General features: G+C 42.3%; 1 protein-coding gene, 1 long non-coding RNA gene and 1 pseudogene across 2 annotated transcripts; 2 read left to right on the top strand and 1 right to left on the bottom strand.

Moving 5' to 3' along the window:
* The first annotated feature begins 37,000 nt into the window (after window positions 1-37,000).
* Window positions 37,001-99,760, top strand: TNFRSF21 (TNF receptor superfamily member 21). The gene is made up of 6 exons (XM_065912638.1): window positions 37,001-37,508; window positions 54,554-55,205; window positions 56,741-57,235; window positions 72,579-72,844; window positions 96,473-96,701; window positions 98,346-99,760. The coding sequence occupies exons 1-6, from the start codon at window positions 37,422-37,424 to the stop codon at window positions 98,573-98,575; spliced, it is 1,959 nt and encodes a 652-aa protein (XP_065768710.1). The 5' UTR covers window positions 37,001-37,421; the 3' UTR covers window positions 98,576-99,760.
* Window positions 99,761-108,748: 8,988 nt separating this feature from the next.
* LOC136151801 (uncharacterized) lies at window positions 108,749-122,273 on the top strand. Its single transcript, XR_010660090.1, has 3 exons — window positions 108,749-108,837; window positions 112,395-112,520; window positions 120,716-122,273. It is a non-coding gene; the product is annotated as an uncharacterized lncRNA (long non-coding RNA).
* Window positions 122,274-123,839: 1,566 nt separating this feature from the next.
* Window positions 123,840-124,315, bottom strand: LOC136151617 (peptidyl-prolyl cis-trans isomerase A pseudogene; annotated as a pseudogene).
* Window positions 124,316-144,179: the final 19,864 nt, after the last annotated feature.

Here is a 144,179-nt window from a genome sequence, read left to right as displayed (position 1 = left end):
TGTTCTCCTCGAGGAGTTCTATAGTTTCTGGTCTTACATTTAGATCTTTAACCCATTTTGAGTTTATTTTTGTGTATGGTGTTAGAAAGTGTTCTAGTTTCATTCTTTTACAAGTGGTTGACCAGTTTTCCCAGCACCGCTTGTTAAAGAGGTTTTCTTTTTTCCATTGTATATTCTTGCCTCCTTTGTCTAAGATAAGATGTCCATAGGTATGTGGATTTATCTCTGGGCTTTCTATTTTGTTTCATTGATCTATATTTCTGTCTTTGTGCCAGTACCATACTGTCTTGATGACTGTGGCTTTGTAGTAGAGCCCAAAGTCAGGCAGGTTGGTTCCTCCAGTTCCATTCTTCTTTATTTAGACTGCTTTGGCTATTTGAGTTTTTTTGTATTTCCATACAAATTGTGAAATTATTTGTTCTAGTTCTGTGAAGAATACCATTGGTAGTTTGATAGGGATTGCATAGAATCTATAGATTGCTTTGTTTAGTATACTCATTTTCACAATATTGATTCTTTCAATCCATGAACACAGTATATGGTATATTTCTCCATCTATTTGTGTCCTCTTTGATTTCTTTCATCAGTGTTATATAGTTTTCTATATATAGGTCTTTTGTTTCTTTAGGTAGATATACTTCTAAGTATTTTATTCTTTTTGTTGCAATGGTGAATGGTACTGTCTCTTTAATTTCTCTTTCTGTTTTCTCATTGCTAGTGTATAGGAATGCAAGGGATTTCTGTGTGTTAATTTTATATCCTGCAACTTTACTATATTCATTGATTAGCTCTAGTTATTTTCTGGTAGGGTCTTTAGGGTTTTCTATGTACAGGATCATGTCATCTGCAAACAGAGTTTTACTTCTTCTTTTCCCATCTGGATTCCTTTTATTTCTTTTTCTGCTCTGATTGCTGTGGCCAAAGCTTCCAAAACTATGTTGAATAGTAGTGGTGAGAGTGGGCACCCTTGTCTTGTTCCTGACTTTAGGGGAAATGCTTTCAGTTTTTCACCACTGAGGATAATGTTTATACAGCACTCCTTTTCTTTGGATAATTGTTCCATTTTTTTTTCTTATTATTCTGGTGGGGCTTCTCCCCCACCCCACCCCAGGATGCAGTAATGGTCATGTGACCCACTCAAGGCCAACCAGAGCCCTATTTGCAATTCATTTGGGAATGGAGAGAAGTCCTCTCTGTGTCTGGGCCTAAGGCTAGGGGTCCTCTAAGCCAGCTTCTCTACTGTGTGGGGGATAAAACCAAGGGGGGGAAAAAGCAGGAACGGGTGATGGAAAAGGAGGTGGTGAGTCCTGGTGTCTGGGAGCCCCTCTGCCCTCAGAGTGGATTCCTGCAGCTTACTTCTTAGACATGGGAATTGCCCCAGCATCCTTCCCTAATAAGTGAACCAATACATGTTATTTTTATCCCCTTCTTAAATTAGTTTGATTTGGGTGTCTGTTTCTTATGATCTAAAGAGCCCAAGCTAATAGAGTCATTCCTTACTGAGCTGCCCCATTACTGCCCATTTTACCATGAATAGTTCAATTTTCAGGTAACTATATTACTCTCTTCCAATCCTTCCATAATGTAATCAACTCTGTCTTTTCTGGTGTCCTTTCTCAGTCTCTTCTCCCATCTTTCCAAAGGGGCAGCTAAGATAATTTACACCAATGTCTTGACAGCCTGATCTTTTCCAGTAACATGTTTAAACACTCTGAGAGGGGTATATATATACCCCCAATGTATTTGGAGAAGGAAATGGCAACCCACTCCAATATTCTCGCCTGGAGAATCTCATGGAGAGAGGAGCCTGGCAGGTTATAGTCCATGGGATTATAAGAGTTGGACATGACTTAGCAACTAAACCAATTTATTTATTTATTTAATACAGCGATGGGAGCTACAGATGCTGTGGCAAACCAGTGAAAGAGATGCTTGTTACCCTCAAAGACTGGATTGTAAGTCTCTGTAAGACCCCTATAACTGTGTAATTCAGTCTTACATAAAAGAGCCATGGGACTTTTCCAGTGGTCCAGTGGCTCAGACTCTGTGCTCCTAATGCAGGGGGCCCAAGTTTGATCCCTAGTGAGGGAACTATATCCTATATGCCTCAACTAAGAGTTTGTATGCCAAAACTAAAGAACCTGCATGCCACAATGAAGACTGGAGATCCAGAGTACCACAGCTAAGAGCTTGCACAGCCAAAGGAAAAATTTAATATTAGGAAAAAAAAAAAAAAAAGAGCCATATGGTACCACTTCACAGAGATGCCCAGACACTCTCAGCATGGAATCTCTTTACTTTTTACCATGAACTGGAGGGTCTTTATTTTCATAGTAGCCAGTACAGGTATTGTTATAAGGTGAGACCCACCATTATCGAGAAGATGCTTGGTTAAAATTATTTTTCAAAATGAAATAAGTTTCCAAGATCCGAATAAAGAACAACTATTCTGCAGATGGGGCTTCCCTTGTGACTCAGTGGTAAAGAATCCACTTGTAATACAGGAGACACAGGTTTCATCCCTGGGTCAGGAAGATCCCCCGGGAAAGGGAATGGCTACCCACTCCAGTATTCTTGCCTGGGAAATCCCATGGACAGAGAAGCCTGGTGGGCTACAGTCCATGGGGATGCAAAAGAGTTGGGCATGACTTAGTGACTAAACAGTAGCAACAATTCTGCAGATAACAGAGGGAAAGTGTGCATAGCATTCCAGGGCCGAAGAGGTAGGGAGAATGGGTGGTGGGTATTAAGGAATCACTTAGGAATTAATTGAAGAAGGAAATGGCAACCCACTTCAGTGTTCTTGCCTGGAAAATCCCATGGACAGAGGAGCCTGGCAGGCTACAGTCCATGGGGTCGCTAAGAGTTGGACACAACTGAGTGACCTCACTCATTCACTAGGAACTTATAGAAGATAACCCATGATAGGGCCTAATTGGTATTTTGGAGTTACAAAATGCCTGGTGTGAGTGACATTCATCTGGAAACTGCTAAAGGACTGGACATCCTATAGCACAGCATGCTAAGTTGCTTCAGTCATGTCTGACTCTTTGAGGCCATGGACTGTAACCCTCTAGGTTCCTTTGTCCATGGGATTGTCCAGGCAAGAATACTGGAGTGGGTAGCCTTTCCCTTGGCCAGGGGATCTTCCTGCCCCAGAGATTGAACTCATGTCCCTTACATCTCCTGCATTGCAGGTAAGTTCTTTACTACTTTGGTAAAGAATCTGCCTGCAATGCAGGAGACCTGGGTTTGATCCCTGGGTTGGGAAGATCCCCTGGCAAAGGGAAAGGCTACCCACTCCAGTATTCTGACCTGGAGAATTCCACAGACTGTATAATCCATGGGGTCGCAAAGAGTCAGACAGACACAATTGAGAGACTTTCACTTTCACTTTCTTTACCACTAGCGCCACCTGGGAAGCCCTATAACACAACAGCACCTGTTAGTTGGTGATGCTGGAGAGAATAATCTCAGGGAATTGGCAGCAATATTAGGTAATACCCGCATATGCAGGCAGACTTCGAATTCAAAACAATTTACTCGATAACTTCTTGGCAGCATGGTGTCAGAAACCTCTGCCTTAGCTTGAATTTGTTCCCAGGGGCAAGTTGCTGAAACAGTAACTGTATCTGTTGATAAGGGAAAGCAGGTTGCTAGTTTTAATCTTGTCAGCAAAGAAAATGATAGGATTTCCATGATCAAAAAGCTCTTGATGGCATCTAAAAACCTCAGGCAAAAAGGGCCATTTGATTACTTCCTAACTGGCATACTGTCAGGAAATCTGTGCAGATTAAAGATAACCTATTTCATCCCTCTGGATTAGAAGCACTATGTGTCAGTTTATTAACTCTTTAACTTTTGTCATAAAAGAAAAGAAAAAGGAAAAAGCAAAAACAAAACAAGAAAGGGCTGAAACAGAGGTCCATGAAGAGGCAATGCCTTTATCCCAGTAAACCTGTCAGCTTAGAGAGGGAGAAACCAAGGTCTAGTTCATTGCCATGACTTTGCAGAATCTCAGTTTTTACTTCCCAAAATTTCACAGAGTAAAGTAGCAACGAACAGACAAAATTCTGTGAGCTAAGTTAAATTCTGAGAGCTGGTCTCACTTAAGCTGAATGAGACCAATGGGATAAGGGTTTTTCTTTGACAATAAGAAGAAAAGAGGACCAGAGCAAAATGATATAAGATGGTAAGGATTTACTGAGAATACATGAAGACAAGAACAGATATTTGTTTCTATTTTTAAGGCTTAGTGGACAGGCTTAGTACAGTTTCATAATTCTTGATCAAGTTAGCTATTTTTACATGCAGTTCTACTTTTATTTTATTTGTGCCAAAATTTCCAAATCAGGCAAACCATATCCATGGCAAAAGATTCTTCTTTCTCCAGGAGTTTAACCAAACTGACTATTTTCCTAATGTCAGAGGACCTTCAGTACAAGCAATAGAGCTCAGGAGGAAGCTGCCTTTCTGGCACTGAGTTAACAACCTAAAAACACATCAGTAGTGGCTGAATTCCCACTCGCAGACATCTTTGTTCTTTTCCTGTTATTCTAGCAACTTCTTTTTCTTAAATTCAGGTGACCAGCAATGTGGGAAGCTGGAATCCAGAGGAACCATTATGATTTTGATTTCCAACTGTGAGGACGAACATGAGTTAAGTTGTCACTCAGCATTATATTTATGAGGACAAGGGCTACAAAGATCATGAACATGACCTGGTGTGTCAAGGTTCTTGGTTGGATACTTCTTGACATGTGTTCCTAGGGAGAGCTAGCCACCGGCATCTTCTGCAGAGCCAACAGAAATGAATAGGGTCTGCCTGAAGAAATTTCAAGAGCTGTTGTTGTTCAGTCTCAGTTGCGTCCAGTTCTTTATGACCCCATGGACTGCAGCATGCCAGGCTTCTCTGTCCTTCACTATCTTCCCAAGCTTGCTCAAATTCATGTTCACTGAGTCAGTGATGCCATCCAGCCAACTCATCCTCTGTCACCCCCTCTCTTCCCACCCTCAATCTTTCCCAGCATCAGGGTCTTTTCCAACGAGTCGGTTCTTCAAGAGTAAAATATTGTCAACAAAGATGGCACAGTGGGACTTACATGGTGATCCAGTGATTAAGATTCCACGCTCCCAAAGCAGGGGGCCCAGAGTTCAAACCCTGATCGGGGAACTAGATCCTGCACACATGTTGCAATGAAGATCCCACGAGACACAACTAAGACCCAGGGAAGTCAAAATAATAAATAAATAAAATATTTAAAAACATAAAAATTAATCTAAATCCACAAAAAAACCACTATAAAAGCATACCTAAATACAAATTGGATATCGAGAAGGAGGAGCTCTCTGAACAGCAGTAAATCTCACCAAGGGAGATGCTTCCTCTGCTCCACAGGCCCTGCAGTGTAGGCCTTTGGAGGTAAGAAAGCGGGGGAGGATAACAATGTACACTTTAAATCTAAACTCCCCCACCGTGCTCCTATAATTAACTCCATTAATGGTAGATGGCCACCCATGTTTCAACATGTTTTTAGCATGTTCTCCTGCTTTCAGATGGAATATCAAAGCAATATCTTTTGAAAGAATTACTAGAGGAATGCAAGGACACCGAGGCCTGAAAAATGCAGTTTCATTTACTCCCTTCCATCTTCATGGTTTTTATCCTGATTCTTGAAATGCCAATCAACCACACTTCATGCCTTTGTCCCCTCTAGGAACTTTCTTCCCCGAGACATTCTTATGTCTCATACTTCATGTCCCCTGCTTTTCTGACTTCCTGATACAAAATAATATCCTTAATCAATCATATTCTTTTACCTTACGTTATTTTTATCTAGATACCTGACATTGTATTAAGGTTTATTCAGTAATTTATTGCCTCGGGCTCCCACTGGAACCTAAGAGCCACAGGGGCACGTATACTGCCTACTTGCATTGCTTTATTCTCTGTGCCTAGAACAGAAATTGATGTCTAATGAGCTCCTAGTAAATAGTTGTTGACTGAATGCATTTCACTCTTTCTTAACTTTGTATTTGTCATCAAATCTAGAGTTCCAGGTTGATACCCATCCATGGGTTACTTCTGCCTGCTTTATTTGTGATTTAAATGATGTACTTCTACAGGGACAAGAGCTTTGCCTTCCATTTTGTTTTCCTCTGAATTTTCTTTAGATAATTAATAAATATGCTTGTCTGATCAACTTTTATTATTTCCATCCAAGCAATTTGTTAGTTTTGACTTGAAGGACTAACCAGAAGTTTGGCTACAGAACTGGGCTTGGAGATCTTCCAAACATGGCTCAGTTCATTCATTATGTAAATATTTCAACCACAGACCCCTGACCATGGGCAAGATTAATAGAACATGGGAAGAGAATTTATAGCAGATGATGGAAACATGAACTCTCTGAAATTTTTAAAGATTTTTTTTATGTGGATCATTTTAAAAGTCTTTATTAAAGTTTGTTATAAGATTGCTTCTGTTTTGTTGTTGTTGTTGGCTTCAAAGATGTGGGATCTTAGCTTCCTGACCAGGGGTTGAACCTGCATCCCCTACATTAGAAGATGAAATTCTAACCTCTGGACCACCAGGGAAGTCACCCCTGAATTGCTTTTTTATGCTATCCTGGGGAAGAAAGTGGCTACTGGCTATCCTAATGTAATTATTGATTACTAGACTGTAGACTATAAATCCAGGAGCATAGAGATATTGTCTGTTTCACTCACCTGTGTATATTCAGGACCTAGAACAATGTCTGATATATAACTGAAGTGAAGTTCATGAGCTGAAGTTTGTTAACTGAATAAATTGAAGTGCATTAACGTTAGGTTTATAATGTTTTGAATGAATCACTGAAAGAAAGAAGGAATATTGCTGTTGGAGAGAGGAAAGGTTAGGGCCACTTGGTTACCTAACTAGATAGGAAGTGAGAAGGACAAGCACAATTTTGACCTGTAGTCAGGCTATGTAGCATATTCTGTTCTCTCTACATACCAATCTCAGCTGTGCTCTGAGAGGCCCTGGAATCCTGACCCAATGTTACAAATGAATAGCACAGCTCTTCTATTTATTTATTTATTGGCTGTGCCTCGGGGCTTTTGGGATCTTAGTTCCCTGACCAGGGATTGAACCTGGGATTCCCACTTCAAAGTTTCTGAGTCTTAACTGCTAGACCTCAAGTGAATTCCCCATTTATTTTATAGTTATATTCCTGGTACAGCCTGTCAATTAAAATGACATAAATTGAACCTGATTTTCCTATATTTGTATACAGGAGTCTGAAATATATGGATCAAGTCCAGGTCAATCAGATTTTCTAGGTCTGTGATGACATCCTCGAGTCTTAGTTTTATATGTCTAGAATGATTATAGCTGTCTCTAGCCCAGTTAGATCTGGTGTGGCTATCTTTAATAACGTTAGCATTCCTGTAATTACCTGAACAATATCCACTTGTCACCTGGACTGTAAGCACTATGAAGGCATTGACCATCTGTCCTGTTCCCTGTTGAATCTGTAGATTGTAATAGAGTACACTGCACATGGTACATACTTAACAAACGTGTTGAATCAGTGACTCATGCATCACTTGGTGTTCCCAAGGACACTGAAATCAAAATGGCTCAGAGTCACCACAGATGGGTAAAAACATACGTCTTTGGGCTCCTTGACACTGGAGAATAGCCCATACTCTGATTTCACAAATTCTTTATGTCACAGGCTATGTCACCACTATATTTTGAAACTAAAATGTACATCCACATGGATCCCAGGGTGCTTTGTGAATGTTTCTTTTACCAGGAAGGGTTCCCTCATCTACCTTTAGAAGTTTTCCAGTGCTGCAGTCTACTGTCATACTGCAGGTCTCTTTGCAAAAAAAAAAAAAAAGTATATATATGTGTGTGTATATATATATATAAAGTTCCCTTCATGGGTACATGGTGCATTCTCTACCATAAAATGGAGCACAGAATTGTATTAACTAGATCTTGAACAGTCTGGGCAAAAAGTATTCATCTGACTCAGATAATTTGTCCATCTGGAAAAGTTCTGAACTAGATCACTAGATACCAAGTTTTAGAATAATAACATGACCTCAAAGGTAATCGATGTGACCAGGTTCTAAGGACGAGGCAACAGGACAAAGCGTGAGGCTTTTCTTCCTGCTCGTTTGTTTTGATTAGGCCTGCTTCTTTCCCTAGTTCTCTGTTTGGCTGATCTATAACATGGGTGTGTGAGCACCACGCCTTTCCCTGGGACTGTGACTTGGACGTCAGCAAGCATCATTAGCTGCTGTTTACCTCACCTAAGAGAACACAGGACAGGTGGAAAGTGTCTTTTAATTATCTGTGTACCCACATGCCAGGGGCCACTCACCCAGCTTTCAGAACTGAGATTGGTATCAAATAGACCAGCCACACAAGGAAACAGGGCAGAAGAGAAACAGAAGGCAGAAAGGGGGCCCCAGAGAGGCAGCTGAGGAAGCAAAGCTTTGGTCTGGGTCCTGCATTTCAGGATGGGGTGATGGAGATATCGTATGCTTGGAGATTAAGAAGACGCAGATTCGAATCACAACTGAGGTCTTTGCAGGTCACTTAAATATCTAAGTCTTACTTCCAAGATCAAAACAGGGCTATGCTATTAAATGTCTTGAGTTGTTTTAAAAATTAGAAGACACACAGGTAAACCATACGAGGCATCGCAGCACTCAGTCATGAGGACTTATCATTGTTTTTGACACTGCAGGGAGAGAGAAGGTCAGGTTTGATAACATCGTTGTATGTTCCGATGGGAGAAAGTAGGAACTGTTCTCTTACATGCTAGAAGAAACTACTGTCTACTAATTAGACTCATAATTAGATTTTGAAGATGAAATTTTGCTTCAAAAATAGTCTCCCTTGCCTCCCTCACCCACTTATTTGGTTTCATTTTCCCCTGAAACATCTTGCTTATAAACTCATTTTTGTTGTAGCTGAGGTTACTGGAAATGAGTTTAAATGACATATAAATTTCTGTCATCCTGATGGGCTTCTCTTCCTATCCCAGACACACCACTGACGCTGTCTTATTCCATGTATCCTGCTTGCATTGATGCTGGCCATAGACCCAAGCCTGCAGCTATAGGCATCTTTGGTAAGTCCAACTGGTGTCACTTTGGTCTTGGGCAGAGCCTTGAGGGAACTGGCATATCAACCCAGGTAAAAATATGACTTTTACAAAGGTCAATGATAGAGAACCTAAATATATAGGAGGAGAGTTGAAAAGTAAAGGAGAGACTTCCCTGGGTCCACTACTCCACATTCCCAATGCAGAGCGCATGGGTTCAATCTCTCATCAGGAAACTAAGATCTTGTATGCCACATGATGTGGCAAAAAAGAAGAAGGAGAGAGGATGTCCCAATGGTTTAGCCAAAATATCATCCCATATATTAGTAAACAACCTTGGGCATGTTACCTAACCCTAAGTCTTATTTTCCACAGCTTTAAAATTGGGATAATGAATACCTACCACAACATTTATTATCATGATGAGGGAAGATGATGTTGGGGAAGCACCTTGCAGATTACCCAGTGCATAACAGATACTCAGAAATATCAGTTTCCACCTCCTTTCCAAGAGTCCTCTTCATGGTCAATTTCTGCTCTGTTTCAAGTTCAGGGACATCCTGCTGGTAGCTTGAAACCTGCTGTAGTGAGAATATTTACACCACGGAAACTGGAGCTCAAGCTCAATACTTTGGCTACATTATGCGAAGAACTGACTCATTAGAAAAGACCCTGATGCTGGGAAAGATTGAAGGCAGTAGGAGAAGGGGACGACAGAGGATGAGATGGTTGGATGACATCACCAACTCAATGGACATGAGTCTGAGCAAGCTCTGAGAGTTGGTGATGGACAGGGAGGCCTGGCATTTTGCAGTCCATGGGGTTGTAAAGAGAAAGACACGATTGAGCAACTCAATAATAACAAATCATTCAGAACTTCTTCATCCATGTCCCTCCCTAGAAAACTTGTTAAACATTTAGCAGCATTTACATCACTGAGTATTGATGATTTATTATTATAAATGTTAATATGTATTAACATCTTTAAGCCTTGATTTCCTTACCTTTAAAGGAGGGAGAATGAACACAGTCTGCCCATCTCAAGGGGATTTGGTGTCAGATAACAAAATAAAAAACTGAAAATGACTGAGAGTAGTAATGATTAAGATTCATGTGAGCAAGAGGAGGTGCTGATGGCATTTCTTCCAGGGAAGAGAGAGAAATGCTGGAGGTCTGTCACTCCTGGTGAGGTACTCTGGTCCACGATTGGAAGCTGAGATGAGAGGGAGCTTCCTTTGCCACATCCCCTTGGATTGGAACCTTGGTCAATGAAGAGACATGGGTGAGGGAAGGAGGGAGCAGTGGTGTACATTCATGTAGTTATTATTGAGATTTAGTGTATTTTCCTGAATGAATATTTCTTCAATGACTCTCTGCTCCTAGGATAATCTCTATTATGTTATGTTAGTTTCAGGTATGCATCATAGTAATTCAAAATTACGGATTATTTTCTGTTTATAGTTATTATGAAATACTGCTCTATTTCCTGGGTTGTACAGTATATTCTTGTAGTTTATCTATTTTATACATAGTAGTTTGTACCTCTTAATCCTCTACCTCTATCTTTCCCTTCCCCCTTCCATCTCTCCACTTACTTATTCTCTGTATCTGTGAGCCTGTTTATTTTGTTATATTTTGTTTTACTTAGATTCCACATATAAGTGATAACATATGGTATTTGTCTTTCTCTGTCTGACTTATTTCACTTAGCATAATACCCTCTAAGTACTTCTGTGCTGTTACAAAGGCAGATATCATTTTTTATGACTGAGTGATATTCCATTATATATATATGTATATATTACATCTTCTTTATTCTTTCATCTCTTGACGGGCACTTAGGTTGCTTCCCTGTCTTGGCTATTGTAAAGAGTGCTGCTATGACATTAGGATGCATGGATCTTTTTGAATTAGTTCCTTTGTTTTCTTTGATTATATAAATGGCTATTTTATGTAACATTCACCATTTATAGTCACATCCTGTGGAGTGATCCACAGAACTCCTCGTGCTGCCATTCTGGAAGTACAAGTAGTAGTGAAATTTTTTTAAACAAAACTCCAAAATTGTAAAGGGATAAATTTGTTGCTTTTTACTACATTAAAAAGTTTTTGTTCGAGGAAGGGTGATAGGCAGGAAGTCAACTGAAGACTTCCAGTTGAAATAAAATATTTACAGAGTTGTTCAGCTGCTAAGTCAGGTCTGACTCTTTGTGACCCATGGCCTGCAGCATGCCAGGCCTCCCTGTCCTTCACTTCTCCCAGAATTTATGAAGACTCTTGTCTACTGAGTCGATGATGCTATCCAACCATCTCATCCTCTGTCGCCCCCTTTTCCTCTTGCTCTCAATCTTTCCCAGAATCAGGGTCTTTTCCAAAGACTCGGCTCTTCACATCAGGTGGCTAAATTTACAAAATAGATTATTAATACAATATTGTACATTGTTAATGGATATACATCTAGAATACACAAGAATTTCTGTACGTCTGCAGGAAAATGATGGGCAATCTCATAGAAAAATGGGCAATGAGTGACCTAAGCAGTTCACAGAAAGAGGAAGCTCTTATAGTTAGTGAGTTCATGAGGAGAAAATTAACCTCATTAGCAGTCATAAAAAATGCAATTAAAATAAGTTTCCATTTTACTTTCAACAAGGGGCAAAAGTTGAGTTATAGGCAGTCAAATGCTGATGAAAATGGGGAAACAGAAAGCCTCACATACTGCTGATGAGACTATAAGCTTTTGGAGAACAATTTGGTACACATTTAGCCTATAATCCAGGAAATTCCATGCTTGGGTACCTTAGAAAATCTTTCACAACGTGAAACAGGGGGAGATAATTCATGGCAGCATTGTTGTTAATGTTTGTCAGTGTAATAATTTGGAACCAACCTAAAAGTTGAACAGAGAAAGGATGAGCATGTATGGTATAAGCATATTATCAAATACAGGTTAAAAATCAGAAAGAAGGAGCTCTCTCTATATATATATCAAGAAGGACAGTTCACAAATATACTATTGAACCTAAAAAGTTAAAAGCACAGTGAAATGTTTATCACAATGCAATTGATGTAAAACATAAAATAATGCTTCCTATTGTTCATTGTTACAGAATTTGTGACTAAAGGCATGGATGATAGGATGATAGACATTAAAAACAGGAGTATGGATGTGAATGGTGGGCGAGGAGGTGACAAATGGCATTAGTATGGAAGATGAAGAGGACAAAAATAAATGCACAAAATAAAACTAAAAAGGTACTATGTGGGTGGTGGCATCAATAGTGCACCACAAAAGGAGTATGGTTGGTCCTATTAGCCCTAGTCTGTGTGTCTGAGAGCCCATAACATTAATGATGATGATACAATGAGTTAACAGATGTGTGAATGACTAGCAGTGAAACCATCCTTGCTGATTCTCCTTTCCATTCTGTCTACCTTACAGAGAGAGCGCCAGAATGAAGGAGATAAAGTCTTGAGATGAACTTTGAAAATTTCTGCAGAAATCAAAGTTTTTGTAAAAACTAGGCATGAATTACTATTATTAAAATGACTATTTATTTGTCTGAACTGGTCAGTGCCTCAGTCAGGCAGAGACAAAACTGGGAAGGTAGAGTTTAAAAAGAAAATATTTCAGCAAGGCAAGCTATCATAGATCATATGAATTAATGCCAGAAAATGAAAATAAAAATTCCTGGACAAAGTCTTTAAGTCCTGAAATATGGTCCAAACATTGCCATCTGCTCATAAAATTATGGAGAGGCTGTTGGAACTTTCCGGCACTGGAATGGACTGTCTCTGCAAAGCTGTCAAGGCAAAAATCTGTGGCATCAGGAGAGTTCCCAAAGGAAGAAGGTCACTGGGATGCTTCCTCTCTCCTTGGCGTATTTGCATGCAGCAATTTCCAAAGTTTAAAAAAAAAAAAAGGGACTCGCCCTCATAAAACACCAGTCCAAACTATATTTCCTTCCACTGAACTAGCCCTGGACACCCCCCTTAGGGGAAGCTCACTGATTGAAACCTCCCACTCTGGCCAAGCTCCATAGTAACTATTTGCATAAGTTATTTTAGGACAGGAAGCCTTCCTAAGGAACACAGAACTAACAAGCTACCATCAACCAGAAGAATTCGGAAAAGGTCAAAAGGAGATGCCATGTGCCCTACCTCCTTCTTGCTGGCATCCATCTTGGCTGAGCTATGCATGTGCCACCAGGAAGGACCCTGAGTCAGAATGATTGGCCAAAGACAACCCAGAAATGAATCCCATCACCATAAAATCCGAAGCTGGGAGTCATGTGGCAGAGCAGTTCTCCTGGGTTCCCTTACCGTCCTGCCCTCTGCCTGAGTGGCCCTTCCCAATAAAGCCTCTTCCTTCATCAGCTCGTGTGTCTCCTAGGACAATTCATTTCTAAGTGTTAGAGAAGAACCCCTTTTGGGTCCAGAGAAGAACCCCTTTTGGGCCCTGGAAGGAGTGCCCCTTCCTGCAACACCCTGGCCTTAATACCATGACCCATCCAATTCATATTCATTGAAGCCTCAGATTCAAGAAAGGGTGGGATGAGCAAGGACCTGGGATACAGACAAACCTCGGCTCCAATCTAAATTCAATTGCTCATGAGCTGCACTGAACTTGGGCATAGGTTGAAATCTCACTGTGCTGCAATTTCCTGAACAGAATGGGGAAAGTAATACATAATTTTAAAATTGTTGTGAGAAATGAAAAAACTAGAGCAGACACTCAAATCAGTATTTACATATTCTCTCTTCTCGTTCTTGACTCCTCTTGTCCCAGATAATCTCTCCCTCCTTGGAACTTCCTCAACACCTGCAGGTACAACTCGGTAAATTTCTGTCTTGATTAATCAGTAATCTCACTTCTTGGTGTAAGTTTTATCTCGCCCGGAAGAGTTGGGCGTGAAGGTTTTTTTCCTTCTTCTGACCTTTCCCTCAAAAAACACTCATTAGAACAGGAGCTTGGCTGCATATTACTAAAGTACCATGAAGAGGTGAAGGAGAGAAAGACCCTCACCTTTCTCTTAAAATATCCCCACTGACCATCAGTTATAGAAAAAAAGTCAGAATTCTCAACAGAAAATGGTGTTTTAGGTAAAACAAAATTGAATGCAGTATTTTCAGCCACAGAGAGGCTACACTCATTTATCTGTATCCTTTAAAGGGGGCGTCACCAAGTCGAAGCCAGATCCTTTGTTTTGCTGTCCACAAACACAGCGATGACTCAATTGCTCCTTATTTTGTTGCCACAAATGGAGCTGGACATTTTATTTTTCCTCCGATAAATCTAAAGGAGATAATCACTCTTTTCTCCAGATAACCTGGCAACACCCACAGTCAAAAAGGATTCTTTTCTTCTAGTTCATTTAAACTCATAGTTTCATATAGGCCCAGAATGATATACCAAACCACAGAAATAGTTCGATTTCATCCTACTGCTCCCAGTCAGAAAAAAATATAAGGCTTTCCTGGTGGTCTAGTGATTAAGAATCCGCCTGACAATTCAGGGGACATGGGTTTGATCCCTGGTCCATGAAGATCCCACATGCCATGAAGCAACTAAGTTGGCACTCTAGAACATGTGAACCACAACCAGAGAAAGCCCGTGCACAGCAACAAAGGCCAAGTGCAGTCAAAAAAATGAACAAATAAATTAATTAGATTAAAAAAATTTTTTTAAAGATTGTATGTTTTTCTTTTAAAAAGAAAAAACCATAGGTTAGCTGGTAAGGGATGATATTGAAAGCTGAAATTGGTCTCAAATCCTTAAGCCAAATGGATGATTTCATGGCTATATAACTATATAACCAGCCCTTTTCTCCAAGATTCACCCCCTTTATTGGGGGGTGCCAAGTGCCCTGCGTGGTGGGAGAGCACAGGAGGTGTCCTTCTAGTTTCCATGCTGTGGTGGTCCCCAGGAAGCCAATCACTCAGCCAACTCCAGCGTGACTGCCAAGGCACATGGGCCAAAGGACTCCACCCCCTTTAATGAAATACAAACTTCTATGACGGGCTTCTAGCTTTCAAAGGTACTTAAAGTAATTATAATCTGGCTTTAATACAGAGGCCATTTGTTTCATATGTATAAATCAATCCAGTTCCATTTTGATGTACTCAGTTCATATAACAGCTTTGTTGAGGTTTACTTTGCATACCCATAAAACTGAAGTACAAAGAAGTGAAGCAACTTGCCTAAGATCTCAGCGCTGGCAGGAGGGTAAGCCAGGATGTGAAACCCAGCAGCCTACATCCCTTTCTCATAACAACTAGATGGAAGTACCTGAGGCTCAGGGAGCTATGGAACTTGCCCAACACAGCTATTCAGTCACAGGGATTAAATTGAAACATGAGTTGTCTATTACCAAATCTTCACTTTTTTACTAATTACAATGCTCTCACTCCAAATTGTGGGGAGCTTTGAATACCAGAGCTTCCCAATTACTTTAAAAACGTTTCTTTCATGCCCATCATTCACTCAACAAACAGTCATGGAGTGCATACACTGGGCCAGAGCTAGCGAGCCACAGAGAACTAAGGCATGTTTTTTATCCTGGGGGAAACACAATCTTGTGTGGAAACAGACACAAAAGCAAGGAATTCTGATGGTAGGAACCTGTAAAAAGCATTTTGTTTGGAGAACAGGAAGGACTAGATTCTACCCAAGAAAGCAGAGACTTGAAGATGCAGCCCAGGAGACGTGCCAATGGGAAAAAACTCTTTAATTCTTTTCTGGGTGCACTGTGTGGCATTTTAGGTCTTAGTTCCCTGACAAGGGATGGAACCCATGCCCCTTGAAGCAGAAGCTAGGAGTCCTAACCACTGGACCGCCAGAGAAGTCCTGAAGACTTAATTTTTCATGATAAGGTGCAGATGAGCGTAGAATCAGAGACGCATTTTGAGACAAGTTGATGGACGATGGAAATTGATGGAGAGGAGATAAATTGTTAGGTCATCAGGGATAAGATGGAGATACTAGGATCCTAAATGAGCACCCTGAGCACAGAGAAGGGAAGATGGGGGAGATAGTGGAGACTCTGTACACAGTGAACACAGTTAGTTATGAAGTCCATCTGCGTGCTCGACACAGGGCAGGAGGATACAGAGGGAAAGGGCCTGAAGACGCAAGGTGGATTCTCTAATTACTCCTTGATCTACCGGGGAATTCTGTTGACCCAGTGAAAAGGAAGAGAATCCTAAAGTTCTTGGGCATAAAACCTCCCTTTTCTCACACATGCAGTTCCTTCCTTTGGAGGTCTTTTGGGGTACGAAAGCTGTCCTTTGGCAATGCTAATGATTTTGGGAGAGTGCCTGACATCTGGAAAGAAATGGATGAAGGGTTAAGATGAATTTTCCTCCATTTTTAATTTAGCTAAAGACTCTGCTGACAGTTTGTGAGTGAAAATCTGAATTTTGAGTAGCACTTATTATTATAAGGGTATCATCCTCATTTCCTTATTTGCACTAAGTTACCAAGACCCCATTCTTCTATTTGCCATTTTCCCATTTCCTGGTAGCCTCCTGGTAACACAGGAGGGTTGAGTTCTGCAGTTTCCGAGGGTATACAGTCTACTCTGAACATGGGAGGCTCTACACCAGGACCTACTGGAAGGGTCTCCAGTTTCATAATGCAAGCTGCAAGTTGGCATTCCTTTCCAAGAAGAATCCTTGGCAGCTAAACTGAAGAGCGCTCCCCAGAAGAAGGCATAAAAAGGACAAGCCTGATGGGGGGAAAAAAAAAAAAGAAAAGAACTTACAATGCAAATTCCAGAGGCCATCATGGATGTAGCTCTTGCTAATATAAAGGCTAAGAGCAATTAGGGCTTCCCTGGTAACCTACAGTTCAGGCATTTGCCTACAATGCAGGAGACCCTGGTTCGATTCCTGGGTCAGGATGATCCCCTGGAGAAGGGATAGACTACCCACTCCAGTATTCTTGGGCTTTCCTGGTGGCTCAGACAGTAAAGAATCTGCCTGCGATGCAGAAGACCTGTGTTTGATCCCTGGGTTGGGAAGACCCCTTGAGGAGGTCATGGCAACCCACTCCAGTATTCTTGCCTGAAGAATCCCCAAGGACAGAGGAGCCTGGTGGGCTACAATCCGTGGGGTCAAAAGGAGTCGGACATGTCTGAGCGACAAGTACTGCACAAAAGCAATCAGAAAGGCTCAACTATAACAACCTAACAAGGCTGCCGAGGAAGCAAAAGAGGGCTAAGAAAGCATCTAAAAATATAGCCTTGGCTTCTGCTAAGCCTCCCTCAAAGGCAGCATCTAAATAAAATATTGTGAAGCCCATGAAGGTTTCTGCTCCCTGAGCTGACAGAAAATGCCAAATTGTCAGATCAGATTATTAAAATTAAGTTTAATCAATTATTTATTTTTAGATCAATTCTAAAATAAACATCTGACTCTAAAAAAGGGATTCTGTGCTTAAAATAAGTTATACATATTCACATCTTTCCCTTTCCTCTACAAATTTGTTCAGTCTTCCAGGAGTTAGCCATCAGCTGAATCTTCCCTGTTCCCAAATATTCAGACATGATTGCCTTGAAACTCACTCCGTGCCCTGTGGGAATTCAAAGTCCACCCTGAGATGACTTTATTCTTGGGAGGCTTCCTGTGTATTCTGATCTGAACTCTTGTTTTTCCTTAGTTCACAGGTTGATGACTCACCTGGGAAAATTCTAGGTGCCACCCCTTCTTCCTTGTTGAAACTTTCACTCCAAGCATGTGATATGGGACTCCCTGAAGACTGAAGGGGACTTAGGGAGGGTTTACAAAGCTGAAGGCAGGCTCTTCTAATCTCCAGTCATCCAGCCTTATCATTAACTGCGACTTTGCTCAGTCTCTGCACAGATGCCCAATCACACCACCTTCCTCCTTTCTTCCCCGCACCTCTTGAAATTCTTCTTTCTGCTTTCTGAGAAGGTATGCAGGTCCCAGGTTCCAGGCTCACTGGCTATTTGAGAGCTCAGTGGCACAGTAGGGGGTCTCTGTTTGCAGAATCCAGCCTTGGTAAGGGGAATTTTGTGATTATAAATAGCAGATCTCTTCTTCCTTTCACTCCCATTACTCTCTGCCTCTATTGTTGCATGATACCTTCACTTTAGGAAACTTTAGTCTCTGGGGAATAACACCTAATAAAGTTATATACTAAGTGCTAAAAGGACATCAGGAAAGGAAAGATTTGCAAAGGGATTTGTAGGGATGAAGGCAAAGCCTTATGAGTAGTCCATCCATCCACCCACCCACACATACATCCATCTATCCACCTATCCATCCATCCTCCCATCTGTCCATCAGTTTACCCATCTAACAATGACTAAGTGCCAGCTAAGTGCCAGACACTGCTTAGCCATTGGATATATAGTCATGGATGAGATAGTAAGGGCTGTGCCCTATCAGAGTTTGGTATGATATGAATCATTTTGATTCATGTTTTGCAGGAAGAATAGGTGTTCACTGCATAGGGAGTCAAGACTTTTCCAGCAGAGAAGACAGGATGCACAAAGGCAAGAAATAAAATGAAATAGAGCGAAATCACTAGGAAATTTAATATGGCTGGCTCAGGATGTGCAGTGGGAAGGCAAAGACGAAAGCAGGGCCAGGAAGGCACATAGTTGGGAGTTTGGATGTTATTCTGTGGCAAAGGGAAGGTCTAATCAATTGTATAATGTCTCTGCCTTTCTCTCTCCCACTGCTGGGCTCTCTCCTCGTCTCTATTCCAGTCAGCATGTGTTCTTGTCATTCCCAACCAAATGAGTCCATAGTGATGGGAGCATTAATTTATTTGAGCAGACATGTGTCAACATCATTTGGAGAAAAGGCACCAGACCCATTACATACACTCAAATAATGTAATTAGGACTAGTTTGAAAGCAGCAAACCTCAAGCTTTCCTAATTCAGTCCTGACTGCTTCAGCCCACTCTGCCTCTCAGCCTGTCTTTTGAGCTAATTTCTACTTCTCCATCTCTCCACTCCTAAGCCCTTCCTGCCGCCTCCCCCGCCACACCACTTATCTCAGACTCTCTCCTGTTGTCTTGCCATGACAAATCACAATATTTACTGGATTTCCATGGTAAAATATTAGTTCAGTTGTGTCCGACTCTTTGGACCCCATGGTCTGTAGCCCGCTAGGCTCCTCTGTCCATGGAATTCTCCAGGCAAGAATACTGGAGTGGGTAGTCACTCCCTTCTTCAGGGGATCTTTCTGACCTAGGGATAGAACCTGGGTCTCCCACATTGCAGGCAGATTCTTTACCATCTGAGCCACCAGGAAAGCCCATGGTGAACAAGAGATAAATTTTTAGATGTTAGCTCCCTTAGTGTGGGAGAACACATTGTAATAAAAACATGGTCACCTGATGAGAAGAACTGACTCATTGGAAAAGATCCTGATGCTGGGAAAGACTGAAGGCAAAAGGAGAATGATGAGATGATTAGATAGTATCACCGACTCAATGGACATGAATCTGAGCAAAGTCCGGGAGACAATGAAGGAGGGGGGAGCCTGGCCGGCTGTAGTCCACGGGGTCTCAAAGAGTCACACGTGACTTAGTGACTGGACAACAACAAACCTTAATCTCTTCACATCTTAGTTGGATTCATAAAATTCTAAAGGCAGCATTTGGATGGGATCTTAGAAACCGTCTAGTGAAATCCAGCTCTTCATTTTGGAAAAAAACAGGCTCAAGGAAACATCTCAAGTTAACCGGGCTCTGGAGCTGAAACCAACAGAGGCTTATTCTGGTACCTCCCATTGATAGGGGATATGCATGAGTGTGTGTGTGTGTGTGTGTGTGTGTGTGTGTGTGGTGGAGAGGAGTGTGTGGGTATGTGGTAGGACTGGTCCACCCAGTCCAAGCAGAAAAGGTAAGATGCAATCCCATCGGTCATACAGCCATGCTTTATGGATGTTAGAACATTCTTTGGGTTCTGCAGGGGTTAATACAGCACAGAACCCAGGCATCCAGCCCCACTCCCAGCATCAGGCAATTCTTAGTCCTTCCCAAGAGTTATGCTGGTGACAGACAGTCTCACTCCTCTTATTTATGCCTCTGCTATTCCTGCTACTTCTGCTGCTTTAGGTTAATACCTTGGGGGAAAAGACCCAAAAAACTCATTGGTCTTTTAGTAGCTCATGCTGACTCTTGGCTTCTCCTGATTGTACTTTCTGCTTGCTAGGTCTCTGCAGATCATCAGCTTATACCCATCGCTAAGTCTCTCTCTCAGTCCAGCCTTTAAAGTGGAGATGGAGTATAACTGAGCAGGAACCCCCTGGGCCTTTGCAGGACAGGCTTTCCCCACATCCTCTGCTTCAGCTCCTCTCTGAAGTACCTGATGCAAATTTCCTGAGTTGTTTGGCAGATGTGATCCCCTAACCTCCCTAAGTGGAAGATGTTAACTACTTGAGGGCCATGAGCACATGGCTCCAGGCCTCCTGGAGCCAAAAGACTGATAAAGTTAACTCTCGTAACATCACTCTACCCACCATCAGCCAATCAGAGAACAGTGCACGAGCTGATCGCAGACCCTGTGACAACCCCCTCCTGGCTTTTACAAGTGTCTTCCGGTAGCCCGTGGGGAACTCAGTGTGTTTTAGGGCATGAGCTACCTGTCTCCCACACAGGGCCCTGCAATAAACCTTTCTCTGCTCCAGACTCTGACATCTCAAGTTTGTTTGGCCTCACTGTGCGTTGGACGCGTGATCTTGCCTTAACAGGAGTTCCCTGATGGCCTAGTGGTTGGGATTCCTGGTTTTCACTCCCACCGGCCAGGTGTTCAGTCTCTGGTCAGAAACTGAGATCTTGTAAGTCATATGGTAAGGTCAAAAAAAAAAAAAAAAGCCTCCAAGACTTTTGGTTCTGGAATTGATCGTCTCCTTTAGTTCCATAGTTATTCTTCATGGACGATATTCTTGGGTCAGACCTTCTCAAAGATAGTCACCTGACTATCAGCTGTCACCTGGGGATCAGCTGTCCTGGGATCCATCCTCTGTCCCCAGGGTGGCAGTAATTTGCTTCCATTAGACAGGCCTGTTGGTGGCAGTATTGAACTTCCTCCATGTACCCTCTCCCATTAACTATTAGTGCCCCACGTAGGGCTTAAATCCACGTGTTTAGGCATCTAACTCCACGCCCTCCTCTTCATGTCAGACTCCCCTGGCTTCTCCCTGGTCCTGTGTGTTTCTTCCTCACCAGCCACGTTAGCATCTCCTGCCCCACGGGGCATTCACTCTCCCATAGAGCAGGGCCTGGGCTCAGATCCTGGAGTTATTGAAAAAGACTCGATAAACTAATTATAACTGAGAACAGCTTTGTCTACATCCTGGGTGTTTATATTTTAATGATGCCTTAAGCCGGGCAAATTACTCTCTAATGTGGCATTTCAGACTGTGCTAGAAGGAAAGATTTGAAAGGGAGCAAATTTCTCAGGGCTACTCCAATTACCATATACACAGTAATTTATTCTTCATGCCAATAAATATAGCTTCCAGTCCCTTCTACATATATTATATCCCTGGTCACCACCTTAATTTCACTGATGAAGATTTAGAAGTTAATTCTGGACATGGCCCAGATTAAGGATGTCAAGACAGGCAAAAATCAACACATTTTATGCTCTAAAAGCATGCTTTTTTTTTTTTTTTTTTTAATGCTCTATAAGAGGCTTAGAAGATACAAGGTGAAGGATAGGAAAGTCCCTATGTAAGGGAAAATTTTCTAATTTAAGAAATCTCTAATTTTTCATTACTCATTGCACTCTCCTGCAAGGCAGAGGTAAGTTGTCATTTATAGACCTGAAGTTAATTCTCAGGTATCCCTGGAGAGTTAATTCTCAGGTACCCCTGGAGAGTTATTGAAACCAAGAGCAGGAACCTGTGGGGCTCCCAGGTACAAATTCTTTCCGTGTCTCCTGTTTCTTGTTTGTAGGAAATAGACTTCATTCAGACTCCTGACCTTCCCTGAGTTCCAAAGAATAGATTCGAACAGTTGCTGATCAAGGAAGAGGGGGGATGCAGAAACAAGGGAGGAATGGTCAAGAAATAATAGTGCAGCCTTGGGGCAGGGTCCTGGTTCTGGCTCAAGGAATATACGAAACAATATTTTTGTGTTTCTCTGCAGAGCCAACCCCCCGAGCCCCCGACCCCAGGTGGAGGATGGGATGACAAATTCAGGCTTGAGTAGATTCCTGGAGCACCGCCCTGTTACCTCATCAACAACTAACCAGGAGGAAGTCACACACCCTGCAGCCCTCACCCCAAATATTGCCTATTAAAAAGTTTCCCCCTGAACCACTGGGGAGTCTGGGGTTTTTGAGCATGAGCCACTCGGTCTCCTTGTTTCGCTCTGCACTAAACCTTCCTCTGCTCCAAACTCTGACTTTTTGCTTTACTTGGCTTCTCTGCATGTCAGGCACATGAACTTTGTTCAGTAACATTTTTTTTTTTAACTAACAAATATTATTAGAATGCCTATTAGGGACTGGGTGATATTTCCAAAAATATTGACTTTTGTAAATATTAAAAAATTTTTTTTTAATATTTTAATTTTTATATTCATTTTACACTTGTTGTTCTTGAACCCAAGTCCATGTGCCTGATGCACAGTGAGACCAAACACCAACAGCAGAGTTCGGGCAGAGACAGGTTTATTGCAGCGCCAAGCAGGAGAACAAGTGGATTGTATTCAAAAGACCTGAACTTCTCAGTGGTTTATAGGGCTTTTGTGGAGGAAAGCTACCAGGGGGATGACTTCCTTCTGTCTGGTGGTTACCCAGAACTCAATCTTCTACCTTCTGGTTCCAACTAGGGTTTTAGCAGGTCATTACCTTCCCCCACCTGGGTGGGGGCCTTAGTTCCTGCAAATCGACTCAAAGATTCCTATCAGATTGTTAAGGATTTCCCTTGAGGAGGGAGGAGGACTCTCTTTTATTGCTACACTACTGTTTCTTAGGGACTTTTCCTTTGTTTCTGCATTCCCTCACTTTTGTAGTTAGCAATTGCTTAAATCTGCTGTTTGGAACTCAGGGAAGGCCTAGGAGAGTAAAGCCTTTTTCTACAAACATGTTTCGATGCTATTCTCTCAAATCATCCCACCCTCGCCTTCTCCCACAGAATCCAAATGTCTGTTCTTTATATCTGTGTCTCTTTTGCTGTCTTGCATATAGGGTCATTGTTACTATCTTTCTAAATTCCATATATATGTGTTAATATACCGTATTGGTGTTTTTCTTTCTGATTTACTTCACTGTGTATAATAGGCTCCAGTTTCATCCACCTCATTAGAACTGATTCAAATGCATTCTTTTTAATGGCTAATATTCCATTGTGTGTATGTACCACAGCTTTCTTATCCATTCATCTGCCGATGGACAGCTAGGGTGGGATGATTTGAGAGAACAGCATTGAAACAGGTATATTATCATATGTGAAATAGATCACCAGTCCAAGTTCGATGCATGAAACAGGGCACTCAAAGCCGGTGCACTGGGACCACCCTGAGGGATGGGATGGGGAGGGAGGTGGGAGGGGGGTTCAGGATGGGGGACACATGCATACCCATGGCTGATTCATGTCAATGTTTGGCAAAAACCACTACAATATTGTAATCAGCCTCCAATTAAAATAAATAATTTAAAAAAAAAGAAATGGGGGATATGGAAATGCTTTCATACCCCAGAGGGCCCCACAGGATCCTGCTCGATTTCAATGCTTCAAATAAAAATGAGAATGTGTGTATCAATATATTGATGTGTGTATCAATATACTGTGTCAATACAATATATATATTGATATTCTTAATATTTATATTAATTTTAATTAATTTATAGTATTTCCCTCTTGGTAGATATTTAGGCTGTTTTCAAATTTTCACTATTGCAATGATGTTATAAGTCTCTTAGGGTTTTCCAGGTGGCTCAGTGGCAAAGAATCTGCCTTCAGTGCAGGAGACACAAGTTTGATCTTGGTTGGGAAGATCCCTTGGAGAAGAAAATGGAAACCCACTCAAATATTCTTGCCTGGAAAATCCTATGGACAGAGGAGCCTGGCAGGCTACAGCCCATGTGGTCACAAAAGAGTCAGACATGACTTAGCCACTAAACAACAACAAATAAGTCTCCTAAATAAATCCTTTTTTGCACTGATGACTATTTCATAGGATAGATTTCCAGACTGGGAAATAATGAAATAGCGTGATGATGTTTAAGGCAAAAAAAAAAAAATTATCTTTGAGGTTGAGTTGTAAAGAAGCTGCAGTGTCAGATTTGGGAACAAGGCCTTCCAAGTCCTCCCCTTCCCAAGTCCAGAGAAACATCTTTGAGTGAACACTCAGTTCCCTCCAGCAAGGGGAAGGAGCCTGCTTTGAGGTGTGGCTTGCTTTTTGTCCTCCATTTCTCTGTTGGAGAAATGCACAGCCAGAGTTGGTGTAACTTCCTGGGACAGGCCTTCCCCACGTCCTCTGCTTTAGCTCCTCTCTGAAGTACCTGATATGAAGATCACATTGATAGTACCTGATGCACATTTCCTGAGTTATCTTGCAGATGTGAACCCCCTCTCCCCCAACCAAATGACAGATGTAACTACTTGACGAGGAGCACACAGCCCCAGGCCTCTTGGAGCCTAAGGACTGATAATGTTAAGCTCAGTGATACCACCCCGCCACTTCACCACCATCCAATCAGAGAACTGTACACGAGCTGATCACACACCCTGCGATCCCCACTCCCTCACCTGCCTTTTAAAAATGTTTGGCTGAAACCCCTTGAGGAGCTGGAGGCTTTTTAGCACGTGAGCCACTCGTCCTCCTCCTGTAGCCCTTGAATAAACCTTTCTCTGCTTCAAATTCTAAAGTTTTTTTGGCCTCACTGTGCATTGGGCGCTCGAACTTGCGTTAATGTTTGGAGGGCAAGTCAGTCCTTTAATATCATTGACGACGTCTCACTCTCAGCTTAAACCGTCCTCTCCTTTCAATGGTCTTCACTGAGAATAACATCCAGAGGATTATGGAAGCCCCCAGCATCCACATGGTGTGGCCCTGACCATCCAACGGCCGTCTTTGGCATTCTCCCCTTCCTTCAGTGCTTGGAAGGGGTTAAGTTCTTTAAAGGCTTTACTCTCTGTCTGAAATACTCTTCTTCACAATCTTCATGAAATCTTGCTGCTTTTTCTTCCTTTGGACTCAGGTTCTCTGAAGAACCTCTTCAGAGAGTTCTTGCCCATATCACTTAGGATGTTGCTACTTTGTAGAACTTACCAAAACTTGCAATTATTTTATTTTTTTCTCTGTTGTTTTTTTCCCATTTATGATGGGAGAGTCAGTTCTCTGGAATATCCAGAGCCTCACACAGTGGCTGGCACATAACAGACACTGGATAACTATTTATTGTTGAATTTCTGTAGAGTTTGGCCAGTTATGACAAGAGGACAAAGCGTAAGATGAGATGAGGAATCGAAAGCCAGCTTTGGACGGCAGGGACAAGGGTGCCAGGTCCAAGGTTGAGTTCACCTGCATTACCCGCTGAGTTAGCTGAATAAATAAAAGATGGCCACGTCCTCATCCCTGGAACCCGCGACCATCTCACAGTGAAATCCTGAGGCTTGCTTGAGCAAGCAGCTAACCAAGCTACCACCCCCAAGGTTGGGATAGCTGTGATCTGGTTTCACAGGCTAGAACACCATTTATGAAACGCCCAGCTCTGCAGAAATCTCAGCCACTGTAATCATAGTACCCACTGAGACCCCAGTTAAACCAAGACCAGATACTGAAGCCAAAGCTAGGTGTAAACCCAACAGAACCTCAAGATATGCTTTGTTTGTGGGAGTTGAGTATTAGAAAATGGCCTTGGGAATTTCCTGGTGGTCCAGGGGTTAAGAATCCCCCTGCCAATGCAGGGGACATGGGTTTGATCCCTCGTCTGGGAACTAAGATCCCACATGCCTTCGGGCAACTAAGCCTGTGTGCCGCAACTACTGACCCCGTGTAATAGAGCCTGTGCTCTGCAACAAGAGAAGCCACCACAATGAAAAGGCCTAGCACCGCACCTGGAGAGGAGCTCTTGCTTGCTGCAACTAGAAAAAGCCCACGGGCAGCAAGGGAGACACAGTGGAGTAAAAAAAAAAGACTGCCCTAGTATCACTGAAGCAATGTGGACTGTGATATCAACTTTACTTTGAATCTGGATTGGCCACTTCCTAACTAGTTAGGTAAGCCTGAGCAGTCCTTTAACCTAGCTAAGATTTTATTTTGTTGTCTATGTCAGTCATAACAGACCATGCAGGATAGTTGTGAAGTTTAGAAATTCCATTTATGGCGTGCCCGGGACATAGTAGGTTTGAAAATGGTGATTATTATTATTATTATTACCGGAGTGTCTTCCAGGGACCCATAGCCAGAGTCATGGATCAGGGACTAAGACGCTATCTTAACTTGGTATGGGATGTCTGTTCCCCCACCAAATATCCCTCAAAGGGGAGCAGATTTAAGAAAGGGATATACTAAGGGATCAGATCCATTTCCCCACCAGCTCCTCTACTTCCAATCTCAAACCATGTTTAGTACCATTTGGCAAAACCATGAAATAAGAAAACAGTGCATTGCTACCTGGTAGAAAGTTTGTGAAACTTCTGTGCAAAAAGTTAACTTTCAATCCTATGTTCTTCATCTCTCAAATAAGGGTAATAATAGTATCTGCCATGGAGAGTTATTATAGATAGGAAATTAAATAATACGTGTAAAACACTTATCAAGGAACCTGGTAGATGACAAGAGTCAGTACTGTTGCTGAGGTCCTGTCAGCAGAGATGGTGATCCTAAGGGTGCTAAGGGCGAGGATGGTGAGGACCATGATAATGATGATGATGATGCCATGAATGTGGCTTCCTGATTAAATTCAGGGGACACCCTGGGAGCTGACAGTCCTTACAGCCTTTTCTTTGGAGGGAAGAGGCGGTTTAAAGGAACACGAATTTATTCTCATCATTGTGCAATCAGAACTTTGAAATCAGTCTCACTGAGCTAAAGTCAAGCTTCAGCAGGGTTGGTTCCTCCTGGAGGCTCTAGGGAAGAATCCATTTCCCTGTGTCTTTCAACATCTAGAAGTCACCTCCCGTTGTGGCTCAGCTGGTAAAGAATCCTCCTGCAAGGCATGAGACCTGTGTTCAATCCCCAGGTTGGGAAGATCCCCTGGAGAAGGGAAAGGCTACCCACTCCAGTATTCTGGCCTGGAGAATTCCAAGGACTGTATAGTCCAAAAGTCGGACATAACTGAGTCACTTTCACTTTCAGAAGTCACCTACTACCCTGAGCGAATAGCCTTCATCCATCTTCAAAGTATATCACTCTTACCTCTGCTTCTGTCATCACAACTCCTCAATCCTTTGACCTTCTTACCTCCCTCTTATAAACAGCCTTGTGATCACATTTATGACCCACCAGACAACCCCAAGTAATCTCCCCATCTCAAGATCTTTAACTTCACCACATCTGTAGAGCCTCTTTTGCCTTACGAGGTAAACTTCCCAGGTTCTGGGAATTATGATGTGGATATTTGGGGAGGAATTCCTATCACAGCCACGGATGACAATCTGTCCCCTCATCCCCACTTTCTGAGCGTACATTTTGGGACCCATCTCTGAGGCCCTCCTTGTAGGTAACCTCCATCCCCTCCCATCTCCCTTTCTCTGTAAGCTTCAACTCAAATACCCAACAGTTCTAAGTTTCAATTTGAGTACCCAACCCTCCACCAACTATGAGTCTGCCTCCAAACAGCTTGGTCAGTCTGGAGAAAAGCATCACTGTGGCACTGGGTCCCACTTTACATTTTAAGTCCCAGATCTGAGACAGGTCCTAAGTATTACAGCAGAGAACCCAATACAGGCCAGGCCATAGACAGGCAAGGAAGAGGAAGAATGTTTCATTTTAAGACAGCTGTCCAAGAAAAAGGATAGCAAAGGTTAAATGAGGATAAGACAATCTCCTTTGCATTAAAAAATGAATTGTGAGGAACATTTACTCTGGCTGGGAAGAGTTTTTATGCGAAGCCCTCTGGGTAGGTGATGGAATTCTTAGGCAGAGGGAAAAGGTCAATTCAGAAAAGGGGACTCTTTCCAAGTCTGCTAAGAAGCTAGAGGAAAATGCTTGGTAAGCACAGGGCTTAATTCTTATGAGGGAGACAGAGTACGATAAGATAAACACATGAAGATGAAACACAATGCCAGGTAGAGAAAAATGCTGATCAAAATAAAACAGGGGAGAGTGCAGAAAACAACATGGATTGCTATTTTAGAAAGAAGAGTTGGAGTAATGACCTGTATGGGGAAAGAAGCTAAAATAAAAAAGACTGAATATACGTCTATGTATAACTAACTCACCTTACTATACGGCAGAAACTAATACAACATAGTGAATCAACCACATTCCAATAAAAGTTATTAAAAAAAAGAAAGGAGTTGGAGCAACGTCTCGGAGGAGGTGGCAAGTGAGCAGTGAGGAAGGAGGGAAGAGATTGATAGGGGAGAAGGGAAGGAAGTGCAGAAGCCCTGGGACAGGACTTGCAAGGTGAGTTTGAGAACCAGCAGGGGAGTAGGTGTGGCTGGAGGGGAGTAAGGTTGGATGGGACCAGTAGGTGAAGGTGGATGGGTCTCCAGGGGCCACACCACGGAGAGCCTTGGAGGACCCTCATGCCTTTGCTCGGCTGCTCCTCTGGGGGGACGTCCGTCTCTTGTTTTAAAGGGAGAGCCATGCTGCCCTTCAGAAAAACCCTCGTCATGTGTCATCTCTACTGAGAAGCCCGCCTGTATCCCCTGAAGGTGTAACTGATCGCGACCTCTTACACTCTTCCAAGGCCCTGAGAGTCTTCACTTTGGGCAAGGCTTCACTTCTCAGGATCCCAGCCTCTGCGTGGGACCAGCTCAGCCTTTCTGTGAGAGACAAAGGGCTCCATCCTTTCCAAAGCCCTGAGATCCGAGTCATCACCCTTTGACAGGTTCTTTCAGAGGATTTGCTTCTCCCTCTTATGTTTGGAAAGAAATGGGGCCTTTTTCTCCAGTGAAAAATGAAAACACTAATTCGAAAAACATATCTATACCCCCGTGTTCATTGCAGCACTATTTACAATAGCCGAGGCATGGAAGCAACCTAAGTGTCCATCAATGGATGGATATGGATGAAGAAACTGTAGTATGAGTGTAAAAAAGAAGGAAAACTTGTCACTTACAGCAGCATGGAAGGAACTTGAGGGCATTATGCTAAGTGAAAAAAGTCAGACAGAAAAAGACAAATATCATACGACTCTCTCACAAGTGAAAGTGTTAGTCGGTCAGTCATGTCCAACTCTTTGCAACCCCATGGACTGCAAAGCATCAGGCTTCTCTGTTCATGGAATTCTCCAGGCAAGAATACTAGAGTGGGTAGCCATTCCCTTCTCCAGGGGATCTTCCTGACCCAGGGATCGAACCCAGGTCTCCCATATTGCAGGCAGATTCTTCACTAATCTAAGCCACCAAGGAAGCCCCCAAAACAAAAAACAAAATTCCCAAAGGTCAAGGTAATAGATACAGAGAACAGATTGGTGGTGGCCAGAGGTGGAGGGTGGGGATGGGAGAAATGGGTGAAGGGGATCAAAAGGTTAAAAAAATTTTTTTTTAAACTTTCAATAGTTTGGCTATCTAATGCCTGCGGGCAGTGTATGTAGTGAACTGAGAGAGCTGTCTTCAGTGAGGGTTATAGGTAAGAGGAGGATAGATCTCAAGTTCTTTTCTGGTCTCAGGTTCTTTAACTGAACAAAGCTGCATTTTTCAAATTAGATCTGAGTTTCTGCCACCAACAGGTGTCATTGCTAAGCAACTGGGTAGGATTCTAGCTTTATCACTTGTCCATATGAGCTTGGACCAGTCACTTGCCTCTTTGAAAATCTGTCTCTTCATCTGTAATATATGATTAAGGATTCTTGCCTCATAGGATTATTATAGTATGATTTTGTAAAAATGTCTGGCATCGAGTAATCATGCAAAGTAAGAGTTTATGTATGACCTGAAATTTCACGTTATACCTTTTTCTGAGTTTGACAGAAATAACACTCCACCTTCCATCCCTGGCTTTCCCATCCCTAAATCCTGTGCTCTATCTACCTTGCAAATTCCTCTGTGTTCAGTGCATCTGACAGGAGAATTTCAAAAAGAAGCAATAAGGAATTCTCGTGCAGTCCAGTGGTTAGGACTCTGTGCTTTCATTGCCAGGGACTTGGGTTCAGTCCTTGGTTGGGGAACTAAGATCCCACAAGCCATGCTGCATGGCCGAAAAAAAAAAGGGGGGGCGACAGAAATTAAAGTGAAGTTATTTAAAAATATTTTTTAAATTGCTTGTAAACAGATATACTTATTAGGAAAACAAGAATTTAATGCCTTAAAATGAAACTCATTTTTACAATTACTTCTAAGAGAAAAATTGCATAAATTACCAGTGAAGTAATTTACAATCCTTACTTTTAAAAGTAGTAACTGTTTCTATAATAAAGACAGAGTCTAACTGATTTGGGAATAGACATGAAAGAAGGATAGATTTTTAAACAACACTGTTCATAAGTCAATTCTAGAACAGACTACATTAAGATGCAATTATCCATTGTATTCACCATTATGAATTTTTAATTTAATATTAGTTTCAGTGCTGTGAAGAGAGATGGCTGAAAATCTCACAAAGTGACAACCACTTTGTTGATTACTCTTAAGGCTTTTGAATATTTAAGATATTTCCATAAAATGATTATTTTCCAAGCAAAATTAATGCTGCTTTAAAACTGACTTTGGATACAAGCAAGTTAGTCCAACTGAGCCTAAGACAAGGTGTGTGCAGAATGTCCCTTAAATGTTAAAAGTGGTTTTAAGCCTTTCATTATTTCAACAATGTATATGTTATAAACAACAAAAAAATCATTTGAAAGTGTTACTATTTCAAGTTTTTTACCTTTATGCACTTTGGTGAATTTTGAATGACTAATGTTTTAATTTTTGTTTGTTTGTTTTTGCCAAATAGTTGCTAACTTCAATGAGAGGGACAAAAATTAAAACTAAATGTGAATTTTTCAAAACTTTAAAAAATGTAGCAACTGTATGAAAAAGTTAAAAAAAATGAAGCTTTCAATTAGTTTTTAAAGTTTTTAACATTTATACTTCTGAAAGTATTAACATTTAAAATTCCAAGAAGAACTTTAAGACACACTCTGTCAAATACTATATATAGTAAGTGCTGTAAAGAATAAAAGTGAAAAAAGATCAAATCAGAAGGGAAAATTCTCTCTCGGGGGGAAAAAAAAAAATCCCTTTTTCCTTAGATCAATTGATGCAGGTAGGGCACGAAGGACGAATCATGCAAAAAACCCCCATGGGCTCTTGAAGGGGTGAGGCAGGCTGTGTAGGGACGGTGAATTGGGTGGTACCATGGCTATATTGACTAAATTTCCATCAGTTAAATGATTCTGGGTCCAGTTTTCTCTTTCTAAAAAAGTTTGCTTCTCTGTCCATTTTTCAGATGCTTCTTTTTTTTTCAAGGTCTCCACTTTCATTTTTTATATTTTTAAAAATGCTTTTGTTTCATTGTGGTAAAAGTCACATAATATAAAGTACACTATTTTAACCATATTCAACTGTACAGTTCAGTGACACTGAGTATGTTCACCTTATTGTGCAACACTCACCATCATCCTTTTCCCGATTTTTTTACCTTCCTAAACTGAAACTCTGTCCCCATTAAACATTAACCCCTTCCCATCCTCTCCCCCACAACCCCAACCCCTGGCATCTACCAGTGTACTTTCTGACTCTGTGAATTTGACTATTCTAGGTTCCCTGTATAATATGGCTGGTGAGGGCCTATTATATAGATGTGTGGGGGGTACAATCTGTTCATAGGACATACATTAAGTTAACCTTAAAATTCATTCCAACATACATTAGGTGCAGACAAACACTGTCAGAGGCTTTTAATACTGCTCTTATCACTTATAAAAGCTGAGAGAATGGCTCAGGAGAGGTGTTGGAGTAATTATTTATCCAAAGGATCTTCTTCAACCAACAGTCAGTTACTGTGAGGCCATCTCCCGTGCATTGGCTCAGGTGAGCTATGCAGCTGGACGGAGACCAGAAATCAAACCTCCTGACTGTTCCACTTCTCTTGACACTACATTGCATCATGTCAGAGTAAGCAATTTTTCTTCTCTTTTCTTTTTTTTTAATCATATAATAAACAGAGTAAGCAGATCTTCTATCCATCTTAACTCCCAATTCTAATGGCTCTTGGAATAAATTTCAAATTTTCCAACCTACTGTTTCTTCTCTAATTACCATAGGTTATAATAGACAAGCCTCTCAAAAAAAAAGGAACTTGGAGAAGGAATATTGAGTACATAGTAAGGGATAAGCCTTGTGCTGGTAATTTTACATATTTTATCTTACTTATTCCTCCTAACAGTACTAGGAGATATTTCTTACTATGTTAAAAATGAATAAACTCAAAAAGTTGAAGGTACTTGCCCAAACTTAATGAATAAGCAGTAATGGAGATTTGATCCCATATTTGTTAACTTCCCAAATCTATTGTCTTTTGGTTAAACTATTAAGTGAGGCCTACTTTCTCATCAACCAGTCCATCCTAAAGGAGATCAGTCCTGGGTGTTCATTGGAAGGACTGATGATGAAGCTGAAACTCCAGTACTTTGGCCACCTCATGTGAAGAGCTGACTCATTGGAAAAGACCCTGATGCTGGAAGGGATTGGGGGCAAGAGTTGGCATCACCGACTTGATGGGCATGGGTTTGGGTAGACTCTGGAGTTGGTGATGGACAGGGAGGCCTGGCGTGCTTCGATTCATGTGGTCACAAAGAATCGGACATGACTGAGCGACTGAACTGAACTTTCTCATCAACTCACCTGTGAAGTGAGAAATTATTTGGGGCCCTGTGTGGAAAATCATATAGCAAAATGGGGACATTACAGGTGAGAACTCCTATCGCACATGAATGATGGACGATTCCAGGTCAATGCCACCTTTCACAGTGCTCCAGGTGAAAGAGAAGCTAATTTAATTACCTCACTGTCCCCAAGATTGAAACAAAGGTATTATACCTTCAAAGGATTGGCTACTTTATCTTATCAAATCATCCCTCTCTTACTGTCCAAGAGAGAAGGAAGCTTTCAGAACCATGCCTACTTTGCAATTCTATTCCCGTTTGATGTTACACAAGAATACCTTCTTTGTAGAACGTCTCTGTGGAGGCTTGATCAAATCATGCCCATGTGCTTAATATTGCAATATGCTGCCGAATGGCTGATATTCCTTCTTAAGCCAAAGAAGAGCAAGTTCTTTTTTAAATTTATTTAAAAAAAATTCATTGGCTGTGTCATATGGCATGTGGGATCTTAGTTCCCTGACCAGGGATTGAATCAACCCCTCTCCTTGCATTGGAAGTGCAGAATTTTAACCACTGGACCGTCAGGGGAGTCCCCAAGAACAAGTTCTTAAGTGAGCTAGTTTAAGGAAACAAAGCTGAGGACAAAACACTTAAACCCAAGTCTAGGACATGGCATTTTAACAAAACACAAATTAAACCTTCTATTATTTGTATAACAGAGCTCAGGATGTTTGATTTAAGGCTTGGAAAAGGAAAAGGTACATCAGGCGTGTTAATTGTTCCATGGTTTGTCAAACTTTTCAATTATGTTTCACTCGACAAACATTTATTGAGCCAGGTCAATATCTTGAATCTTGACTACGGAGATAGAAGATGATTAAGACATAGACTTTGGCCCACAGAGCTCAAAATTTGGCCAGCAATACAGACAGGAAAACTAACTAGTGTCATGTCATATATGCTATAACAGAGACATGTAGAATTAAAATCTTGAGGAAGGAACAAGTGTCTTTCCATATAAGGGTACAGTAGGTGAAAGATGTTCGGAAAGAATTTTAGATGAGGTACCACTTGAGGTTGGTCTCAAAGGGTAGATTCATGGGAAATCAATAAGCAGAGGTGAATTGAAAAGAAAACAAAACCTAGCAAAGACTCGGAAGTATAACAAAGACAAGGTAGGTAAGAAACACAATGATCTAGTGGAATTAGCATGAAGAATCTAGGGTTTGTAGGGACTGGCAGGCAGTGGGATTGAAACTGGACGTAGGAAGTAAAGACTCCAAGTGCCTTATCTGTATATGTTTACTCAACTTGCAGCCATGGGGAGGATTGAACTATAAACCAAGATCAGAATGAATGGTTTTATTAGGCCTTTGCACATCAAATTGAGAGTAATGAGGAATATTTGTTGGGTTTTTGGTGAGAGAAGAACATAATCAGATTTAGGTGCTAAAATGTTCATTATCCTTAGGATGTTAAGAAGAGTTTCTTTTGCAGGACTGAGAGGTCCAGGCAAAACATGAGACAAAAATCATGAAGTCTGTGTAATCGTCTGGGCAGGAGTAGAAGGGGTATAGAGGAGGAGCTGCTGCCGCTGCCTCTGCTAAGTTGCTTCAGTCGTGTCCGACTCTGTGCGACCCCATAGACGGCAGCCCACCAGGCTCCCCCGTCCCTGGGATTCTCCAGGCAAAAACACTGGAGTGGGAGCAAGGAGGAAAAAAATGTCAGAGACATAATTAAACTACAATTAATTTGGAGAGAAATAGCAGGTCTTCATGACCTTGAATGAGACGGATGATGGACAATTAAGGTCTAGCCAGGGAGAATACTTCCCAGAAGACATGAATGGCCATTCTGCTTGGCCAAACATTCGGTCATACGTAGGTTCACTGGAGACTGGGAAAAGTAGTCTTATATTCTGGGTAGTTGCTCTGAGGCACGTGGAAGTTTCCCGGACCAGGGATCAAATCTTCATCTTCTGCACTGGCAGGTGGATTCTTAACCACTAGACCACCAGGGAAGTCCCCCAACTTCTTTTAAACAAGACTTTTTTTTTTTCCTTGTCAGGCAGCTTACGGGACCTCAGTTCCCTTATCAGGTATCGAACCCAAGCCCATGCATAAACAGTGCTGAGTCCTAACCATTGGACCACCAGGGAATTCCATAACAAGACTTATGATGGCACTGCCCAGTCATTTTGAAGTTTTGGAGAAATAATTGAAGCTGTTATCTATGGAGATACAATGCATCTCCCTCCTTCTGGAACTAGATTGAGAAATTCAAGCGCAAACATCATCCTCTCTCCCAAATTCCATATTTAGTAGTAATGTTTCCTAGAACTTTGATTTTCACCAGATGGTACACATTACGCTCTAATATTTATGGACAATCATTTTCTTTACTGGCAGATGTTTGAAAGAACGGATTGAAATTAATCCTCAGATTAATTTTTAGCATCTTTCAAGTGTGCATAGTCCAAAGGCCAAAGCACAAGATTTTAATAAGAAAACAAATAGTTGGCGCCTTTCCCTTGTAAGAGTCTCATGCTCTACCGACTGAGCTAGCCGGGCGGCTGCGCCTTTCCCTTGTAGGTTACCTTCAGAGGTAGCGTATTGAGTCTTGAAGCAGATAATTGAGAAAGTGTATTATCTTTAAGTAGAAGGGGTCAAGGAAAGTAGGAGAAGTCCAGCATCATAGAGTTCACAAATGAGTGGTGTGAACCAGATGGCCAAAGAGATAATTTCAGTATAGTGTGCCCTGTGCTGGCAGAGACTCAGTGATAAAGAATCTGCTTGTAAATGCAGAAGATGCAGGAGACATGGGTTCGATCCCTAGGTGGGGAAGATCCCGTGGAGCAGGACATGGCAACCCACTCCAGTATTCGTGCCTGGAAAATTCCAAGGACAGGGGAGCCTGGCCGGCTACAATCCACAGGGTTGAGAAGAGTCAGACATGACTGAGCAACTGAGCACACACATGCTGTCAGAACCTAGAAGATGGACGCTGCACCAGAAATGATGGTGCTGCCAGAAGACTCTTCCTCCCCCAGGGGTGAGACAGCGAAAGGGATGCAGGTTCTCACTCACATTCAGAAATTCAGGAGATGCCAACTATGCACAGGAATGCTCTGGCTGCTCTTACATCGGAGGCAGTGTGTTACCTCCCTTTCTACCCACCAACGTCCCACAAAGGCATTTGGAACGCAACTCAAAAATGTTTAATATGTTTTCGGAGGGAGAGTGTTTCTTATCTCTGTGATAAACTGATTCAGAGCTCTGGATCTTTTATTTAGGAAAATGCACCTGCCCACATATTTCAGGGTTTCCAAGGCCTCTGGAAGACCATCTATGGATCCAACTTCTGTGGACTCCAGGTTTGGAATTCTTTAGTCTGTATTTCCTTAATTGCATTCACTAACACAGAGGATTTCAAATTTTGTTCCAAAATCTCCCCAAATCACCTGGAGAAGTGAAAAACAAAACAAAACAAAAAACAACCCAACGCCCAGACCACATTCTATTCCGATTCAAGCAGAATCTCTAGGGTGGGAGCAGGCATCGAAGTTTGTTTTAAGCATTCCAGGTGATTCTAAAGCGCAGCTCAGTTTGGGAACCAACTCGCTGGTCTCTTTATGGCACACCGTTGATCTAAATGCTTTTTGCTTTTTTTCTGGTCTTACTCGTCGAGCCAGAAACGATAGAAAGGCGTCTGTCACAGAAAATAACTTACTGAGAATCATCTTAGTAAAAAGAGGGAAATTTGGGTTAAGGGTGTGCATACCTTCGCAACGTTTTTCCCTGGGTCAGAAAGCAGCTGCAAGTTCTGCAGCGAACGGCAGGGGGCATCCTGCACCTCCTTGCTTGTTCTGGACCGCCTTCTCGGTTCTGCTCGCACAAAGAGCCCGGCCTCCTTCGCGATGACATCACAAAGGGCCGATTCCCCGCCCCTTCGGCGCCACCACGTGTTTCCCCGCGCTCGGCGGCCACCCGACTCAGTCCCTCGCCGGCCGGTCAGGGCAGCGGAGGAGGGTGGTTGGCAGCGGCCGGAGGCTTCGCTATGGGAAGTTGTTCCTTCGTTCTCTCGCGCCCAGCCCTCCTCCCTGGTTCTCCGCAGCCGCTGTCGGAGGAGAGCGCGGGGAGGTGCGGGTTGCAGCAGCGGCTGCTTCTCCCCGCCCGGACAGCCGCGCAGCTGGGCAGGTGCTAAGCGCCCCCGGAGCCTCGCTTGCCGCCTCCCTCCTGTGTCCGGCCGGCCGGCTGCCGCAGTGCACATGGGGTGTTGGAGGTAGATGGGCTCCCGGCTCGGGAGGCGGCGGTGGATGCGGCGCTGGGCAGAAGCAGCCGCCGATTCAAGCTGCCGGGGGGCCTCGCGCCCCGGGCGCCCTGCGAGCCCCGGGCTCAGCCATGGGGACCTTCACGAGCAGCAGCACCGCCCCGGCCTCCTGCAGCCGCATCGCCGGAGCCACGATGATCGCGGGCTCCCTTCTCCTGGTGAGCGCTCCGGGTGGGGTAGACGGGAGCCGGGGGCGGCGGCCGCGCGGGAGCCGAGGACACCGGGCTCTGAGAGCGGGGCGGGTCCCGGGGCCGGGGCTTCGGGGGTGCTGGGTGCGGGGCGGGGGAGGTTGCGAGCGAGGGCAGGCAACAGACCCGAGGGCTTGGATCGGGTGGTTCTAGGGGAGCCGCAGAGCTCAGCCCGACTCCGGAATGAAGGCGAATTGTTTTCCTTGCAGTCTGGCTGCGCCGGGAGAGGCGCTGGAGATGGCCACTCAGCTTCCTGCGCATTTCAGGGTTTCTTCACCTCCTCCGCCCTTCCGAGGCCCGCATCCCCTCGGCGCACCCCCATGGCCACCAGCCGCTACCCCCTCCGCGGGGTGCGGGGCCGGGGGGCCGAGGCTGGCGGCGGCGCCGCTTTGTTGCAGCTGCAGTGTCATGTCGGGATGCTGCTGCAGTGGGAGAGCGCGGGACCCGGGCGCGCCGGCCCCGAGAACGCCGGGTACCTCGGCGCCTCGCCTTCGGAGCGGGCGCCTGGCCCCCTTCCCCCTTCTCTCCGCCTTGGCTGGGTGGGTCCCGGTTTCGGCACGCCCAAAAAGGAACCCTGAGGCCCACTCTCAGGCGCCCCCAAAGCCCCGGCTCCCAGCCAGGCGGCCAGCGCGCTGAATCTTGAGTGGGGGACGGGGAGAGCCCACCATAAAGGAAGCTGATTTTCCCCCCCGTTTTTCCCCTTCCCTCGCTTACCTGTGGCCGGCAGGTAAGCATGGAGGGTGGAGCTGCTTCCTTCTGCACCCGGTCTGCATTCAGCTCCAGGGCGTGCCCTGTATGTAGCTAGTTCTCTCCATCTCTTATCTGGCCAAAGCCTGAAAGCACCTTCGACCCAAAACTTGTCCCCAACTTCCCCACATCCCTTCCCCGCCTTTCCAAATGTTGGCGGGGGGATGGGATGAGTTAGGTGGAAGAAGAAAATTGATTTGAGATCAAACTTATAAGCCACCATAAGCATCCGTGCTTATCTTTCTGTGTCCGCCGGGAGGATGGAGATTCTTAGCTAAAAACCGAACAAAAACAAAAAAACGAGAGCCTGTTTTCATGGCAAGGCCGTGTCAGGGAGAGGCAGGCTTGCTGTCTCCTTCCCGAAAAGGGCTTAATGCCCGGCCAACCAAGATCTCTTAGATCCCAGGGCACTGCAGTTGCTATGGCCTGGGAATTCATCCTACAGACACTCTGGTTCCCTGTGCGAGGGTGTGTTTTAAAGGGGAAGAGAGACTCTAAAGAAAAGTTTGGTGCTGTTCGGATTTATAATGAGGCAGGTCCTAGGCTCCCTTCAAAGACCTTTTTCTGCCCATTCTATAGCAGTGGCAAAGTTAAGATTTGTGTCCTTGACACAAGGGTGGTGGATGGTGGGCAGTAGGCTGGGAGGGCCCTTGAAAGCAGTGAGCATGGATTGGACAGTCGGTGTGAAGAGAAACCCATCCAAGTCCTGGGAAACATCGAGCCTAATATCAGTGGAGGTAGGTCCATCCTCAAGCTGCCTCCTTGTCAGTCTTAGATCTACTGCTGTACACCTATGCTCCTCTTGGAGTCCACTCCTGGATTAAGTCTTAAGTCAGTGCAATGTTTCATTGACTTTACATTTCTGCATGAGATGCGTAAAGTAAGGTCGTGGTGTAATCAACGCATAGGTTGCTTTAACCTCCAGAGAAAGAGCCCAGCTTCTTTTCTGAAATCTTTAAATCTGGTTGACCTAAAAAATTGTGCACTGGATTTGCAACTGAAGACTTGAGAAAGTCAGTTTGCCTTTTTTAAAGTAATTTATAGTGCAGCTTAGATGCAATCTTGAGATATTAACTAAAATGAGAGTCCTTATTCTCTTGCTAATTAAGACAGAAAAGTTCCACTGCAGTTCATGGAGTGGCCTGGGATTAACCCCTTTGTCCTGAAGGGAAACTGAGAGAGTGGACAGGGGTCACCAGGGTGGGGAAGCAATATCTTTTATTTTCCCCGCGCTACAAGCTACAGTCCTTAGCTCAGGCATGGATAGCATATGAAATGATGATCTCATGGTTAAGACTCCATGCTTGGGCACAGGTTCCATCCCTGGTCACAGAACTAAAATCCCAAATGCTGTATAATGTGGCCAGAAAAAAAAAATGATGATGATTTCATGACATTGTTTTAAGGACTCTTTATCCCATTGGGATTCTTGGCCTTGTGAAAAATGACAGACCTAAGGTACTGCGGCTCAGGTCCACATGGCAGCAGGCTCGGCACCCCGGGGCCAGTGGGGGGGGGGGTAGTGCCTTCATCCTGGTTTTCTGTTACTCCTCCTCTTTCAAATATTTCCTCTTTTAGGGTGAAAATACTTGTTACTGTCATCATTTTTGAGTCTTTCTCGTGATGACAGGCTAACTGAAAGAGAACTTATTGTAAGCTTTAAAAAGTCTTTTATGTAATATATTTACAGCATATAGCATGATTATCGTATGTGTCAGGTGCTTTATAGATAGTACCTATCTTAGTCCCAACGTCTCTGCGAAGCTGGTGGGATGAGCTGTGTTTTCCAGTTGAGAAAATGGAGAATGGAAAAACTCACTGGCCGTCCTGGGCCACCCAGCTCCCAAGTGTTGAGGGTACTGGCGCTGGGACCCAGGATCGCTTGGCTCCCTCTCACGACTCCCTGCCTCCCTGCTGTGCCACTCTGCAGGTTTCTCAACTCCAAATTGCCAGATGAGGCAATGTAACAAGAAAGAAGACTCACTGGGGGAGAGTTGAGGCTGGTGGTTTGGTTTGTTGCAGGACACTGATGAGAATTGCATGAATGCCTTTGGAGGAAAGCGTTCTTGCTGCTTGCGCTTCTGTTTCTGATGCGTTGAGATGTCTGCTTGATATTGGAAAGTAAACCACACACTGAAAGGCAAAATGTTGCGTGTTTCAGGCCAGAAATCTGGAGAGCAGATGAATGAGACCTTGAGGTTTGTGCCAGTGTTAAGAAATGCCCTAGAATGGGCTCACAACAAGAGATGTCTCTTGCCCTCAAGGAGCTTGCTTTGACTGGACAGATAGAATGTTGGCAGTGGGGCAGACAGAAGAAAAAGGAGATGTAATTGAGAAGGGAATGAGGTCTGAAATTTTAGAAACCACTAATCTGCATATATTATGAATTCCAGATAGAAGGACAGTTACTGTAAGAGCTTTCAGCTGAGTGCTTGCCTAGAAAGTCCCATATGGGGGTGTTTGTCACTGTTGTTGAGACTGAATGTCTTGGTGCTGTCTCCTGACCTTTCCTTATTAAAGTTAATCATCTAGCATCCTGGCATTTGACTTTGGCTATTTGACTAGATTGGTGTAGAGTAGCTGGTTGGAGCTGAAGTCCTGAATAGCTTCTAGACTAAGTGACAAGTTCAAGGAGAACTTTGAATTAGAGCTACTGTTATATCCAAAAGGTTTTCCCCTTTATATGCACCTGAACTTCACAGTCCTAGAGGGTGAAAGCTGCAAGGGAAAACTTGGAGGGGAAAAACAGCCTAGATGGGTGAAGCGAATTATTTTTTCATGTTAACAAACCTACATTGAGCGCTTACTCTGAGAGGCACTGTTCTTCTTAGTGGGAACCCAGGGATGAATTAGAACTTGAATCTTACCCTACAGGTACAAAGTATATGGTGTATAAACGGACATGGCTATCAATAGTACTGGTTGAGTTTCACACTTTCAGAAAGAACCCACATATGAATGTACTATACTTAAAGTAATACACAAAATGTGATGGATGTTAGCATCTTTACTTGAGGGACTTCTGTGGAGGTCCAGAGGTTGAGGTTTCACCTTCCAATGCAGGGAGTGAGGGTTTGATCCCTGGTTGGAGAGCTAAGATCCCATATGCCTCACCACCAAAAAACCAAAACACAAAAACAGAAGCAATATTGTAACAAATTCACTAAATACTTAAAAAATGGTCCATATAGAAAAACAAAACCTTTAAAAAAAAAACACTTGAAGAAATTGTGGCTTTTGGTCTGAAAGTCAAAAGAAAAAAATTTTGTAGTCTCAGAATAACTTCTGTTAGTCTTGGTAGAGAAAATGACTCATGATCTCACGAGTCAGGTATGCTCACCTCTCCTGGAAGGCAGGGTTTCCCACACACCATGTGAATCTCCGATCCCTGTTGTCAAACTGTATAGGATGGGATTGAGCTTTTTCATCAGAATTCTCAGCTGTTTCTAAAGGCACATGGCTGAATCTGCCACAAGCCCAGTACAAAACAAATAAACAAACCTACAGTGTAAAGAAGACACACAGGCACATCAAATCAGCAAGAAAACATTTCCTTGTCGTGGACTGCATACTACCCAAAGTTGAGAAAATACCAGGAGGAAGCCGGCCTAGATCTACCAACTTGCTAAACTGCATATTTTAGGGTGGCTAAATTTGGACACGGTCTGTCCAGCTGGAGGTGGTCAGCACAGTTAATACTGTATTTTCCAGCACCATTTGCAGCAGGCCCCTTTCTCCAAGTGGATGGAGTGAATGGGCGTGGGTTCAAGCTGACTTCAGCAGGTGCTCTGCATCCCGTCTACTTGTAGATCAGAATGGGGAGACATCACTTTTCAGCCTAACTCTTGACTGTGAGGGTGAGAGGTGAAGTCTGTTTAGAGACTCTGGGGACACATTGCAAATCGGTTTTGTGCTCATCTGGCCCTTTGCAAAGCATGTAAACTATAATCGGCTTAAGGGAACTTTATTAATTGTGTGTGTGTGCGTGCAGTGGGAAATAGTCAGAGGCATCATCAGATTATTCCAGGGCCAGAGTGAATTGAGTGACTTTTTGTCAATTGAAGTGCCTCTTTTTCCAGGAAGCGCTGACTCTGCTGGCCCTCTTCCCCCAAGCAGGCCTGGCAAAGCCTTGGTGATGCCAGGTCACTTGGCAACTTCCTGGAAAATTCAGGTGCTTCTCTTCAGTGACAGAAGTCTCTCATTGCCTTTGGGCTTGTGCCTGCTGACCATTTGGAATGGATTCGGTCTGGAGCATTAGGCGCAGATAATGTCTGTTGGACAGAATGAAAACTGAAGCTGCAAGAGGCGTTATCTTGGTCCTCAAGTTGGATCCCCCTTTAGCATTAGTAGGACACTGGGCATTGTAGTTGGAGTAGCAGCTGCTGAGCTGCGATTCTTTGGGAAAGGGGCGAGATGGTGAATAAATACTGGCCATGCCCCAGTGTTTATATTTGTCAAATACCAGAAAGTAAACAGGCATCCTAAATTGGCTTGTGTGCTGCCACCTGGCTTCCATACCACCTTCCATGTCCAGCCTGCGTCCAGGAGAGGAGAGGAGCTGGGCAGAGCTTGTAAGTAGAAAGGGAACTGGCTGATGTCAGCAAGTATCTGCTCGCTCACGGGGGCTGTAGAAACACGGGGCTCACGGATGTTTAGGCTGTTGCTTCAGAGCAGTGGTGATCTCACTCTTCTTTCTCTTCTTTATGGCCACACCAATGAGTAGATATGTTGGATCTTAGTTCCCCGACCAGGGATTGAACTTGTGGCCCCTGCATTAGAAGCATGGAGGCATGACCACTGGACCACCAGGGAAGCCCCGTGATCTCACTCTCCTTGAGAGATGCTGAAGACTGCCAGGAACAGTCCTTTCTCCTGGATTCTGGAAAAAATCCCACATGTCAGCACCCTGGCCGTGAAGATGACAGGTGCTTGCGTGGTGGGAAAGTTGTGCTCAAAGTGTCTTTAGGGTATGGCGCTTGGAGCCATTTGCAAATCTGTTTTGGGAAAAGGAGCCTGAGTTGAATGGATTTAACAGGGAGGAGAGGAGTGAGATGGGTTCTGGAATCAAATGAGCATCAGTGGCTCTAAGAGGGCTTTGGTCCTGATAGAGGGGAGGAATATTAAGATGAATCATTGATTTGATTATTATCAAGCTTCTATCTATTGAGCACATACTATTGACATTGTGTTGAATAGCTTCTACAGATGATCTCAATAGAACCTTCAAGTCCATGAGGCAGTAGCATTTGCCCCATTTTACAGAAAATGAGGCTTAGGAGAAGCTATGGTCAAGAAATCGGCAACTGCCAGAGCAAGGATTCAGATCTAAGTCAGCCTGACTGCATACACACTGCTCTTTATGTCAGGGTGTGGGTCGGGCACAAGCAACCTTAATTTACTGGAATTTTGTTTCCCGTTAAAGGAATACTTTTACCTAAGAGTCGAACATTCTCTTTCCACTGGGTGAGCTGTTCTGCCCCATGGTGGCATGTGGAAGTTTAGCCAAAAGGGCTGATTATAACGTAAGAGCAACCTGTGTGTGCGGATTGAAAGGGAAGGGCGTGGAGCCACTGGCAAGCATTTTCCTCTGGTGTGACTCTGAATGGCAGTGGTTCCACAGTTAAGGTGGAAAGATGCTCTTGCAAATTGAAATGTTATAAATAGGGAATAGATGCTGCGCTTTCCTGCTCCTGGGGTCATTTTGAAAAATATTTGCCTAGTGAGTAACAGTATGACATGAATTCTGCGTAGCAAGCTAGTTTCAACTCATCCTGAGAACTCGAGGACCTCCCAGGGTTTCCTTTGCTGCCGGCCTGATTATTTGTATAGGATCAGTCCACAGGCTTGCATCATCTGTTACTGGTATTTTCTTTGTTAACTTTTCACTTCAGGTCTCTTAGAAAGTGGTTGAGCTCTGTGATTTGCACAGTCTCATCTCATGTGAGATGTTTGTATGCGTTTTATCACGCATAGAGCTCTCTCCTAAGGGAGCTTTTCAACATGTCTTTTCATAGATTGTAGATGCTGAGTAGACTAAAGAAAAGCAGAAGGTGAGAAGAAATTTTATCATTGCTCCTGGGAAAGAGGTTGGCATTCTGATTTCCCAAAGAACCCTTTTGAGAAGGATTGTTATTTTCTGATTATTATCAGATATCATCTTAGGTATGGCCGGGTCAGCATATCCAGGATTAAAAGAGGCAAGAGGATGAGGAGAAAAAAACTCAAGGCAGATGGTGATAGGTTCCCAGAATAATCTAACTGGTTGTTAGTCATTCCTTGCTCTTTACTTCTGGAAGTCCATGGCTCCTCTCTCTTCTTTGGTTGAAATCTTCTGTACCTGGCCCAGGAGAAAGACCCGATTAGATGAGGTTTAGGTATGCTTCTGCATACAGCATGCTCAGGGTCAATGTTATTGGCCTTTTCAGCTTCTTACAGATGACAGACAATATACTGTTCATCTTTGTGTTTTCTTTTCAGTTTCTTACAGATGACGGACAACACACTGTTCATCTTTGTGTTTCTAGCCCAATGCCCTGACACAGTGTTTAAGCAATAAATGATTGTTGAATGAATTCCCAAAGGATTTTGCTCTAAACATTCATTCATTCTGGACAAGATAGAGTGTAGTGGGAGCTTGATCTGAGTCTCAGTACTTTGAGCTATATCTCAAGGGCGTTTGACTTACTAACAAAGAACATTTTATTTTTTACTTTTTACTTTTTTTTTTTTTTTGGTCTCATCTGGGGTCAAACCCATGCCCCCTGCAGTGGAAACATGGAGTCTTAACTGCTGGACCACCAGGGAAGTCCCATGATTTCCTGGTTCTTGAGTTGAGTCTCTGATGGTCTGATTGCTTTGAAGTGATGGGTGGGGAAGGAGCAGATAAGATTGGGTCACCCAAAGTTTGGATGTGAATTTGAGGGGCTGTGATTCATGGTCCGTGCAACCTTCCTGCCTGCCAGTTTTTATGCCAGCCTCTTCTCTGGTTGGCAGTGTGTTGAGTCATCCTACTGTCGTTGGACACTTGGTTGTTGTTCTCATTGTTTTCCTGCTGCAAACAAGCAGCACTGAGAGAGTTGTCTCTGTACAAACCGGTTGCTCTTTTTTCTCTTGGGTTGTTCCCAAAAGTGAGGTACTTTTGATGTGTATTCCCAAAAGTGGAATTGCTGGGTCACAGGAAATGAATGAACTGTTTTATGGCTCTTGCTGCATGATGCCAGATTGTCTTTAGAAAGACTGATTCATTAAGATTGTCACCAGCAACCTATAAATGTACCTACTACCCCACAAGCTGGCCAACATTGAAGTTTTATCATTTTAATTTACTTATGCTGCTTTAATAGAGATATGTAAAGGTCCTTGGTTGTGCAAATTTACATTTCAATAGTTGCAAGGGATATTATCAATTTATCCATGGGAAACTCAGTAGTAAATAATCTGCTTGCAATGCAAGAGACGTGGGTTTGATTCCTGGGTTGGGAAGATCCTCTGGAGAAGGAAATGGCAACCCACACCAGTATTCTTGCCTGGGAAATCCCATGGACAGAAGAGCCTGGCGGGCTGCAGTCCATGGGGTCACAAAAGAGTCGGACACTACTTAGCGAGTAAACAAGTTATCCTTATAATTATTCTGTCTCCACTGTTGAGAGCAATTTTTGTTAAACTGCTTTGTGTTAATTTTTTACATTTTTGATTATAAGCTTTTATTAGCTGTATATGGCATAGTTTTTTCCCAGGCTACTTTTAATGTTTTTATATTTTATAATGCAAATATTTTGGTTAGTTTCTTCTTTTCTTTTTTTTTTCCTTCCTTTTTTTCTTAGTGACACCACAAGGCTTTTGGGATTTTAGTTCCCTGACCAAGGATCAAACCTGTGCCCATGGGCGGTGGGAGCCCAGAATCTTAACCACTCGACCACCAAGAAAGTTCCACTTTGAATTTTATATTTGATCATATTAATGTTGGATTTGTTGCATTTCTGGACTTTAGCGTCATGATGGTGGTGAGAACTACATCAGTGTGATGTGCAGGATGTTTGTACTCCTGGTGTGAGTAAAGGATTTCATGGTCACATAAGTTTGGGAAGTCTTGGGCTCAACTAAGTCACCATTTTCTGCAGCCCTCCTGGGTTGGGCTGGGCCTCTTGGAACCTTCATGAGGTTGCCATGAATTGTGCTTCTTCAAGAGAAGACTCCAGTGAGGAGCATTTCCTAAACTTCTAGGCCAGGGGTTAGTAAACTTTATCTGTAAAGAGCTAGATAGCATTTCTGACCATGTTGACCCTACCATCTCTGTGGACACCACTCAGATCTGCCTCTGTGCTTTGAAAGCAGACCTAGGCAATGCCCAGAAGAGTGGGTGTGGCTGGGTTCCAAGTCAGTTTGATTTGTGGACACTGAAATTTGAATTTCAAATCATTTTCATGTATCATAAAATTTTATGCTGCTTTTGATTTATTTTTTTTTTAACCCAACTATTGAAAATGGGAAAACTAACCTTAAGCCTGCGGGTTATAAAAAAGCAGGGAGCTGGCTGGGATTTATTCACCCATGTTTTAGACCCTAGAATCATCAACATCTTGTGGGACAAGATCAGGAAAATTCCCTCTGGAAAATGTTTCCTTAACTTTCCCTCCATCCGTCTACAGTGTACCAACAAATAACGAATCCTTTCTCCTCCTGTGTTTGCTCATCTGCTCGGTACTGTATTTTCTAAATCTGTCTGGAAATGCCAGTTGGTTCTTGGTTCTCTTTTACCTCCTTGCCATGCAGTCTGTATTTTTGGTTTTGTGGCGGGCTCCAAGCCTAGTAGGGTATGTTTTACGATTATAGTTTTTTAAAAATCTGGAGTCTTTGACACATTTATCAGGAATTGGTTATTGGTGTATTGTTGTTGTTGTTTTAAATAAAAGGAGGCTACACCTTTACTTAACTACTGTTGTAAAAAAACAAGGATTATTGTTATTTTTATTGAATGAAAGATTCTTTAAATTCTGTAGTGCTTTGCAAATTTCAGAAGTTTCATACATATGATTTCTTTTCTGAAATTATTTTTCATTTTTGACTGTGCTGGCTCTTCCTTGTGGCACTCAGACTTTCTCTAGTTGCACTGCCTGGATTTCTCTTGTGGCATGCAGGCCTAGTTGCTCTACGCATGTAGGATCTTTAGTTCCCTGACCAGTGATCGAACTCGAGTCCCCTGTGTTGAAAGGCAGATTCTTAACCACTGGGCCACCCAGCCCAGGAAGTCCCTCCTATATATGATTTCGTATAATTCCAAAATAACCCTTTTTCCCCTCTTCACCATATCATTTCTCCCCTTTTCCTCTTTACACTGGTAACCACTAGTTTCTTCTCTATTGGATATTTGTGTTTTAATTAGAGTGTTTTGAAAAGTTGTCTAATCTAATCCCAAGGGACTGAAGCTAAGCTAGAGTACAATGATAAATAGAAGGAATGATGATGAAAATAACATTCATGAAGAATTACCTTGTGTCATGACTGCTTCACCTGCTCTTATCTGTAGTAACAATTGTGAAAACAATCCTAGGGTTGTGATCTTATGTATTATTTTTATTGTATTATTATAAAAATTATTTTTAGTTTATTATTTAATTTTATTATTGTTATTATCTCCATTATACTAATGAAGAAATGGAGACACAGGTTAGACTGCTCTCCCCCTCCCCCGCACCCCCATCAGAATCTGGTAGAGCCAGGCTTGCTCAGATGCTTCAGGCTAAATTAGGTTTTGTTTATACAGGCTAGAGTTGCTGCCATGGCTGGTGGTGGCAGTTTTGCCAGGTTTAGTGAGGGCTCTGTAAATTCTTCACCTTCACCACTGTCTTATACATAACTTGGCTTCTCCATGTAAGTGGGGTCTTAGCCTATACAACTAACTGTTGTGATGGGTGATGAGTGGATTTCCCTGGTGATTCAGATGGCAAAGAATCTGCCTGCAATGCAGGAGACCCAAGTTTGATCCCTGGGTCGGGAAGATGCCCTGGAGAAGGAAATGGCAACCCACTCCAGCATTCCTGCTGGGAGAATTTCATGGACAGAGGAGCCTGGCGGGCTACAGTCCATGGGTCACAAAGAGTCAGACACGACTGAGCGACTAACGTGACACAGCAATATTATGATGGGTGGAGGGCGATGTGTTTCTATGTTCCAGGTCCCTGAAGGCTGAGTACACACACTCTCCTGCATTATAGGTTCCAGGGGAGACAGCATCTGGGTTGGTTCTGTCTGGCTTTTTTTTTTCCCTTTCCCCTCCCTCTCCTCTGAGCTTGCCTCCCTCCAGTCCTGTCGTCAACACATTCTAGCCTCAGCTTTCTCTGGATTCGCCAGCTTGAACGGCAGTCCCTGCTTTTGCCTTAGCAACAGAAGGCTTTTTAAATCAAAGAGGATAGTAGACGGTGCCAGAGTCGGCCAAATTTATATAACGTAACTGGTAACAGGTCTCTCTCTGCTTTACAGAAGGTTTTTGCTTGGCACCTTTCTCTTGGTACATTCTTTTTCTCCCTTCAAATGTCTAGAATTCCCAGCAGTCAGTGCCTTATGATTACAAATTTAATGTGCTGCGGAAAATAAAATGGTCAGAACTTCTGGGAGTATCTCTACTCTGCCTGGCTTTTTGCCACATAAGTATCTGTTCGTATGTTTTATTTTTCTAAAGGTGTTTTTGATGTGGATCATTTTTAAAGTCTTTATTGAATTTGTTACAATATTGCTTCTGTTTTACCTTTGGGTTTTTGACCTAGAGGCATGTGGGATCTTGGCTCCCTGACCAGAGATCAAACCTGTGACCCCTGCATTGGAAGGTGATGTCTTAGCCACTGGACCACCAGGGAAGACCCTGTTAGTATGTTTTACCCTCACCATGTTTCTATAGTTACCATCTCAGGAATAACTTGTTTCCCTTAGTTATCATGTCCAAGGAAGCTGAGATTCCTTTTGACATATTAGTTTTAGGCAGTATTAACAATTTTTCTATAGTAAGCTCACAAGCAGTCTTCCTGCTGATCCATTATGAATAGACAAAAGTTTATCACTGCCTTGAGTTTGCTCATTTTCTATGAAAAGTGATTGAGATTTGATAGGGAGCAAGAATGGCAAACACATTTACTTAGAAACTGCACAGGCTCTTTCCCTCCTTTGTTAGAAGGATGAGGTCATGGGATAAGAATTGTAAAAGATAAATAAGCATCAGGACCTTCCTGGCAGTCCAGTGGTTAAGACTTCCAGTGCAGGGGGTGTGGGTTTAATCCCTGGTTGAGTAGGTAAGATCTCACATACCTGGTAGCCAAAAAACCAAAACAGAAAACAGAAGTAGTATTGTCACAAATTCATTGAAGACTTTAAAAATGGCCCACATCAAAAAAAAAAAAAAAAAAAATCTTAAAAAAAAAAGAAGGAAAACAAACAAATAAAAATAAGCGTCAGCATTCTGATATATATTAGCGCATCTGGTGTTTCTTGGGTCCATCTCTGTGTCCTAGAGTAAGAGTGATATAACAGGACAGGTGTGATGCACGTCATCAAGATGAGTGTGGAGACCTTCCCTCCTTGAAAGGTGCTTTGTGTCCTGGGTTTTGCCTTTTAATCAGTTTGTAAGTATTTGTCGTGCTTCTCTATCCTGTGCAGTGTGGACTGGTACACCGATTTTTGTCCATCTGTCATTATTGTTGTTGAAATAAGCGTCCTCTAAGAAGATGAAAATTTTCGAATAGCTAAAGTTGAGATCAGGATGGGACATAGGTGACTTCTGGAGAATAATCTTGTTATAGTGCTTACCATTCTAATCTGCCAAGTTACTCTAATCTTTTTATGAAATGAGAGCTATTTTAAACTCTTCATTACTTTTCTTGTCATCTTAAGCACCACCCAGAGCATAATTCTTATAAGCCAGTTACAGTTCTGTGAAAACGGAATGATATCCTCAGGGACTTTAGAGGTGAAACTGTAATATTTACCCTTACACGAAGGGTGTCAGCCTGTTTGAGATATGGTGGCTATGTGGTGGAGGCATCTTGGCTTTCTGTCACTTGCTTTTATACCTGCTGTTCATCCCCAGCAACCTCCTCCACTCCCACCCTTTACTTTGCTGCTTCTAATTAATTATGGTCTACAAATCCACTCATTCATTTAGCTAACACCCCCTGGTCAGGTATACCTTGTATTGAATACTGTCCTCAAGGGCTTGGAGAGCATCAGCATATAACATAGATTCTATTCTTATCCTCATGGAGCTTGTGGTCCAGAGGGGAAGACACACTAAACAGATGAATGTATAATTACAGAATGATGGTTGTCATATAGGAAAAAAAGGAATAGGGGATAGATAAACAACAAAGTCTTACTATATAGCATAGGGAACTATATTCAATATCCTGCAAGAAACCATACTAGCAAAGAATATGGAAAATAATGTGTATATATGTATAACTTTGCTGGACAGCAGAAATTAACACAACGTTGTATTGATAAATCAACTATACTTCCATAAAATAAAATTTCAAAGCAACACATTTATTAACCTAAGGAAAGGGCGTAAGGGGCGAATGGGAGACCTGTTTTAAGCAGGGGAGGGGAGAGCAGAGTTGGGATTTTGGAGAAAGTCCTAACTCTGGTAAAGATTTTGCATCCACCCTGAGCCACGTGGGGGGCCACTGAGAGTTTTAAACAAGGTTTGGAAGGATTAGATTTGGCATGTGAGTTGGAATGAATTGCTCAAGAAAGGAAGCCACGTGCTCCATCCTCTGCTAGACTCTCCAAGGAGGTATGAGTGTTGCCGTGAGGGAGCTCCTGGTCCCTGCATTTTTGACGTTTCTTTTGATTGCTCAGCATAGGGATTGGCAGGGTTTTGTTTTTTTTTTTTCCCTTAAAGAGGCAGATAAGTTTGCAACCATATGGTCTCTTGCAGTTATCCATCTCTGCCGTTATGGCATGAAAACAGCCATGGACAATACCTAAGTGAACGCCTGTTGTTGTTGTTTAATTACTAAGTTGTGTCCAACTGTTACGACCCCATGGACAGCCCGCCAGGCTCCTCTGTCCATTAGATTTCCCAGGCAAGAATACTGGAATGGGTTGCCATTTCCTTCTCCAGGGGATCTTCCTGACCCAGGGCTTGAACCCCATGCAGGGATCTCCTGCATGGCAGGTGGATTCTTTACCAAGAGAAGCCCAAATAAATGCCTAGGTTCCCATAAAACTTATTTGTAGGAACAGATGGCAAGCGAGATGTAGTTTGCTGACCCTTGGCTCAGAGGATGCTTTGTTTATCATTTCCATGGTCTTCATCATTGAGGTGGTTGAGCAAGGGAGGAAATGCAATCCACGTGGTTGTCCCTGGCCTCGAGCTGCTTATAATCATTATGGGAAGATAAGTATATACACTTTGGAAGTCATCAACTAACATTACAAAGCAATATGTAATTAGGCACCAACATGATGAACAAAAGAAACAGGAAATGTGATGAGTTTGCTCATTGGCTTGGAACGAGTGTCTAGGAATGGTTGTAAAGGCTTTCTGGAGAACGTGGAACTTTGACAGTCACAGACACCTTGAAGTTGAATACACCTTAAATTGAATACAACCTAGTCCAACCTGCTAATTTTACAAGCATGTAAACCCAGGTGGAGTTAATCTTAAGGCAGAGCCTGGACAAGAACACAAGTCTTCCATTCTCTAAATCTTTGCCCAGGTATTCTTTTTCTTTCAGGTCTGGTCTTCCCACAGTCTGAAAATACCTATCTAGTAAATTCATAGTAGTAAAGAAGAGAAGGCCTGAGAGGTTCCAAGTTATGGGTTATATGGTGGCTTCTTTGGTCCTTGAAGAAAGGGGTTCTTAAAAGACTGAGAATAGCATGGTTGTAGCTGTTATTTGGGATGAGAAGGAAAGAAAAGAGAAGCTCGTGTGGAGTGGGAAGGGAAGGAGATAAATATGGATTATAGAAAGCTGCATGGGTACACTGATGTGTTGACAGGGAAGCAATGTATATGTCCTCGTAGGAAGCATCCCTGAACTCTTTGCCGTGTGCATGTTCAAAGGTATATCCCTGCTGTCAGGGTGCTTGGCTGCGGTAAAGAAGGAAGTAGCCGATGTGCTCTGATGTGGCAAGATTTCAGTGATGCAGTATTAGAAGATGAACAAGTCATAGAATGGTGGGTATGGCCTTTCCCCTTTGTATATGTAAACCAAACCCAAACCCAAGGTAGCCGAATTGGCCAAGTGAAAGCATGCATGTGTGTTTTATGTGTAAATGTTCAGAAAATGGTCTGGAAAGATGCATACCATAATAAAGGGAGTGTTTCTCTGGGGGTAAGTGGCTTTGAGCAGAGACTTAAACATTTCACTCTATTTCATAATTAGTAGGATGGTTACAAGGAATAGTTAGGGAAGGTGGGTTTGACATGTACACACTGCATATTTAAAATAGATAACCATTAAGGACCTACTCTACAGAGAACTCTGCTCAATGTTATGTAACAACCTAAATGGGAAAATAATTTGAAAAAGAGTAGATAACATATATATGTGTCACTGAATCACTTTGCTATACACCTGGAACTAACACAACATTGTTACTCAACTATGCGCCAATATAAAAGAAAAAGTTTAAAAAGATGTTTATTTTTGTTATAAATAATTATTTTAAAAGAGCAATATTAAAATAATAAGGAAACTTCCCTGGTGGTCCAGTGGTTAAGCTTCATGCTCCCAGTTCAAGATTAGGGTTCCCCCTGGTTGGGGAACTAAGATCCCATGGGCCACACAGCACAGCCAAAAGAAAGAAACAATAGAAAGTGCCAGGTTGGGTGAGAGTTGGAGGGAAGGATCTGACAACTGAGCTGGGTTGTCTCCAAAGTGGTTCTGGGAATCACAGGTGATTAGAGCCCAAGGGGGCCCATCTTGTTTCAGGAAGTCCAAAACTTAGTTGGGGATCAGAATCATTGGGAAAGCTTAAAATCAGACCAAAACAGATTCCTGGCCCCATTGCAGATCCACCTGATCTCAGGTGATGGGCTGGGGATGTGGATTTTTAAAAAGCTTCTCAAAGTAATGTTGTTGTTGCAGTTGAGGCTTTGTTTGAAGCTCTGATTTAATTCCCCTGTATCAAGGAGAGACGGAAGAATCTCGATCATAGAAAACCAGCCTCAGGTTTTCTGGCTCCTGTTCTCCTCAGCTTTTTTCATTGACTGTGTCTCTTGATTTAGATGTTTTCTGTAACATCAGCTTTTAGGCATCATCTCAGTTTGTTTTTACATTTTATAGGGAACTTTCTTAAATGGTTTTTTGAACTTTAACTGCCCTCCTTCCCATGGTTTCTTCTTAGGCTCTTAGGTGGCTGCAGGCTCCTTTGATCATGGCCTCAACAAACAGGAGTTGCATCTAAAAAGCATTAATTCTGTTGTTTAAAGTGCATTCAGGATACCAAGGGCCTGCCTCTGATTTACAAAATAAAAACAAAAAACCATTTAGCTTTGTAAAGACAAAACCTTTGGGAAAAAAAAAGTCACATTTTGTCTATTGGTTAATGCCAATTGGGTCACCTGTTGCTATGGAAGTAGCAGCTTGAATATTTGTCATCCTGCCGTCTCAGCTGATTTGTCCAGGTATCAAGAAATGGCCACTCAACATTTGGGTTGTAGCAGGAAGACACTATTGGCAAGTTACTTTCCTCTTGCATTAAGATTTTATCTGCTGTGTAGCCTTTTTAATATGAGTCCCAAAGTGCTTTCACATTCATATTCTCCATTGATTTTATAATCAGTTTGCAGCTTCATTTTACAGATGGAAAAAAAAGAAAGCCGAGGCAAAGGTCAGGCAACAAAACCAAAACTTTCCAGCCAGGAGATCAGGCCTCCTATGGAACTGTAGTCTGTTTTTCTCTCTCTCTCTTATGATATAGCTGCTTAAAGGGTACAGTGCTGGGGATTTCCCTGGTGGTTCAGTGGTTAAGAATCCGCCTTCCAATGCAGGAGACTTGGGTTCAATCCCTGGTTGAGAACTAAGATCCCACATGCCACTGAGCAACTAAGCCCCTATGTGCCACAACTAGAAACCTGAGAGCTGCAACTGAGACCCGGTGCACCCCAAATAAATGAATGAATATTAAAAAAAAAAAATGGCACAGAACTGGTCAGACTTTTAATGGGGATGATGATGGTCGGGTAGGGATTGTCCCATCCTTTCTCCTCCTCTTCCTGTAACATCGTCTTAGCTTTTGTTCCTCCTTTCCCCCCCTTTTTTTTCTTTCAGCTTGGATTCCTCAGTACCACCAAGGCTCAACCAGAGCAGAAGGCACCAAGTCTCGTTGGCAAATACCACCACGTCGACCGCATCACCGGCCAGGTGCTCACCTGTGACAAGTGTCCAGCAGGAACCTACGTGTCCGAGCACTGTACCAACGTAAGCCTGCGTGTCTGCAGCAGCTGCCCCACAGGGACCTTTACCCGACACGAGAATGGCATCGAGAAATGCCACGCGTGTAGTCAGCCCTGCCCCTGGCCGATGATCGAGAAATTGCCTTGCACTGCCTTGACTGACCGCGAATGCTCTTGCCCACCTGGCACGTTCCAGTCGAATGGTAGCTGCGCCCCCCACGCGGTGTGCCCCGTGGGCTGGGGGGTGCGGAAGAAGGGGACCGAGATGGAGGACGTGCGGTGCAAGCAGTGTGCTCGGGGGACCTTCTCCGATGTGCCTTCCAGTGTGATGAGATGCAGAGTGTACACAGACTGTCTGAGTCAGAACATGGTGGTGATCAAGCCGGGGACCAAGGAGGCAGACAACGTCTGCGGCCCGCTCCCGTCCTCCTCCAGCCCCGCCCCGCCCGCCCCTGGCACAACCAGCCTTTCCCGCCCTGAGCACACGGAACCCCACGATGTCCCTTCCTCCACTCTCACTCCCAAAGGTAACTTGACCTCGTGAATTGTGTATGTGAGGAAGGCTTCGAGCCCTGTGGAGCGGTACCAAGAATGGGCTGGGACCCAGGATGCTTTCTCCATCTTATCTATTCCCAAGTCACCCCTTGAAGATGGGGGCGTGCCTTTTGTGGCTACTTAAAGTCTAGCTCCCGTGGACCTATTGGAAACATTGAGACTCAGAAGTGTGAGCTATTAGGGAGGAGTAAAATATCTGAGAACTAGGTGACATCAAGCTAGAAAATTAGAACCAGGAGAAACAAGGTCAGCGTGTAGCCTTAGGGAAATCACTGAACTTCTGCAGGCCCCGGTCACAAACTTGTCAATCATATGACACCATAAATGAGTGATTTGGCTGTTTTAAGGTCCCTTTGGATTGAAAGTTTTCTAACACCCAGTCAGTCCTGGGGAACCACAGACTGAAGGTCAGAAGAAGGGGAGAAAAATACCGCGACATCTGGAAGGGAAAAATGAATGTTGGATCCTAGGGAGCCCTAGAAAAGGAAGGTCAGGTAGGAGTGTCAGGGAACAAGCACATTTGTGTCACGTTGAGGTAACTAGCGTTCACATCTGGAAAAGAGTTTTCTTTTTTTCCCCAAGGGACTTTATGTCCTTCATCAAGTATATCCCAGTTTTCCTCAGAATTCATTTTGAATCTCAGGCAAGAATAACATTTAGCTTTTGTTTTCAAATTCCTTTTGATTGAGTTTAATTTTCATGAGATGATGGCCGAAAGCTTCCAGCGAGCTCTCACGTGTGGTTATTACTTGACCTGATGAGACCCCATAAGAAAGGCCTTCTCACAACCGCTGCTGGAAATGAAGCAGCCTCCTCAGAGAGCTCCTGTGATCTCTCCATGTTTCCTCAGGGGTCAGGTCCTGTCTCTCGGGACTTGAAATCCCTAGCTTTCACTCCTTAATGGAAAATTGCTTGTGGAATCTTCTTTGAAAGCAGTCCACTAAGCTGCCTGCCCAAATCTTGCTTCTCTATTACTAGCACATTCTAAGGAAGCCCTGCTTTATTTTGTTCACCAAGTATCCCACCAAACCTTTCTCTGGTCCAACTTCGATTGGAGTTTGAACTCTTTCCTTTATCTTAGTCATGTTTTCCGTCTTACCATGGCATCATGAAATAGCCAGTTGGTGGGAGAGGAAGAATAAAGAAATTAAAAGACAGCGGCATTCAGTTGGAAGTAGTTTTCTGATAATCAAAACAATTAAGAGTTGACATAGTAGGTGCAGCACAGGAGACGCTTCTGTGAAGCTCAGGCGCTTGGTCCCTGAGGATTCCCTTGCTGTTGGCAGGAGAAAGTGAGTTTATCTGTTAAGCTGAGTTTTAACCTCTCACATAAAGGCATTGTCAAGGTCTTTGTGAAAATGTATAATAGCATTTATTCTAAAGCTCCATAGGTCATCTCTTCTTGGATTATCTGACCTGGTTTGGAGATGACTAGGAAGAGAAGGGAATGTGTAGATACCCCACATATAGAAAAGCTCTTCCCCCCTCCTTACTCTTTTTTTTCTAGGCATCAACTCAACAGAATCCAACTCTTCTGCCTCTGTTAGACCAAAGGTGCCAAGTGGCATCCAGGAAGGGACAGTCCCTGACAACACAAGCTCAGCGAGCGGGGAGGAGGGCATGAACAAGACCCTCCCCAGCGTTCAGGTAGTGAACCACCAGCAAGGCCCCCACCACAGACACATCCTGAAGCTGCTGCCGTCCATGGAGGCCACTGGGGGTGAGAAGTCAAGCACTCCCATCAAAGGCCTCAAGAGGGGCCACCCCAGGCAGAACCCACACAAGCATTTCGACATCAACGAGCATCTCCCGTGGATGATTGTGCTTTTCCTGCTGCTGGTGCTGGTGGTGATAGTGGTGTGCAGCATCCGGAAGAGCTCGAGGACGCTCAAGAAGGGGCCCCGGCAGGATCCCAGTGCTATTGTGGAAAAGGCGGGGCTCAAGAAATCCATGGCCCCCACCCAGAACCGGGAGAAGTGGATCTACTACTGCAATGGCCACGGTGAGCCTGCCAAACTAGTTCCGAAAAGAGATTCCACAGTTTTGGGAATCTCTTTTGATACCAAGTGCTGTTTGATCTGGTTGTGATAGGAGAAATCAGGTGGTTAGCATGCGATGTTGTAATGTTCGGAGAGAATGGCCCATCTAATCCCGGTTCCCCTGGGCATTTAAAGGACAGTATTTCCAAATGAGACGCGACAGTGACCTTCAGGGTTTTTGTTCGACTTTGTCGTTTAACAGGTGAGGGGATCAAGTTCAGAGAGGTTTGGCTGCCTTGACCCAGGGGAGGCAGACTTTGTTTCAGCGAAGGTGGGACTGAATCTGTATCTCCTGATGAGCCTGCTGAGAAAATAGAGGGAGGAAAAAGGCAACTTGTCTGAAGGGAGCTTTTTCGAATTTGAACCTTGCCTATAGGTTCCTATCACTTTACCCACATGTATTTTTCCCCCCTTATTTTTTTTAAGATCTCATTTCTGTCTGGAAGATAGGAAGGGTTTTGGGTTTTAGCCACCCAAAGCTTAGTATATCTTGATCACCGGAGGCTGGCCCCATATCTTTTACCATAGCTTTTACAGTGTGCATGAGTTTGGGCTGGAATATTTCAGTTTTTTCTCTTTGGAGGGCAAAACGTAGCTTGTGAAACTTGTCCTAGTAGCTAAGTGTGATCTGAAGGCTGCAGTTTTCAGACTGTGGCAGTAAAACTTCCATTTCTTTAATATTAAATAAGATTTCAGCCCACGTTTTGACAATCCCATTCAGGACCTTTCTCCTTAAAGATAAAAGTGTAAAGCTTAACTTCCTGTAAAGTGGTTTGACCTTTTGTATTGAGTCTTAAAATTGCTTATACTCTTTGGCCCAGCAGTTCTATTTCTGTGAATTTATCATAAAGATACAAACCAGAAATACTAAAACAAAAAAATTTAAGCCCAAGGATCTTGAACTTTTAATTCAACATCATGTATAATAAAACCAAAAGTAATCAAAGGGTTGGTTTTAGGGAAATGACTAAGTAAATTGTGGCATATCCATATTATGACTTATGAATGTTACATTGAGGTTGAGGATTATGAAGTTTTTATTTTTTTTTTTACCCATGACATGGGAAAATGTTTATACTAGATTAAAGAATAGAAAAAGCCACCATACTACACACTTTATATAATATAATCTTAGCTATCTTAAAACTTGGGAATAAATTCAGAAAGGAAATATGCCAAAGTGACAATGAAGTTTCTTTCAGTTTGGTGGTGTTTATGTGGATTTTTCCCTTATTAGTTTTGTTTTTTACCTAAATTTTCTCTAATAAGCCCATGCTACACTTATAATCAGAAATGTGGAGGAGGTTTAAGAAAACAACTCATTTTGTTTCCCTTTGCTAATTTGTGTGAATGTCAAACCAAGTGAAAGAATGGGGTGAACTTCCTACTTGGGGTGAGCCTGCACAGACTTGAATGAAACAGCCTATTGCTGGCAGCTGAAGAACGAAGACTCCAATTCTCCCTTTTTTTAAAAAAATTATTTTTATATGGATATAATTGCAAAAACACGAAAAAATTGCAAAATGAGTACAAAGAATATCTATATTTCTGTCCTCAGTTGACCTATTGCTAACATTTTGCCCTTCTACATTATTGCTTGTTCTTTTTCTATAAAAATATATATGTTTTATATTATAAAATGTGCCAGGTAGTTTAGTTATGTATAAAATGTCATGAAACATAATATATCATATATAGGTAATTTCCCTGATGGCTCAGATGGTAAAGAATCTGCCTGCAATGTGGGAGACCTGGGTTCAATCCCTGGGTCGGGAAGATCCCCTGGAGAAGGGCATGGCTACCCAGTATTCTTGCATGGAGAACTCTAGACAGAGAAGCCTGGAGGACTAGACATAAAATAATTTTTCTGAACCATTTCATGACCATTTATGGCAGATACTTTAGTATTTATTTCCTAACAATAAGGATATATTCTTAAAGAATAGCACAGTTTTCAACTTCAATAAGTTTAACATGGATACAATATTTTAATTTACCATGCATATTCCCCAGTTGTCAACTGACCCAGTAAAAGGCCCGTGATAGACAGTATACTTTTTCCTGTGATATTGGATCTTGCCTAAGATCTGATATTTCATTAAATTGTCCTTTAAGCGGCCAGGCAGAACCTTTGTTCTAATATATATAGTTAGCAGAAAACAACGTACCCATCCTGTTCAATTAAAGAAGCGATTCCATTCTTTCAGTAGCTGTGTTTATGGATTAGATTATGGACAGCTGTATTTCTAAAAGTCTCTTGCGGTGTAGTTTTCAGAATTCTGGAGAATACAGGAAATTATGGAAGTAAATCTAGTCCAGCAACACAAAGCAACTTAATACAATGATCTTAGGCATTTTTATGACCACTGTAACCTTGTAAACTACTATGTCTGTGTCCTTGAAACAATCCTATTTTGTAGAAAGAATGGAAGTGCCAAATCAAACAATACCTGACCCTACCTTCTGAGGAAGCAGAGCTTCAGCAATCTGCTTTTCCAGCTAAATCACAGTCATCTCATTCAGATGTTATTATCTCTTTCAGCAGTTTAACCTTTTTCCCTGGGATTTTGCCCTGGGAGGTTTATATTTAAGATTTTTTTTTTTTTTTTTAAAGGAAGATCTCCTCTTTCCAAATTGCTGTCCTCAAAGGTACACTCAGGTAAAATCCCATAACAAAGAGAGGTTCTGTTTCAGAAAAACCATTCCAGGTGCTCAGAGAGGCCTCTGGAAACAATGCCTTGTTGATCTGATTGCAGTGAGTTCTGGGCAGCAGATAATCCTGCATAGTAAGATCATTTTCTGGCCCTTATCCATTTCACACTGAATTGTTCAGAAGGCTAAGGGTGAGGATAAAATCGCCTAGTCCTGGGTGTTCTGTATAAGAGGTCATGTAAGACCTCACTTACCCTTGCTCACCTTAAGCAGGTGGTGCCGTGTTCCTGAATGCCCTGTAGACCCCAGCACTCTGAAGCCAGGCTAGTGGTTCCCACCTTTCTCATCAACAAGAGCCTCTTTTTGGGGGGGTTCCACTCACCCTTTATGGATTTGTGGTTTTAAAGTTGAATTCCACAAAACTACCCTGCTTTCATGGAATCCTAGCGCTGGAAACTCAAGATGAGGTTTTATGTGGCCAGGAGGAAGGGAGACTGAGAATGCTGTGGCATTTTGTGAGTTTTATATGTTTCTTTCACTTCTAAAGTCATGGTAATTTTGTTTGGCCAGTTGGCACTGTACTCCTTTGGGCTTGGTCCAGTGTGGGAGAATTGGTCTTTGTTCAAATTTTTATTCATTTATTTAATTTTGTTTGTGCAGGATCTTCCTTCGTTTCTGTGTGAGGGCTTTCTCTAGTTGGGGCGAGCAGGGGTACTCTAGCTGTGATGCACAGGCTTCTTGTTGCAGTGGCTTCTCTTGCTGAGCAGCACAGGCTCCATGGCACTCAGACCTCAGGAGTTGCGGCTCTCAGACTCTCGAGCACAGGCTCGGTAGCTGTGGAGCAGGGCGTAGTTCCCCTGTGGCATGTGAGACCTTCCCAGACCAGGCGTCAAACTCGGGATCGAATTGGTCTTTGTTGGGCTTATGAAGGAAGACCATTTCCCGGTTTCACAACTCTGCAGGCGTCATCCTCTTTCCAGGGGAAGTAGTAAGAAACAATCACATTGTAGGAATGGAATTGTGATGGTGTTTCTCTTATAAATATTTCCCCGAAGCTGCAGAGGTTGGTTGGGGACAGATGCTGAGTAACTGGAAGCTGTGCCTTGGATGTGTCTGAACAACATTAATATACTCTTCAATCAGATTTCAGGAATGACTTAACATTGCATCTGAATTATTAAAACCACCATAAGCAATGTTCAGAAATAAAGAACAAATGAAGTGCATTAGGAATTCAATAATAAGTGCTTTTCCACTTTACATGTTTCTCTGAAGTGAGACTAAGGGGTATTTGCTACCCACACAGGCAAGATCTTGAGGTGATTTGGGGGTGCAAATCACCCAAATAAACTGTGACTTTCTAATACAATTTTCTAACCTTATGAGAAAGGTTTCTGCCACCATTAAGTTTTTATTGTCTACTTTTCTTTAACAAAGACTGGTACCATCCTTGGGCTTTTCTGGTGACTCAGTCAGTAAAGCATCTGCCAGTCAAATGCCGGAGATGCAAGAAACTCTGGTTCGATCCCTGGGTCGGGAAGATGCCCTGGAGAAAGAAATGGCAACCACTCCAGTATTCTTGCCTGGGAAATCCCATGGACAGAGGAGTCTGGTGGGCTATCATCCTTACTGAATGCCATATCCTGTTCTAAACATTTTTATAAATTTAATTTTCTTAACCCTATGAGGTGAATTACTACCATTGCCATTTTACAGGTGGGAAAACCAAGGTGCAGAGTCACTTGCCCAAGGTCACACAGCTATAAAGAAGTCGTGCCAGGTTTTAAACTCAGCCACCTATCTGACTCTGGACACCGCTCTCTGCTTCTCAGAGTCTGGATCGATGAAAAATCTGGATTTTAATTTTTCCAGTGTTAGAAATTTCTAGGTTTCTGTGGTTGACCTTTTTTTTTTTTTACCATACCCAATCAAGAAAAATTTACTTCCTTTAGCAAAACCCAGCTTGTTCTGAAATAAAACAACTATAAAATTGTCATCAGTAATGAGTCTGCCTCCACAGAAGCCACTCCGATTACCTCCTTTTCCCTTTTCCTTGGATTGCTTGCAATCGAAGCATTCTCAAGCCAGCTACCCAATGGCTGCAGGCTCCGAGGGCCGTTTGGAAAACAGAAAAACTGTTTCAAAGAAGTCCGAGGTGACGGGGTTGTGCTCATAGGAACTCACATCTGTTGAACTTGGTCGTGATTTTTCTCAGCCCTGGATGGCAGCAGCAGCAGCTGCAACCAAGAAACCCTCCTTCCTTTGCCAGAAGCCTCCTGGACTCCAGATTCCAGACAGTCATCTTGTCTGTCAGGCCAAATTTCCTATGGGAAACAGACTTGAAGTGTAAACACCGGGGAGCCGGGCTGAAGGGAGCAGATTCTTCCATTGACGAGACTGCCCGGTCCTTGCTTGTCCTTAGGGCTGCAGTCATCTCACAGGGAACAGGCGGGCTGCTTTCCAGTCCCCCACACCCCACCCTCTGTCTTTGCCACCTCTGCTTCCAGTAATGCTATTTCCAGCAGACGGCACCTTTTGGTGGATTCTAGGCTGTTTGAGAATTATAAAGCACACACAGCCATTGCAGGAGAAAACCTCTTACCGCGACAACTTCAAAAGCATTACCTCGTGCAGAGAGGAGGGAGGTGTGGCCTTTGCCCTTGGAAGGCTGCTGTCCTCCCCAGGCCCACCCTATGGTGACTTCTTCCTCTAGGCTTTAGAGGACAGGTATTTATATTTTGTGGAGGAGGAAACAGCAACCCACTCCTGTTACCTCGCTGGGAAAATCCCATGGACAGAGGAGCCTGGCTAGCTGCAGTCCTTGGGTTCCAAAGAGTCAGACACGACTGAGCTACTGAGCATATTTGTTTTCAATGTATATTTTAGTCTCTCATTTATCTAACTAACAGTTTTTGAATTTAAACTCTTTGGCATACTGGAAAAACACATCAGCATTTTCACCACGTAGGGCTAAAATACAAGCAGGGGAAAAAAAGTCCCTTACCAGTGAGTGTCCTTGAATCAACCTGGTCAGGTTTATGTAAGCAGATTTTGCAGAGGAGGAAGAGTTGCTCGAATTCTGTTGATCGTTCTTCACGAGTAATTAGTTGTTACCCTTGCAATGTGTGTACAGAATTTGATGTGTTGGGCTGCTAATATGTCAAGTTGTAAAAAGTAGGTGGGTTCAAGTTTATAAATTAAAAAAAAATTCTTACTATATTTTGTCAAAAAGATGCCACTGATTGTGGGATGCACTGTTGTTTTATACTCCAGTAAGAAACACACACACACACACACACACACACACACACACACACACACACACACTGCAACTGAGCTATGGAAAGGCATTGATTAAAAACATAGCACTTATATGTGGAATCTTAAAAAAATGATACAAATGAACTTATTTACGAAACAGACTCACAGATATGGAGAACAAATGTGTGGTTACCAAAGGCAGAAGGGATAGGTGAGGGCTAAATTAGGAGCTTGGGATTAACAGATACACACTACTATATATAGGGCTTCCCCTGTGCCTCAGCTGGGAAAGAATTCACCTGCAGTGTAAGTGACCTGGGTTTGATCCCTGAGTTGGGAAGATCCCCTGCAGAAGGGAAAGGCTACCCACTCCAGTTTTCTGTCCTGGAGAATTCCATGGACTATAGAGGCCATCGAGTCGCAAAGAGTCAGACACAACTGAGTGACTTTCAGTTTCACTATATATAAAATAGATAAATGACAAGGTCCTACCACATAGCACAAGGAACTATATTCATTATCTTGTAATAGCCTATACCGGAAAAGAATCTGAAAAAGAGTACCTATCTATCTGTCTGCCTGTCTGTATATCTGAATCACTTTGCTGTATACCTGAAATAATATAAATCAGCTGTACTTCAATTTTTAAAGAGTGCTTTCAGATATCTTAGAATGTCTAAAATATGGTGGCAATGTTTTAGCCCCAATCCTGCCTCTTTTCCATGAAGTCTGATAGCATGATTCGAACTGCATTGTCCAGTTCTGAGTTTTCCTCTGTGGCCTATTGGCTCCCTGGGTTCCTTTCTTTCTTCCTTTGGGTCTCCTCCCACCACTCTGGTTGTTTCTTCTTCAACTCCTTGGCTAGGTCCTCCTCTTGGACCCCACCTCTGTATAATGGAGAGCAGGTTCCACCTGCACACACTCCCTCCCTGGGTGACCCATGGCTTTACATACCATTTATTCGCTGCTCATTTCCAAGTGCAACTTCCCAGCCTGGATCCTGCACCTGAACTCAGGCAGAATTCCTGCCACTTGCCTGACGGACCCAGATGTCCAATAGGCACCTCCCACTTCAGATGTGACAATCTGAATCCTGAACCATCCAGTCCACATCAGTTACCCAATGCAGAAGATGGTGCCTCCAGTCTTCCCCCTGATTAAAGCAGAACCTTAAAGTCATCCCTAGGTTGGGAAGGTCCCCTGGAGTAGGAAATGGCAACCCACTCCAGTATTCTTGCCTGGAGAATTCCAAGGACAGAAAAACCTGGTGGGCTGCATCCATGGGGCTGCAAAGAGTCGGACACGACTGAGCATGCACGCGTGCCTAACTCCTTTCCTTCTTTCTCACCCCATATTTGATCTGTTAGCCAATCCCACCTGCTCTGCCTTCAGAATAGCTGCAGAAGTCAACCATTTCCCCTCCTTTTCACAACCACCACCCTGGCCCAAGCCTCTGTCACCTCTCTCTTGAATCATTGCCTTGACATCTTAACTGGTTGCTCCGCTTTTGCCTGTGGCCCTTTCAGTTTATTCTTGACACGATGGCCAGAGTGACCCTGTTGGATGGAAGTCAGATAGTGTCATCCGTGTCAATGAAAAGTCAAAGACCGCAGTGACTTTCCATTGCATGCAGAGCAGCAGCCTGGAGGCCCAGTGTTATCGGTGCTCCCCTCCCAGCCAGTCATCTCCAGCCTCCAATGCACACCATGTTCCCCATGGCTCACTTGCTCCAGCCACACCGGCCTTCCTGTCCTTCACTGTACGTATCAACACCCTTCCTCCCTTCGCACCTGGTGTTCGCTCCACAGGGCTTGCTCCCTCACCTCTAGGGCTTGATTCCAATGTTAGCTCAGTGGACCCTTCTCTGAGACACCGGGGAGCAGGCCCGTATCTAAAATTGCATCCCAGCCTGCTCCATCACCTTCCCTCCGCTCTCTTCCTCCCTAGCTCTCCTGGCTGTCCAACACATGGAATATTTCATTACTTCCCACCCCCCCAACTGAATGTAGGCTTCTTCAGGGAAGGATTTTGTGTTGTTTCATTCATTGCCGCTGCCCAGTGCCATCAGAATTGTGTCTGATGCTCCGTAAGGGCTCAATGCATTTTTGTTGAATGAATAAATCAGCATCTTCAGATACAGGCTAAGATGAAGGAAGAGGGCATTTTTGGCTTTGTGTTTTTTTGTGTGTGTGTGTTCCTCTGAGAGATGAAAGAAAAGATTATTAGTTGTCCTCACAGCATCAGTGAAATTGATATCTTCCATCTGGAAAAGCATCTACTGTCTTGACAGAGTTTGCCCTTGGTAAACAGTTCCTCCGTTAACCGCGAGACCTTTGCACGGTGGTTTTTAGTGGCTCCCTAGATTCATCTGAGCTTGTAACGATTGCCCATTGAACCTTCAACAGGATAGTGATGAATTCTGCCTTGGAAACCACTTTAGGGTTTCAAATGAAATCAAAACAGTTCCCCCAGCTTTTTACCTCCACAGGGAAGGAGTATTTTTAACTTGGGGCAGACCAAGTTCCCAGCGTGGATGAAGCAGTTTTCTGTGTGATGCTTTTGGGAGTGATCACTGTAAATACAGCGTGTTTTTATCTTTTTTGACCATGCAGGATCTTAGCTCCTCCACCAGAGATCGAACCTGTGCCCCCTGCAGTGGAAGTGCAGTCTTAACCACTGGATTGCCAGGGAAGTCCCGATAAAGCATGTTCTAACCATCCTATGACATGCTGGTTACTGCAAAACACATTCATGTGTGGGGTGTCTGCTTTTAGGAGCATTTACTGTATTATCAGGCCAGACAGACCGTGGCTTGGATAGTTTATCTCTGGAGGAGGTTTTCACCCTGGTGGGACCTCTTTGCCTCATGAGCTCTGGGCTCTGATGTGCAAACAGTGGACCACCCTCCATGAACCCCTGGCAGAGGGAGAGGTTCTTGCACAACAGCTGGTTTCCTGTGCCAGGAAGCCTGGGTTTCCCTCACTGACAGCCACATGTTGGCCTAACTTCTGGTCATGATAAAGATTGTCAATCTGGCTGGACCACACAGCAAGGATGTAATAGCCTTTGGTCCCTCACCTTCTCAGGGGTTTAAGTTACAGACTAAGGGGATGATAAGTGGTGGGGGTGAGCAGTTTAGGTAAGAGGGGTGTGATGACAAAATGGCTCCCATTCATTCATTCATTCAGAGATACTCATTGTACTTTTTATTATTGCTAGGTTCTGGGAGTTGGTGGGGATCATGGTGATGAGAGCAGGCACAGGGCTCAGGCAAAAGATGTCCAGAAAAGGCATCTCTGAGAACATGATCATTGTACAGGGCATCATGGAATGCTAAAGCCAGGCTTTTATTCAGATTTCTGAACTTGACCTACATTGCTCTATACAAACATTTTTTGTGTTGTGTCCATCTTTGCCCTCTGTCTGCTGTTCGCAAACCTGAGATTACAGCATGTGTTGATGAAGAGCATGTTTGGGGTGAGGAATCAGGCTGGAGGTAGAGGTGAAGTGGTTTTGAGCTCATGTGTCCTGTTTTCCACAGAGAGAGAGAGAGAGAGAGAGAGAGAGTGTGTGTGTGTGTGTGTGTGTAGAAACCAGCACAGGGATAAGTGTGGAGTCATCTATCCCGGGAAGAGTTTGTATACTAATTGCCTCCATGAGAGTTGTTTTCATCACTTGTCCCTCCTCTTCCTCCACTTCTTTTTCTAGAAGGATAATGTGAACTGCTATATATTTCACAAGGATGGGAGATGCAGTGGAAATCTTTTTAAATGATGAGAATGTAGTACCAGCAAAAAGCTTATACTAAACACATTCGTCCCTTCGATGTACTCATTCCTGCACCTCATGGTTGCATGGCTTGAAATTCAGAGGGCTGTATCATGGGGTCCACACGACCTCTCTTTCCTCCAGCTCTGTCATCACCATTTTTCGTGTCTCTTCCAGGGAAGGCTTTACTGTAGCTTCTTAATGATGGCACTCATTTCAGATGTTTATCTCCAAAAGGAAGGAGCTTTAATACTTTCTCTTATAAAAGTCAGTTCGGGTTGTTATTAAAAGCAGACGAACCCTTTTTTGCATACTGGCATTGACATGGAGCTTTAAAAGAAATGAGCCTCCAGTGAAGGTTGTCACCCAGATTATATCTAACTCAGGGTTTTAAGATGTTTGGGAAAATACTGTGTCTTTCATGATAACCTCATGCCTTTTTCTTGAGCTCCCTCAGGGTGGAGCTGGGCAGTCTGCTCACTCAGAAGAGGGAGCCCCTGAGTGCTATCTAGATGCCCTGCATGTGGTAGGGGAGGCGGCATTGACCTTTCACCCATCCCTTTCTGCGGGTGGCTGTTGTCTTGTGCAATGATGCCCCTTCGGACACATACTAGAGAGATTTCAAGAAACCCAGGAGGCTGGGATGCTGGAGCCTGGCTTCATCGTTCAGTGACTGTGATCCTGGTGACAACAGCCTCTGTCTTTGTAGAACTCCTCCTGCCTTTCAGATTCGTTGCTCCAGTGATTCTGGTCCAGAAGTGGAAGAGACAGAGGAAGGAGAACCAGGGTGCTTTATGGTTTTAACACTTGACCCCATCCATCTCCTTACCCGGCCTATGAGATAAGAAGTGGTATTTCATTTTACTGATGAGGACACTGAAATCTTAGAAGTCATTTGCCCCAAAGTCACACAACTAACAAGTTACAGAGTTTGAAACCATATCTTGGGATTAGCAAGTTTGTGATCTTTCTACTACCTGCACCTTAAAAGTCACAAGCTGTTTCCCTTGAGCCAGGACCACCTTCTCAGATGCAGCCCTTGGCTAGCACAGCCCCTGGTTTATAGGATTTGACTCCTTCAGTGACTTCTTTTGAAACTTCTACCGTTCCCCAGAGCTCCAGGACCTGCAAACACAAGAAAAACGAAGTTAACCTCATTGCCCATCAATCAGGACTTTCATGGGCTGACAATTATATTGCTTTTCAACCTAAGGAAAAAGAAGTTCGGCTAAACAAGTTAAGATGAATTCAACACACAGTAACTGTCTTCAGTGAAAATTCTCAGAACTCTGATGGACAGATGACCAGGGCACCCTGGCCAAGCAGAGACTTGGTCTCAATTTCACTAGCATTTCACAGTGAGGTTAATCACTGGGGTAGGAACTTTCATTTTTGTGTGTATTTCTTTTAACACAGTGCTTTCTAAGTCTTTTTGCCATTTGATACTTCAGTCTTTTAAATGATGAGAAGGTAGTACCAGCAAAAAGCTTATGCTAAACACATTCGTCTCTTCGCTGTTTTCATTCCGTACATCCTGGTTTAAGCAGTTTAAACTGCTACCGTCTCAGAGGTGGCAGAACTGCAGCACATGGGCTTATTTGTGTTGCTTACGGCTGCTGTCACCCAACAACAGAATTGAGAACCTGCACCAGAGACTGTATAGTCCTCAGTATTTACTCTCGCCCTGTACAGAGAAAGCTTGCTGAAACTTCCTTTTTTTCTTTTTTTTAAGGGACCATAGTTTAAAGAAGTACAGTTGGTATCCTCAGAGAAAAACTTTCCCAGCATCTGCTTGGTCAGTAATAACAGGCCAGGAAGAAGTACACACGTCATGGCCAACCCTGAGTGCATTCATATGTGGACTGTGTCCCAGGAGCAGAATTCAAGCGAATAATGATGTTCCTTTATGACACCACATTCCATGTGATCTGCAGCAGAGGTGCCACTAACTAGCTAGGCAGCCTTGAACTGCTCACTAATCTTACTCCATGAGATTCCTCACCAATAAAATTAAACACTTAAAGAAAATTTATATATCCCACATAATAGTATGTGCATATGTGAGTTATATATGAATGCATGTCTGTAGAAGTGTTTTATATATATATATATGTTACATATATAGCTTTAAAAGGAGTAGCAAAATAAAAATAAATATCAAATACAGTAATAAAATTCAAAGACCTGTTCTCCCACCACACAGCTTTGGAAGTTGAACCTTGTGAATACCTCTCCTCAGAGGCAGTGATCTCAGTTAATCATTCTACTGCTTTTCTTATACTTGTATTATTGATTTTGCCTGAAACTTTTTTTTCTAAACAAAGAACACTTTCAGATCCCATCAAATTCTGTGCTCCATCGGCTTGACTTCATTTTCTCGGTGCTAAAGTCTTCGTCTTAAAATCTCACAAGGGCTTTCAGTTCAGCAAACACAGTGAACAGTGAGTGGCCAGTGAGTACTTGTGAAATACGCTGCAGGTTTTTCTTTTCTCTTTGGTGGTGATGGTGGGACTGGGGGCAAGGTACACCTGGAGTCCTGAGCTAATGGGCTAGTTCAGACTGACCTTCTCCCTTGGTGGGTCTGCGATCCTGTGCTAGGCTGAGAGGCTGGGGTCTCCAGAGCCAGTGGTTGCCTCCGCCATCGTTGTCTTTATCCGCTCTACAGTGGGAGGGGCCAGGCTGGTTCACATGAGTTGACTCCCATGTTTACATAGTAGAAGAATAAGGTGAAACCTGATTCATGGTCCATAAATTTAACTTCCAGTCAATCTTAGTTGAAGGAAAATCTCATTGCACCCATTCTTCATGTTTTCCTTTTTTTTTGGTAATTTTTGTGGCTGAAAAAAAAATATAAATGCTGGCTTTTGGAAGAAGGAGCTATTGTTAAGCGTAAGCCTTTTAAACTCTGTAATTACTCCATAAAGCCTGCATGTTTGCATCAGAAATGCATTTTGTCTTCAGTTGTAGTGCCCAGTGTATGGAGCATTTATAATGATGGGGTACTTCCAAAAATAAATCGACTCTATAGAAAATGTTAATCAGCTCATCCCCAGGGACTGTCCTGAGTATCTCCACTGTACAGATGAGGAAATGAACATGACAGTTAGTGGTTTGCCCAAAGCCACACTGTCACTGGCATCACGAAGATTTAAGCAAAGGTCCCACGTACAAGAAAACACAGTCATGTTTCCATGCAAGACACTGGGCCTTCCTCAAATTGACCTACATTAAGATTCAGGGACGAAGAGGCCTTTTGGTGTTTGGAAGATTCGACTACATCAACCACAAAGAACTGGTTTGCTTCTGAAAGTTACCTGTGGGGTTTTAAATAGGATTTTTTTTTTTTTTGAGGAGTCTGTTTACTTGAAATCAAAAGCTGTGTATCTGGCTAAATATTGCTATGAAAACTAAAAAGCAATGGGTTCAAGTGTATTTCACACTGCCAGGGAAAATAGTGTGAGAAGCACAGTCATTTCTCAAAGTGTGCTATCCCACTTTTACAGTTTTCAAGAAAGCAGCCTGCTCCCAGGCACTTACTTTCCGAAACCGTTTTCAGGGGATTGGTTCCGGATATTCTCACAGTCTTCCAAATCATCTTCCTCAGTAGCATGGTGTGATTGAGGAAGGATTTCCTTGGATATGCAAACCACAGAGTCTTTGATTTACAAGGACACTTCTGGAGTTCTTAGTGCTCTCTTAGGCAAAAATGGATAGTTTATTTTATAAATATTTTCTTCAACAACTGATTGGAGCAAAAAACTTTTTTTTTTTCCCCCCTGACTAACCTCTAGTTAATTGAAAAATTCAGTTAAGCATCCTGGTAAGCATTTTTTCCTTTGCTTTCTTCTTCAAGCTTCACTTGGGAACTTGACTCCATTTATTTATTTATTTATTTATTTATTTATTTATTTATTTATTTATTTATTTTTTTGAGTTGTAAATGTTTTCAAGACTTTTTTTTTTCAAGGTTTTTATTTTAAAAATCGAAGTATAGTTGATTTACAATGTTGTGGTAGTTTCTGGAGTACGCTGAAGTGATTCAGTTTTACACATATATATTCTTTTTCAGATTCTTTTCTATTGTGGTTTATTACAAGGTATTGAATATAGTTCCCTATGCTATACAGTAGGACCTTGTTGCTTATCTATGTTTTATATTGTAGTTTGTATCTGCTAATCCCAAACTCCTAATTAATTCCTCCCTCGCTCCCTTTTCCCCTTGGAAACCACAAGTTTGTTTCTACATCTGTGAATCTGTTTGTTTTGTAACTACGTTCGTTTGTGTCATATTTTAGATACCATATATTAAGTGTTACCATATGTTATTTGTCTGTTTCTGACTTACTTAGTATGATAATCTCTAGGTCCATCTATGTTGCTCAAATGGCACTATTTCATTTTTTTATGGCTGAGTAGTATTCTCCTGTATATACATACACCACATCATCTTTGCTAGCTACAGTTAGCCAAGACATTGTTAGCTATAATAACTCTGGTATCTGGGCATGTGAGTATGGCTATTGAATGATATAGTGTTGACTCAGAGGACTCATTCACCTATGGTAGTAACTACCAGAGTCCTTATTGTGGGGTTATATTGGATAAATGTGGGCAAAGCCAATGCATAATTGCAGAGAGATGGTACCTTATAGAGGAGGACACCAAATATTGCCATGCAGGGAAGCCCCTACTTCACAGAGGGTAGATGCCAGGTGCTTATCCTAGTTATCAGACCTCAGGATTTGATTTTGGCATTTCACACTCTGATCATCAGGTCTGGGAACTAGAGACCCACACTGACGGATTTACAAGTAACCAATGAGCTAGAATGACTCAGTATCCTGTGAGTTGGGTTCAAAATCCAACCTGCCTATCTTTGGGCAAATTATCTTACTTTTCTGTTTTTTTTTTTTTAAACCCAGACAATTGAAATGTTAATACTTTATAAAAATGTTCCAGGAGCTAATGCCTTCACATAATATCTGGAAGATGATAGCTATTGTTATTATACTGTCGTTTTGCTGTTGTCTTCATTATAACTGTGCAAGTCAACTTAGGAGACTGAATAATAATAGATGAGAAAGTTGCCTTTTGAGTATAGTATTTTAAAGCATGAGAAGGAATTGGACTGGATCAGATGGGTGTTTGTCAGTTTTTGTATTGGACACCATAGCCTCGACTCTGAACACCCTTTACCCAAACAGTGCTGGATTAACTCCACTGCAGTTTGAACCTGTGGCTTACCTTTTTTTAGATTTCATGAAGTCACCTTTTTTTTTTTTTCCCATCTGGGATCCTCTAGTTTATTTGATTCCAGTTTTTAGCAGCAAATAAAGGAATCACCTTGAGTACCTTGAGTCTGGCTTTCAAAACATCTTTAAGGGGCGATTTATTATTCTTCCAGGTTGCTCCTTCTTTCGGTTCCACTTTCCTGAGGTGACGTTTGCAGGAGTGGGGCTAACTCATCCCAAGGATGGATGGCATATGCCAAGTGCTTCTAGAAGACACTGCATTCCCTTGACTAGAGCATGAGAAAGCATGCTTTTTTAAGTTTGTTAGAATGCCCTTCTATAAAGACCTCACCTTTCTGTATTTGTTTTTTATTTTGTTTTGTGTCTGGTATAGGTATTGACATCCTGAAGCTGGTAGCAGCCCAAGTGGGAAGCCAGTGGAAGGATATCTATCAGTTTCTGTGCAATGCCAGCGAGAGGGAGGTGGCCGCTTTCTCCAACGGGTACACGGCGGACCACGAGCGCGCCTACGCAGCGCTGCAGCACTGGACCATCCGGGGCCCCGAGGCCAGCCTGGCCCAGTTAATTAGCGCCCTGCGCCAGCACCGGCGCAACGATGTGGTGGAGAAGATCCGGGGCCTCATGGAGGATACGGCCCAGGTAACGCAGCCCAGCTGTCTGTCCTTCCCACTAACCTTTAGGTCCCTCAGCTCCAGATTTTACCAGGTGTATGTCAGAAGAGACAAGAACTGCTCGTTGCTATTTAGCTTCACACACACATACTCTAACACATGCACATCTCTTCTGCTGCTGCTAAGTCACTTCAGTCGTGTCCGACTCTCTACGACCCCATAGACGGCAGCCCACCAGGCTCCCCCGTCCCTGGGATTTTCCAGGCAAGAACACTGGAGTGGGGTGCCATTGCTTTCTCCGGCACACCTCTTCTAGGGCAGTGCTTCTAAGCGGTTTCCCATTAATCATCTAGAGAACTTTTTAAAATAATCTGGTACTTGGACCTCACTGTAGACCAAATTAGAATTTCTGAGAACAGGACTCAGAATGAGTACTTTTAGGAATCAGTATATTTAAAAGCTCTGTTAAGTGTTTCTAATGTACAAAACTGAGAATCTTTGCCTTTGGGATAGATTCTGGCATCAGACTGTACATCTAGATCTATTCCTTGTTTCCCAATTTACGGTTTCATTTTGCATAACACACTTTGAACAAAAGCAAGAAGAAAGACTTTTTTCTATTCCCTTCCACTTCCAGCGGATGTTTTCTGTGATGTGGTTTAAGAAGACTCTGCCTTACCCCCAGGTAGCCCTGAGGATGCAGGTGGGGCTGGCAGTGTTTAGTAACAAGATCGATATTTCTCCCTGGGCTTGTCCAGTCAGTGCCTCAGATGAAACTGAGGGGACCTGGAGGGTGGTTTATTTATAGTCCTTGGTCCATGAGCCTGGGTTTTGGCATCAGAAGGCACTGGATAGGACCCCTGGCTCTGACACTAGCTGAGTGACCAGGGCTGTTTCACTTCAATTTTGTCTGTCTCTGTTTTCTCACTTGTCTCCCGAGTTCATTAAGACTAGGAATAAAGTATATAAAATGCCTGACCTACTGAAGGTGTTCTACATAGCACAGTTACAGTCATGATGTATTTACTTAGCCCTTCCATAAGCATAAGGTACTTCTCCAAAAGGCTGTGAATTAACTACAAATTTGGCTATTGAATCATAGTTCTCAGATTTCGATCGACATTTTGCAGTGTATTCTCAAAGAAAAACACTGCTGCTGAGACTTGATAAAACCCACTTAAAATTTAAAAGAGACCATTCTGCCTGTGTACTTTTCCATTGGTCCAAACTTAAAAGAGTGAGGGAGAGTTTTTTCTCTGGTCCACTCTAATCTGCTATCATTCTGCACCACATTTGTATATCAAGGGACTCAATTTTATATATTTAAGACGTCCAAATGCCTTCATCTTTCTATACTAGCAGTGTAGTGTTTCTTCATTATTGAAATAAACATTCATCAGGTGAATCTTTTATCTAAGTGACTGGATAAAAGTTCATTGGTGCTAATTGACTCTGAAGATAGTCTTTAAAGCTCCTAGTATATATTTTTTTAATTTATTTTTAATTGAAGGATGATTGCTTTACAATCTTGGTGTATTTTTAACTTCTTTGAAATGTGGAAGTTCAGAAAAAAAGATTTACTAATAGAGGCAGGAGTAAACGTTCAAAGGCACACACAGTGTCTTGTGACTTTCTGAAAAACCATCTCAATTAAATATGGTTCACAATTAAAACAAGGCTTTGAGTAGCTGGATTTGGGAAAGAAAAGGGAGATGCTTGACCTCCAATTAAATAAAATGACTGCAGTTCAAACACAGGGACTCAGGAGGCAAAACATTGTGCTTCCTTGGAGTGTCAGCTTTAAGGAAAGAACTGTTAGGGCAAGCAGCAGATTGAAGAAGGATTTAGATACTTGGGAATAAGTCACTGGATCACCTTGATATTGCCTCCAAAAAAGAGAAAATATAATTGATGCAGTGATAGGATTTGGTTAAATGGAATATTTAATAATGTGGAAGGATGATCATGAGGTATTGTTAAGGGTTCAAAAGAAGGTTTCTCATTAGGAAAAACAAATATAAACATAGGAAAACAAAAAAGCATAGATGCTAATATTATGCTATTAAATTTAGGAGGTAGAATTAGAATTGATTTTTAAAATTATTTTTTATAACGAAAGTATTATTTTGTGATTTAAAACATTTTTTAAAATGACAGCTGAAAGGACCCACAAGAAAGATAGGTAGGGCTTTATTTTACTGTGCTAACTTGAAAAAGGGAACTATCCTTGTTTTAACTGAGGAAGAGCCGACAGTGGTTTATGTGCCAATCCATTCTTTCTTGGGAGGACTGGCTGAGGTTTGCAATGTTGGGTCAGATTTGCCTAAAACTTTTTTCATTTTTGGTTTCTGCACATCTGTCTCCTCTTTCTCTGTGTCCACTCAGCAATCATTTAGACTTTGTTCCTAGTATTTAAGGTACTTTCTTTTTGGGGGTGGTAATGATGGTAGTGGAGTGTCGTCTACACCGAGTGACCTTAGCAAGTGACCTTGGTATGTTTCTTTGATGGTTCCATTGAGTTCCATCAATGGAGCACTTGCTTTGTTCCAGGCTCTGTCCTAGGTCCTGGGAAAGGTGGGCCCAAAGATGCAGACTCCATGGAGGAGACTGCATGTCAAGGCGAATAGTTTTTTCCTTGTTCATATCTCCTCCATATATAAAAAATATTCTAGTATCTGTTTTTTATTGTTTATTTTTTAAGAGACAGTAGCACCAAAGCATTCTGTAGTTTTCTCCTTGGTTCTAGTGTGGCCCGCATTTTAGGATGGAGGCTGAGAAGGCCGAAGCTTCTTGTTCCATGTTTTAATTATGTCCATCATTGTCTGGCAGTGTTGTGGGCCCAGCTCTGATTTAATTTTAATAGCCAGTGAGCATGGATTTCTGGTTGCCAGCTCTTATTAATGGTGCAGCTTGTTCCTAGTTTATCTCTGAGATTTGTGGAGTCAAACGAGAGAATCAGAGAACACAGGGGGCCTAATTGAGACTTAGTTTTTCCATTTTCTGGTGGATTTGTATTCTGTGTGTATGGTGGTGCTGCTGGCGATTTGAGATTTTGCCCCAGGAGTTAATGGGCTCTTAATGTGTAAAAACGACTCTCTGTGTCGTGTTTAAAATGGTTAATGTTTTTTTCCTGTTTAGGAGCCTGAGAACACCTGTGTTATGTTCCACTCAGAGGATTGGCCCTGGTGTTCCTTTCGGTTACCTCTGTCAGGAGCAGCTGGTCCATTATTAACCTTGGTGGCCTGTTAGCCATTTTTGTATTAAACACATCCAGAGTCTGACTTTAAAACAAAATTATGCATTAACAAATTATAAGTACAATTTACTTTATGGTGTACTGTTCTTTGAATCTTTTTAAAGACCATTTTTTAGAGCAGTTTTAGGTTTAAAACAAAATTGAGAGGAAAGTTACATGCACCGCCTCCCCCTCATTCACCGTCATCGGTATCAGTCAAAAGAGAGGTATCAGGGGTATCAGTCAAAAGAGTTTTTACCAAGAGGGAACCTATAATGACATATCATAATCACCCAAAGTCCATAGTTTACCTTAGAGTTCACTCTTGGTGCTGTTCGTGTCCTGTGGGTTTGTGTAAATGATGCATGTCCATTAAATACAGAATATTTTCACTGGCCAAAAAATTCTCTGTGGTTTACCCATTTCTCTCTTCCCCACTACCCACACCTCCCCCCCATCAACCACTAACCTTTTTCAGTGTCTCTTACAGTTTCACCTTTTTCAGAATGTCGTGTAGTTGGAATCATGGAGTGTTTTGTCTTTTCAGATTGACTTCTTTCACTCCGTCATCTGCATTTAAGCTTCCTCCATGTCTATTTATGACTTGATAGCGGATTTGTTTTTAGTGCTGTTTCATTGTCTGGATGTATCACAGTTTATTTATTCATTCACTTGCCTGACTCTTTCCTTCTCTGAAATGTGGCCTGAGTTTCTCAGTATGCTCTTCTTTCAAGTTCAATATCAAAATGGACCCTAGCCTTCCAGAATCATCTTTATTCTTTCCTTCCCAGGCGTGAACTTTGAGAGAAGCAGCAAAGGACAGTAGTTGGAAATTACTGAACTCCTTATAAAACAAAACAAAAGCCTAATACAACTTTCCAAAATTGTATGTTGTCTTTTTCATCCTTTTCCTTTTTCTTTTCCCTCTGGCTTATAAAGAAAGCCTTTTGTAAGTAAACATATTGAAGATTTTAAAAAATCTATTCTAACAGTTTTGTTGTTTAGAAAATTTCAGTGTGGTAACATTTTTTAATGTAATTTTAAAATGCTTTCTTTACTCATATATCTGGGTTTAAATGTACCATCTTATTATTTTTTATCTTTGTCTTATCTGTTCTCTTCTCCCTTTCTTGTTAATAAGGTGTTTTTATTATTCTACTTTCCCTCTCATAATTTCTTAGGTACACATTTTTTTTGCTTTACTTTTCATGGATACCCCAGAGATTACAACACACAGTTAAATTATGAACTATTTTATAAATGTGTACTTTTTATTATTTTTCGGACAACACAACAGCCTTGAATGACTTTAAACATATTTATCCTTCTCTTGTATTGTGTTTTTGTTGTCATGCATTTTATTTTTTTAAGTTAGTAATAATTTTTATTGGAGTATAGTTGTTTTTCAGTGTTGCGTTTGTTTCTGCTATGCAGCAAAATGAATCAGCTATACATATGCATATATCCCTTCTTTTTTGGATTTCTTCCCCATTTGAGTCACACAGATCCCTGAGTAGAGTTCCCTATGCTACACAGTAGTTTTGGATTAGTTGTCTATTTTAATACATAGTATCGATAGTGTATGGGTTTCCCTGGTGGCTCAGTGGTAAAGAATCCCATCTTCCAATACAAGAAATACAGACTCATTGGTCTTTGCATCAGGAGGATCCTCTGGAGAAGGAAATGGCAACCTTACTCCAGTATTCTTGCCTGAGAAATCTCATGGACAGAGGTGCCTGGTAGGCCACAGTCTAGGGGGTCACGAAGAATCAGACACAACTCAAGCAACTAAACAACATCAGTAGTGTATATATTTCAATCCCAGTCTCCCAGTCTGTCCCCGTGGTATCCATATGTCTGTTCTCTATGCCTTTGTCTCTATTTCTGCTTTGCAAATATGTTCATCTGTATGATTTTTCTGGGTATCATAGATAAGTGATATTATATATTTGTTTTTCTCTTTCTGACTTACTGTCATACATTTTAACACTACACATTTGTTAGCCTCCCAAAGGCATAATTATTATAATTCTACATGGTCACACTCCATGTAGATTTACCTGCTTATTGATTTTTTTCTGTTGCTCATTCCCCATGTCTGCCTGAGATCCTTTTTCTTTGGCCTAAAGAATACTTAGTGTTGGTTTCCAGCAATAAACTCTGTCTTTCTTCATCAGGAAAAGGCCCACTGACAAAAATAAATTGCATTATTTGGGCTTTGTTTTTGAAGGCGAGCTGGAAAATGGAACTTAAGCTTGACAGTTCTTTTTCCTTCAGTACGTTCTAGCCCGAGTTTAAGTTTCCCCTGCTAAATAGCAAGGGAGAGGATGCAATTTTAATTTTAAATCTGTATTATATAACAGATTGCATGGGCATATTATGCCAGGCACTTTGGGCAATGCAAAGACAAGGAAGACAGAGACATTGCTGTCAGAAAAACCTACTGTTGAAGGGAAGAAAGGTGAACATCTTTTATCTAAGGGAGTGAACCCAGGAGGGAGGGAGGAGGGAATTGGTGAGTGTGCAGTTTATCAACGTAAAGGCGCCAAGTCAGGATGTCAGTGTGAAGAGTGTACCGGGTTAAATTCCTGTCCCGGCAATGTATCACTGGTCAAATACTTGGCATCACTGACTTGGTTTTTTCATGAGAAAATGGGAAACCCTTAATGCCTGTCCTCTGAGCTGTTGTGAAATTAGGTGAGTGTGACCCAGAGAAAGCCTTTGGTGAATGTTACCATGAATCACTGCAATTATTCCCAGGCTCTCTTAGAGGCAAGAGAGATGGAAGAATGTTCTTGACTAGCTCCAACTTACATATCAATAGATTCTTTAAATCCTGGACACCAAGGGTTACTCCTTGTCGGATAGGGAGAGATGGCCAAGTTCAAGACTGCTTGATGGGTAGACGGTTGAGCATGAGGGTTGCCATCTGCGTTCAGTACCCAAGAACTGGAAATTCCAGCTAGTTGTAAATATTTATTGTTTAACTGTCTGAGTGAGTGTTCCTAGGCTGGCAGGAATGTTTTCTCCAGTGAAGAAACAAAGGGGATGGTGTATGTAGACAAGGCCTGCTCTTTCAAGGGCTGTCAGAAAAAGGATACAAAATTGAGCAACTGGATTTCTAGGTTTCCTTTTTTGTTGTTGCTGGTGTTTCTCACCACGGCCACCCCGCCCGGCTCTTTTTATATTCAAATAGGCTTACCCAGTGTACTTGTTTTTCTTTCTTTCCCCTCTCATCTTGGACTTGCTTCTTTCTCTATAGGAAACCTTAGGCAAATGATTTCTCTGACTCCTATTTTTCTATTTAAAATGGGAATTCAAATGGTGTTTTTTTTTTTTTTTATAGATTAAATGAGATAATGGCTTGTTAAACTATGGGATGTAAAAAAGTAGGGTGTGAAAGTGATGCTTACCAGCTAGGTTCAGAAGTCGTGGTGATTTGAATTTGCCAGCCTTCCTTTAGAGTTTCGTTTTGAGAAAGGGAGGAAAAAGGAGTTTTATGTACATTTAAAACTGGTAAACAAGGTCCTATCATGTAGCACAGGGAACTATTAATATATTCAATATCTTGTAATAAACCATAACGGAAAAGAATATGAGAAAGGATGTATCTGTGTAACTGAATCTCTTTGCTGTACATCGGAAATCAACCTAACGTTGTAAATCAACTGCATTTCAATAAAAAAGGATAATCATATTAAAAACAACCACAATCATTTAAAATAGTATAAAGGATCACTTTAGCTGCCTGCTTCGACCGGAGATTCACAAATATAAGGAGTTGGTGTTGATCAGGCAGAGGGTTTGGGGTGTCTCAGCCATCTCTCCCTCCTTTCATGAGATTAGCTAGGTTAAAACCATAATGTAATGTACCAATTGGTGAATCTGAAACCAGTATTGTTGTGGTTAATGTCTACACAGAAGAATGATTCTTTGTTAGAAATTCTTAATCCTTTCGGATTAATTCTTTCCAGAAACCATGCTGGTGACCTCGGTCCCGAGGACAGAGTTCTCTCTCTCTCAGCCATAGTGGACTCTGTGTTGGAGACTGAGTGATTTTGCTCTGCATAACCCACTGGGAGCATCTTCACCGTGAGATGATGAGCCCTGGCCTTCTGTCTGTGAGGACAGTACCACTGCTTCTGCTGAAAAGGGAACTGTAGTTACTGATTTTTTTTTTATCAGTTACAGGATGCAGCTGTCTTGATCTCCGTTGTCTGAGAGCAGCTCTTTTCGGAAATTTAATATAGTGAGGGCGAATGCAGGCAAATACCAGCTGTACCTTTAACTGTTGACTTTTTGTCTTTTCAGATTTGTCCTTAACTTGCCAGTTGACCGTCTCTTAGAAAACAGGGATTACTGTCCTAAGGCCTTGAGATGTTAGCTAAACTGGCACGTATCAAGCCCCTGACTTCTGCTGTGTGGCCACTGCGTGGAGGGTCATTTCAGGTCAAGTTACTTAATTTGCAGAGTGTGGCTGTGGGTTCTGGGGAACTTGCAGCATGGTGAGAAGGGGACGCTAAAGGCATTGCTGACACAGTAGGCCAGATGCTTTGAGCGATGGTCGTGTTTAAGGTGGTGGTTGTGTACAAAGGAGCCAGGCCTATGAAGAAGCCTTTAGACATTTGATGACATTTCAGGCCATTCTACTTATTGTCATACTCCATGGTTTCATTCAGTTAGTCAACAATCTTTCGTTGAGCAGCAGCTGTGTGCCTTGTACTATGTGAAGAAGAAAGGGGTGCTCCTTTCAACAGCTCACTCACTGAGATGGAGACACGTGTGCAAATAATGACAATTTAGTGGGATAGGCAAATGTTATAATAGAAATGTGCATGAGGAATTATAGCATCAGAAGATACAGGTACTCAACCCACCACAATATACCTAGAAAATAAAAACAGATGTATATATTTCTCTTTGAAAGTTTTTTTTTTTTTTAAAGACAGACTCTAATTTCTTTCAAGATTATATTTTGGTCTTCTTGTCCAAGACTTTCTCATGAGGTTTCTGCCCAGGGAGCCCCATCTGTTTTTTTACACTAAGGTCTTCCTAAACTTTTGACTCTACGAAGAACATGTATTTTACTTAAACACTTTTTTCATTTGGTTCAGTAGCAAGCTTATCAGAACGTTCATTGTTCTGTTATAGGAAAGGTACGAGAATGAGGCTTCAATGTCTCACTTCACATCAAGTGCAGGAGTTGGAACTTTGAATCTCTAAGAACTAGTAAAAGGAGCTGACATGACCAACAATTAGAGCTTTTCTTATAAACATCTGGTGAAATAGCATGTAAATAGTAGAGATGTTTGTACATGCCCAGTCCTTGACATCTACTAGTGAGGCTCAATACGTCTTAGCTACTGTTGTATGTGTTGGAATTTGAATTCCATATACTCCTTTTTTGACTCAAGCAGTAACACTCTATTTTCTGTAAATGCATGTTATGGAGAAAGAGAACCAGTATTTGCCGCATATCTGCTGGGTCCCAAACACTGTCTAGGTGCTTTGCATCTGCTTTTATCTAGCAAGCTTCATGGCCCTATGAGAAACAGGTATTAGAATTAACACATATTTCTGTGTTTTGTTGAAAACTGTGTCAGCCGTGTATGTACCATTATTGTAGTTACCATTAAGAAAGCAATGAAAACATCGTGAATTATAGCTGTTAGATACAGCCCAATTCCAGATATGTTAAAGCATTTAAAGAGTACAGGTGATAGAGAGAAAAGTCTGGGAAACAGATTCTTGGGATCTTGGGACTGGGTATACCCTCCTCCCCTAACACACACATACTTATACATGGTTTATTTATTTATTTTTTAGTAGCGTTTACCTTTTTATTAATGAATTTTTTTTGTTTGGTTGTGCCACGTGGCATGCAAGATCTTAGTTCCCCAACCAGGGATTGAACCTGTGCTCCCTGCAGTAGAAGCGCAGAGTCCTATCCACTGGACTGCCGGGGAAGTCCCTTTAGTAGCCTTTAAAGATGGGATGGTTTGACACAAGCAATTTATTTAGCAAACATTAAAGGAACACCCATTTTGTTTCAATGTCTGTACTGGGCACGGGAGATACTAAATGAAAACACACATCATATACAATGGAATACCACTCAGCCATTAAAAAAAAGAATGAAATTTTGCCATTTGCAGCAATGTGGATGGACTTGGAGGGTGTTACGCTTAGTGAAATAAGTCAGACAGAGAAAGACAAACACTATATAAATCACCTATATGTGGAATCTAAAAAATATACCAAACAAGTGAATACAACAAAAAGGAATCAGACTCACAGATAATAGAGAACAAACTAGCGGTTTGGGAGGGAAGCAGGGAGGAGCAAAATAGAGACGGGGAGAGGGAGGTAAAACTATTGGGTGTAAGATAGGCTAAAAGGATATATTGTACAACACGGGGAATATAGCCGATATTTTGTAATAACTGTAAATGAAAAGTGACCTTTCAAAATTATATAGAAAAACAAAGAAAACACACACACACCAAAACACACAGAAACAGAATCATCGCTCACGATGCCGGCATTTTACAGGAGGGATGCATGTGTGAGCCAGATGTTGGAACATCCTCTGTAAAATGGCCATACAGAGGACTTGAAATGGGCTTTTCTTTTTTTCTTGGGACAGTGTCTCTACATTGAGAAAAGACTGAGTCTATCAGTGGATGATAGAGATGGGGAGTGGGAGGTAAAATTGTTTTCTGCCCCTTTAATCCACATCCTTACTGGCTTCCTCAAAAAGTGCATTCGAGAGAAACAGAATCAATATTGTGAAAAGAAGCTTGTTTTCTCCATGAATTACCAGTACGAGATGTCGTATTTTGTTTTTTTAAAGACAAAACTCATATTCAGACAGAGTTTAATATCTTTCAGTTTTGGCCTGGCTTCTCCATCCTATGTTCATGAGACTTGTCTCTTCATCTGTTATAACCCAAGTGCCAAAAGCATAAACACTTACTGTTAAGGAACTATATTTCAGTCAGCAGTAGGCTTTATTGTACACTAGTTAATTTCATCGTTTTGATCACTTGTTTGTGTGTGCTCAGGCGCTTCAGTTGTATCCAACTCTGTGCAACCCTATGGGCTATAGCTCGCCAGGCTCCTCTGAATATGGGATTCTCCAGGCAAGAATACTGGAGTGCGTTGCCACACCTTTCTCCAGAGGATCTTCCCAACGCAGGCATCGAACCCGAGTTTCTTTTGTCTCTTGCATTGGCAGGGGGGTTCTTTACCACTAGCACCGTCTGGTAATTGCTTATTCCTCACCATTTCCTTGGCAGAGAGACAGCTGTCATTTCTGATTTCCCCATTAATCTTTTTTTTTTTTTTTTTACAGAAGAAACTTTGATTTATCCACAATTTGGGCTGAGTCAGGGGCAGGCTGAAACAACCAACCATTAAAATGACTTAGGGGAAAAAAAATAAAATGGCTTAGGGAAAAAAAGTACTAGGGAAAGAGATGGAGGAAGTGTTTTGTTTTTATAATCACTTATTCACACAATAAGTAAGTGTCTTTTTAGAATGATATAAAACACAGAAACCATACAAGGAAAGTTCAACTGCATAATATGTATATAAGCCAGAAAACGCCATATACAAACCAAAGACAAAATAATAACTGGGAAAGTTGTTTGCAATATAGGGTTAATTTCCTTTAATAATGAAGAATTTTTGCAAATTAATTAAGAAACCAACCATCCAAAAGAAAAATGGATGATTTGTGAACAAGACCGTGCACAGAAAAGAAATCCTGAAGGCAGAGCCTTCAGGTATGGTGATTTTTTTTTAACCTTGCTCAAAATAGAAAAATTCACATTGAAACCTGCACTGAGATGCAATGTTAACCTCTTAGATTGGCAAAGAGGGAAAGGTATAACTCCATTCTTGTGTTGTGAAGGGAATAGAGAAGGTGGAACAGTATCCATTTCGAATGGGTGTGCACATGAGCCCGCCCCATTGGAGGGCCATCTGGCATGTACCAAAGTACATGTGTTTTGACCTATGTACAGTCCACTCCTAGGAATACATCTGACATACATTCTTTTTAAAAATTTACTTTATTGAGGTATATTGTAAATCAATGTTCCATTAATTTGTATTGTACAACAAAGTGTTTCAGTTATATATATATATACATATATATATATATATATACATTCTTTTTCATATTCTTTCCCATTATGGTTTATCACAGGATATTAAGTATAGTTCCCTGTGCTATACAGTAGGACCTTGTTGTTTGCCCATTTTCTATGTAGTAGCTTGCATCTGCTAATCCCAACCCCCCAGTCCACCCCTCCTCCACCTCATCCTACGTATGTTCTTACATACATCCTACATATGTGCAGAATGGTGCAGGTAAATTATTCATTGTAGCATCACTTGCTAATAACAAAAAGGTAGAAGCAACACAAATGCCCTTCAATAGAGAACTGGTTATGTAAGCTATGGAACATCCATACAGTGGAACAGGACACATTTATCAAAACCAGTGAGTCAGCTCTTTATGTGCTAACTTCAAGAAACATTTTTAAACAAAAAAAGTGCAAGGTACAGAACAGTATGAATGTAAACTCTGCCACCATATTGTAAAAAAAATTTGTAAAGGATGAAAGAGAAGGTCTGGAATAGAGTGGAGAATATATGTACCTACTAAATTGGTGTAAGTGTAGACTGTTCTGGAAGAATACATGGGGCGTTGGTAACAGTTAACACTGGAAGGAAAATGAGAAGCTGACATTATTGATTAGTGAGGGGAAAGTATTTTCAAAGTTCTCTTTTGTACCTGTGGCATTGTGTACCACGTATAGTCTAATTCTAATGGCATAAATTCAACTAAGATTTTTATTAAATGACACTAATTTAATCAGATTCGGGAAGTTCAGAAAATTTGAGTCAGAAGAAAGATCAGCTTGAGCCTTCTTATTTCAAGGTCATGTGTTTTTGTGAAATTATTTTCTATCCACACTTCTAAAAAAAAAACATTTTAAAGCCTTTATTTGGCATCATGTAGACTATTTCATTATAACATTTGTTAACTTCAAGACAAATGTTAAAATAACTCACTGGCAGCTACAAAAGGCCCTTTGGAACAATACGTCAGTCTCTGGTTGGGTGGATCAGTACCATAAGATTGCCTGCCTGCATGCATGCTAAATTGCTTCAGTCGTCTGTCCCCCACCAGGCTCCTCTGTCCATGGGATGCTCCAAGCAAGAATATTGGAGTGGGTTGCCATGCCCTCCTCCAGGCAATCTTCCTGACCCAGGGATCAAACCCGCATCTCTTACCTCTCCTGCATTGGCAGGTGGGTTCTTTACCACTAGCGCCACCTGGGGGGCTTCCCTCGTGGCTCAAATGGCAGAAAACTGCCTGCAATGTGGGAGACCAGGGTTCAATTCCTGGGAAGATTCCCTGAAGGAGGGTGTGGCAACCCACACCAGTATTCTTGCCTAGAGAATCCCCATGGACAGAGGAGCCTGTGGGTTACAGTCCAAGGGGTCGCAGAGTCGAACATCACTAAGCATGCCACCTGGAAAGGCTACCGTGGGATTAATGCACCCCAATTAAAGGGTCAAAGCTACTGTACAATAAGTCTCCATACATGTTTTAAATAACAGGTACCTGGCAAACTTTAAATTCACAGGACCTCCTTTTATATAGTTGGATACTTCTGTTTTGTCTTAAGGCAAGGTTATGATTCTTGCAATCGTATTTTTTCGTGATTAGAATTGTCCAAAGGCTTTTTTGTGTGTGTGTGTGTGGGAAAGGCTTACTAATGAGCAATAGGTCTCACTGAGTGAGGTTTAGGGAAACCTGTCATTTCCAACAGGGCCAACTCCTCCTGTAATGACGGGGCTGAGCGGTCAGGCTGGGCGGTGTGTTTGATTGTGAGCTGACTCCAGCTCTGAACTCAGGGAGCCCCCTGACTTACTCTCCTCACTTCCTTTTTTTGAGAAAGCCGGTTGGTGAGTCAGCTCAGGCTTGATGTCAGCAGGCTGGACAGCTCGCAGACACACACGCGCTCCACAGCTGGGCGGCCACGCCCTCCTCTCCTCCCTCCAGAGCCAGCTGGTTCTTACCAGTTCTGGCAGCTTTATACCGCATTGCTCGTGGCTTCCTGTGGCTGTTACCCTGAGCACCCAATTCTTAAGTTCTCTTGCTTAAGGCAAGGATTAGCTAGCAACCACACCTTGGCTTAAATGTGGGTGGTTTTTTAGCCCTTGGGATTCAGTTTTAAAATGAACTCTTAAGATCAGAATTAGCAAATGGCATGTATATATAAGACTATATATATAGATGGCTTCCCTGGTCCGTGGCTCAGTTGGTAAAGACTGCCTGCAGTGCAGGAGACCTGGGTTCGATCCCTGGGTCAGGAAGATCCCCTGGAGAAGGAAATGGCAACCTACTCCAGTATTCTTGCCTGGAAAATCCTATGGATAGGGGAGCCTGGCAGGCTTCAGTCCATGGGGTTGCAAGAGTCAGACTCAGCAATTAAACCACCACATATAAGACCATAGCAACTGCCTTGACTGGGGCTTGAGATGCTTAAAGGAGAAACTCACCATGACCAGCTTACCTGTTGTTGCTCAGTGGGTAAGCCGTGTCTTTCTCTTTGCAACCCCATGAACTGTAGCCCGCCAGGCTCCTCTATCCTTCATTGTCTCTGGAAGTTTGCTGAGATTCATGTCCATTGAGTTGGTGATGCTTATATAACCTGGGCTGATGTTTATATAGAATCTTAAGTAAGGCTGCAGTTGAAACACAGTTCTTGAATTATTCTATGCTTGGACAGATCTAGGGTGGGTTGAGGGTGTCTTTCAAAATAATACTCCAGTGGTTTTGGCATGTTTGAGTCAAGTTAATCCTGAGAGCTTCCTGAGGGTGGGTGAGTCTGTTCTGCAGGTTCTGCTATTGGCTTGCAGCTTACCTGGGAAATGCATAGTTTAGTGTTCACTCAACTCTGCCACCTCTCTTGCCTAGCATGGGGGTTCCCAGGGAACCTGAATGTCTTGGCATCTTGACATTGTACTTCTGTTCTTGCTTCCATCTCGTGACCTCTAGAAAGGAGATCTAGAAAGCATTAAGGCTGCAGTGTCTTAGCTGCAATCATTGCCAGTGTCTTAGTGGCAATCATCGCTTGCCAGTCGATGATTTAGATTTAAATGTTAGCTCTGTCCCCTAGTTATGCAGTAGAAGTCCCTCTTTGCTTCCCTTTCCTATAATCTGGACTGGGCGGGAGAAGTAAGAAGGAAGATCAACACAGCACTAAACAATCAGAAGCTTAGGAAAATTTGGGGGAATTTTTGCCTTCAGGTTATTTGGCTCATAGCCCTTCTTTATGTATTTATTGTCCTCACTTTAAAAAAAAAGACTCAGGAAACAAAGAAAAATAAAACCATAGTACAACACACATGCATAATGTACCACCTAGATTCAGCAATTATGTTTTGACATCTTTGCTTTATCTATGTATATGTGTGTGTGTGTGTGTGTGTGTGTGTGTATTTCCACTCCACATTTCTCTTTGTAAGACTTCCCTCCAAATTTCTTAAACTGCCAACCTTTCTTTTAAATGTTTAGGAATCATCGTCTTCTCAATTTCCTGTTTTTTATTTATGTTTGCAAAAATTTCTGCTGAGTAAACTTGGCTTCTTCTCATGACCCCTTTCTCTGGATTGTATTGAAACAAGAATTCACACTCAGAAGAATAAAGTCATTGTTTCCTATCAGCAGGGACTTTAATGAAACCTTCCCCTTTTATTCGAGGTGGGATATTTTTAAGGGAGAAATTATCTTGTACAGGAATTCTTTAGTATCTGAACTTAGGAATTGAATAGATTCGGGTACATGTTTTGAGGAGGTAGGGCTGGTAACCATCATTATCTGAACCCTTATTTAGATCTGAAGTCCAGGAACCACATAACTTTGGATAACAAAACCTTTCTTATTATCTGAATTCCTTTTCTCTAAACATAGGAACCACATAGATTCCAGTATCAAGAGATACTTGTACGTACGGTAAGGAGGAAAGTGCTCGTTTTTATCAGAACCCATTCTTACATACCTACATAGACCTATCAAAGGTCATGAAATCTAATTTGATCTTGGCAGCTGGGAGAGTGGGGGAAACAAGCTTGAGATAATATCATCATCCTTAAATAGTTGTAGTTATCTCTTTATTTGTGACTGTAATTCATTTGAGATAGACCTTTGGTGGAAATTGAATTTGTGTTTTTTTAAGTAGTCACTGGTCTGTTGGGATTCGAAATGTTTTCTGGTAGAAAACAAGGTTATTGGTCACAGTTGAAGTACCTGGTATTTACATAATCTCTCATCTTTATCTCCAGGCAGCCATTCAGCCGGGGTGCAAGATCTGCCATTGAGTTATAGGTCCTCTGGCCCCTGCAGTCTGATGGTCAGGGCAAAGCAGCTCCTTGTGATCATGTGATGTCTTTGTATTGAGTTTACAGGGTTTGTCAGTATCTGTAAATACAGTGAGTCTAGACAGGCAATGACACGACTCAGCAAAGAGGATTAACTTGGATGGAAACTAGACCAAACCTGATCTTTCTTTTTTGAAGTTTTTATTGTGGTAAAATACACATAACATGAAATTACTATTTTAATCATTTTTAAGTGTACAATTCAGAGGGATTAAGTGCATTCCCAGTACTGTGCAACCTTCATCATCCATCTCCAGAACTTTTTCATCATCCCGAACTGAAACTCTCTGCCCGTTGAATGATAATGACACATGATCTCTGCTCCTCAGTCTCTGGTAACTACTGTTCTACTTTCTGTCTCTGTGAATTTGCCTATTCTATGTGTGTCTTATCAGTAGAATCATGTAATTTTTAATCTTTTTTGTGTGGTCTGTTTCATTCAGCACTTAACAGTTTCAAGGGTCATCCATGTTGTAGCATGTATCAGAATTTCATTCCATTTTAAAATCTGAATAATATTCCCTATATGTATAAACAGCATTTTGTTTAACTATTAACCTGTTGATGGGCATTTAGGCTGTTTGCACCTTTTGACTGTTGGGCATTGGCTGCTCTAAACATTGGTGTACAAATATCTGTTTTATTCCCAGATTTCAATTATTTTGGATACATATGCAAAAGTGGAATTGCTGACTTAGAATTCTTCGTTTAACTTTCTAAGAAACAACTACAGATTTTAGGTGAAAGTCGCTTAGTTCTGTCCAACTCTTTTGACTATACAGTCCATAGAATTCTCCAGGCCAGAATACTGGAATGGGTATCCTTTCCCTTTTCCATGGGATCTTCCCCACCCAAGGATCGAAGCCAGGTCTCCCACATTGCAGGTGGATTCTTACCAGCTGAGCCACTAGGGAAGCCCAAGAATACTGTAGTGGGTAGCCTATCCCTTCTCCAGTGGACTTTCCCAACCCAGGAATCAAATTGGGGTCTCCTGCATTGCAGGCAGGTTCTTTACCAACTGAGATATCAAGGAAGCCCACAGTTTTAAAATATATTTTAAATGTAATTGTGGCATCATATTTTTGTGTGAGTGAAATTTGATCAAAATCTGTATTTAGTTAATAATACTGTATCACATGTTAATTTCCTGGGGTTTTTTTGTTGTTGTTTTTTTACAACATAGTATTTCAGTGTAGTCTCAGAATTGGATTAGAAGTTTCAAACCTCATTCAATTTTTTTTTTTAATCACTTAATAGTAAGCTTTCTAGCCTTTTAACAGTAACACTAGATGCCTGAATAAGTGGAACTGTGTCAAAATTTTGAGTGAACGTAAATTAGAAATTTAGCATTCTATTCATACTTAGTTAAACAGGTGGAATACAAATGTCAAATTTTTTAGCTAGGCAAAAATGGAGAAGTTTTCTAAAATATATATTGTAATACTGTTTATGTATTTGTGTGTGCAAATGCTTTTCTATTACACTTGATAAAGCTTGAAAAAGAATAACAACAGAAGAAAGAGAGACAGAAACTGGAAAACGCATGAAGCAGAAAAAGTGAAACAAACAATAAAAGTAAAAGATCATCATATAGTCTAGTTGTTTTTAAACATGGCTGCTCATTAGAATCACATCTGGAGCTTTGGAGAAAAGAACAGTGGTTTCTGTAATCTTGGGCAGTTTACTTAAACCTCTTTGAGCCATAGTTTGCTCATCTGTAAAATGGAGCTAATAAGAGCTACCTTAGCTAGCATCAAATAGATTCCGTATATTCATGTTGCATCATTTAGCTGAGCATTGATGATGACATTTTTTTAAGTCCCTTTTTGTTTACTGGAGCTGAGTAACAAGCTGGTCAATTCAGATGGAATAACAATTAGTTTCCATTGAATTTAGCAAATGTATTTTTGAAAACCATCTTTAAGTGATAGAAATTCTCGCAAATGTGGCATAAGAATTCTTCCTATTTTCTAAGTGTTGGGTGAGATCTGGAGGTAAAGTTCAGTTGGAAGGGAGACTTTTGAGTGTAAGGAGCTTTCTCCTTAACCATATCAGGCATATTTGGCTACAGAGGGGAGAGAGAAGGCTCTTATGGAATCTGACTGGGTGATGCCAGGAGCCAAGGGGTTAAGTTGAACCATTCTGGCAGATTGGCAAGGGGCATTCAGGCTGGGTAATTAAGGCTTCATTTCAGGAGATCACTGATGCATCAAAGTTGTTAATTAGTTTTATGAAAACAGATTGTACAACCACGGGGAGATTGTAATTGGGTAGTAATTGTAAATAACTCAGTGCTAAACCTTAGTTGAGGAACCAGTGGGAGTAACTTGGAAGGACAAAGGGAGTTGGGGGGTCTGCAGGTGTTGAGGGGAGAGGACAAAAGAGCCCGTAGTGAGGCAAACAATAAGTAAGACAATGTGAAGAGAGATGACCTAGAGTAACCTTATTCTTTTAGAAATGAGGAAACAGGTCTGAAAGGGGACAGAGTTTTTCCAAGACCACACAGCTAGTTACTGATAGATTTCTTTTCTTCCCTTGCCATGACGTTCCAGGATTGGTATGGCTTTGATTCTTAGGAGCTGACTATGAAGATCATGAAACATGTGGAAAAGAAGGTTTCTGGGGCTGGAGTCCTCCACCCTTTCATGTTTGCAGAGTATCCTCAGGGATTCTGTTCCATGATAGCAGAGAAGCAAAGTCTTCTCAAACTCTCGTTTTGTTTATTTACCACCCTCACCATAATTACACCTTCTGCATCCACGGCTCCACCATCCCTGGGGGCTGGAGCAACACTTCAGGCTTCCACAATGTGTCATCCTAGGAAAAGCCAGTCAACAGGGAAGTGAGTTTTGGTTTGATATTAAAAGAGGAGAGTTAATTTTTCACTGGGGTAAAGCTGATTTACAATGTGGTGTTAGTTTCGGGTGTATAGTGAAGTGATTCAGTTATATATACACATATATTGTGATATCATTTTTTAGATTCTTTTCCTGTAGATGTTATTACAGAAGACTGAGTTCCCTGTGCTACATGGCAGGTCCTTGTTGATCATCTGCTTTATCTATGGTAGTGTATATATGCTAAGAGGGGAGTGAGTTTTGAGGTTCAGTTTCAGATTGTGATTTGACTGCATACCCAAAGTGGGTAGGTGGCTTTGGGGAGCTGGTTGAGGGAGGGAGGAGAGGGTTACAAGGATAAAGTAGAATTTGCTCTTTCCAGTGTGACCCGGGACAAGTTACATCATTGTTCTCCCCAATGCTGCCCAAGCCTCTGTAACCAGAGACATTCAAGCCCACAAACCTGAGTCAATAGCTTGTTTACCTAATCTTATTTGGTTGGTTCCTTGTACTTAGTGGTTCTGGTTAATCAGAAAGACAAGTAGTCAGCAGTGAAACTGTAGGTATGACTCAGGTGTCAAGTACGGTGAACCACTTATCTCTCTTTTCTTATCAGTTTGGACCAGCAAATACAGTATCTGGAAGAACAAAGTGCATTTGCATGGAAACTAATCAGGAGAACATTTGGGGTTCATTTGGCCAAAATAAATCATGTGCTCTTGAAGTTCACACAATAGACCCATATTTGGGCTACTTGGGAAGCTCTTTCTCACAATCCCTGCTTCCTCCCCCTTCTTGGTCTGACTGTCTAACCCTTTTTTCTCAACTGAGTTGTCTAAGTTAGCATGATTACCTCATGACTATAAAGCAAAAACAACTCTACTTTTCAATCTCCAGAGGAACTTCAAATGTCTATCTGGTGAATCCATTGCCTTTACTGGCCAAGTTTTCCCAGAGGCCATTCAGTCAGTGAGGCCATTTGCCTCACTGCAATAAGTTGGGAGGACTGTTGTCCTTTTGTACCCATGAATGCTTAAGAAAAGTATAGAGAGGTGCTCAGTCAAGTAGATGATTTTCCAGCTGTCCTGTTCCTTGGCTATCAATAAAAATAAGAACTCTTACAGCCATGCTTTCAAGTTAACAGAGGGAAAATACACTTATCAGTGGTGAGTATGTTTAAAAAATAACATTGTTTTCCTAATTATAAAAATTAATGTCCCTATAGAGGGACTCTGTATCAATCTAGAGGGATGTGATGGGCTGGGAGATGGGAGGGAGGTTCAAAAGGGAGGGAATATATGTATACTTATGGCTGATTCATGTTGAGGTTTGACAGAACCCAACAAAATTCTGTAGAGCAGTTATCCTTCAATAAAATAATTAATTAAAAAAAATTAATGTCCCTGTAGAGCATTTGGAAAGCTTAAAGAAGAAAAAGGAATAAACTAAGTTACTCAGGATCTCTTTTGTGAATATTTTGATAAGTTTATGTTCAGATCTTTTCCAGGAGGATATAGCCTGTTTCTCTAGACATCCGGCTTTCTTGTTTAGAGCATTTGTCTTCTTTTTTAGTACCTGAATCTTTTTGTAAGTGCTCTTTATTTGCTATAAACTCAATCCTGAACTGTGAACTTTCTGAACTGATAAAGAATCAATTATTACATACATCCCGAAGCCTCAATTTCTTATTTTTTTATTATTATTTATTATTTTTGGTTCCACTGGGTCTCCCTTGCTGTATGGGGGCTTTCTAGTTGCGGTGAGCATGGGATACTCTTTGTTGCAGTACTCAGGCCTCTCATTGTAGTAGCTTCTCTTGTTGCACAAGCTCTAGGAGCATGGTCTTCAGTGTTTGAGGCTCGCAGGCTCTGGAGCACAGGCTCAGTATTTGTCGAGCATAGGCTTTAGTTGCTCCACAGCGTGTGGCATCTTCCTGGACCAGAGACCACACCCATGTCCTCTGCTTTGGCAGTGGACTCCTATCCACTGTACCACCAAGGAAGTCCAAGCCTCAATTTCTTGTTAGAGAAAGCACAGGTGATGACACTGTTTGAGTTGCAGTGCTGCAAACCAATTTTGATAGATACAGTCAACCGGAAAGCAAAGGGAGGAAAGAAGTAAGTTCCTAGGGGAGGTTTTTTCTTTGTTTTTTTTCTCATAGGAAAAAAAATGCAGGTAACTCTAGAGAAATCTGGAATGCAACCAGCTACTATGTATCTTGTGTATAGTAACAGATATCTCTGCTAAGCTGCTAAGTCACTTCAGTGATGTCCAACCTTGTGTGACCCCATAGATGGCAGCCCACCAGGCTCCCCCGTCCCTTGGATTCTCCAGGCAAGAGTACCGGAGTGGGGTGCCATTGCCTTCTCCAACAGATAATCTCTACTTGGTAGCAAAACAGATTTTCTAGAAAGATGTATGTCAGACGGTCTCTGGCTTTAGCTGTGATTGTGAGTGCTATTGTGGAGATGCTAAAACCATTCCTAGTGGCATTTCCCCATTCACTCAACTCACCGCTAATGATTGGACAGCACCGCTTCAGCATTCTGTCTTTCCAAATCGTGTTGGGAGTCATGTGCTTACTTTCTACTGATAAGATCCTTTGGTAAAAATGGGGGGGAAATTAAATAACGAACTGAGTTCAGGAACTAGGTGGGTGGACTTCTTAGTCTGTTGGCATGTGATTTGTGGGTGGGAATTTCTTTTTAAAGCAAGAATAGTGCACTATATATTGGCTGACTGGGTTATCCGTGTACTGGAGTGTAGACAAGTGTTCTTTGTCTAATTGAGTGAATAAAAAACATGTACTGGCATGAATGGCCATGTGCATTTTCAAGGAGGAGGGGCGCATGCCAAGGCCTAATGAATTCAGGTCTTCAAAGCATATCTATAAGGGCTTCCCTGGGGGTCTAGTGGTTAAGACTTGCCCTTCCAGTGTAGGGGGTACAGGTTAGATCCCTGGTCAGGGAACTAAGATCCCACATGCCTCAGGGCCAAAAAACCAAAACATGAAACAGAAGCAATGTTGTAACAAATTCACTAATGAATTTTTTAATGATCCACATTAAAAAAAAAAAGCTATCTGTAAAGCCTGTCTGTGGATCAGAAGGGGATTGGTGGTAATACATGTTACCCAAGTCTTAAGCTTGCTCTGGAAGCAGAAGAAGCAAGATGGTGGTGGTTTGTACAGGGGACAGATGCTGTTGGGACATTAGACGTGCCATTATCAGAGGTCTTCAGAATCTGCACTCAGTTGCAAGAATTTATCATGCCTCAGAGGTTATAAAAGAAGCAGTTGTGCTTTTCTTTGTGCATTTTACCACTGGTCAGCGTCATGCTTTGAAATGAAGGTCAGTGTCCTCCTGATTGAGGAACTTGAAAATGTCTCGCTTGACATGCGGGGAGTTGAGTCATGAGGTTTCTAATGAGCGGTGATTAACAGCTCCGGGAAGGGCACACATCATCCCTTGAACCCTGCCCTGTGTCATCTGGCCACCTGGCTCCCGGATTTCCCTCCCAGCCAGAAGAGCAAATAAAAAGATAAGTCAGCCAACTGGGAGATGCCACCAGTGCCTGCCACATTTCTAACCTGTGGTGTCAAATGACAAGGGCAAGTAGAGATACCCAGCTGGGCTGAGTTGAACATTGGCTTTCTCCCAGGATCTGTGTGCCCTTTTGGGCGTCAGTCATTTCACCTGCAAAATGGAGTGATGCTACTTGTCACTTCTGCCCATCTTCCCTGTGCATCCTGGTACAAGCCATGTTTGTACCTCACCTGGCCACCATGGCATCATCCTACCTGGTCTCCCCACGTTGATCCTTGCCTCCCTAAAATCCAGGCTCAGTGTCCAGCCAGAGTGGTCATGATGCTCACTGTCTCTGTCTGAAATCATCTTGTTTGGTGGCTTTCTTGTGATTGTCTCTCTGACCCCCACCCTGGAATGCGAGCTTCATGGTCTCCACTACATCCTTAAGAGCCCACCCACTGGTTTCAGAGGGGTGGTCCTCCCTCTCTCTTTCTAGCTGCTTTTGCCTCTGGTGTTCTCCTGTTCTCATTCTTTGAAGCAGCTTTATTGAGTCCCAGAGCTAGTTTGAAGTGGGAATCAGGAGATGCAGGGTCTCGTCTGAGTCCTGCCACTTCCTGGCGGAGTGCCCTAAAGACAGTCCCTCATCTTCTCTGGGCCTTTTTCCTTACCTGTAAAGAGAAGGGAATATTCGTTTGCAAGGGCTGTCATGGTAAAGGGCCACAGACAGGGAAGCTTAAGCATCTGAAGTGTGTTTTCTCACAATTCTGAAGACTAGAAGTTTGAGATAGAAATGTTGGTAGTGTTGATTCTCCTTGGTGTAGAAGATGACTGTCTTCTCCCTGTGTCTTTATGTGGCTTCCCGTCTGAGTGTCTGTGTCCTCGTCTCTTCTTATAAGGACATTGGTCACGTTGGATGAGGGCCCATGTACCTTCATTACCTCTTTAAGATCCTATCTCCAAAAATAGTCAGTCATATTCTGAGGTATCGGGAGTTAAGAGTTCAACTTCTGAATTTTAAGGGCACACAAATTCATCTCAAAACAAACAAGAATATGCTGTATGTTATCTAAACTATTTCCAGTGGTACAAAATTATATTTTAGGTTGAGGATTTTCCTTTTCACTTTCTTGTCTAGTTACACTCCTGTGAGGTAACAGCTTGATATACACATAATTCCTCATTTTTAATCTTCAAACATAGCCCTCAAGTGTATTTTGAAGGGTTTATGAGTATGTGTGTATGTGTATTGCAAAATAGCAATAATGTAAGTTATGGACTGTCAAAATGGGAGAATTTCTCTATAAAATGTTAAGTGGAACAAAAAGTGCCTGGAAAGGGCTCTTAATTTCATTTTTCTCTATAATTGTTTAATTAAAAAGTTTATGTTTATTTTTTTCACTTGAAGTAGACTTGATTGACCATATTCTGTTAGTTTCTGGTGTGTGCAACAAAGTGATTCAGTTATATATATATATATATATACACACACCCATATATATATATATATATATATATATTCCTTTTCAGATTCTGGTCCATTAAAATTTCTGTAATTTTGGGCTCTGTAGTTCACAATGGCTTGTTTCTTTCCACAGCTGGACACTGACAAGCTGGCTCTCCCCATGAACCCCAGCCCGCTCAGCCCCAGCCCAATCCCCAGCCCCAACACGAAACTTGAGAATTCCACGCTCCTGACGGTGGAACCGTCCCCTCTGGACAAGAACAAGGGCTTCTTCGTGGATGAGTCTGAGCCCCTCCTTCGCTGTGACTCCACGTCCAGCGGCTCCTCCGCGCTGAGCAGGAACGGCTCCTTTATTACCAAAGGTACAGATGCCTGGCGACCCGCATTCGTTCTTAAGCCTCCCCCAGAAGAGCCCCTGGGATCTCTCCCTCTTTTAGTTCCTCGTTCCAGTAGGAGCAGGATGAACTGAATGACCTGCCCTGGACTCTGAGGGGAGGCTAGCCTGTGAGAAACTATGTCACTCCCCATCCGGGACCCGCCTGGAAAATCTTTACAGCCCCGACTGTCTGGCCCGGGGCCGTATCCAGGAGTATCGGTCACCCTCAGTCCTCATGATGCTATCAAGTGTTTCGGGGAAAGTCCGATAACGTGTAGTCTGGCAGGTTTTTTTTTTTTTTTTCCTTTTTGCAAATTATTTACCAGGCTTGTAGAACACAGGGATTTAAAGTATAACTTATCTTGAGAGTCTGGAGTATAGGTTTTATTGACTCAAATTAAAATTCGCTCTGTTAAACTTGGTTGCAAATAATGTTTTAAAGATTCTGGACTGACGCATTTGGTAAATAATTTGCTGCTTGCAGTTCTGAATAGCAGGGTAGGGAATTAACAGGTATACTATATTGATGACTGACTTTTGTTAGAAATTTCCTAGGTTGGGTAACACCAGTTATATTTTACTGAAAGGGCTATATTTTATGTTGTTAACTTTTACATATTTATAAATATATTCTATTTTACATATTTATATTTTGTACTTTATATAGTCATATACCTATTCTTATAAAGATTTATATTTTAGTTTGTAATTTGGTACTTATTATCTTTTAGAGAATACTTTTTATAACGGTAATAATAGTTTAGTTTCTTACCCCATTTTAAGATATAACCCAGCAAGCGTTATTTTCTTATTTATGTGCCTTGGCTCTTAGAAGTTTACTTTTGAAATGTAACAAAGTGAAAGTGAAAGTCGCTCAGTCGTGTCCAACTCTGTGCGACCCCATGTACTTCTCCAGACCAGAATTCTCTAGGCCAGAATGCTGGAGTGGGTAGCCTTTTTCTTTTCCAAGGGATCTTCCCAACCCAGGGATCAAACCCAGAACCCAGGTCTCCCGCATTGCAGGTGGATTCTTTACCAGCTGAGCCACAAGGGAAACCCAAGAGTACTGGAGTGGGTAGCCTATCCCTTCTGCAGCAGATCTTTCCGACCCAGGAATTGAACTTCGGGGTCTCCTGCAGACAGGTTCTGCAGCTATCCCAACTGAGCTATCAGGGAAGCCCAAAATATAACAATATAATTAGAAAATCAGATAAGCCGATTATTAACTTGGAATGTTTGTGGAGGAAAGACTGGACTGGTCTTTGCTTACTAACACATGCTACAGATGGGAAAAGTGGTGACGTTTCTTTCTTTTAAGTTTCTTTAAGTATTTCAGCATCCTTCTGAGTTTTGGAAGAACTTAGAAGTCACATGAGTCCAGGCAAATGTCATGTTCCATCAACAACCCAATCAAGCAGATCCTTGTCTGATCTCTATTAGGTCAATCTTGCTTGTTATCTTATGCACAATGTTGGCAAAACCCACCGTGTTGTTTAAAATGTGCCAGAGCTTCACTCCCTCACCTTGTCGAGGGTGGGGACAGCCTGGGGCGAGGATCACTGTCACCTTAACTCTCCCGTTGTCTAACGCAGTCCCTTGACAGCTGTCCCCTTCCCTCCCTTCCCTGCAGAAAAGAAGGACACAGTGCTGAGACAGGTGCGCCTGGACCCCTGCGACTTGCAGCCTATTTTTGATGACATGCTCCACATCCTGAACCCCGAGGAGCTGCGGGTGATCGAAGAAATTCCTCAGGCCGAGGACAAGCTGGATCGGCTGTTTGAGATCATTGGAGTCAAGAGCCAGGAAGCCAGCCAGACCCTCCTGGACTCTGTTTATAGTCATCTTCCCGACCTGTTGTAGAACACGAGGAATACTGCACTCTGGAAATTACTCAGTTTAGTGGCAGGGTGGGTTTTTTTTTTTTTTTTTTTTTTTAATTTTTATTTTTTTGGTGTGTGTGCGCGCGTGCGTGTGTGTTTAACGGAGTATATGGCCAGTGTTTTGAGTTCTTTCTTTTTAAAAACCCATCTGGGAAATTAGCATATAAGCCTTTTCAACTGTTTCAGAATATCCACCACTGAAGTTTTTTTTTTAGGTTCCCTATTTTCTCTGTTTTGCCTTTGTATGTATTCTCAAAATTGTTCTGTGCACTTTAACTTCACTTAATGAACCACAAATGCAGTGTGGCTTTTCTCACACACTGGATTGTGAGGCTCTTCTTAAAAGTGTCATGGCATCTTATGAATGCTATAAGCCGTCTTCGTGTCTCAAAATCCACTTCTGCTTTGATTATTACTATTTTATTATTCATCATTTATGGATTTTCTTAAGGGTTCGAGAAATGTAAGACCCCATTGAGTTACTGTAATGCAATTAGATTTTGAGTTATCTTTCTAATATGCCTTTTTGGATAGTTCATATTCATGGCTGAAACTTGACCACACTGTTGCCGATTGTATGGTTTTCACCTGGACACCGTGTTGAACGCTTGTCCCCTTACGCTAATCTACTCTGGGCTGGAGACATGAAGTCCTCACAAGCCATCACGACTTTGCTATTCAAGTGGCTTGTCAACCAGGCCACCAAAGAACTTGAACTTCATCTTTTAAGGATTGAGCTGTTCTGGAATCTATTGCTGCACTTTGGAAAGTCACAATTGAAGTGCCGGTGACAACTGGCACCTTTTCCAAAGGGAATTTGCCCAGCTTTGCTTGACAAGATGTCTTGTTTTTTATACACACATAGTCAATAGGTCCGGTCTGCCCTCAAGGCCTTGGTCTTGGTGGGTTTCTTTCGTTCAATCACTTTAATTAAAAATGGCTGCCGCTGTAAGAACTCTTACCTGATATATTTGCAACTCTGCTCCCATTTATAGACGTGCTGTCTGATGCTCAGTTGATGGATTCTAACGCAAAGGTGGTGTTGACTCCCTTTGTGTGGGTGGGGTTTGTGGGTGTGATGGTGAGGGACTGATATCAGAAAAATGCCTTCAAGTGTACTAATTTATTAATAAATATTAGGTGTTTGTTACTTGAGTAGTTGGAGTATATTTAATCCTTGTCTTATCTGAGTGTTCAAGGCAGAACTCTTTGATCAGTCTCTTGGAAAAGTATATTCTAAAAACTTCAGCCTTTCTAGGGACTTCTGGTGGTTCAGTGGTTACAAATCTGCCTCGCAATGCAGGGGACCTGGGTTCGATCCCTGGTTGGGGAACTAAGCCCCCATGCTGCAGCTACCGAGCCCACATGTTCTGGAGCCTGTGAGCCACAACTAGAGAGCCCACTCGCCACAACTGAGAAGTCTGCCTACCTCGACGAAAGATCCCGTGGGAGTCAGCTAAGATCCAGCACGACCAAAGAAAGAAGCATTTCAAAAATTAAAAAAATTAAAACTTTAGTCTTTCTAATTTGTGAATCATGCATATTAGCAAAGATTTGTAGAGAAAGACTTCCAAGCATTGAAGGTGACCAAGCGTTTCCTGATTTTGCAGGGGTGAATCTGAGGCTTCTGCTTTTGAGATTGTCTCTCTTTTAAGAAGTGAGGCTTTGGAGGTGGAGAGGTTTAACTGCTGACTAGTCCTTGGATTATATGCTTCTTACTCATTTCCATCTAGGAAACTAACGCTCATGGGCGGGTCTATACAAGTTCATAGACTTCTATATGAAGCCCCGTTGCCCCTGAATAACTATGGGCAACTTTCTGGGAAGTATGGCAGGGTAACATGCTATGTGGGGCGGGGGGGTACATATTACTTTACATTTTATCTATTATGTTATATTTTATGTTTCACTGCATATCCCCCTTAGCTTGGGAACCCTGGCTCTACGGAACTCCCACAGTCAGAAGCCTCAGCAACTTTGAGTTCCTCTTTCAGTAAGAAATTGGAAGTAGATGCCCAGTCTGAACACTCTGACACCCGTGTCACTGACATTAAAGGGGTTTTCCGCTTTTGTGTACTTCCATGTGGCTGGTTTCTAGAGAGCCATCCTGGGATTTGGTTTCATGGCTCTTGGGCCAGGTTTCCCTTCCTCTTTTGTCAACAGCACAGACACTCTTCACAAAAGGAAAAGCTAAACCAGCATGGGTCCTGGATGGTGGTAGAGACAGATGTTTGTTTGTTTCTCAGAAGATTTCAGGAGCACTGTTTATTTTATGTGGGGGTGGAAAACATGAATGAATGAGTCAGCATTGTGGTTATTAAATGTGTAAATTCTTCATATCTTGGGGATGCTTTTACTTATTATTTACACAGCTTTATACTTTATTGACTTTTCACATTTATCCTATAAGATAGGAACTATTATGCCCATTTTATAGATTAAAAATAGGCTTTATTTTAAAGGCTAAGGAACTTGCTTAAGGACCAACAGAAGAGCTGTAGCAATCAGACTTCAACTTGAATCTGAGACTGTTTATTCAGTACTAGAACCAGAACCAGAACTCATTTGTCAGAGATCATGGTGATGAAATGGAACTGGGTTATAGGGAAAATGCTATACTTAAGTTGAATAAATAAGGTGGCTCAGATGGTAAAAAATATGCCTGCAGTGCAGGATACCCGAATTGGATCCCTGGTTTGGGAAGGTCCCCTGGAGAAAGGAATGGCTACCCACTCCAGTATTCTTGCCTGGAGAGTTACATGGACAGAGGAACCTGGCAGGGTACAGTCCATAGGGTTGCAAAGAGTCAGACACAACTGAATGACTAACACTTTCACTTTTTCACTGTAGGGAAAAATGCTATACTTAAGGTGAATTAATAATTGTGAAAATATAGGAATGGCCTGGCAACTCTTGGTGACGAAGGGGAAAGGAACATAGGAATTGTGGTTAAACAGAAATGAATTTTTATTTGAGTATAGTTGCTTTACAATGTTGTTAGTTTCTACTGTACAGCAAAGTGAATAAGTTATATGTATACATATACCCCATCTTTTGGGGATTTCAGAAGCTTAATATTGAATTAATATATATATATATAGCTATTCTTAAAAAAAAGCAAAGGCTAGTTGCACTATTAAAAAACAGCATAAAAAAAACAGCATGTTCTGTCAGAGTTAATGATAATTTGATTCATATAATATGTTGCTCACCTTGCAGCTTTTCTCTCTGGTTGGAGCTGCCTTACTTTGAGGGGTCTGGGAAACTGGAAGGTCTCCAGTGTAGGGTGGAGGCAACAACCAGGAGAGTAAGAAATAGGAAAGGGAGTAATTGTTGGGAAATCTACACTTGATGATGAAGATCCATGGAGGTAAGAGAAACACTATCTTAAGTAATCTGAAAGGCTAAGGAAGGGGCAGTTTATTTTTCTTTAGAGTCATATTGTTTCCTGGAGGCCAATTTAGGTTAAATGCAGGGGAGCTTTGAAACAATTAGAGAGGGCTGGTTTTCAAAGGAGAGAATGATTCCCACTCTGGGGAGATGTTGGACATGCCTCCGTGCTCCTCTTTGTGTAAGTAAGCATTGTCTGGGAATGAACAGGTTGTTAACAAGGCAGATTTCCAGAGAGTTTGATTCAGGAGATTTGTGGTGACATGGAAAATGAGCTTCCCCCACAATTTTTCTGGACACCCTCATTGGGCCACATTGACAAAAGTGGTTTAGATTCTTGACTCTGTGGACCGGAGACCAACCAACTACACCATCTGGGAGCTTTTAGAAATGCATAGTTTGAGGCCACTTTGCTGTGCTCCTTAAACATTAATAAGCAATGAAACACTTGGAGATCTTGTTAAAGTGCAGGTTCTGTTTCAGCTGTTGGGGGTGGGGGTAGATACCTGGACTTGGATGCTGCCAGTCACCAGATCACATTGAGCAGTCTGAGATTAAGCTTTGGTTTCAAGGAGGCTTACAAAGAGTAGCACCGATATGCGAGAAGATTATACCCACTCCACAGGAGAGATGATCCAAAGAGATTTCCAGAGTCAGGCAATCCTGGTCAGAACCTATAGCAAGTGGAATCAGCCAGGGGAGCTTTGAGAAATCTAATGCCCAGGTTAAACTCCAGACCAGTTAAGTCAGAATCTCAGGGATGGGACCCAGACATGAGTGTTTTTGAAGGAGATGCCGATGTTGTCAGCTTGGACAATTGCTGATATAAGACTGAATGAAGAGTGTGCTTCTAAAGTCCTACCCCAGATCTGATGGGTAAATCTTACAGGGAGGTAACCTGGGAATCTTGCTATCACCAGTCCCACTCAACTCTGCAGACTTGCTTTAGGCCCCATAGCACGCATGCTCAATCATGTCTGATTCTTTGTGACCCCATGGACTGTAGACAGGCTCCTCTGTCCATGGAATTTTCCAGGCAAGAATACTGAAGTGGCTTGCCATTTCCTTGTCCAGGGGGTCTTTCTGACTCAGGGATTGAACCCACATCTGCATTTCCTGCATTGACAGGCAGATCCTTTACCTACTAGCCACCTGGGAAGCCCTTTAGGACCCATAACCCTGCTTTAACATGTTATATAACTGTTAGGAATGTATACACTATCAAGTCCAGTTGGGGCAACAGTTTATGGCTTAATTGCTCTGATGAACCCACCTGCAACTAATCAATTCTTGGGGCTTTGAGCATAATATATAAGGTATGATTAATCAAGAATATTTGGGAAGGGATGTTATGAATGTATAATTAAACAAGAACACTTGGGAAGTGATGTTATTCTGATTTATGTTTCTATATATATTTGATTGAAAGTTTACCAATTTTCAAAGAAATGAAATAAGATATCATGAGACGTAAAGCCACACTGATTTAATCATAGAATCTCAGACTTTTGCAACACCTGGGCCACTAGGCTATCAATCTCATTGTCTAGTCCTGTAGATGCAGCAGCTAACCTACCTTGACCTCAAGTAAATCCAATCTTTTTTTAGCAAAATTGTAGCCCTTACCTTTGTACAGAACCTTGGATATCATCCAGGGAGCCTGTGGTTTTCAGGTGGGAAGTTAGGGCACTGATATAAATCATAATGTTGTGGCATCCCAGAAAGAACACTGGGTTTGGGGGTCAGAAGTCCTTAACCTACAGCTGCTGTTGGTTAAGACCAGAAAGGTCTGGGACTTTCCTGGTAGTCCAGTGGCTAAGACCCCACACTCCCAATGCAGGGGACCTGGGTTCGATCCCTGATCCGGTAACTAGATCCCATGTGCCACAACTAAAGATCCCTCATGCCATAATGAAGGCCCCACCACTAAAAGATTTCTGTGTGTTGCAATGAAGATCAAAGATCCTGCTTGCCACAACTAAGACCTGGCAAAGGAAAAAAGAGACCAGGAAGGTCTGAGCCATCTGAGCTATCTATCAGAGTAAGGTCGTATCCCAGGGCTAAGGAGGCTCTGAGAGTTCCAAGGAAGCAAGAGACGTAAGACAGACACTGTTACCATGGTCAGGTCAAGCTCTGGATCAGAGACCAGGATTCAGACATACTAGAAAGAAAATTGAGATGAGAGAAAAGCAATTAGAAAGTGACCATGTGGAGCTGATAACTGAGGAAAGGCTTTAGCAGAGTCAGACATTTCACCTTTACTTTCTCCCTGGCCTGAAACCAATCTGGGGTCATAGGCCTGGCAGTGGGTGGGATAGACTAGGGAATTATGGACTATGGATTATGAGCCTCGCTTGAGTCAAGACAGAATCTGAAAGTTCACGTAGGAGCCCAGCTGGGAGAAATAGTTGGAGGCAGATCCCAGAGGGTTTGTGTCCCAGGGATCTAAACTAGAACTTGTGGGTCAAGGACAATTTTCAAGGCCGACCAGTTTAAAATCAAGTGGTGGCCACCCACAGGAGCACAGCAGGTGGTGAGTCAATGTCCAGAGGGCTGGATGTTAGTACCTAGAAGGCCAGCAACATGGATGGGGCACACAGCCCTTCAAAGTTTGGAAATAGGAGTAGAAACCCCCCTCATGATGATTTGAGAGTGGGGAGATTTAAAGATAGGGATTTTAAGCTCAGTGTGTGCCTTGCATGGGTGATTAGTTGCTCAGTCGTGTCCAGCGCTTTGCAACCTTTGGACTGTAGCCTGCCAGGTTCCTCTGTCCATGGGATTTTTCAGGCAAGAATACTGGAGTGGACTGCCATTTCCTCTGTCAGGGGAACTTCCTGACCTAGGGATCAAACCTGCATCCCCTGTGTCTCCTGCATTGCAGATGGACTCTTTACTTGCTGAGTCATCAGGAAAGCCCTAAGTACTCCCCAAATAGACCTACTTCTTCCAAGATCAGATTTATCCCTGAAGTTGGGAGCACAGTTGCCGTTATGGATGAAGTTGAGAGGTGAGTGAACAGACTCACAGAACCAAGCAAGACAATACAATCAGAGCATAAAAATCATGAGAAATGAGGAAGATGGGGGAGTGAGCCTCTGATTCAAAGGGGGAGCAAATGAGTGCAGATGAAGTCACAGCTGTATGCAGGGGAAGTGGAACTGTCCTGGAACAAGATTCTTGGTGGTCCCTGAATCCACAGTTCATAAAATATGAAACTGGAACTCAATGTGGCCAAACTCTTACTTCCACCTAACTGGTCATTGAGTCATCTTTCTGAAATTTAGTTTAATTCTAACTCCAACCCACTTCTGACTCTCCTTGCCAGCTCCCCAAGGGGAGGGGGTCCATCAAAACACCTCCTTTCCCATGGTATATGGTCTCCCTTTGACCATACTAGGATTCTTAGGTAGAAATTAGCCTTTTCCTTTTTAAGGAACATTAAAAGTGATAATTTTAAAAAACAACATATATATGGTTAAATTTCATAGCTCTAGATCTCTATGGTCCAAGGACTAGAGTATTACATAAATAGAAGGGACATTAGAGGTCATTTAATCACATTTCTCACTCCAAAACACTCTACTGCATACTTCACGGCATTCAGATTCATGAACCTTGAAACTTAAAAACATCCATCCAGCCCTTGAGCTCTAAAAGCAGTCAAGTGCAACAACTCAAGTGCAAAGTGTGGAATATTTAACTACCAAGCAAATTGGGGCAGTAATGACAGAATAGATGATTCCATGGCAAATGATTATCTACGTACTCCAATCCAGCAGTCAACTGGCAACTCTAGATTCCAAGTTCTACAAATCTAACTGAAAGCCTCAGCTACATGATTAAACAATTCTTAGAATACGAAGTGATAATTTCCAAATATATTTCCACAGGTGCAATACAGATACAGTCAATCTAATCAAAACAACCACCACAAAGGTGATTTATCTACATTATTGCCTTTCCACTAACGGTAGAAAACCCACCTGCCAATGCAGGAGGCATATGAGATGCAGGTTTGGCCTCTGGGTTGGGAAGATTCCCAGGAGAAGGGCATGGCAACCCACTCCAGTTTTCTTGCCTGGAGAATCCCATGGACAGAGGAGCCTGGCAGGCTACAGTTCATAGGGTCACAAAGAGTCGGACACAACTGACGCGGCTGAGCACACATCCCAATTAACATCTGCTTTATTGCCCCAAGTGGAAGAAATAGATAAAAATAATAAGATCTAGTCTAGCTTCTGTTTTGAAAATGTTTTCAGAGAAAACAAATGTTTGCGAAAAAAATAAATGTGCCTGCTTGGGTATCATGCCTACTTCAACAAGTAGGTTCTTGATCAAGGAAAAATCTCTGTGGGAGGAAGTCTTTAGTAAACCAGCAAAGAGATATGCTAGTCTTGGGAGCATGTTTTCTCAGGAGATGCTGTGGAAGTTGAAAAGACTTCCAGGTGCTTGTAGAGTGCATCCTAGCTGTATCTCCACCAAAGCAGGTCTCCTTTCTCCCACCAGCTCTAAGCTAGCCAGTTCCCACCCCAACCAATCCGTACTATCCTCCAGTGACTGTACTGTGTTTAATCCGACATTTACAGTCCTTTTTGTTCTCCCCCTTTCACCACTCAGATTTATTGGTCCAGCTATGTGGTACATTTTGCAGTTTCCCAAATAGACCCCAAATTTTCTTCATAGACCCCTGTCAGGGTGTTTCTTCTGCCTAAAATAATCCTCCTGCATTCTCCACTGCCTTCCATCTGCTTTATTGGCTAATTCATTCTTAATCTTCAAAACACAGCCACACTCAGCCACAGACCGGGGCATGGCATTTTCATTCCTGTGGCCCAGGTTCAATCCCTGGCTGGGGAGCTAAGATCCAGCAAGTCAAAAGGCATGGGAAAAAAATTAGTAAATAAATACAGGGTATAAATATAAAGTGGAAAATCAGTTTAAAAGGACTACAACTAGTCACTTTGTGCTCAACCTGCCTGTTCAGTGCCATGCGTGCCTTGATTTAGGAAAAATGAAATGTTTGTAAATGGTATATGTCCCTTATCCCTTTCCTTAAAAAAAGAAAATCTCATCAGAAATGATATGCTCCTTCTGGATTTGCCTCAAAATAATGTGGGTTTGGGAAGGGAGAGGGTGGACTATCCATGAAAGAAGTCTGGTCATGAGTGGACTATTGTTGAATCTGGGAAATGAATACCCTGGGGTTTATGAAACTTTTATGCTTTTGTTTATTCATAATAAAAAATACAAAGTAAATCCTCATGGAGAACATGAGTTCTGCTCTGGTTAAGTAGCTTAGCCAGCTGAATGATGCACTAACTGCATATGTATACATGTCTTCAGCAAAAGTTAATGTGTCGGATACTTGACAAGACATCACATATTTACTGTGATCAGTGCAACTGTCCCTGTGTTTCCTGCTTCCTCCTCAGTCTGAATCCTGGTTGTCCTGAACCCTGGCTCAGTTCATGGATGATTTATTCTGGAGGAGATGGTCTCACAGCTGAGAAGTGGGCGTAGATATCTTCTCTGAGGGGATTCCACAAAGGGCCTCTTATATACTAACTATCCACCGAACGTGGGGACACTTACATGCTATCTCCCTTAGATCAGCCCATTCATCTACTATCCCAAGACAGGACATTGAATGCACAGAGAGGTTATATAACTTGTTCAGTATCACACAGTAAGTTAGGGGTAAATTGAAGATATGAGCCTCATGGTGTCAGACCTCAAAGCCGATTCATTTAATCACTCAGGAGTGCCTGAGTCAACCCTACACTGCCTTGCTTTCCACACCCACTTCATTTGTGTTCTTACCTTCCTGTTCTCAAATACCGGCTTTAGGGACAACGTTCTCACTCCCTTCCTCCCATTTTAGAGGTTACCTTTTTCTCTCTCTTGTATACCTGAAGCCTGGATTACCTTAGGCTACATCTGATGCTCTCACTCCTCAGATATACTATTTTTGGCTCCAGGGTCTTTGAAGTTGCCCATTACGAGATGCGGTGATATGACCGCAAAGGAAAAAGAAGAAAGGGAGGCAGATATAATAGTGGCTGTCTTGAGCAATGTCTGATGCCCTTTCCTCTTTCTGGAGGCAGCTCATCAAAGAGGCAGTGAAGGCTCCTGACAGTAACAGCTGACAGGAAGGATCCATGCTTGCAAATGCTGAGCACTTTGTATCAGTTTTCTTACTTAACTCTTAGAACCGCCCAGTGGGATAGGCACGATCGTCTCCTTTTCACAGATGGGGAACTGAGACTGATAGAAATTGAGGACTCGCCTCAGGGTACACTGCTAGGGCGGCAGCCCAGGGATTGGCACCAGGCCTTCCGTGTACCACTGTACAAAAGGGGCCACCACCTTCTTTCTTTCTTTTTGGCTGTGCCGGGTTTCCATTGCTGCATGAGCTTTCTCTAGCTGTGGTGAGCGGAGGCCACTCCCGGGTTATGGTGTGAGGGCTCCTCATCGCAGTGACTTCTCCTGCTGTGGAGCGCGGGCTCTAGGGCCTGTGGACTTCTGTATCTTTGGCGCACAGGCTTATATGCCCTGCAGCATGTGGGATCTTCCTGGACCAGGGATTGAAACAGCCTTGGCAGGCGGCGTCTCAATCACTGGACCACCAGGAAGTCTGGGGTCACCCCTTTCTAATGGGCACAAAGGTATCGTTTGGACTATTGGATGCCCCCAGTGAACCTGCCCCAAAGACTTGGGAGTCAGACCACTGACTGTTCTTCTCACTTCCCAGGAGTCAACGTGGGCTTTTCTCAGAGCACAGAATCTACATTCCGGGGTGTGTGCTGGATTGTTACAGTGACATTTTGAGAAGAGCGAGATCCATGTGAATCGGTACAGAAGCAGGATGCATGGGAGAAGTCAGTCTAAGACACCCCGGGATGGATAAGCCGATTATTTTCAGGCAGGGAGAAAAGAAGACAGAATGTCCTGGGCAAAAGAAGACAGGGAAAGGCAGTCAGGAATGAGCAAGCAGAGTACGTGTGCGGGGAGAGGAGGGATCTGAGGATGCCAAGGAGGCAGGGGGTGGACTGCGGGTACCTGCCAGGGTCCAGAGCAGTTGAGACTTGAAACAGAAGGCAGTCAGGAGCCAGGAGAGCGATCTGATCCGGGGAGGGGTGAGATGAAAGCATTTTTCAGGAGGATTAGGCTGGCTGAGGCACAGGATGTCTTGGTCTCAGGCAAGTTCAGGCCAAAGGTTGATGAGAAGTCCCGAAGGAGGGGTCCTAGTCTGACATCTGGCCCAGCGCTGGTCCGCCAGATACAGTGACAGCAGCCTCCTTAGGAAGGATGGTCTTCCCTGGGGACTCTGACTGGGTGTGTCTGGGACTCACCCTACTGCCAGATTTGCCTCCCCTCCATCCCTTCACCCACCACTCCCAGGTCCCAAAAACCAAAGGATTCAGCAGGCTGGAGTGTTCAGAGGCCATTCCCAGAACTTGCCTGGTCCGGCTCTCTGCCCCTGCAGAGAGGAGACAAGGCATTGCTCAACTTGGCCCCTGCCATCACGTGCCCAGGGTTGAACCTCAGCTTCCTCGTGGCTCATCTCACACCCCTTCTCTCTGTGCAGCCCTTACTCCCACCTCTTCTTTCACTGCCCTCATTGGAACCATCTCTAACTGTCTCTGGCTCCTTCACATTGCGCCACAGGGAAGAAATTCCACTGCCAGGTTCCAGGGGCAAGGTTTGGAAAGACGCTGTGTGCTACCAAGCCTGGGAGGGTGACTTAACGAGAGCGTGAGTCACATGCCTCCTCCTGTCAGTCATTGGTGGTGTCTTATAGATGACAAAGAAGGTCCCTGGTGGGCATCTCTACCTCACCCCATGCAGGTCAGGAACAGAGTCTGAGCTGACATTCTCACTCAGTCAGAGTCTGGTCCTGGCTCAGCATCTTTGTGCCTGCCTGCTAAGTCGTTCAGTCTTTGATACCCCATGGACTATAGCTCGCCAGGCCCCTCTGTCCATGGGATTCTCTAGGCAAGAATACTGGAGTAGGTTACCATTTCTTTCTCCAGGGGATCTTCCTGACCCAGGGATCAAACCGGTGTCTCTTTTGTCTCCTGCATTGACAGATGGCTTCTTTACCACTAGCACCACCTGGGAAGCATTATTCCCAGGTCCTAATTCTCCATTAGGCAGTGGTTGTGGGCAAGTCTTGCTAAATGCTTTCCAGCTCCATCCTTCTGGATCCCCTGAGGACCATTCCATCGTCTTCCCTGGCCAAGGCAGAGTCCTGGTTCCAACCAAGGCTGTGGCTGCCCGGGGAGGGCACATGAATGCCACTTTTGTGTAGGAACCACCTCTGCAAACAGGAGTCACACATGTGCTCACACACATAGACACACACACATCTCTGCTTCTTGTGATTCTGACTCATTTCTCTCCAAGAGGTTGCATTTGAATCACACTTCTCCCAAGAAGCTTCTATGAAGGTACCATCCATGCCCTTATCACTGGAATCCTTCTGCATCATGTAATGGCCCTAGGTTGAGACAAAGCTAAGGGAAATTTTATATGTTTAATGGGCTCATGTGGTCCCTAAGTCAGAGAGTCTACCAAACCCTTGGATCTACCCCTTTTCCTTGAATAGCCAGATCCCTCTTCTCCGCTATTCTTGACCCACAACAAGAGATGGGTATCCCAGGCCCTCAAGACTCCGGCATGACCCACGATGCTGTCCCAGACCAGGACAGGCCAGAATTTTAGTTTGAAGGAAGGTATCAGTCTGGCTAAGACAGACAGGTGACCGGCCCGGCAGAGAGGTTTATGTGATAACTACCCAGAGAGGGGCCAGGCTGTCAGTACAAGGGTCCTCCTTGTCAGTACAAGGTACAAGGTACAGGCTGTCAGTACAAGGTACAAGGGTCCTCCTTTATAGGAGTTGATAGGCTCAGGGGAGCTTTGTAGAGGTGATTCTGGATGCACGGATGCAAGAACTGGAGGCTTTGGTACGTGGAATGGACTCAGGGAGATTTCCCAGGAGAACACAGGCCAAGATGCATGTGAGAAAGACAGGGTCTCAGATGAGCCTGGGCTTGCCTGTCTGAGGCAGAGTTCATGGGCAGTGAGAGATGATGTTGGAGAGAGAAGGAGGCATCAGTCAAGGATGCTGGGGATGAGCTCAACAGCTGGCACCCGGCATGGCAGGTCCAGGTTGTGTCTGTAGCTGCTGAGGAAGGTGAGCTGCTTGTAGTGACTTAGTTATGAGTTAGCACTGCCCAAGAATCCTAAGACAGCCATGAGGAAATGAGCACTGACAAGAGCTCAGTTTGTTTTTGCAGCCAATACCTTTCCTGAGAGCTGAGGTTCTTTTGTTCGTTCTACTCCCTACAACTGTTTCAAGCGATGCCTCACAGACTCTGAACATGGTTTTCTTGTGGGCAGAAAAAATTGCTAGCCATACTGTGTGTTTGTGTGTGTGTGTGTGTGTGTGAGAGAGAGAGAGAGAGAGAGAGAGACAGACAGACAGACAGACAGACAGAAACACATAGAGACAGAGAAAGAGAAAGAAATTGATAAAGGATGGATAGAGAGATGACCCAATGAAGAGGCAAGGAAGAAAAAGAAAGTCTAGTGTCTTACTGTTGGCACTCAGTAAAAGTTCATGCTTAATAAATGCTGTTGTATTAAGCTGGAGGACAAGGCAGAATTAAAGAGCTGGGTTGGAGCCACCATGCATTGCCTTACTTGTTTGATGGACTCTTCGACCAAAAAAATCAGCGCCATCTAGTCACCTCAATGCAACAGGAATGCTGCACAATAAGGGAGATTGGATGTCAATTCCTTGGGGATGTTTTTGCTCTTTCTTAGGCTCTGTAGTTCTTTCTAGCATTGGATTTATTAGCTTTGCTCCATTCTGAGGCTATTAATAGTACCTGTAACTCCAGGTCAGTCACCTTATAAATGCACAGCCCCTTGAGACTGCAATTGGTTCCACATTAAACTCTCACTATTCCTGAAGTGACGTGAAGATCTCCTGAGTTTGGGCCAGCACTGCCATGGTCAATGATAAATGGCAGGTGACACCTGCCATCTTTCCCAAGGAACTGAGGTCTCGCTTCTGCTAAACAAGCAATCAGTTAATCAAATCACTACTAGTTGGATGTCTAGTAAACCTTCAGTATTTGGAGGCAGTGTCTTCCTTTGATACTCCAGGAATTTTGACTCTGACTTGAACTTTTACCTGTCTTTACTCCAGAATCACATGGCTTCTCTGAACTATTTTTGTTTCTGCCTCTGGAAACTGAAAAAATAGCTCTGACCTAAGCACTCTGGGGGCAAGTAGAGAAATTGGGTAACTAAGAATCAGTACAAGAAATTCTTCCAGTTATTGAGTCTTCCAGGAATTTTGGACAACATGGATATTTTCCTTCTCATTTTTTTTTTTCCAGTCACTCCACACGACTTGCAGGATCTTAGTTCCCAGACTAAGGATCTAAGCCGGGTTTGTGGTAATGAGAGCACCAAGTCCTATCCACTGGACTACCAGGGAATTCTCCTTCCTTCTCATTTTAAATGTATGAATCATTTCACACCAAGAGAAAAGAACCAAGAGTAATACTGCAGTCTCCTGGATTCTCACTACCTAGTTACGTCAGACACTAACATTTAGCCATCACTACTTCTGAATTTCATTTTCTAAATAAATGGAGCTTTGGAAATCCAAAAACAAGGGGCTATGTGTATGGCTGATTCACTTTTCTGTACAGCAGAAACTAACATTTCATTAAAGCAACTATACTCCAATAAAAAGAGAAAAAAAATGGAATAGAGCTTTGGACTTTAATCCCAATTCTATTAAGTGACCTAGAGATGAGTTGGCTATTCTGTGCTCCATCTTTAAAATGAGGTGAAAGGTGTAGCTTTGAGAGGGACAAAAGTTCCAAATTTTATTTTAGAAGAATTATGAAATATGCCTAATAGAAATTTTAAAATATTTTAAAACTATAGTTTGTCAATTGTATGAATTTAACAGAGTTTAAGTAGCTCTTAATTTCCCCAACTACTAAGTTTTTTGGGGAAAGTTTTTGAAAATCTTTCTGTCTACAGCATAATAAATCCATTTATCACTCTGTGGTCCTTGCCGTCTTCAAATTAGCCAAATTCAAATACTCATGAGGTAAGTAGAACTTAAGAATATGACTTATTCTTTTGGTTTCAGTACTTAGAAATTCAAAAGTTCAATGTCATTTTTCTATTTTGCCTTGGGTTAATTTTTCCTACGTTGTTCTTTGGAATGAGAGATATAGGTGAGTATTAACTTCATTAATGAGCTGCTATTTGAGTCTTCCGAGCTTAAGAGTTGAATGGGCTGTTTTCCCTGAATTGAAAAGTTGGCTTGTATTAATTCATACAGAGAACCAATTTGATAAAACTTTACAGAATTTAGAATATGTAAAACATGTGAATAATAGTGGAAAGATTTTGAGAGATTAAGGATAAGTCTAGCAAATCCTCAGGTTATAGGTACCATTAAAAATCATTGTCTTGAAGGACAAAGATCATGCCAAACATGGCATGTGCTTATATCAATTCAAGATAGAAAGCAGTCAGTAGAGTTCACTTTGGATGATGACACAGCCCAACACACTTGGAAACAATGAGAGGCTTAAAGATGACTGATGCATAGCTAGTTCGTCATCAAGATGTATAGTCAGGTTATACAGGCAAGCACGTATGACTAAATAGATTACGAGGTAATAAAAAGCCAGTGCTGTAACAGACATACAAGGGGAATTCCATGTGATAAGATGGGGACAGTTGGCTAATTCAGCAAAGATTTATGTAGCAAGTACTGAGCAATCTGTCCTAACTGCCAGCAGTGCAGAGCAGCTCAAGATAAGTTGGTGCTTGATCTTAAAAAAAAAAATGGCTAAGCTTTCAACAGGAAGAGAACTGGGGATGACAGTATAGGTAAAATAGGGAAAGAATCAGGAAAGGAGAAAACTGGTATAAATGAGTATGCAACATAAAGATGTAGTGGGTTTTGAATTCCCTCAGATTTGCCTGTAATTCCAATGCCTCACCTTTAATTTATTTTTCTCTGGTAGCTCATATAGTAAAGAATCTTCCTGCAATGCAGGAGACCTAGGTTTGATCCCTGGGTCAGGAAGATCCCCTGGAGAAGGGAATGGCAACCCACTCCAGTGTTCTTACCTGGAGAATTCCGTGGACAGACCATGGGTTTGCAAAGAGTCGGACACAACTGAGCGACGGACACTTTCACTTTCTCCACTGTCATCGAACTTTTGTCAGCATCACTTGCTCTGAGGGCTTCTGGCCAGGTCATCAGTGATTTCTCCATTTCAAATCCAATGGACACTCTTAGTCTCAGGCAGAATAAATCCAAGGAGGAACACACCGAGACACATAATAATCAAACTGAGAAAATTAAAGGTAAAATATTAAAAATGAAGGAAAAACAACAAACAACATGTAAGAGAACTCCCATAAGGTTATCAGCTTATTTCTCAACAGAAACTCCACAAGCCAGAAGGGAATGGCATGATATATTTAAAGTGATAAAAGAGAAGAAATGAGAATCAAAAATACTCTACTCAGCAAGATTCTTATTCAAATTGGATTGAGAAATCAAATGCTTTACAGACAAGCAAAAGTTAAAACTCAGTACTACCAAATAAGCTTTATGACAAATGCTAAAGTAACTTCTCTAGGCATGAGACACAAGAGAAGGAAAAGACCTACAGAAAATAAATCCCAAGCAATTAAGAAAATTGTAATAAGATCATACACATCGATAATTACTTTAAATGCAAATGGTTTAAATGCACCAACCAAAAGACATAGACTGGCTGGGTGGATGAAAACATGTGTATGTATGCACTCACTAGGTCACTTTGCTTGATCCCCGAAATTGTATGTAATTATTTTATATTGTTAGGTTAATCATGTCCCCATTATGGTTTGCAATTGTAATTATCTTTTATTTTTGACTGACTATTGATTATGAAAACTGATAAACATTTTTTACTATTGTGATTATGCTACTATTCATTTCAATAATTGTATTATCATTGGTTAACAGAAAATAATAGAATTCTATATCACTAAAGTAAAAGTGAAAGTGTTTATCTCTCAGTTGTGTCTGATTCTTTGTGATTCCATGGACTCTAGCCCACCAGGCTTCTCTGTCCATAGAATTCTCCAGGCAAGAATACAGGAATAGGTTGCCATTTTTCTCTCCAGGGGATCTTTCCAACTCAGGGAATGAACACGGGACTCCTGAATTGCAGGCAGATTCTTTACTGTCTGAGCCTCCAGGGAAGCCCTTATGACTAAAACTATCATTTAATAGAAAAACCTGTAATCACTTTTTAAAACCCTGATGCACATTAGAATTATCTTGGAAGTTTTTGAAAAATACCATACCCAGGTATTTTTTTCTCCAAAGCCTCAGATATGATTCTAATGAGCAGCCATGTTTAAAAACAACTGGACTATATCATGATCTTTTACTTTTATCTAACTTGTTTCACTTTTTCTATTTCATATTCAGTGCTTCCATTTCATTTAGTTTATGTTTTCTAATTTCTCTATTTCTCATTTTTTGTTGTTCTTTCTCAAGCCTTTATCAAGTGTAGTAGAAAAGCTTCTGTATACATATATATAAAGAGTGTGTATAATGTATATATTTTAGAAAACTTATGAATTTCTGCCTCGCTAAAAAATTTATGAAATTTTCATGCAACTTGTTTGACTAAGCATGAATAGAAAGGTAGATTTCTAATTTGTATTCACTCAAAACTTTGATATGGTACATTTATTTTGGCATCTTGGCTTCCCTGGTGGCTCAGTGGTAAAGAATCTGCCTGTAATGCAGGAGCTGTAGGAGGCTCGGGTTCGATCCCTGGGTCAGGAAGATCCCTTGGAGCAGGAAATGGCAACCCATTCCAGTATTCTCGCCTGAAGAATCCCATGGACAGAGGAGCCTGTTTGACTGAAGTCTATAGGGTCGCAAAGAGTTGGACATGACTAAAGTGACTTAGCATAGCATATTACTGCTGAAAGCCTAGAAAACTTATTATCTTAGTGATTTTTTTGAAAAAAATCTGCATGAGGCTTTAAACTTCTAATCCAATATTGAGAATACAAAGAAACATTGTTAAAAAAAAAGAAATTAACAAGTGATACAGTGTTATTAACTAAAGTACAAATGTTGGTTAAATTTCAAAAAAATAAAAAAAAACAAATGCAATGGATATTCTTTAATCCTCATCTCATTTGACCACTGGGTAACATGGCTGCCATGGCCCACTCTTGCCTTTTCACCCCTCCTTTGGTTTCTACAACATTATATGTTTCTGTCTTTTCCCTAGGCTCTATTCTCAGGTCCCTTTCTCTGGCCATCACTTCTTGCCTCAATTCTTTGTATATACATTTTCTTCTCTTGCAATAGACACTCCATTTTCATATTATATCCAAATCATTCTTTCTTAAAATATTTATCTGTTTATTTTTGGCTGTGTTGGGTCTTAGTTGCAGTGCTTGGATGTCTCTCTACGTGCGGTTCATGGGTTTAGTTGCCCTGTGGCGTAAGGGATCTTAATTTCTCAGTCTAGGATATAACCTGAGTCCCCTGCATTGGAAGGCAGATTCTTAGCCATTGGACCACCAAAGAAGTTCCCTAAATAATTCTTACTTACTTTTCAGATCTCAGCTCAATTATTTTTAAAAAATATTTTTTATTTATTTGGCTGCACCGGGTCTTAGTTGGTACACTTGGGATCTTTGATATTCATTGACACATGAGGGATATTTAGTTGTAACCTGCGAACTCTTAGTTGCCATATGCAGGATCTAATTTCTCAACCAGGAATAGAACCCAGGTCCCCCACATTGGGAGCTTGGAGTCTTAGCCGCTGGACCACCAGGGAAGTCCCTCTGCTCAATTATTACTTCCTTTAGGAAATCTTCCCCAGCCCCCTCCTCCCCAAATCTTGCCCCTATATAGTCAGCAGCCTCTAGATGAATGCTCAGATATCCTCCTAGATCAGTACTGGCAACACTGTATTTTCAATACTTGTATCATCTAAATCTAAATACAGAAGTCATGTTCACCATTATATTCCTAACACTTAGGAGAGTGGTGGGCTAATACCAAGCTCTTAATAAATGCTTCTTAAATGAATGAATGAATGGTTTATTCAGGTGATATCAAGAAATTTGCATTGGTTAAAATAGGGTGCATATAGAAAGAGATGAGGGGAAAAATAGATTGGGGGAGATTCTTGGCTTTCAAAGAAAAAAGTTTTAACTCCACTCTATAGACAAAATTGACCCTTGAAAAAAACCTGGACTAGAGAATGCTCTGTTCTAGCATTAGCCTAGTAGTCTGTCCTATAAACGGGTGTAGAAGGCAATGGCACCCCACTCCAGTACTCTTGCCTGTAAAATCCCATGGACGGAGGAGCCTGGTAGGCTGCAGTCCATCGGGTGGCTGCGAGTCGGACACGACTGAGCGATTTCACTTTCACTCTTCACTTTCACACATTGGAGAAGGAAATGGCAACCCACTCCAGTGTTCTTGCCTAGAGAATCCCAGGGACAGGGGAGCCTGGTGGGCTGCCGTCTATGGGGTCGTACAGGGTCGGACACGACTGAAGTGACTAGCAGCAGCAGCAGCAGTGTGACTAGAGAAGTGAAACACAGGATAATCTGGTCGAGCAACTGTAAGGACAGTAAGATGATCATCCACTTACGATGCATAGTGATCAAAGTATGCTAAGGGATGATTACAGAGAGGATTCTTTCTCTTGTGTGTCACTACCATTCACTGGGACAAGGAGTGCGGAGGGAGAGCCAGGATTAGAAGAAAGAGAGTGAGATCATTTTCTGTATGGTTTGAGTTGATAGGAAGGATACTTAGGAGGCATTGCTAAGAGACAGTTGGAAATTCCAGCCTGTAGCTCAGAGAAGGTTTGAAAAGAAACGTGGAGTTGAGAGACATTTGAAAAGAGGTAATGGCTGAAGATTCGAAAGTCCCCAGGGAGAGAAGAGAAAGCAAATGGAGAAGGGCCTTGAAGAAATCTCCCCTTTTCAGTGGAGGAACATAAAGTCAGCAAAGAGCAGACGAAGAGATTTTTCCAGAAGGTAAAGGCAGTCACACTCAAATATTGCTGTGGTTATAGTCTTCAGAATGTAGAAAAATAACTTGAAAGTTGATAGATAGCAGGACAGAGATGGAGAGAAAGTGATAATCTGACATGGATTTCAAGGGAGAAGAGTTTATTGAGCTCAGAAGGTAGAAAGTTGTGCAAAGATGATCCAGAAGCAACAGTGGAGTGGAAGGTAATCAGAATGTGAACTTTCTTGATTGAGATGTAGGAGAAATTAGGTATAACCTCAAATTATACTTGAGAGGGTAAATAACTAGGTTAAAGAGAAAGTTAAGTGCAAAGAAATAAAAAGGAAGGAAACAGGTGAGTGTTTAAGCCCAAGGTCCAAAGTATAAATGAATTCACTGACAGTGGAATGAAAGGTTTTAAGATTACAGTAACAAGGTTTACCCAGTCAATACATTTTCACTGAGTCAGGTCAACCTGAAGATATAGAGCATTTCATCAGCTATCTGCACAGATATGTAACTTACAGCTCTGTTACCGTTTATCATAGTTAATTACATGTTTCATAAAAATAATCATTCATTAATCATTAGCATTCCCCCTTGCTGATTTTTGATCTTTCAGACAACCACCCTCCTCCTATTATTTTCTTTAAATGAACTCATGCTTTCTTTTTAAAAATTTTATTTATTTTTAGTTGGAAGATAATCACTTTATATCTGCCATACATCATTAATTCTGCCATACAGATGTTGCATACATGCATCTGCTATACATACATTAATTCTGCCATATATCAACGTGAATCAGCTGTAGGTATGCATGTGTCCCCTCTCTCTTGGCCTTCCCTCCCACCCCCATCCCATCCCCACCCCACCCCCACCCAGCACTCCAGGTCATCTCCAAGCACCGACTTGAGCTCCCTGTCATATAGCAAATTCCCACTGGCTCTCTATTTTACATATGGTATATATTTCAATGCTACTCTCTCAATTCATCCCACCCTCTCCTCCCCCTGCTGTGTCCACAGGCACTGTGTCTCTATTGCCATTCTGCAAATAAGTTCATCAGTACCATTTTTCTAGATTCCATATATGTGTATTAATATATGACATTTATTTTTCTTTTTCTGACTTATTCATTCTATATAACAGACTCTAGGTTCATCCATCTCAGTAGAACTGACTCAAATTTGTTCTTTTTTATGCCTAAGTAATATTACATCATGTATGTATTACATCATGTATATATATCACGACTTTAGCCATTCATCATCAGTGGACATCTAGGTTGCTTCCACGTCCTAGCTGTTGTAAATGGTGCTGCAGTGAACACTGGAGTACATGTATCTTTTAGAATTGTGATTTTCTCAGGTTATATATCCAGTAGTGGGATTGCTGGTTCATATGGTAGTTTTGTTCCTAGTTTTTAAAGAAATATCCACACTGTTTTCGATATTGAGTGTAACAATTTGCATTCCCACCAACTGTGCAAGAGGGTTTCCTTTTCTCCACATTCTCTCCAGCATTCACTGCTTGTAGATTTTTTTGATGATGGCAATTCTGATTGGTATGAGATGATACTTCATTGTAGTTTTGATATGCATTTCTCTAATAATAAGTGATGGTGAGCATTTTTTCATGGGTTTATTAGCCATCTGTATGTCTTTTTTGGAGAAATGTCTGTTTCAATATTCTGCCTTAAATGGACCCTTTGGTTTCTTATCCTCATTCTAAACAGCAATATCAATGAAGTCACTGGTTCATATTTGTATTTTTATGCTTTGCAAATTAAATATGTAACAGTTAAAATACAACATGTATATACAGGTAGAGCCTGGGGTCTGGTACCTGACAATTTAATTCAAATCTTATCTCTACCACTTATTAGCTGTGTGACCTTGGGCAACATACTTAACCTCTCTGTGCCTTGGTTTTCTCTTACATAAATTGAGGATGTTATTGGATGCTCTGGTCCACTATGATTGCCTCCTTCTCTCAAACTCTTAACTCTTCTTGTCTTATTTTCTGAACAACCTACTTGTCACCTGTCATATACTACCTTCAGTCTTCCTTCCAGGAAAATTATGGAGCACTTACCATATGCCAGTTACAGAGAGGCTGAGTCCTGGGCTGGGTCCTCAATAAGGCTACCAAATAAAATTTCGCTTGCAACTTTTAGGTTGTGCATTTGCCTTTAGCTGACATTTTCAACACCAAAGTGCTCACAGCATTCTTACTTCGATTTGCTATCTCATGTCATAAGACCAGGGACAATACTGCTTTGTTAGAACTCCAACCTTACCTGATTTAGGAACTACAGAGAAGTCACTTAGATTTGGGCTGGGAAAGGATAAGGAACAGGACAGAGAGTTAGTGCCTGGAGAAGTATGATTCAGTAAGTAAAAGGAATGTCCCCATCTGTTGATAAGATGTAAAATGACAGACTAGACTTTTAGTAATCCTTTCCTCCCTGTTTGGGACTTACCGGAGCAGTGAAATCTTGGTTCACATTTGAAATCTCAACCTGAAGAGTTTCAAGAAAAATTCTTTAATAGCGCTAGCGGTTAAACAAAAAGCAGACAAAATGCTACATATCAACGAATTGATTGCTGCTATCTTTCTCCCCAGGTGTAGAATGTTTCTAGGCTCCAAGTGAGCCCTCTTCATTGAAGAAGCTGTGAACTTCAAAGGCAGTCTGTCATGGTCTTTGATACTTGTTGAACTGAATTTAGGAAACTGCAAGGAATCTTATTTGCAATTTAAGCTGATGGAATGTTCTGGATTTTAAACAAAAGGGGTGAAACTTCTCTGGAATCTGTAGTCTGTCTGGTTAATCAGAAAACCTTTTGGATAAACACCAGCTGCTTCTCCAACTTATCTCTGAAGTACGAAGTGCCTTCTGAGTATCTTGATCACTTGAATTCTAGAAAAGACAAAGTGGAAATGAGACACTCTTTGTAGCTTTCTGGAACTACTGATTTACCATTAATTTTGTATATCAGATTGCAGCCATGAAATTAAAAGACTCTTCTTCCTTGGAAGGAAAGTTACGACCAACCTAGACAGCATATCAAAAAGCAGAGACATTACTTTGTCAAAAAAGGTCCATCTAGTAAAGGCTAGAGAGTCCCTTGGACTGCAAGGAGATCCAACCAGTTCATTCTAAAGGAGATCAGTCCTGGGTGTTCATTGGAAGGACTGATGCTGAAGCTGAAACTCCAATACTTTGGCCACCTGATGCGAAGGGCTGACTCATTTGAAAAGACCCTGATGCTGGGAAAGATTAAAAGCGGGAGGAGAAGGGGACAACAGAGGAAGAGATGGTTACATCACCAACTCACTGGACATGAGTTTGGGTAAACTCCAGGAGTTGGTGATGGACAGGGAGGCCTGGTGTGCTGCAATCCATGGGGTCGCAAAGAGTCGGACAAACTGAGTGACTGAACTGAAATGAACTGAACACCACAAAGGCAAATCTATGCTCATCAATGATACTTAATTATGAACTAGGTTCAGACTGAGATCTATTATTGGACATCTATATGCCATTTCAACGGCATATGCTATGCCATTTCAAACATCTCATCACATGTAATCATATTAATCTTCATGACAAGTTAATTATTAATTCTGTCATTATTATTAACATATTGTTAATCTTGTTCTAGAATGAAGAAATTAAAGAGATTCAAGGTCACTTAGCTAACATCTTCCTCAAATGATAACCACAAGAAAATAATTTTTAAAAAGATATTATTTGCCTTTATAGCCTGCAGAGCTAGTAACTGATGGACATAGATTGAAGTTAAGCTCTTAATCCTGAAGAACGCATTTTTGTTCTATGCCACAGTCCCTTGTTTATTCTATAAATTTCTGACCACATAATTTTTAGATAATTACAACTTCTCTGCCTCATTTGTAAATTGAGGATAACGCTAAAAGATTGTTAATGAAAAAACGACACTATATATCTTTATATAGTGAAACTCAGGTATCCATGAACAAATGAAGGGAATTTCACAAATTTGTAAAGTATAAAGTTATAAATTAAGTGTCATGAGATTAACTATAAATGACTTTAGGGGGTCGGCTATGTCTTATTTTTTGTTTCATCCCTAGGCCCCAATTTAAAGAGAGATTTAACAAATGTTTGTGGAACAACGTGGGTGAATAACAATGATTTCCTTGGGCCTTGGATAAATGTTTTTACACTTGAAGAAAACAATGGAATTCTAGAACTGGAAGAGATCTTAGAACCATCTACACCCATGGTTCTTCAAACATTAACGTATGGCATCAGAATCCTCTGGAGAGTTTGTTAAAGTGCAGATTGCTGTGTTCCAGAGCCCCAGAGTTCTTGGGACACAAAGTCTGGGGTGGGCTTGAGCACTGTCATTTCTTTTTTAAAAAGATTTATATTTATTATTTGTGTTTTGGCTGTGCTGGATCTTCCTTGCTGCACTCAGGCTTTCTCTGGGGGTGGTGAGTGGGGGCTACTCTCTAGTTGCGGTGTGAAGGCTTCTCATTGTGGTGGCTTCTCATTGTGGAGCATGAGCTCTAGGCACGTGGGCTTCAGGCGTTGTGGCACATGGGCTTAGCTGCTCCTTGGTATGTGGGATCTTCCTGGACGAGGGATCCATCCACGTGCCCTGCATTGGCAAGTGTGTTCTTAGCCAGAAGACCACCAAGGAAGCCTTGAGTATTGTCTTGAGCATTCTAACAAGTTCCCAGGTGAAGCTGATGTTGCTGGTCCAGGGACCACACTTTGAGAATCACTAACCTGCCACAACAATAACTAATATTTATTAAGTGCTAATTATGTGACAGGCACTGTGCTAAAGGTATAATTCATATTAAGTCATTTATTCATTACAATAAGTCTATGGATGGAGACAATATTAGTGTCCTTATTTTAGTTATAAGAACAATGAGACCCAGAGAAGCTAATTCTTTTATCCAGACTCATCTCCCTAATAAGTGGTGGAACCAGGGTGATGCATTCAGGCTATGTGATGCTATATCTGGCTCTCTTGGGTGATATTATAACTTCACAGAGTGAGGTGCCTTGTACATCAGTCTAGATGAAGAAATGGAGGCCCACCAGAAGTGACTCGCCCAAGGTCACATGATGAATTGGAAGAGGAGTGTGAATGAAGACACCGTCTTCCTAATTCAGCATCTGCCTTCTCTTGCCATAGAGCACGAGGAGCAGGCAAGTGTTCTACTCCTTCTTTCAGTGAATTCCCAAGGCCATCAACTTCTAATCAGTTTGAGTAGTATAGATGTCCTTATGCTGCTCTGACATCTTAGTCATTTTGCTTATTTACCCACTGTTTCATAACTTAAGGAGGTGGTGGTGTCTGTAGAGGAGAGAGTAGGGATTGATGGATGAGTCATGAGGCTGGAGGCTAAAGACCCAGAAAGCAAAGGGGTTACTCAGACTGATGAATGGCTCAAGAGTGGGTGGAAGAAATGTCTCCATGTGTCTTGGCAAGTCCTCTGTAATATCTCTTCCCACACTTAGAAAACCCAGCTCTTAGGGACTTTAGGTCACTGTACATCAACAACCCAAGTCTCCCAGGGATGCTGGAAAGGAAAATTAAGAATGCTTGGTTTGGGGAAGACTGGGCCTAGGAGGGCTCTTAAAACTCTAAATTCAGTCCCCAGAGGCTCTGTCCTTAGATATGCTGTACTCCCTAGTTTATGTGCCCATAAGTTTGTTTGTTTTAAAATAAAATGTAAGTCAAATTTATTAGATTTGTCCACAGTCACCAGTGGTGATCTTCTTGCTGGTCTTGTCATTCCTGAGCCCAAAGCGCTCCATGGCTTCCACAATATTCATGCCCCTGTTCACCCTGTCACAGACCACGGGCTTACCATCCAACCATTCAGTCTTGGCAGTGCAGATGAAAAACTGGGAGCCATTTGTGTTGGGGCCAGCCTTTGCCATGGGCAAGATGCCAGAACCTGCATGCTTAAGAGTGAATTCTCATCAAATTTCTCACCATAGATGGACTTGCCACTGGCACCGTTACGGCGTGCAAAATCACCATCCTAGCACATAAATCCTGGAATTATTCTACGAAAGCAGGAAACTTTATACCAAATCTTTCCTTCCCAATGCTCAGAGCATGACAATTTTCTTCTGTCTTTGGAACTTTCAAAGGAGATGGGGCCCAAGGTCTTGCCATTGTCGGCGATGTCAAAAAACAGGGTGGGGTTGACCATGGCTGAACAGCATGGGAGGCTCTGGGGTGGCGCCGTCTACAAGGCTGTGCCCATAAGTTTTGCTAAACAGGTGTCTTTGAGCTGCACAGTGGTCAGGGTAAAAACATTTAAAGTGAGTTTGACATCAGAATTAAAGAAAGGTTTAACATCCCTGCCTGCAAAATGTGATTTCTTTAAGGACCATCTGTCCCTCATCCCTCCCATCCTTTTTCTTCCACACCCTCCCACCTCCCCATCCCCAGGCACTTTATGTACAAATCTCCTCAACATTGAGATCGTGGTTATGATTATCATGGGTGAATTCTCTAACTTTCCAGAGCTTCAGAGGCATAAGTATCCTGTGAATGTCTGTGTGGTCAGTGAGTTTGTTCTTTAGGATGAGAAACCTGGTCAGCATGCAGGCCCCAACGATCAGGTGCTCTCAGATGAGTCATTGGTAATGAGTAGACAAAACACAAGGCACAATTGTCCACGTTTCCTGCCCCGGGCCCCTTCCACCCCCTCTCCAAAATCTCCCCTGCCCTTCCTGGCCTCCCTCACCCCCGCAGGTAGGACAATTAGGTGAAAAGATGCATTTTTTTTGTGGTCAAGATAAGGTTAGAATGACTGTTAGCACGACCCAGCTTCAGTTCAGTTCAGTTCAGTTCAGTTCAGTTCAGTTCAGTTGTGTCCAACTCTTTGTAACCCCATGGACTGCAGCATGCCAGGCTTCCCTGTCTATCACCAACTCCCGGAGCTTATTCAAACTCATGTCCATTGAGTTGGTGATGCCATCCAATGATCTCATCCTCTGTCTTCCCCTTCTCCTCCCACCTTCAATCTTTCCCAGCATCAGGGTCTTTTCTAGTGAGTCAGTTCTTCGAATCAGGTGGCCAAAGTATTGGAGCTTCAGCTTCAACATCAGTCCTTCCAGTGAATATTCAGGACTGATTTCCTTTTGGATGGACTGGTTGGGTCTCCTTGCAGTCCAAGGGACTCTCAAGGGTCTTCTCGAACACCACAGTTCAAAAGCATCTTTCTTTGGCCCTCAGCTTTCTTTATAGTCCAACTCTCACATCCATACATGACTACTGGAAAACCACAGCTTTGACTAGATGGACATTTGTTGGCAAAGTAATGTCTCTGCTTTTTAATATGCTATCTAGGTTGGTCATAACTTTTCTTACAAGAAGCAAGAGTCTTTTAATTTCATGGCTGTAGTCACCATCTGCATTTAGAGTCCAAGAAAATAAAGTCTCTCACTGTTTCCATTGTTTTCCCATCTATTTGCCGTGAAGTGATGAGACTGGATGCCATGATCTTAGTTTTCTGAATTTTAACCAGCTTTTCCACTCTCCTCTTTCACTTTCATCAAAACACTCTTTAGATCTTCTTTGCTTTCTGCCATAAGGGTGGTGTCATCTGCATATCTGAAGTTATTGATATTTCTCCTGGCAATCTTGATTCCAGCTTGTCCTTCCTCCAGCCCAGCATTTCTCATGATGTACTCTGCATATAAGTTAAATAAGCAGAATGACAAAATATAGCCTTGATGTACTCCTTTCCCAATTTGGAACCAGTCTGATGTTCCAAGTCCAGTTCTAACTGTTGCTTCTTGACCTGCTACTCATCAGAAAAGCATTTGCAAAGGCTGCACAATCATGGATGAGCTTGTTAAACTGCTTTTGTCTTTTTGTTTGATTTACAACAGAGAGGCCACTGTGGTAGTGGTTTTTTTTTTTTTTTTTTTTTTTTTGGAAAATAAGTGCTAAATGAATGCAGTACCTGGAATACTGATATTTAGCTGGAGCCAAAAGTATTTTTGGCCAATAAAATGGCATGGGCCTACTTGAGGTCCCCAGCCACACTACGTTACAGGTCCTGAGGATGTCCACACAGCGTATGAGTTTGGAGTGGTGGGGACAGACAGCTTCTGGCCAGCTACCAGCTTTGTGGCCCTACCTCTCACCTGGCCCCCAGTCCCAAAGGTTCTGGCATCCGTCTGTTTGCTAGAGCTTGAGCACAGAGTGTCCTTGTATGGTTGCATCTTTCCTCACACTGAGTTATTCTTAATTAAGCCTATAGGACTCAGCTTGGCAGTCTAGTCCCTGGACAGTTTGTTCCCAGCCAACTGTTGTCACTGGCTTCTGCCCCATGAGACCTGTGTCTTTTCTCACTTGATAGAATGTCCTAGGCATGGGCTCTGGAAACAGAAAAACCCGGCTTCTGATGCAGCTCAATCCATTGTTTTGAACTAGATGGGTCTATAACTTGACCTTTCCCCCCCGCCCCCACCCTTGCTCATACCATTATCTTGGCCTGAAATGGTATCTCTGCTCCTTCACACAAGGCAAACCATATTCACATCTAAGTGAAAGTGCAAGTGTTAGTCACTCAGTAAGTGTCTGATTCCATGTGACCCCATGGGCTGTAGCCGTCCAGGCTCTTCTGTCCATGGGATTCTCCAGGCAAGACTACTGGAGTGGGTTGCCATTTCCTTCTCCAGGGGATCTTTTCGACCCAGGGATTGAACCCAGGTCTCCCGTATTGCAGGCAGACTCTTTATGGACTGAGCCACCAGAAAAGACAGACTCTAAGGTCACCTTTAAGGTCAAGTGCAAATACCACTGGGAGCCCTTCTTAACCACACAAAGAGGTGTGATCTTCGGGGTTATCTCAGTGTCCCACCTCTTTGTCAATTTTCATATCTTGGGTTTAATTGTTCCCAGAGCTCTTTCTCTCCTGCATTTCTGCTTTGAATCTCTGCCATTAAACTTATTACACAGCAGGGTTGCCAGGTGAAATACAGAATGCTCAGTGAAGATTAAATTTCAGATAAACAAAGAGTCCATTTGTTCACTATAAATATGGCCCAAATATTATAAGGGGGAAAACTTACATTAAAATTTTTCTGCCATTTATCTGAAATTAAAATTTAACTGAGCACTCTGTATTGTGTGTGTGTATCTGGAAGCCCCTCACCCCTGACTCTTTTTAACAGATAGGTGTAGACTTTTCTGGATCCTTCACTGAATGTCACAAGATGTGACAGTAGCAAGCTTGTCTCATTCATCTTGGCATCCTCCCGTTTCTTCCTCCAAGGAGTTTCTTGGTAAACTCTTGTTGGTAAGTAAAGGGACTGTCCCACCAGCGGTTATGAGCACGGTTCCTAAGAGCCTTAGCTTTGGAATCAGAGGGCCAGAATGTGTTGTGTTGCATACTAGATAACTATGTGTGCCTTAGCAAGCTACCCACTCATGTCTGTAAAGTGGGAAGAAGACAGGATACCTTTTATTTAGCTCCTACCTACCTTCTGTGCTCTGAATGTATGTAAAGGGCCTAGCAGGTATTCAATCCATAGGAAATGTTCAAAAATTGTTAGTTGCTATTACTGTTAATGTTGAAACATATTCAGAGCTGATAGCTTGAGTTTAGCAGCAACCATTTTACTGCTTTATCATAGATGATAAAGACTATATAAAGGAAACAATTATATTTCGTTTAGGGGCTGCACAGTGGGCGCTAGTGGTAAAGAACCTGCCTGCCAACACAGGAGGAGACATGGATTTGATCCCTGGGTCAGGAAGATAGCCTGGAGGAGGAAGTGGCAACCCACTCCAATATTTTTGCCTGGAAAATCCCATGGATGAAAGAGTCTGGCGGGCTATAGTCCTTGGGGTCACCAAGAGTTGGACACGACTGAAACGACTTAGCACACACATATTGGTTGCAAACAGAAAAATGCAGAAAGGATCCCAGTCTTCCTCTAAAGAGACATCTTAACTTATTTGGCTTTTCTTTCCAGTATCTGAAGTCAAAGGTATGTCTGTCTCTCAGGCTAATATACTTGTCTGGCTTTTTAAGATGTCAGTTCTTTGTCTCTTATTCTAAGACTCTTCTATAGCTCTCCAAGATGCTATAGGCTCTTATCCAGCCCTTTATGACCATATTTTACTTCCTTTTCACTTTCCCCAGATCCTGGGTGCTTTGTTGCCTAGCTAGAAATTATTTGCAGCTTTCTTTAGATACTATTGCCTTTTGTGTGTGTGTAAAGTGTTAACCGTGTGTAATGTGGGGTGTGTGTGTGTGTGTGTGTGTGTGTGTGTGTCTGATGGGAGAAGAAATAAGTCGTTCTGGTTTCTCCTAATTACCCAGGCACAGTTGGATGAGTGGCCAGTAGCAAAATCACTCAAGTCTGACAGGTATTTAATGCTACTAGGCTAAGTGCAAAACCCACTCTCCCTGTCTTTAATGGCCCCTCTACCAGGTACCCTGAGATGCTTGACTTAGAGTGTCCTATTGAATATTCACAAGCGTTCATAGATTTCTGTGCTTATCTCAAATCTGTGGATGAGGAAACAGAATGAAAGAAGTTAGTAACTCACTCTAAGGCCTCAAGACTGGTAACTACTAACTGTGATTCAAACCCATTTTCCTGACTCTAAGCCTCAGGCTCTTTCTCCAAAGCCAGTAGTTCTTCACTCTGGCTGCATGTTTTAAATCAACCCATATGTCCAATGGACTGATGGCTGGACCCCATTCCCAGAGATTCTAATTTAATTGCTTTTGACAGCCATTGCAATTGTACTGCTGTCCTCTCGGCCTGTTTATTAGGTCATAAGACAAAAGGATCAAACATGCACTAATTTGACCTCCACCTCCTGTTGTCCCCACTGGTGAAACTTGGGCCCTTAAACTTTTTAATGATTTTTAGAAACATTTTGTGTTTTGTGCCTGGAAGTTTTGCACATTAAAAAGGGTTTATTTATTTATTTATTTTTGTCTGTGCTAGGATCTTTGTCACTACACAGGCTTTCTCTAGTTGTGATAAACGGGGGCTACTCTCTAGTTGTGGTGCCTGGGATTCTCGTGGTGGTTTTTCTTCTCGTGGAACACAGACTCTAGGGCTCACGGGCTCAGTCACTGTGGCACACAGGCTGACTTGCCACTTGGCACGTGGAATCTTCCTGGACCAGGGATCGAGCCTGTGTCTCCTGCATTGGCAAGTGGATTCTTTACCACTGAACCACCAGGGAAGCCTGTTTTCTATGATTTGTAGTCAAGGATTATTTGTCTCAGTTGCTGGGATCAATCCTAGCTATAAGTACATTCTGCGGAACTGTGGAAATGTGAACACAACAGCTCAGAAGTGCCGAGGTGGAAGCAGTAACATGTCCTGCTCTCCTGCTGTGTGAAAAGAGTTCTTAAAAAGGTATTTTGGTGATTCTTCCCCCACTTCTTAAGTTCACTTTACACTGCTTTCTTTTTGAATCTTCCACAGCAAGTTACCCCATTTTCAGAGACTTGTTTCTTCTCTGTTGATCTTCACTCTTTTACTCCATCTTTCTCCAGGCCAGAATGGGAGCTGGCTGAGGCTATACAATTCATTTTTTGCGCTCCATTGAATTTGTCTTGTTTTTCTTTCTATTTTAGTCTAAAGATTTCCCTGATTATATTCACTTCTCCCTTTTCTCGTGACTTCAGGCCACCTTAGGAAGACTTCCCTGCCAAGAAAATTATCATGTGCCATTAATGATCTACAATTTGAAGTTGATCTTTCTTTCAATACCATTGGCCTACTTATTTGGACTGTCATCTTTGGCCAGTTTCATTTTGGAGAATTTCAGGGCTATTTAGATTGCTAAATGAGGCGTAAAACAATCTTGCACTCATGATTTCCATGAAAATTCATTCTGTAAGCAAAATTGGCATGTTTATTTGTTTAATATGTCTCCTCCACTCAACTGTAAGCTCTTCTAGGCACCAGGCCTGTTTTGATCACCACTGGGTACCTGGTGCCTAGAATCGTGGTGGGTTTAGCAGGTGTTTAGTAAATGTTGCTGGAATGTTGACTATTGCGTGGGCTTGCTGGGTTCTGAGTGCCGGCTGTACCACTTACAAGCTGTGTGTTTGTGACCTTGAGCAAGTTAACTTCTCTGAACCTTCATTTCTACATTTGTAAAATAATAATATTCTTGCCTGGAGAATTCCCATGGACAGAGGAGCCTGTCAGGCTATAGTCCAAGAGGTCACAGAGAGTCAGACACGACTGAAGGACTAAGCACAGAACAGTACTAGTAGTAAATTGTAATAATAGCAATAAACTTTGTATGGTGGTTGCAAAGACTGAAAGATATATGCATATAGAGAAATCATTTCAGTGCCTGGTACATAGAATTTCCGTGTATGTGCTAATGAGGATGACGGTGGTGTTGAGAAATAATGATTTTCGCAATAATATTGTTGGGCAGCAGAAATATATTCCAAAATTTAAGAGCTACTTACTTCAAAAAAGAATAGCTATTTAGCTCCAATGAGATAAATGAAACAGAAGTTTGTCCACTTGCCTTTTCATATATATAATATTTTCACCCTGAAATGAGTTTTTACTCAAGAAGAAAATGAACAAGTTGAGCCAGTTCATTTATATATAAATAACCCAGAACATACTCTGGTAATTTAAGGGAGTATAAGTATCTTCTTGGGGTTTCCAAGGTGGCTCAGTGGTAAAGGATCCAACTGCCAATGCAGGAGATGCAGGTTCGATTCCTGGTTGGGAAGATCCCCCGGAGAAGGAAATGGCAACTCATTCCAGTATTCTTGCTAGAAGAATCCCATGGACAGAAGAGCCTGGTGGGATACTGTCCACAGAGTCACAAAACAGCTGGGTACAACAATAACTAAACAACAAGAAGTATCTTCTCTTGGCCATAGGAGGCTGCTGATGGGATGCAGGAGGACTTTCAAAAATATTTAATTATTTATTTGGCTTTGCTGGGTTTTCATTGCAGCATGTGAAATCTAATTCCCTGACCAAGGATTGAACCCCAGCCCCCTGCACTGGGAGTGAGAGTCTTAGCCATTGGACCATCAGGGAAGTACCAGGATTCAGGAAGATTTTAAAAAGAAGATGGAAAGGAGCACCCATGCTATGGAACCAGAGGCCCCTGGGATCATCAGCAGCTCATTCAAGTGGCAGTTGTAAGGTCCATTTATTTGACTTTCTTCTCTTGGCACAAATAGAAACACCCCCTAGGGTTTATTAAGAGCAGATGTATTAAATATCAACACTCAAAACTGGTTTAACTGGGAAACAAATGAGCAGTAAAAACAAACAGAAAAGAGAGAATAAACAGGAGTCATGAGAGAGTAGTGTGACAACTTACAAGAATGCTAGCCGGGGAAAAGGTACCTAAATTCAGGTCATAGCCAGGTATGGTCAGTCACAGTATTACTCGCTAAGTCATGTCGACGCTTTTCGACCCTATGGACTGTTGCCTGCCAGGGTCCTCTGTTTATGGGATTTCCCAGGCAAGAATACTGGAGTAGGTTGCCATTTCCTTCTCCAGGGAATCTTCCCGACTCTGGGATCAAACCCAGGTTTCTGGCATTGCAGGCAGATTCTTTACCATCTGAGCCAAATGTTAGTTGCTACTCACAATGGGAAGAGAGCAAATAACACTCACTTCTTCACCATTTGTGCAAGGAACAGAACCAGCTTCCTGCTTGGACTGGTTCTTTGATGCCTCCTTGTGCAAGGAAGAGAACCAGCTTCCTGCTTGGACTGGTTCTTTGATGCCTCCTTGCCGATCCTGGGATTTCTAAGGGTAGAGCCCTTGGGCTTATACTTAAGGGCAGGATACGGTTGGCAAGATCATGCCACTCTATACTGTGGACTGCTCAGGGCCCTGCTATCCACTGAACACCCTGTGTACATTACCAAAGGAACTTTGTAGGTGGATGAGTTACAAAAACGTGCCTCTTCCTCGGGGCTGGCACAGGGTTTGGGGAGGGGACTGGATGCTGGATTTAAGCCCCCAGGTCCCCCTCAGCTGGGTCCCTTAGTAGAGGGACCCTGCATCCTGTAATGGGCTTACATTACCACGCTCTTTACCACATTCAGTGGTAAAGAATCTGCCTGCTGGAGATGCAGGAGATGAGGGTTCCATCCCTGGACTGGGAAGATCTCCTGGAGTAGGAAATGGCAACCCACTCCAATATTCTTGGCTGGAAAAATCCATGGACAGAAGAGCCTTGTGGGCTACAGTCCATGGGGTCGCAAAGAGTCAGGCACGACTGAGCGACTGGGCATGGCACGCTCTGACCGCTCACTGTGGCTTTGAAAAGTTCTTTACTTTTCTGTAAGTATGTTCCCCGTTCATCAGTGAGAAAGCTAGCAGAATAAAATCTCTTTTTATTTATTTGTTTTTGGTTATGCTCGGCCTTCATGCTGCCTGCAAGCTTTCTCCAGTTGCGGTGACTGGGGGCTACTCTCTAGTTGCAGTGCTTGGGCTTCTCACTGCAGTGGTTTCTCTTGTTTTGGAGCATGGGCCCTAGAGTACAGGCTCAAAAATTGAGGTTCATGGATTCTGTTGCCTTGCGGCATGTGGAATCATCCTGGACCAGGGATCAAACCTGGGTCCCCTGCACTGGCAGGCAGGTTCTAACTACTGGGCCACAAGGGAAATCTGAGAATAAAACATGCATTGATCAGCTCAATAGTCACAGACTTTTCTTGGGAGGTACAGCATTCCCAAAGTAGGCCTCCATCAGCCTCATTGTATAGAGCACCTACAATGTGCATATTACTCTGCCAGGTTCTAGGGTACGGGCTATGTAAATGGTCGCACATTTCAAATGTAGCTTTGAAGGTAGGCAGTGCAAGCTCCATTCTGCCCGAGTGCTGTGGACTGTAAGAGCATCAGGAGCTCCCGAGAAAGTGGACAATCACCCTTTTCTGGTACAGCTACAGAAGATTATACCATGTAAAACTTGAGATGAGTGAAGATTGGGTAGGGCTGGGGAAACCAGAGAAGACCAGGCAGGATTGCAAGCAGAGAACATAGTGTGAGCGATGGTGTGTGGAGAGGCTGTACCTCAGCAACCTCAGTAGCTCGATAGCATCACCCACGCTAGTTCCCCAAACACAACGAGCCCTTTTGAAGCATAGTCTTCATTCCAGAGCACAAGGTTCTCTTTCACAGAACCTCCCCATCATACATATCATGCACGTAACATCCTATGCAGTTAGCTACATAGAATCTGGGGTTAGGTATTACTATATGAAAATGCAGTGAAAGTGAAAGTCTCTCAGTTGTGTCCGAATTTGCAACCCCATGGACTATACAGTCTGTGGAATTCTCCAGGCTGTATGAAAGTGCAAGTCACTCAGTTGTGTCTGAATTTGTGACCCCATGAACTATACAGTCCATGGAATTCTCCAGGCCAGAATATTGGAGTGGGTAGCCTTTCCGTTCCCCAGGGGATCTTCCCAACCCAGAGATCTAACCCAGGTCTCCCACATTGCAGGTGGATTCTTTAACAGCTGAGCCACAAGGAAAGCCCATTACTATATGAACCCACCCACATAACTGAGGTACATTGAAATGAAGAATTTCTGGACATACTGCTATAATCTATTTCTAAACTTTTGGAATTACAGGTAGGACAGAACTTATGGTATCTGTTACTATACAGTAAATTCTCCTAAAACTTTGCAGCTTTAAGCAATAAACTTGTATCTCACATAGATCCTCAGGGTCAGGAATTCAGGCGTTGCTTTTGCTGGGTAGAGTTGGCTGGAGGCTTTTTGTTGTTGTTGTTGTTCAGTCTCTAAGTTGTGTCCAACTTTTTGCATCCCCAAGAACTACAGCACGCCAGGCTTCCTGTCCTTTACTATCTCCCTGAGTTTGGTCAAATTCATGTCCATTGAGTCAGTGATGCCATCTAACCATCTCATCCTCTGCCACTGTCTTCTCCTTTTGACTTCAGCCTTTCCCAGCATCATCGTCTTTTCCAATGAGTTGGCTCTTCACATCAGGTGGCTGAAGAATTAGAACTTCCATTTCAGCATCAGTCCTTCCAATGAATATTCAGGACTGATTTCCTTAAAGATGGACTCGTTTGATTTCCTTACAGTCCAAGGGACTCTCAAGAGTCTTCTCTAGCATGACAGTTCAAAAGTATCAATTCTTTGGCACTCAGCTTTCTTTATAGTCAACTGTCACATCCATACATGACTACTGGAAAAAACCATACCTTTGACTAGACAGACCTTTGTTGGCAAAGTGATGTCTCTGCTTTATACTATGCTTTCTAGGTTGGTCATAGCTTTTCTTTGAAGGAGAAAGCGTCTTTTAATTTCATGGGTGCAGTCACCATCTATAGTGATTTTGGGGCCCAAGAAAGTAAAATCTGTCACTGTTTCCGTTGTTTCCCCATCTATTTGGCATGAACTGATGGGATGAGTTTGTAATCAAGATATTTGCCAGGTACTATCATCTGAAGCCTTGACTGGGGCTGAAGGGTCTGATTCTAAGCTCACTCACATGGCTGTGGGCAAGAGGCCTGCTTTGAGGATCTCTCCACATGTTCTCACAACAAGGTAGCTGATTTCCCTTGGAATAAGTGATGGAAGAAAGAAGGCATGAATAGGAAGCTTGGTGCTTTTTATGACCGAGTTTCTGAAAGCATCACCTCTGTAGTTTTTTGCTGGTAATGCATACCATCCTTGATACAACATGGAAGGGAATTATACCAGCAGGCAGCATCACTAGAGACCATCTGAAATGCTGGTACCACTGAAATCATATTTTGGGGAGATTAGAGCTTTCAAAGGGGGTTACCTGGTAGCTCAGCTGGTAAAGAATCCGCCTGCAATACAGAAGATGCCAGTTCGATTCCTGGGTTGGGAAGATCTCCTGGAGGAGGGATAGGCTACCTGCTCCAGCATTCTTGCCTGGAGAATCCCCATGGGTAGAGGAGCCTGGCGGGTACAGTCCATAGAGTCGCAAAGAGCCAGACGTGACTGAGTGACGAAGCACAGCACAACGCAGAGTTTTCAAGATATGTACCAGAGGTCATGGGGGTCTGGATATTAAAAAATGTTCTTATTTAAAATGCCTATAATTTCTGAATAAATATTTTTAAAAATATTTCAAAAGTCATCCATATGCTGATTGGAAAGTAAGAGGCAAAATGAACAAATAAATGAGGAAGCAGAGAGATAAGTGAGTGGCTAAGCTGAAGGTTCCCCTGGGGGCATCTTACTATCTTCAAGTGACCCAGGTTTTAATTGGTTTTAATATCTGCACAGCCTACGTGAGACAAAGACCAGGGACTCTGAGAAGTCAGATCACAGACCCTCTTATAAAGTATCTTGTCCTCAAAGGATATCTCCTCAGTGACAATTGAAACCTGGAATTTCTGCAACTCCATTTGCCTATGGAAGAGGATAGAAAGGAAATTTGCCTGCCCTAACAGCTGCTGGATAACAGGAGGAAAAAGCTGAGAATTTATAACTAGCTAACCTTTATGCAGGCTTGCAGCCAAATTCACACTTTCCCTGTGGTTTGAAAAACCCCCTTTTATAGTTTTAATGTGGGCCAAGGTTTTCAGTCTAGAAACAAATCAAATCCTCACCGAGGGAATCACCTTTATCACAGACCATTCTGATGCCCAGATCTAAAATTCCATGAAACAATTAAATTCACAATTAAAAAAGAATCACAGGGCACTTGAGGAAACAAGGCCCCATGAGACAAGCAGGAAAAACAGACAACAGACATGGGCTGACATCTACTTCAACTATTCGGTTATTGATTAGAGAATAAATTGAAGTATATTTAGTATGCTTACCAAAGAAAAGATGCAATCAAATAGATGAATAAAGAGATTATTGTGAGCAAAGTGGGTAGGAGGGAGGCTCAAAAGGGAGAGGGTATAGGCATACATATAGCTGATTCACTTCATTGTAGAGCAGAAGCTAGCACAACATTGTGAAGCTATTATATATGCCAATAAATAAAAGAATAAGAGAGTATGGAGAATGACTAGGCCACTTGGACAACCAAATGGAACTTTCAGAAATCAAAACTGAAATTCATAAAAGCAAAATATAGTTGCCTTTGAAAGGACTGCATAAGTACCTACATGATTTCTTTGATTTTTGTCTCTTGGTTCACAAAGCCTAAGATATTCCCTAACTGGACCTTTACAAAAAAAGGTTGCCGACCTCCACCATAGAGGCATTTACACGAGAGACCCTCAGTCAGCCTGAAGGGTCAGCTGAGTATCTCCCAGGCAGAACGGACCACGGCAGAGGGGAACATGAGGGGATTGAATGAGGGAGGCCAATGAAGACCCAGTTGGGCAGTGCTGGGCCTCCCAACCGAAGGGAGGCTGTTTTTCTGTGTCCATAAATAAAATCGGATGAACAGCTCAAATGTCCCCAGAGGCATGTTGGAACCCAGAGGACTTGCCTTCTTAACTTTGATGTATGGGGCGGGGGACATCAATCTTCATTGTTCTGGAGTCTCAAGAGTTGAAAGCCTGAGTGTGAGGAAGTCTGGGGCAGGAAGAGATTGGTCCATGACAATAACTATTAAGCAATTATGGATGGCACTCTGCAAATAGAACACATTAAAAAGGAAAGGGAAAATGGAGGTTTCTTTGCCTGCATAACACTCTGGTGCCCCTTGTTTGCCACACATGGATCCAGACCAAGTGCTTTTTATGGCTATTGGCTGCACCCGATGGGCTTCAAAGTTCTATTTCTCAACACAGAGCACTGACATATTTGCCCTGAGAGGACTCAGGGAGGGGCAAGGATGCTGGCAGGAAGCTGTGTGGTGACCCTGGGGTGGAGTGAGTGGCAGGAAGCCAGAGGGGGAAGTGATTTGGGGAAAGGAAAACAATAGGGTCACCACACCCTAGGGTGTTCCTCTGAATGTGGACACCATGCCTGGTCTGTCCAAGGTCCCCCAAACCTGTGTGTTCATGTCTCCCTTATGCTTCAGAAGAAGGCAGCAAGGATGGAGTCTCAGAACAAGGAGCCTGGCCATGAGTCGTCATATTCTGAGCCTCTATTATATGCCAGGTGCTTTAAACAACAATTTCATAGAGTAGATATTGCCTTTCCCATTTTGCAAATAAGGAAACTGAGGCACAGTGAGAAACATTAAGAACTGGGTCCAGGGCCACAGAGTGAGTTAGCAATGAATTTAGTTCTCCCTCCAAGCTCAACTCTTTCTTCCCTATCAAGCAGGTATAGCCCAGAGCCACATGAAGGGAATAATCACACATCACCAGCAAGAACCTGAAGAAAAATAGAAAACTAAGTCCTTCTACCCTAACACCTACTCCCTGGTCTGACATCCAGGGTAACTCTGCTGAACACAGTATATGGGTGTGTAGTTCAGTCATGTCCAACTCTTTGTGACCGCATGGACTGTAACCCACCAGCCTCCTCTGTCTATAGGATTTTCCAGACAAGAATACTGGAGCGGGTTGCCATTTCCTTTTCCAGGGGATCTTCCTAAACCAGGGACTGAACTCACATCTCTTGTGTCTCCGGGATTGGTAGGCAGGTTCCTTACCACTGGCGCCACCTGGGAAACCTAAAACAGAGTAATTTGCCCCTAAATGTCTCTAGTGACTTATCATGGCTCTTTTTGTCCCCACATGTTAACAGTAGCCTCAGTGTAACAAATGATAAAATGACAACAAAAAACGTTCTCTTTTCAGGACCTTGTCATGGACATGCTCATGGGTTGGAGTGGAGAGATGCAGAATGGTCTCTGTGATGTATGAAATCCTTGGTTTGGGGGAAGTTAAGAGAGTCAAACCCTGATGCTGGAGAAGTTGATGGGCAGCACAGAACAGGAGGAGGGTTCTATCGGAGAAGAGAGGGTGGATCACCATGACACCTCCTGGGTAAGGAGGGGTCAGTGTGGGTAGACAGACTCCATTGACAGGTTTCATGATTGTCTCGAAAGCCGGAGTTAGATCTCACCTTCAACCGGATGGATCAAAAGGACAATGAGCATTGTAGCAACAGGTAGAGGGAAGGTATGCTCTGTGATGAGCATACAGGTAGAAGGAAGAGCTCTGTGATGGTTGTTGCCCTTGAGGGCACTGTGCTAAGTGAAATAAGTCAGACAGAGGAAGATCACTACCATGTGATCTCACTTGTTATGTGGAATCTGAAAAAAACCAAACTCATGGAAACAGAGGACAGGTTGGTATTTGCCAGCCTCGGGGCAGGGGGCGGGGAGGGTGAGGGGTGGGGGAAATGAATGAAGGTGGTCAGAAGTTACAAACTTCCAGTTACAAGATAAATAAATCCTGGAGATGTTATATACAGCAGAGTGACTACAGATGACAATATTGTGCTACATAATTGAAAGTTGTTACATGTCAACATCTCAGTAAAACTAGAAAATATATATATAATTCTTGTATTGTATACTACATATTATAGACTGTATTATATTATACTATATTCTGTATGTTGCACTCAGTTGCTCAGTCATGTCTGACTCTTTGCAACCCATGGACTGTAGCCCGCCTGGCTCCTCTATCCATGGGATTTTCCAGGCAAGAATCCTGGAGTGGGTTGCCATTTCCTACTCTAGGGGATCTTCCCGACCCAGGGATCAAATCCAAGTCTCTTGTGTCTCTTGCATTAGCAGGCAGATTCTTTACCACTGTGCCATCTGGGAAGCTCCATACTATCCTATATACACTATGCTCTATTATATAGAATGTATTATACCCTACATAATATGTAGAGAGTATATATATTTTGTTACAAGCATACCTCATTTTCATGCACTTAGTTTATTGTGCTTCACAGATTTTTATTTTTTTTTTAACAAACCAACCATTTGTGGCAACTCTCCATCAAGCCGGTTTACTGGTGGTGTTTCTCCAACAGCATTTGCTCATGTTGTGTCTGTGTCACGTTTTGGTAATTCTCCCAACATTTCAGACTGTTACATTATTATTATATTTGCAATGGTGATCTGTGATCAGTCATCTCTGATGTTACATTTGCAAAAAGATTGCAACTTGAGTGCTCACATGATGATTAGTATTTTTTTAGCAATAACATTTTAAAATTAAGCTATGTGCTTTTTTTTAGACATAATACTATTGTATGCTCAGTAGACTACAGCATAGAGTAAAAGTAACTTTTCTATGTAACATTTCCGTGTGACTCTTTCTATGCTGGTGGCCTGGAACTGAACACACTATCTTTCTAGAATCTTCCTATACTATGCTGTACTTGATCGCTCGGTCACGTCTGACTCTTTGTGACCCCATGGACTGTAGCCCACCAGACTCCTCTGCCCATGGGGATTCTCCAGGCAAGAATACTGGAGTGGGTTGCCATGACCTCCTCCAGGGGTTCTTTCCAACCCAGGAATCGAACCCAAGTCTCCCACATCGCAGGTGGATTCTTTACCATCTGAGCCACCAGGGAAGCCCAGAATCCTCCTAGGTTTATGTTTTTTAAAATGTTTTTTTAATTTGAAGTATAGCTGATTTACAATGTTGTGTTAGTTTCAGTTGTAAAGTGAATAAGATATATATACACACACACACACATACACATATATATACTCTTTTTTCCTATTATTTTCAACTATAGTTTATTACAAGATATTGAGTATAGTTCCCTGTGTTGTTGTTTAGCTGTTAAGTTGTGTCTGAGTCTTTTGCAACCCCATGGCCTGTAGCCCGCCAGGCTCTTCTGTCCATGGGATTTCCCAGGCAAGAATCCTGGAGTGGGTTGCCATTTCCTTCTCCAGTAATTTGCTGTACTATGCAGAAGGTCCTTGTTGTTTATCTATTTTATATACAGTGGGGCTTCCCTGGTGGCTCAGTGGTAAAGAATTTGCCTGCAATGCAGGAGACCCGAATTTGATTCCTGGGTTGGGAAGATCCTCTGGAGAAGGGAATGGCAATGCACTCCAGTATTCTTGCCTAGAGAATCCCACGGACAGAGGAGCCTGGCGGGCTGCAGGCCATGGGGTCACACAGAGTCGAACACGACTGAAGTGACTATGCAGCCGCAGCAGCAGTGTGTATCTGTTAATCCCAAATCCCCAATTTATCCCTGCCCTCCAAGTTTGTGTTTGTAATATGACTGACATGGAAAGGACACTTCTCTCACAGGAATTTGTTCTGTCTCATTGGTCACTGTGTATTAGTGCTTTGGGAATTGGAGACCAGAAAAGGTATCTGAGAATCTTTGTGAAACATAATGTTAAAATGGTACTTCCCTAAGAATAGCAGCCAAAAGAAATTTGCCAAGTTTTCCACATTGCAAAATGAGATTTTAGACTATCTAATTTACTGTTTCCCTCTGAAAACTCAACAGGGACCAATAACTGTAAATCAAATGGGTAAACCATTTTTTAATCATTGTGAAAGAAATAAATGATTATAATGCAAACACAGAAGAATAGAAGAAAAAAATACCTTTAATTCCTTGTACCAGAGAAAACTGCCATTAATGATAAAAAGCCTACATATAGTAATAATGATATCTTGACCAGGGGAACAACATTGACTCTTGGTTAATTTTATTTTATTATGACCTTATCATAGTACATTATCATGCTATTGTAACTTTCAATATAGCAAGCATTTTTCCATGTTATCATAAACTTCTTGATATAAACAAAAAAATTTGATTTCCCGCAAGTGGATTTTCCATCAGCTGACAGCTCTAAGACCTTGGACAAATCCATTCACCCCTGTGAGCTAAATTTTCCTAACTGTAAAGTGAGCTGGTTAAATCAGACAGGTTCTAAGGTCACTTTCAGTTCTGAAATTCAATGATTCTAAGGCATGCATGGTTCAGTGTGTGACCCCTCTCCAACCCTTGTTATCTGATTCTTGTTTCCCACTCTTCTTACTCATCCACCTTTCTTTCTGCTCTGTTTTTGACCCATGCCAGTTCATGCAATAGTTCCTGACTGAGCAAGCTGTCTTCTGGCCCTGTTTATTTATTTACCTGCATTGGGTCTTAATCGCAGCACGTGGGATCTAGTTCCCTAACCACGGATGGAACCTGGGCCCCTGCATCGGGAGTGTGACTCTTAGCCACTGGACCACCAGGGAAGTCTCCTGGCACTGTTGTGAGACCTCCATATCCCATTCCAAACCCTTTTCCAGAAGCCTATGAACAATATATCCAGGCTGCTTGAGACGCAATCTTCTCACAGACCCTGTAAGTTGACTTGCTTTAATGACTTCTGCCTGGTGGAGATTAAAAATGAAAGTGGTTCACATAATCAGTATGAAAGTCACTTCATCTAAATCTCTGCTATCCTTCCCAAGTCCCTCCTGGCTTGGAGGAAATTCTAGTTGGTGGACTCTAGGGCCCGTCACTTGTGCTTTTAATCCCAAAATAGTAATGCTTAACACGTATTTGACCCTGACAAAGAAGGAATGTTTACATCAATTTTCTTAAATAAAATTGGAGTAAGCTCTCCTGAGTATTGGCAGATTTCAAGATAGCAGTGTGATTGAAGGGGAGGAGGTAGAAATGATTAACACAACTGGGCAATTTACAAAGTCAGAACTCCATGGGAAAATGAAGTTCACTAAAGGAGGTACAGGCATGGCTCCAAGAAGTGAAGTCCAGATCTTCATTAGGTGTTGTAGTGACCATGAGCAGGTAACAATCAAGTGGAACTATCTTTCCAAAGAAATGGAAAAGGAGGTGTGACTTATTTGAATAATGGATATTTCAACAGACCCAGAACTCATGGAAATTTGATCTTCCACTATGGGGGACTTCCACTGGAAAATCTGGAAAAGTATGATAGGAAAGCAAATATTTTGGCCCCAAATAAAAATGAAATGGAAGTGGGTGTACAATTATATTTGCCGAAGGAACCAAGAATACCTGAATTATGTTCCAGACCACAGTCATATTTTTCTATAAGAGCGCTGAAGGAAATACAACAATAAGGAATATTTATGTGACACTTCCTCTTGTTCTAGGTACTGCTCTAAGTTCTTTGAACTTAAACTTATTCAGTCTTCATAACTGATGCCATGTAAAGAGAAGTTTAGCGTTTTGGATGGATCATCCACTTGGGAATTGAAGTTAACCTAAACAATTGCAAGATATGAGGCAGAGAGAAAAATGGTGGTCCAAGGATCAGTAATCCATGATTATAGAAAAGTCAGAATATACTTGCATTTTCAAGGTGTCAAACCAATTTAGAGATCTCTCAGTACAGGTTATTAGAGGATTACTGCCCTTTTTCTCAGCCAGATTTATTCTCTAATAAAAGTATACAATCAGGGTGATTTTTTTTTTTTAATTTTTTTTAACTTAGTAGAACTCTCTTTCACTTATTCTCTAATTGATCCGTTCATATGGTTTGTCCATTTCCGGTTACCCAGTGATGACTACTAGATATTGCTTAGTCACTCATTCGAAAACTATTTCTGACAATACTTTTCTAAAAGCTATATGTATGAAACATAAAATTTATAGTAGCAAGGCACTTAATATGTCATCAGTAGACATTCATGCTATTACTAAGTGCAAATGGAATTAGAAAGTACTTAGAAATGATTACCATGGACCACTGTTACCAAGAATTTTACAAGCTTCCCCACTCCAGCTGTGAAACTATTTGTCCTGAAGTGGCAGAAATTGTGAAATAAAAGAAAAGGAGTCACACAGAGTTTAGTTTGACATTAGGGAGACTGGATAGAAAAAGAAAAATTTCCCCGAGAATATGTTGAAAGCTATCTTCTTTCCTATTTCTTTTTCTCATGAGTTGCCCACCTTGGGCATAGAAGGTGCTCCAGGAGAACGATCATTCATCGATGTGGATAGAGGAGTTTCTGAAAAAGTCTCGGTGGATGTCAGGCGAGCAGTTCTTTTGGCTATCATAATCATTTCTACCCTTTTGAAATATTGTCCTTTACCCTGCATCTTAGTGAGTCTAAGATACAACAGGAAAATACTCCTATCTCCCTTCAAAATGGACCTTAGGCTTGTGACAGAAGGACCAAAGTGTCTACCCTTCCTTTCCCACTTTGAAGACTTCCATCTCAGGGGCAAGAGCCTGAGATCTTTGCTTTGTTCAAGCCGCCCTGCCCCCACTCCCAACTCTGACCTCATTTGCAGCCCCCTGGTGCTCTCTTCTGCAACTTTCCCATGTGAAGCTATTTATCTTCCTTAACTGTCTACTTAATTTATTCTGGGAGAATGTTCCCCCAAGCTCTGTTGATAATTTATTCCAGTGCTGAATTACTACTGTAATCGCAAACTTAAAATAGCTAAGATTTCTCATGCAGCTGCAATCACCCTGTACTCCATTCAAAATTCCTCCATGTCTTCCCATTGCTCTGAGCTAAAGTCCTCAATAGAGTTTTGGAAGCTTAACATGATCCAGCTTCTGTATGCCCCTCCAACCTAAATTTGGGCCCTTGCACATGATACCTGTTCCACCTTGTCACTCTCAAGATCCCAGGCTATTTCATTTTAAGTAATTCCTGTTCTTATTTGATCTCATCTTGGTAAATTACCAAGGAGCACAATTACTAGATTGTATAGTAGGAGTATGTTTACTTTTGTAAGAAACCATCCAACTGTCTTCCAAAGTAGCTGTATCATTTTGCATTCCCACCAACCAAGAATGAGAGTGAGAGTTCCCATTGCTCCGTGTTCTCCAAACCAGCATTTGGTGTTGTTAGTGGTTTGAATTCACATCATTCTAATAATTGTGCCATTGCATCTCATTAAATTATGCCTTTGGTGTTGTATCTAAAAAGTCATCACCATACCCAAGGTCATTTAGGTTTTCTCCTGTGTTATCTTCTAGATATATCTTTCATTTTCTGATAAGGAAATTAAGGGACAGAGAAGGAGAGTGACTTTACCCATCACTGTGTAGTTGAGGAAGAGAAGGTCAAAATCTTTGTCTCCTGAATCTTCATATAGTGCATTTCCTACAGTTTACCTTGCTGACTCAGCAAGCTTTCTTCAATTTAGTCTGCATATTTTTTTTAAAACCCAACAGTACTTTTCTGGGCACATGGCCTTCTAGCACCACTGTTCAAAGTTGGT

Source organism: Muntiacus reevesi, chromosome 20 (genome assembly GCF_963930625.1).
Source record: "Muntiacus reevesi chromosome 20, mMunRee1.1, whole genome shotgun sequence".
In the NCBI taxonomy this organism is placed as follows: Eukaryota; Metazoa; Chordata; class Mammalia; order Artiodactyla; family Cervidae; genus Muntiacus; species Muntiacus reevesi.
The sequence above is the reverse complement of the archived record's forward strand: the minus strand, read 5'-3'. Positions and strand labels throughout refer to the sequence as shown.

Excerpts from the sequence above, each read along its gene's own strand:
- TNFRSF21 (XM_065912638.1), top strand. The coding sequence starts at position 37,422 with ATGGGGACCTTCACGAGCAGCAGCACCGCCCCGGCCTCCTGCAGCCGC. Across the intron at positions 55,206-56,740 it reads CTCCACTCTCACTCCCAAAG|GCATCAACTCAACAGAATCC; the intron begins GTAACTTGACCT and ends TTTTTTTTCTAG. Across the intron at positions 72,845-96,472 it reads TCATGGAGGATACGGCCCAG|CTGGACACTGACAAGCTGGC; the intron begins GTAACGCAGCCC and ends TTCTTTCCACAG.